The 143017-nt window shown below is 35.9% G+C and overlaps 13 protein-coding genes, 1 long non-coding RNA gene and 2 pseudogenes across 18 annotated transcripts in view; 10 read left to right on the top strand and 6 right to left on the bottom strand.

Annotated features, from left to right (window-relative positions):
• Positions 1–1588, bottom strand: part of LOC129315239 (uncharacterized) — a 5717-nt gene extending 4129 nt beyond the window's left edge. For 2 of the 4 annotated variants that reach the window (XM_054958823.1, XM_054958822.1), the window contains exons 1-5: positions 1340–1588; positions 780–980; positions 444–697; positions 240–325; positions 1–123 (exon numbers count right to left, since the gene is read on the bottom strand). The exon at positions 1–123 is cut by the window's left edge and continues 32 nt beyond it. In XM_054958823.1, the coding sequence (XP_054814798.1) occupies positions 1–123; positions 240–325; positions 444–697; positions 780–980; positions 1340–1496 (821 nt within the window). In that variant the 5' untranslated portion in view covers positions 1497–1588. Of the gene's footprint in view, positions 124–239; positions 326–443; positions 698–779; positions 981–1334 lie in introns of all 4 variants that reach the window. The other 2 variants (XM_054958825.1, XM_054958824.1) reach the window with 2 other exon arrangements.
• Positions 1589–4155: 2567 nt separating this feature from the next.
• On the bottom strand, positions 4156–13652 carry LOC129315779 (V-type proton ATPase subunit a1-like). The gene is made up of 18 exons (XM_054959821.1): positions 13287–13652; positions 11910–11954; positions 11202–11324; positions 10903–11010; positions 10439–10552; positions 10144–10317; positions 9835–9972; positions 9380–9487; positions 9119–9226; positions 8837–8985; positions 7919–8072; positions 7425–7585; positions 6541–6747; positions 6272–6455; positions 6097–6180; positions 5558–5751; positions 5408–5467; positions 4156–4879 (listed from the first exon to the last, which is right to left on the bottom strand). Exons 1-18 carry the CDS (start codon positions 13443–13445, stop codon positions 4675–4677), a joined length of 2475 nt encoding a protein of 824 aa, XP_054815796.1. The 5' UTR covers positions 13446–13652; the 3' UTR covers positions 4156–4674.
• An 11691-nt stretch (positions 13653–25343) lies between these two features.
• Positions 25344–27967, top strand: LOC129315205 (dof zinc finger protein DOF2.1-like). Its single transcript, XM_054958776.1, is given in 3 exon segments — positions 25344–25544; positions 26178–26469; positions 26472–27967. Coding segments are annotated over 3 exon segments (876 nt in total). The 5' UTR covers positions 25344–25517; the 3' UTR covers positions 27029–27967.
• A 1996-nt stretch (positions 27968–29963) lies between these two features.
• Positions 29964–32913, top strand: LOC129315271 (tetraspanin-3-like). Of its 2 annotated transcripts, none has more exons than XM_054958864.1 (2): positions 29964–30736; positions 32399–32913. In XM_054958864.1, the coding sequence occupies exons 1-2, from the start codon at positions 30224–30226 to the stop codon at positions 32609–32611; spliced, it is 726 nt and encodes a 241-aa protein (XP_054814839.1). In that variant the 5' UTR covers positions 29964–30223; the 3' UTR covers positions 32612–32913. The 2 variants fall into 2 exon arrangements, with proteins under 2 accessions (XP_054814839.1, XP_054814838.1); XM_054958863.1 differs by having other exon boundaries at positions 29975–30736; positions 32395–32913.
• Positions 32914–34612: 1699 nt separating this feature from the next.
• On the top strand, positions 34613–39633 carry LOC129315634 (carbamoyl-phosphate synthase large chain, chloroplastic). The gene is made up of 4 exons (XM_054959502.1): positions 34613–36116; positions 36220–36912; positions 37289–38858; positions 39291–39633. Exons 1-3 carry the CDS (start codon positions 34791–34793, stop codon positions 38798–38800), a joined length of 3531 nt encoding a protein of 1176 aa, XP_054815477.1. The 5' UTR covers positions 34613–34790; the 3' UTR covers positions 38801–38858; positions 39291–39633.
• Positions 39634–46173: 6540 nt separating this feature from the next.
• On the top strand, positions 46174–47329 carry LOC129316070 (LOB domain-containing protein 1-like). Its single transcript, XM_054960319.1, has 2 exons — positions 46174–46480; positions 46589–47329. The coding sequence occupies exons 1-2, from the start codon at positions 46250–46252 to the stop codon at positions 46949–46951; spliced, it is 594 nt and encodes a 197-aa protein (XP_054816294.1). The 5' UTR covers positions 46174–46249; the 3' UTR covers positions 46952–47329.
• Positions 47330–69460: 22131 nt separating this feature from the next.
• LOC129315462 (E3 SUMO-protein ligase SIZ1-like) lies at positions 69461–80245 on the top strand. The gene is made up of 17 exons (XM_054959140.1): positions 69461–69671; positions 69830–69934; positions 70919–70999; positions 71367–71409; positions 71930–72002; positions 72319–72481; positions 72696–72826; positions 73764–73832; positions 75541–75628; positions 75718–75793; positions 75965–76038; positions 76190–76297; positions 77285–77446; positions 77556–77660; positions 77748–77828; positions 77915–79127; positions 79673–80245. The coding sequence occupies exons 2-17, from the start codon at positions 69911–69913 to the stop codon at positions 79810–79812; spliced, it is 2631 nt and encodes an 876-aa protein (XP_054815115.1). The 5' UTR covers positions 69461–69671; positions 69830–69910; the 3' UTR covers positions 79813–80245.
• A 3287-nt stretch (positions 80246–83532) lies between these two features.
• On the bottom strand, positions 83533–87845 carry LOC129314853 (uncharacterized). The gene is made up of 7 exons (XM_054958295.1): positions 87360–87845; positions 86695–86750; positions 85690–86594; positions 84964–85162; positions 84657–84848; positions 84168–84544; positions 83533–83949 (listed from the first exon to the last, which is right to left on the bottom strand). The coding sequence occupies exons 1-7, from the start codon at positions 87545–87547 to the stop codon at positions 83785–83787; spliced, it is 2082 nt and encodes a 693-aa protein (XP_054814270.1). The 5' UTR covers positions 87548–87845; the 3' UTR covers positions 83533–83784.
• A 4117-nt stretch (positions 87846–91962) lies between these two features.
• Positions 91963–98839, bottom strand: LOC129315817 (auxin response factor 4-like). Its single transcript, XM_054959889.1, has 13 exons — positions 98172–98839; positions 97450–97802; positions 97274–97330; positions 96766–96951; positions 96586–96670; positions 96419–96509; positions 95710–95874; positions 94460–94579; positions 94288–94366; positions 93646–93808; positions 92803–93545; positions 92521–92711; positions 91963–92382 (listed from the first exon to the last, which is right to left on the bottom strand). The coding sequence occupies exons 2-13, from the start codon at positions 97783–97785 to the stop codon at positions 92199–92201; spliced, it is 2400 nt and encodes a 799-aa protein (XP_054815864.1). The 5' UTR covers positions 97786–97802; positions 98172–98839; the 3' UTR covers positions 91963–92198.
• A 5125-nt stretch (positions 98840–103964) lies between these two features.
• LOC129315192 (uncharacterized) lies at positions 103965–105169 on the top strand. The gene is made up of 4 exons (XR_008594410.1): positions 103965–104420; positions 104509–104575; positions 104804–104879; positions 105084–105169. It is a non-coding gene; the product is annotated as an uncharacterized LOC129315192 (long non-coding RNA).
• Positions 105170–114655: 9486 nt separating this feature from the next.
• On the top strand, positions 114656–118234 carry LOC129316818 (MLO-like protein 6; annotated as a pseudogene).
• Positions 118235–121413: 3179 nt separating this feature from the next.
• On the top strand, positions 121414–122127 carry LOC129315017 (protein transport protein Sec61 subunit beta-like). Its single transcript, XM_054958508.1, has one exon. It carries the CDS (start codon positions 121549–121551, stop codon positions 121864–121866), a length of 318 nt encoding a protein of 105 aa, XP_054814483.1. The 5' UTR covers positions 121414–121548; the 3' UTR covers positions 121867–122127.
• Positions 122128–122776: 649 nt separating this feature from the next.
• On the bottom strand, positions 122777–124901 carry LOC129316816 (NAC transcription factor 29-like). Its single transcript, XM_054961186.1, has 3 exons — positions 124730–124901; positions 124318–124604; positions 122777–123641 (listed from the first exon to the last, which is right to left on the bottom strand). Exons 1-3 carry the CDS (start codon positions 124899–124901, stop codon positions 123144–123146), a joined length of 957 nt encoding a protein of 318 aa, XP_054817161.1. The 3' UTR covers positions 122777–123143.
• A 7265-nt stretch (positions 124902–132166) lies between these two features.
• On the top strand, positions 132167–134774 carry LOC129314786 (zinc finger protein BALDIBIS-like). Its single transcript, XM_054958210.1, has 3 exons — positions 132167–132764; positions 132854–133250; positions 133643–134774. Exons 1-3 carry the CDS (start codon positions 132644–132646, stop codon positions 133887–133889), a joined length of 765 nt encoding a protein of 254 aa, XP_054814185.1. The 5' UTR covers positions 132167–132643; the 3' UTR covers positions 133890–134774.
• Positions 134125–134774, top strand: LOC129314787 (protein indeterminate-domain 5, chloroplastic-like). Its single transcript, XM_054958211.1, has one exon. The coding sequence runs from the start codon at positions 134125–134127 to the stop codon at positions 134545–134547; it is 423 nt and encodes a 140-aa protein (XP_054814186.1). The 3' UTR covers positions 134548–134774.
• Positions 134775–136294: 1520 nt separating this feature from the next.
• Positions 136295–137415, bottom strand: LOC129316863 (fasciclin-like arabinogalactan protein 12; annotated as a pseudogene).
• Between the last annotated feature and the right edge of the window lie 5602 nt (positions 137416–143017).

Raw genomic sequence — 143017 nt, 5'->3', positions numbered from 1 at the left:
ACTGTACTCAATGCTCCACTTCTTGCCGTTGTTGCAAGGACAGGAACATGGGTTTTTAAAACTGGTATTTTGGAAACTTTTGATTCTTTTCTTCGTGCTTTCGACGTGTCATGTCTTTTCCGCTTTCAGAGAAGTTAAAGCAAACTCTCCCAGAATTCAATCGTTTACAAATATAAAAATGCAGACAAAAGGAATAGTTGGATACTCCAAATATTTTGGAAAAATCAACAGTAGGATATGAAGATGAAGCAATTGGCCCGGGACAGGCGTCGCGTTTAGACCTGTTTCTATTGATATTATTGACAGCAAGCACCTTCCGCTTCGCCTAAAGAGTATCAGTAAAATAATATAAATATGAACAGGAGGATAAATGAGGGAAATTTAAAAGCTTTAAGAACTACTTCCAACAAAAACTCTATAAACTTTGAAGTGTAGAGACAAACCAAGGATACAGAGGCAGACATATCTTTGGTTAATGCATCGGAAACCGATGATATTGATAAGGAAGCGCCAATCTTCCTCTCTTCTGGCAACGGCTTAAATAAATTTTCCTCAATGTCTTGTGGCACTGATGAAGCGCCAGCGATGTCTTCGTCACCCACTAATGCATTTTCTTCTTCATCGATCATCGTCAACTCATTGTTAGCCGTACTGCGATTGCCGCTAATCATAGACAGCTCCAAAGGGTTCAAAACACCTGAACAAATAGCATGAATTATAACTTGTTTCACTAAGTTTACAATTTATAGGACAGAAAGCCAGGGGAGCAAAAAAAATGCCTTCTTCAGTAAAGAATGCTTGATTCCATGCCAAGCTTTTCCGCAAATTGTATCCACCCCCTTTCTTCTTCCTCTTCATCTGCTGGGGCTCCACATTAAGTTTTGGTGATTCGGACTTATTTCCATTTATGTTTTCTTTGTTTATGCTGTCTTTGGCTGGGCAGCTAAGCTTTTGGAAACCCACTGCACCAACTCTACCCTCTGCGCGTCACATTGATCAGTACATGCTCAGTCCAAGAAACAGGGAAAAAGGATATGAAAGCCGCATGAATCAGACATGACCCACGTTTTACTATTATTGTTCATTAAAATCAGCCAGAAATGTAAAAGTAAGTGGGGTTTATATAGATAACAAGTTTGACGTCAATTCTATCATAAAAAATTCATCAGCAAGTAGAATCTCTGATAATGAGAAATTAAGCTTTAAGAAAAGGAAAATGGGATACTTCCATACATTAGATAATACAGATGAGCTACTGCCGCGAAAAGCCGAAAACGTTCAAATATGGGGGACGAGGAACAAATTGAAGGAGTTAGAAATGAGGAGAATAAAACCTAACCAGTTTGAGAGGCAAGAGCAGGAAGGGATCTGTGACAATGAAGAGGAGAGCAAGAGAAAATGGTGGAGGTGGTGTTAAAACCAGAATCGTCCCCGGGAATCTGTAGCAGAGATTCGTCTTCAACAGCGATCTCCAAGAGTGAGAGATCGGAGTCCATCGTCGACTTATTTTTATGCCAGGATGATCGATCTGGGCAACTGCAATGGCATGTTCGGACTTCAAACTTCAAAGCGTTGATAGTGAGTGGATTGGGCGTCGGTTAGTGTGCGTGCTGTTTGACGTATTTGAAACCATTGATAAGCGGGAATCGAACTCACAAGTCACAACAGCCGAGTTTTGAGTCCGACGGAATTACGAGACTAGACATGTTACTATTTAAGATTGACATTGGAGTCCGGTTTAAGCTGCAAGCAATCGTTGCAGATTGGTCCAACAGCAAAAAGGATCGTTGAAGATGAATGCGTTGGGCCATCCAAAACTTCATGTGGTAGTTTATCGTTGTCCAGTTTATTGGGCCCAGCGTGGATGGAAAACGGATCCATTACTTTTTTCGTTGCACTTTCATTTGGAGAACGAGATATGAGCTTTGACCCCGCAACACCTACACGTGATTATTTTCATTTCAGCCGTAATTGCGTGATCATAAAACCTCAACCCCGCCTCTTTACTAATTCTTACCTTCAGCCTTTAATCGAATGATCTGGAAATAAATTATTCTCTTTCAGGATGAGAAATGATTTTTTATTTTTCAGAATTTTAGTTTGTCTTGATTGACAAATAAATAAAATAAAATTGCATTAAAAATTAATTTTAATTCCTCCTTACCACTAAATTATATATATAATTACTCATTTCTAAACATTCAAAGCGAGATGGACAATTTCATGTACCCATTGTTACTGGGCAAATTCATTGATTATTCTATTTCTAATAATTGTTGTTCTCATTATTTTTCTTAGATGCTTGCCATTTAGTTAGAGGCCCCGCTTCATTTACTAGCAAAGAAGAGGAAAAGGAATTCATTGATTCTTATAGTCCATATTCTATTTGTGTGGTAGATCATTATGATGATTCATTTAATAACTTGTATTGATTTAAATTCTCATCACTATTTAGTGTTATTAAAATTAAATTAAACCAATCAGTTTAATTGATTGAACCAGAAATCAGTCCTAAATCTTTTATGGTAACTACAAAAAATTGTCCATGTTGAGAATCACTAAAAAATTAGTTGAACTAGTCTCAAACTAGTCAAAACTAACATAATTGATGGATTGACTGATTGAATCGATCTTATTTTTTATTTTTTATTTTTAAAAATTTTAAATCATATTTATAAATTAAAATTCATGCATATTTATACCTAGTGAGCATTGATAACTGAAAAATGAAAAAAATAACTAAAAAATATGTATAAATTGTGTATATGTGTATATATTTTAAAGTTATAAATTATAAATTATGAAACAAGTATACATATTTTGGATTAAAATGATGGAATAGTGATGGATATTGCCTTCTAATTTTATATTATTTTTAAAATTTAAAATTCATTTTTATTATATATAATTATTTCTTTTTATTTTAAACAAATATTATTTAAAATATATTAATATATTTATGATCGGTTAAACTACAGTTTAAACCTTAACTCGATCATTAAATCATGAATCAATATCCCATCTAATTCAACGATAGATATGATTTTCTTAACATTGCTCTAGGTTACCTTACCTCAATGTAAACTTCTCTATATTGCTTTTATTAAAGATGGATCAAGTCAGGTTTATGTAATGCTATTCAATTATGGCTCACATCACCCGAAATAGAGTTAGTCAGCTGAGCTCGACTTGAGCGCCAAGCTTGTTGGCCTCAATATAATCAAAGGCCTGGGTTTCGATTTGACTATTTGTGATTATTCTGGCTAATCCAAAGAACTTCAAAGAAGGCTATTTTATCTATTTATTTATTTATTTTATGACGATGTGGGGATAGAGGATGTGAAAGTGGATTATTGAAATAGACCTGAATTTATCCCGGTGAAAGACAAGTGATGCTTGTTGTTTGTCTTTTTTATTTATTCCGCAACTTTATTATTTATTGTTGTTATTTATATTTACGCCTTCAACAAATAAACACGTTTCATAGAATATTAACATGAAAAACACGTGTTTAAGGTTATCACGCTCAATAATTCAAATCTTGGGTAGGAAGTTATACATACAGCACGAACATAAATCCCTCATTGATAAGATTGCCATTTGTTATGCAATGAAGACAATCTCTAATGGTACTCCTCTCCTTTGCAATGGTATTAAAGAAAAGTCAAGAAAGCAATGACAATGATTGAATAATGTTGGCGGATTGCATTCACTAAAATCAGCATTCACATGTAAATAATTTTACATGGCTCTCTCAAGAGTTAGAAATGCTGGGAATTTGAAAATTTTAAATCATATTTTAGACAAAAATAAAATAAACTAAACCAAGTGTTATTAATACTACCAAAGAAAAACATAACTTTAAATTTTTATATTTACTTAAGTTTTGTCATAAATTCTAACACTTTTTTTTATATATATTTTAAGTTTTTATACTTTGACTTTTCAATGTTTTAAATTTCTATAACACCAAGTCATGTCATGTTTTCCATACTATCAATAAAATATCTTCCGTACGATGACAAGAGGATTGAGATATCATTTCCTTGTCATTTTTTAGCTTTGTTGGAAACGCATCATATTTACTCTGCCACACAAAATGTAGAATTATCATTTTCATCTTTAATTTTATAATGTGATTACGAAATTCCCATGTCTCATTCAACTGCCGCCACTGTATTTTACTATAAAGAATGGAATTCTACAATTTCTATAATTCTATAATCATTACAAGAAAATTCCGGGGGAAATGTCTCATCCCAGCCAAAACAGCAGCACATGGTGTAGTGTGTGGCCCCAAACAATCAAAATCAAATTGCTAGTCTGACGAATCCCCAGCCTTTACAAGAGTTAGTGCAAACGTTCCCTTGACTTTTCCATTTTCCTATTCTAAGAAATTGAAGAATAACTAAAGCCCCCACCAAAAAGTAAAAACACTAGACTAAATGACCTGCTACAGATGGCTCCTGTAACTGTTGGCAGCAATTTTATACACAAGCATAGCCACAGGATAATGAGCCACGAGTTTTGTTGCTATGTCAACGTCAGGCAGCATAACATCAAGCGAACCCACCCTCCACAGCCGCCAAGTCCGATTCCTATACATTTTCATGTTATGGTCCTCCTATTTATGTAAACAGTTCTGTACGTGTATTTGAGACGGATACAACCGGATCAATCATCTTCCTCTGCTAACGAGGCAGAGGAAAAGGGTCTGAACTTGTAGCCATCACCATGGTAGAATTTATTTTGAAATTCTACCCAGTGAAGACGCAGGGCATGAAGAAAAGCACTAAGGGTTTCCATCATGAGAAGAATAAAGGCAGTTGCAAAGGCAAAAACGGCTAGTCCCACTAACCGGATAACAAGATTGTCATACCTGTTATAATTGCAATTAGCAAAACAATAATGATTACAAAATATGAGGAAAAATGAAAAAGAAAAATAACGTTTTAATCATACATGAAAATGAAGCAAGCTACAAGCTACATGTAAAGAACCAGCTTGATCGCATGTTTGTGTTATTAAATTCTCAGGATCTTACGATGTTAACGCCACCAAAACCAAACATGCCCAAGCAACAGTAAAACATAAAGCATCATGCAATGTCTCATTCCTCCCTTTGGCCAAATCATCAACTTTCGTTGGTCCTGGATATCTAGAGTAGAGCCTTTCCATGTGATGAAAACAATCCTTTATTTAGCATTGAGTAATTTCCTAGCCCAGAAGTTTGCATTTAGGCAAAAGCTTGGGAGAAAATCCCATTTCACCCAAGTTTGATAATAAATGATTACTTTGTCAAACATCAAATCTATATAGAAGGGTAGCAAATGCCAATCATAGCAAAGGAAACAGAAATACTTCAATAAAGAGCAAGAAAGTAAAAACGAAGCATGCCCAAACTCACCCCCAAGCAAGAAGTAGTACTTTCTCATAAAAAACGGTTGAAAGCTCTGAGTGGGCCAAGCTGCAATGGTGATGAAAGACATCAACCAAGGAGCAAAGATATAGAAAATGATAAGTGATGACAATGAGGGAAAATCATGGCTAAACAAACCTTAATGCCCAAAGTCGAAGATACGATGCAGTATTTGAAACTGCACCTAGAACAAATTCAATAGAGTGGATCATTTGGTGAACGAAGACCTCACCGAAATTGAATTCCTCATGATGTAGCCTGGCAGAATCTGGTTCCTCCTCAAGATCCATCTCAGAGGAAGTAAGAATACCATAAGTGCGTCCTTGGAATCTCTACATATCATATCATGAGCATAAACGTTAGTGGGGACTTGTTGAACTTAAAAATTGCTACTTTGATAGCTGTCAATGAAACACAGAAAACTGAAGCCAGACAAAATCTTTCCATAGCTGATAGGAAGTCACAAGTTTTTTATAATTTAAGCACATTTTAGTTTGAAGAAAGTTGGGAAGATTTGAGGCTCTGCAAACTCAGGGAGCAATCTTGAATCATTAAGAAGAAACTCAAACAGACAAGGATATGTTTCTGCACATTTGTGCACAGATTGACGTTTAAGTAAACAAAATTCTCAACTTTCAAAAAAGACCAATCATACACAAGGCAAGCAAAACCTTTACCTCATGGTGAAGCTTCTTTAGGATAAAGGGTTTTGGAAACAGCATCCAAGGAACTGCGATTAAAGCCAAGAGCAATAACACAATCTGCATATGATGAGCAGTAATTCAGAATGATGAAAAACAAGAAATAGAACAATTCAATAAGAAACACCGGGGGAAATCACCAGAAACATACTTGAAGTGGCCTTTGGCCCCAGAACAACTGATTCTCACCAAGATTATCAGTGGGACTAAGGAACATGTAAATCATTACATGATAGAGGTCTGCCTGAGAACCGGTGCACCACTTAACGACAATGAGAAGAGAAAGATACCCAAACAGACTGTTCAGGAAAATCATCTGTGGCACAAACTGGTACCTAAAAGCAACAATATGGAGAGTAAGCTTATCCTACTGAAGTGATAGCACAGTTAAAGCTGTAGGGGCAGGCAGAAGAGAGACACCTCTTATCCACTGAGCTGCCAAAATAATGCGCATTGAAGTAACTTAATATAATCCCTAAGTTCATCTGCGCCACACCAAAAAGAATGGACATCTTCATCTTGAGAGAGTTGAGAAAAGCCAATTCTGAACGACTTCCACGCCAGCTGGGGTCCACACCAAATGGGTATGGATCTCGTAATTTGACTAAGCCAGCAGTACGTGCATCCCTGATAAGAAATGAGAATGACTTAACGCCAACAAGATGAAGATGGTCGGCCAATATAAATACCCAAGATTAGAACAGTTGGGAAGGGGAACTGCATCAAAATAACGAGGTACAGCTGTGAAAAAAATGCACATACCAATCATCTCCGGTAATTAATTGAATAAGAAGTTAAAAATTCTAAGGGAAACAAGAATTAATTCAAATAACAAGCAGTGAAGTTTTCTTAGCAAACCACTTGTAGGTAAGGATCAAACAAAAGTTCATGAACAGATACGTTTAAGGAATACAAGGTGTCAAAAATACGATGGAAATATCTAATGAAATCTCTCAACTGTCTTAAGCGAGAACCATCATAATCTTGATGGTATCAAACTAAGAGATTCTTCCCATGGAATGGCTATCCAGAACCTAAAGAATAGAAGAATGATTTGAATCACCAAATGTATTTTAGTAAATAATTTGATAATGATAATTTGATTAATTACCCCCTTGTTGCATGGAAGAGGAGTGTTTGAGAGTTGAAGGAGATGCATTGAAAATACATGTCAACTCAAACTTAAAAGGTGCAACATAAGACATGAAAAAGTAATGCATCACTATCTAGGAAATAGAACACAAAACACTCAACTATTACCAGAATCGCCAGATGGGAAGAGAGAAATGTTAAATAGTACATACCTGCACGAAGTATCTGGGCATGCATAGGCAGACTTACCAAAGATGTGAAAAGGAACAGAGAAGAATTCATTGTATATTAACCCACAATAGATTGAAAACAGTGACATCAAAAGAAGCACATAGCGCCCACCAAATAGCATCTCCATAAAGCTTCCAAGTCTCTGGAAAAAAGGTAAATACTTACTGGCATATGAAATATTGGCATAGACTACTAGCATATAACATTATCCTGACTTTCCCTTAAGTTTACTAGAATTACATCCGCATGCTCATAACTAGCACTTCTGACGGCATCATTATTGATCTCCTTTTAATAGTAAGAGAGCAAAAGAAAAGACAAACTTGAGGTGTCCAAATAAGTTCCTTTTCACACAAGACCGTATACATATCAAGCCCATTATAACTCCCCCCACCCCCAACACACACACACACCCAAAAAAAAAAAAAATCCTGCGACATTTATTTTAGTTATGGCACAGTTGGAACTGAATTACCTGTTTGCTGAGCCTGCTTTCACGTGCTATAAGAACCAATGCCCCCAGCAACAAGCAAATTCCATGACCCCAGTCCCCAAACATTACCGCAAAAAGAAATGGGAATGTAATAACTGTGTAAACTGCAGGATTTGCTTCTTCGTACCTTGCAACACTGCCAAGTAAAAAGGGCTCATCAGAAATCTTATCCGATTTCTGAGTTAACAACTTAATGACAGCTAATAAGCTAGAAAGTTTATCTGAGCTATGACACATCCCTCAGATTAATAAAAGAATTCAACCTAATAAAAGAAAACAGATTTGGGTGAATGAAATAGTACAATTCAATAGCTACAAATTTTTTACATGATCTAAGATGTATTTTCCGACTAGCAAATAAGTCTAGCGCAGAACAGGGGTGGGAAAGGGCTAATTCTCCCCTCAGCAGCTTGTTCACCCAAATCTACATATAACTTACTGAAGTCCTGCCAAGGTTGTAAATTTTCCCCTCTCCATACCTGAAGGTCAAAGCTTAATTTTACTCCTCAATCCACCAAGTCAGCCAAACACAACTTTGAGACAATTCAAGTAGTTCACTTCAAGAGGAGAGACAATAAGAATCCTCATACACAACGGTTAACCATCAAGAACATACAAATTCTGTTCAATTTATTGATATTTAATGCAACCAAACTACTGGGTTTAAAATATGCTACACATCAAACAAGTTTTCTCCTACTTGGTTTACTTCGCCATTGGAAAAGCTTAAGTTGCCATTTCCCATTCTGAACAAAAACCACAAAGGCATCTATCAATGCATAGCAATATACATTTTGAACTATGAGAAAAATCAATTACCTAGAAAATAACCCAAAATCAACTTCAAGAAATAAAGGTATTCATGTTGCCACAAACAAACAAAGCAGACATTATGCTTACCCATATGCATCAACAATTTCCTGGTATGCACTTGTAAAACGGTTGGTTCTAAAATATGTGGGTGGAGATTCCACTGCATCCATTGGATGGAAGATTATGCCAACTTGAGAGCTGCAATCAAAAGTTGCACGCTGCAATGCCTCCTGAATCTGAAAAACATTAGATGCAATACCCTTATTAAAGTGTACAAATTGATATACACCTTCAATTTCTCCAAAATTATCAGGAGAAGGGGATTAGGTGATGATAAAACTAAATTGGGGAAAGCTAAAAACAGGGTACCTGTGTTTTTGCAAATACAGGGCACCAACCCTCTCCAACAAGACATTTTTTTGTGACATCAAAATTTAACATGTTCAGGGTATCATACACAGCCTTCTCTCTTCTTACCTAGGATGAGATGGTCATGATGCAATCCATTAGTTCATAATAAATAATTGTCAGTTGCACACCATGATCAGCGAGCCATTAGCACCATTTGCACCTTAAACACAAGGGACAAGAAATTCTTCCAAACGAAGACATGAATGAGCTATGTCCTACCATGTTCATCCATTTTGCTAGATGACCCTCTATAGAAGCAAGGGCCTTGTTCCGGTGTCTAATCCCCGCCTCCAAAGTTGTCTCTAAGTCAGAAAGGCGTGATGAGACCTACCACCAAAGACCAAAATTTTAACCACAGACAAAAGAGTTTGCGTATTTACAGTCAGCAATGATAACACATTGAGCAACATCAAACAAATAAAAGACAAGCTATAGTTGGTTGCAAATGAATGTAGTGCGTCTAGTGCCCCTATGGAAAAAAGGAAGGGCCGGGCAAAAAACTACAGCTGACACCATTCCCCCAATATACTGTAAAGAAAACTCAAAAAGGCAATCTCTTGGAAAATATATTTTAGAATTATAAAAAAGCCAGCATGGAATAGGCTAAAAATATCCCTCCTTTTTTGGGAGGGCAGGACAGATCTAGAAATTCTTTCTGAGAAGAGGATACTTACCTCCCTACTTATTTGTCTTTGCTTAGTTATATCTTCAGGGACAGGGTAGCAATTTGCACCAAATGCCTCACAGATTTTAAGAATCTTTGTTCTTGCTTGCTCCCCAGAGAAAAACACAACAAACACTGTTTTCTCTATCTGAAAATAACAGTTCAGGAATCTGAGTTGTAGGGACAGAGAAAACAAAAATGGCAAAATAAGTCAACAGCATACAGGATAAGTCACGACAATAACAAATTAAAAAAGATTCTAAAATGATTATATCCAAATCATCAGACTCTTCTAAAGTAATAAGGGGAAAAAAAAAACCATCTCATTTGAAACAGGATCCTCTATTAGCTCATCAGCTGCAGCCTGATTGAAAAGCATATTGCCTCTTGTAGCTCGAAACAACATCCTTTCAAACCTAAGAACCTTGGATTTACAAATCATTCCACTGATGAATCTTAAACCAGATTGATTTGATGATCCAGGCTTCAATTCCTATAAAATAAACAATTCATCATAGGAAATTTTGAAGAGAAAAGTACATTTAAATAAACTAGTAAAAGCCTTCACACTTTCAGCATTAGAAAAAGTCAAGGATGAAAGAAGACTGAGAAACCTGCTCAGGCACAGATCCTGTATCAACATAGCCATCATTTGAGTATACATTCTCCCCCAGCTCCCTCTCATCTGAAAATTCATTGCTATGATTTGAGGCCAGAAAACCATATGCCTGAAATTTAGCGCAATCATAATTTGTACATAAAAGAAGAAAGTGTATGGAAAGCATTTCCATACTAAAACAATCAAATTGATGTACCAATAGAAAAAGGTAATGTTGATATTAGACAATGTACATAGGAGAAGTAATATAGCAGAATAACATGTGAGATAAGGAAAATAAACAATGCTATATTGTGATCAGAAAGGCCTTTTTCTGATGAGGAAACTCAAACATGAAAAACTAATTTTAAAAAAAGAAAACTAATGTAACCAAAATAGACAGCAGAATGTAAAACCTCCAGTACTTCTACTTCTAAGAATAATAGCATAAGCTTACCACAAAAAGCAAAGCCAAATTACCTTCTGCAATACAATCTTAAACTCCAGAAGCTCGTTACATGATTGACGAAGTTTCTCACTGTTAGAGTTCAGTTCAATTAGCTCATGTTCATGCTCAGCAAGTTGACACTGGAATAACAGAAATTCAAAGGAACATATATCATCAGATTCAAGTTTAATCTGCATATAGACTGGCCAATTGCTAAGCAGCAATTTCAACAGTATCTTGTTATTGCTGGCAGCCTAACATCAAATAACTCAAATGAAAACCTAGGACACAAGTTATATCTGGGAGCATAGAAAGTAAAATAGGCAGGGACCTCTAGTTCCTCCAACTCAATATCTAGTTGCAAAACAGGATGAGGAGAAGACATAAGACCAGCTTTACTGATTTGATCTTTGAAGAATCGTAGCTTTCTTGACATTTCTGCACATCGCTTGACCTACCAATTAAGAAATCCAGCTAGTATCAGTGATAAAAATATAATAATTTCAATATATATATATATATATATCATGATTTTAGAAGACTGATGATAATATCTTCTGTCCAAATATACATTATTTAACCATTATACCAAAAGGTTAATGTCCTGATATTAATTCCAAAAAAGAAAAAAAAATATGAACAGCAATCTCTCTCTCTCTCTCTCTGTTTTTTTCTTTCTTTCTTTTTTAATAAATGAAAAGCAATCTCTTTAACCAAGTTGAGCCCGCTTTTAAGTTTCAGAAAACAAATTTTGAGTAGAGCAATTATTAGATTTGATTTAATTGATAAATGTTGTCTTCCTGATTATCTTTAGTTTCTCCCCATCAAACACGTAAATCCAAGTTGCAAATACAGTGATACAAGGACATAGCACTATGGGAACTGACCATAAGAATGGACCCTGAATTCAAATACGGACTGACATCCGCATAAGAATACCAATCAGTTATCCTTGAAACAAGATGTCTAAATTTATGGTACTGAGGCATTCAGATTTCAAAAGTTGTTGGAATTTCTAGTTTGTGCAAGTGAAGGATACCTGGTTAACAAATGTTCTCTGGAAAGGACTTTTATCATCATTTAACTGCAAAAGAGAAAAGAATGTACAAAAGAAATGAAATGGTTAGATATCACAGAAGCATAAATTTTTAGATCGCAAGTACTTCTAAGAGGCCACGATTTGTAAGTCTGAAAGAAACTTCCAGAACTCTACTATGATAGCTAATAAAACAGGTTGAAATTGACTTCAAAACTCAGCAGAAAAGTTACCTTTTAAAATACCCTTCATCAAGAGATACATAATAAAAATAATAATGCTAATGCTGCCACTGAAAGATTCAAACAACATGTTGCATTTATAATATCTCTGGTTGAAAAAGAGGTAATATCATTGTAAACTTGAAATTTTTGTGTATCAAGCAAATTCAGATATTATGCAAACAGGAGTCTAGATCCAGGAAGAGCTACACCCCCTGATTAAAACATATTGCAAGTTTCCCAAATGCATGGTTCATCAATTTTTGTTCATATGATTACACATAAAAAGGCAGCTAACAGTTAGTGTCCTTTTCAATGATTGAAAAGAAGTACTCGCAGCAGACATGCATTAAAAATCATTACCACAACCAGTCCTCTAACATGAAATGTAGTGGATCATAAGTAAGATCAATTTGACCAAACTGCCAATAAAACTTCGTATGATCAACAGAGTGGCATATCCATTGACTCATGAACCAAACTAACCAGCTTTCGATTTGACCTCCTGAATCAATACAGGAAAAAATAAATTAAAGCAAGTTGCTAGGCAGTCATGACCTGATTGATGGGACTCCAGTCATCATTTCTGAACTACAGACACAAGATATTACCCGCACTGGATGAGGATGGGAAATCCGTAGACCTTGAGAAACTAATAGTCAAACATAGCATAGTTGTCTACATTTTTGCACACTCCACAATCAATACATTAATATATCAGGATATATATCAAAATTTATAATAAGCCACGCTATTATAATGCAAATCACCTTTGCAACACAAAAGGAAACATGTCTAGTTGGTTTAAAAATAAGTTTAATTTTGGATCAGTTTTTATGAAATATTCGCATGAGGAGTCCAATAAGACCGCAGGAAAGAATCCAGTTATCATTCTATCCACATGCCAGCACTGAATTCTGATTAACTTGCATTCAACATTGAATTCAACAATGATGCAATGTCATCGTTTGCAGGGGCTCGCAATCAACTCCACTGAAACTGATTCGACCGGCCGCAACGGCGAATGCAAAAACTTAACACTAAACTATTACACTACCTCGAACTCAGAAAACTAATGCTCGTATTAAACAAATAAACAGGGGAATGGAAGAGGAAGACGAGTAGAGAAGAAGAAATTAGGATCTGCGGAGGAACTTACATCTCGGAACTGGAAGAGGCCGAGTTCGCCCAAATAAGAGACGGCCCTGTGAGCAGACTCGACGGGGATGATGAGTTGAACGAAGGTCATCTTCTCCGAGCGCATCAGATCCATCGGCGGCATGTTATCTATGAACTGTTCCATTTTCCAGGTAACCATGTTGAAACGGATTTCGGATCTGAAAACGTCTCTTGTATGGTCTGCGCGGGTGTGTGTGAAGCTTTGGCACGTTAATTGGGAGTCTGGTTTCAGTTTTCCTTGGCAACTGCCACTAGAATCGGAAAATTCACGTTGTCCCAAAAACGGTGATACAGAAAACTGGTTCAATATAAAAATGACGCTATTGTTTAAATTCCCATGAAGCTTAAAGTGAGGTCATGCATCATCGCCCACCAGGCTGTCGTGGTTTGAGTGGATGGTCCAATGGACTTTCCATGGTGGACGACTATCACATCCAATGTGGCTCAATAAAAGTGTCAAATCCAGTTGCAAAAGTCGCAAATTTTAATTTATTCTTGCTCCTCTTTCGCTCAATAGACACCTGAGACCTTGTGTAAAAAATCAAAATAAATATTTTTACCTTGAAAAAAACAAAATAAATATTAGATCTCCTGGATATAAACAAGACATGCGTTGATTTAATATAAATAATTGAAAAGGGTTTTTTGTGATGTGAACAGAACCCCTTTTCTTATATATATATATATATATATATATCCTAATCTAACCTTATCACATGCTTTTTCCTTAATCCTTCATAATATCATAAAAGCTGTTTGCTGGTAGAAAGAAGACTGGCTAAATTTGTAAGGACGTCCACCGATTTAAAAAGTACTGGCCATCTTTGTAGTCGATGGGGGGGAAAAAAGTAGTGGCCACGACGTGACGAATATCCCATGCCAATATATAGAAGAGAAACCTCTCCATTTATTTTTTTTTTTTTTTTTCACTTCTCCCATCTTAATTATTTATTAATTTTATAATTTTTAAAAAAATTATTTAATAAAATAATATTAATGGTTGAAATGGAAAAAGTGAAGAAAAATGAAGAAAAAAAAATGGAGAAACCCTCCACCTGTCAATATATATTTTATAGGAAGTTAAACTTGCTTTCAAGTGAAACGTCAAAGATTGGATTATTTGGATGCAATGTTCATGTTTATTTGAATTGAAACTATGACGTGTAAGGTGAATGAATAGCTTGTAAATAAGGTGGTTTTCTATGAATCTTATACAATAGATAGATGGAGATGGAGTGAACACCATGTAGGTTATTAATTAATCAGTATTGATAACTTATAATAAATAAAAGAAATCGATCCTACCCGAGCACACGATTACTGCTCATGATATGACACCCCCCCTTTCCCGCCGGGGGAAAAAACACAAGGAAAAAAAAAAGGATATATTATTCGTTACCTCTACACACAAGTCAGAGTTTGCCCAAAAAAAAAACGTACAAGTCGGAGACCAGAGATAGATTGTGAAATTATTGCCGTCTGAAAAGAACAGCTGTTTATAAAATAATCTAAACGCTCTTGTGAAGTAGGACAAATTAGTTTGACGGCAAACTATGCCAGATTATCGAGGTGAGTGTATTATCCAGATGAAGCTGACCAGCTAGCGCTTCAACCTCACACCCAAAAGTGAAGTGACATGTTACTTTTGGTTTGAAGCCCAAAAAAAAACAAAGAAAGAAAATAAAAACTTTTCTCTACCATTGCCACGTGGGTTTGGTCAAACACTGAACCCGGACATGATAAGAATTGAAACAAGTCAAGCTAATGGGCTGATGGGCTAACGGGGATATTTCAATATTACAATTTTTAATGATTCGTCGTGAGGATGCCGGAATTTTTTTTATATACAGGTGCCTCCAGTTTTTTTGAATAATCGCACCCTTTTATCGAGACCTTATCAGTTTAAAAAAAAAAAAACCAAGTTACTGGCCTTGCGCATATGCAAGAGGGGGAGGACAAACATCAAAGTCACATGGGAGGGCAATCTTTCTCTTTTTTTTTTGGTAAAGAAGAGGGCTAAGCCCGCTATATTAAAAGCAAAATACCACTGTTATCAAAATCGAATTGGACCAGCTGGTCCAACCAGTTGAATCGAGAACCAGTCATAAGTCTGGTCCGATTACACTTAAAAATTACTTTTTATATGAACTGCTCACGACTCAGTTAAACCGACTGCGAACCTACCAAAATTGATAAGATTAGCGAAAAATCATTTGAAACGAGCATGTTACTTTTTTATTTTTTATTTATTTTTCTAAAATATAATTTATACATATTTATACCTAATAAGCATGATGAAATGAAAAAATGAAAGAAATATATATGAATTATGTATATATTTTAAAGTTATAAATTATGAATTATGAGATAATATATATATATATATTGGAATTTAGATGAAAATGATGCCATAAATTATAAATTATCTTGTTTGAAATTTACATCTTCATTTTTATTTAAAATATATTAATTTATTTAAGATCGGTTAGACCCCGATTTAACCCACAGTCCAACCATTAAACCATGAGTTGATATCTTGACCGATCTAGTTGTCATAACATTGCAAATTACATAGATGGGAATTAAAGTTCCAAACATTAGAAGAAAGTAAGGGCCTGTTTAATTTTTATTCTCATTTTTTGTTTTTAAAAAATGTTTTGTAACATAGTTTTCAAAATAAAATAAAATAAAAATTCATTTGGTTATGTCAATTAAAAAATAGCTTTAAAATTAAAAAATAAACTAATATTAATGGTTATGAACAATTAATGATAGTGATTAATAATATAAACTGATCAATGTAACTATAATTTTTAATAACCAAATGTAGTGTATTTTAAAAATAAGAAAAATAAAACGAAAACAAGTTAAAATTGTTTCTATTTTTTTTGTTTTCGAAAATAAAAAATAAAAACAGTTTTGGAAATAATTAAATAAAAAATACTTATCCAAATAAATTTTTAAATTTTTTTACTTTCAAAAACAAACAACAAACAGTTGTTAAAAACAGAAAACAATCAAGCCCTGAATGTCTTAAAAATGAAGGAGCAATCTCAAACGAAGAGGAGGAAGAGATTCCTTCCTTGGCCAGTTTATCTACCACTTGGTTTTGTTCTCTCTTCACGAGCTGAATCTTCACCTCCCAATTCCATTGCAGCGTATTGAAAATCTCAACAAATACGTTACTTCCATTGGTTCTGCTAAGCCGTGCTCTTTCAAATTGATCTATCAATTCTTTACGGTCCGATTCCAAGAGCTCCTTTTTGAACCCAAGTTCCTAAACGAAGTGAACTTCCCAGTGTAGCCCATTCCTCCGCTTCATAAGCACTGCAAAGTCCTAGATGATGACAAAAGCCTGCCCTCGTGATCCCTAAGACCGGTAACGTGGACCCTCAGCCCAGCCCAACTTATGATCATGACCTCCACGAGTAAAAACTAAAAGACCCCCAGCCCGATCTAATTGAGGAGCATAGCCTCACCAGTGAGACGCATGCCGGTCATATGAATATTCCACTGTTAACTAAATGGTCCCCTGGAATATCGACGGGCAAGACATCAAGAAATGGGATGTCATCAGATTAGCTTCTGATCCAAATTAGTTTAACTGTCTAGATATTTCTGAAATTAGGAGAAATGACACGACACTTTATGATGAGGTTCCTACAAACAAATATTCATTGTACTTTTATAATTGATATAATTAAAATATCAGTACATGATGTTAGTTTAAGCTGAATAGTTATAACACTGCAGTACGCTTGTTTGTGTCGAAGAATAAAACCAATTAATGGTAATTCGTTACACGTCATTTGGTTTCTTAATAAGAGGATATTTTCCTAGGGTGTTTGTTTCAACAAGCCACGGAGTGTTACATATGATCATTATATAAAACATCCACCCACCCTCCATCTATCATTTGAATTAAAACTCGCGTGATGAGAGCGATACTTACATATAAGCTGTACATGCGACTATAGGTTTTTGTTAGTGACCGATACAAACAAACAGGGAGGGACATGCATAATTACATATTCACCCACCTACCCTGCATAGACCAAAACGTGAAACAATATTTGCTTACAATACTGATGAAAATCACTCAGCATTCTCTCCATTTTTTTACAATATTATTGCCAAATAGACAGACACACACAAAGCTCTAACCAATGGATCAAACGAAAATAATTAATAATATTCCAGCGCACCGTGGACCGACGAACTCACACTATCCATCTCCAAGACGTATAAATTAAAAGTAAGAATATAATTTTTGTTGTGTTGTTAAATTGAGTAATGGCTGTTGTCCCTTCTTTTTTTTTTTTTTTGGCCGGGGGGGGGGGGTTAAGTGTTCTGGAAGATAGGGGTTGCGTTAATCACGTGGAGGTGGAATCCCGTACGTGGAAGACCGGGTGGCAAAAAACATGGGCCAACGCTGGAATGGGTGACGTGTCGGGAGTGACATGGGTCATTTGGTCCATGTGACGTTTCACCAACAACCCAGGCCAGGCCCCGTCCCCCATCATCGCTATCATTTTCCACTTTAGCTTCTCCAACAATCTCCACTCGCGCGTTTCCCCCCTTCTTCTGCGGGCCAAATGGCCATCCTTTTTTGTGAACTCCGTGTTGTTTGTTTAAGCTTGCAATTTTTTTCGGCCACAATATATACATATATCCCCTCTGAATACGTTTTTAATTCCCGACCTCGTAATGAAGTCAATTAAAGGAACGACCTGGTTTGAATGTATCATGGTAACTGGTTAGTAGGGAGACAGACAGTGGGAAAAGAAATGAGGATAGAAGGATGATGCTTTGCTTGAGGAGGGAGGAGAATATAGGGAGGACCCACCAGACACCATGCAAGAGTTGACGTTGCTGTTTGTCGTTTCTCTAACTTAGAATGCCCCCATTGCAAACACTTCTACGTAGCTATCCCTCCCTCGCTCTATCTGTTTTCTTTTGTTATTTCCTCGTTTATCCCGATATTCGCTTCCCCCTGACGCCCTCCCCACCTCTAACTAATGCCACGTGTACGATCACGCATCTGACAATATCTCCGGGACCCACCTCCCACCAACCCTTGTTCCCCGCCCCGCCCCTTTCTCTCTCCTCCTCCTGCGTTTTGCGTTTCAAACATTCCGCTCTGCCTGCCTCTGCAGGACCGGCGTGGCGAGCACAAAAAGTTTTTATTCTCCCAATCATTCAGATTTAATTTAAATAATTTCAATTTATAATTTATTTTAATTTTTTAAAAAACTATTTTAATAACTGTTAGTTTTTCAAAAAAATATATTTACAAAAACACAAGTTAAAAAGTTATAAAGCTGGGTTATCCAGATTAAATTTAAACAGATTAAAGGTAATAAACTCCCAATATTTATATATGTGATGAGTATTGAAACTAGTCCCACCCCCACACTCCTAACTTCTTTTTCCTATTAGTATTGAATACTAATGAGAATGTATTTATATCAAAGCACACTACTACTAAGCTTACAAATTGTTCCCATGGATAGTGCCTTTAGGCTTTAACTACAACTGCAAGGCCAATTTTTATTGGCATCGTTTTAATAATTTTATTGACTTTATTCGTGACAGTTCTTTAATGTTCTTCGTGTGACGAGAGAGACATTTAAGTAACGATCAAGTTTAACGAACTCGTTGTACATGTTCATGTATTAATTAGCTGGTATAATTTTCAGGACAAGATCGATATGATTTATATACCTAGCTTTATATTAGTTATATATCAATTATATTAGTTATAATTTGTACTTCATCCGTTCAAAAATATAAGGCATTTTTAACCAAATCTCATATCCAATAAGGTAGTTATTTACTTTCAAATTAACCTTGTCTTTTTATATTTGCTCTCATTAAACACCCTACAATAAATATAAAGTTATTGTTAATAGGGACACTTTAAAAAAAAGGCAATGATTATAACTTGAAAAATTAAAAATGCCTTATATTTTTAAACATCCAAACTCTTTAAAAAATGTTTTGTATTTTTTAATGGGGGGAGTATTAGCTATATACTTTAAATACTTTTACCTAATCAAATCAAAATAAGGAGATGTTAATGTGTTTATAATATTAAAAACAAGATTTTGTCATAAAATAAATAACATATAAATGTTTCATATATCTTGATTTAGTTGAAAACAAATATATTAAGTACATAAGTTTATGTATATAATTTTTTCTCTAATTTTGATTCATTGATGCGTCCAACGTGTTTAGTGAAGACCTGTAATTACATTTGCTTACTCTTGCAATAGTGATATTTATTTGAAAAAATTAATCATTCTGACCCAATTATAGCTTAGTATTATAATTTTAATTTGGTATAACTTAACTCTTATAATTATAGCTTAATTTCTGAACTTTAACTTTTACAACTCAATTCTTATAATTTTAACCATTTAAATATCGGTCTCTGTATTTTAAAAAAATTAAATTACAAAGATTAAAACTATTTTAAAATTTTGATTCTTTATAAAGATTAAAAGTGTTCAATACTTTAAAATATTAGTACTAAATTTTAACATAATTTTAATTTTAATAATTTTATTTTTAAAACATAGAGACCAATCTATTTAATGGTCAAAATTATAAGAATTGCACTACAAGCGTCAAAGTTTAGCAATGAGTTACAATCAAATTAAAACTTAAAAATTATAATGAGTTAAAATTTAAGAATTGAATTGTAGCTGAATTAAAACTACAATGACCAAATAATTTTCCTTATTTATTTAATTTCATACATATGCATACATGTGTGGCTGACTTCCATTCTACCGTGCATAATTCAATCATGAATATTACAATATATGTGCTACTGAAATTCAAAATTAATATAAATTTTAGATGAATGAATAAGTCCCCAAAAATAAATATCTACTTAATCTATCACAATTTGGTTTCGAACAAACCTTGAAAATTCAGGCCCTTTTAAATTGAACCAATCCAAGCGCCTGGCCAGTAACCTATAAGGACCTCGAGCTGCACTATCAATGAGCTTGGCTAATTAAGTCCCGCTTCACCTGACCATGCATGGCCTTGGATTCGGGACTTGAAAAATGTTTAAGAGACTGACTAATTCGAGCTTCCATGGATGTCAAGAGCATGGACTATATGGATGAGTTAGATTATCATCATCATTATTATTATTATTGATAGCAACTAATGACTACCCTCTGTAATTTTATTGATTATATGACCTATTATTATCATGAAAGAAATGCATGCCGTGGCGTTTGGCTTCCATCGCGTCTCCCTCAGTGACAAATCAGTAACCTAAAGGAGTAAAGGGTCCAAAGTTTTCACAAACCTTTCACATCGATCGGGCTCTTTTTTCAATTGTGCTAATGAGTAATGGAATCCAGCAACCCCATATTAATTAAATGCCGAATGATTGAACAAAAACGAAGGAGCACACAAAATCAGACGAGATATCATCTTGCACCAAACAGAGACAAAGATTCTGCGGAAGACACAGTGGGAATTAAAGTGGGAACGCCAGATTCTTTTCTTCGAAGAAATGCCTTGGAATGTTGGGCACAGTTTCCCATTCCCCTCACTTTTACTGTTTTACATTATTTTCTCTCTCCAGTGTTTCCTTTGACTGAAATAAATTTGACCGGTCAACCAGCACTACTCATCCCCATGATCTCACTGTTCACCATGGCCCACCCACCGACCCATTTTTTGTACCCTCCAATCTTGGATCAACTCCGCCACCCAACCCCGTGCATTTTCAGACAACACAGGTTAAATATTCATAACCATGACGGATTAGGACCCGCTTGGGGTGCTGCATGGTGCTAATTATTGCAATGAAATCTGTACTATTTAAATTTTAATATGAATGGTTCAGGTTTAAATGATTATTATATATTATATTTTTTAAAACAAAAATTTTAAAAAATTACAATATGATTTTAATAATTTTTTATTTTTAACATAGTCTAAATTTAATTTGAGTGTTTGATTTAATATTAAAATTTTTATAATTGTTATATATTGACTATCCAAATGTACTACTCTACACAATCTAAATTTTACTAGGTGTTAATATTAAAAATATAATATATAATAATATTTAAATTTGGATCGTTCATTATTAAAATTTTAACATTCATTGAAACAGAACTATGACGGACTATTATTCAATATTTCCCCCTTCAATCAATGTCGGGTTTGAATGGACATAGAGGGTGCAACCTAATTAAGAAAAACTCGCCACAGGATCCATCAGAGATAGGATACCTATGAGAATAGTGGGGATCAATCATTGAGTCGTAACTAATTATTTTCCCCGCTAAGGACAGTTCAATGGAGTATATTTTAAAGGCAGTAACCTAGTTTTTCGCGTTCGATTTAGCAACAAACCAAAAGGGCGGGCAGCCGGGCACTTCCAGTTCCGGAGCCCATACTGTTTATTAAAGCTGACCGCAGGATATTGTGGAACCGCTGATCTTAAATCACATGCATTCTCATTCTTTTTCTATAGTGGTATAGGATCTGCTCACGATAGCAATCATATGATTCGTTAAGCAATCACATGCTGGGCGGATCGTATGTTCCTTGTTGATAGATATATGCTCGCCAGTAGCCATTAGATTGAGAAATAAAGCAAGGAAGGAACGAATGCGGGCTTAATAGAGGGCACCCAGGCTGTTCACTTTTCCCGGATTGATGTCCATTAAAGAATGAGAGACGCTAGTGGTACTTCTGTTTACCAACAGCAAACTGACAAAAGCGCCTGCCAGAGGAATGAATAATCATAATCTCATTGAGGCGGACAATAAGACGGAATTAATCATTCGTTCCCTTCTGAATTGACATGTTAATTTAACAATGGCTAGGATCGTGCATTAATTATTTCCTCTACGTCGGCTCGAGAAAGGAAAAAAAAAAATAAAAAAAGTACACCTACATTTCATTAAAAAAAATTTATTAAAAGAGGTCCTATAATTTTTTTTTAAAAAAAACTCTCAAATTTAAAATTTATACATTTATAATTAAAAAATAGGCATTTACAATTAAGAAAAACTGGCATTTACAACTTTTTATTATAAGTTGTCTTTTTTTTTTTTTGCAAGTTGTAAATGTTCTTTGTTCATATATAAATGCCATTTGTCAAGTTATAAATACATAAGATTTAAAATTTACGAGTTTTTTTTTGTGAATTTCATGAAATCTCTTAATAATAAATTTTCTTTTATGGGACCTAAGTGTAATTTTTTTCAAAAAGATATGGAAAGAATTATCATCTCATTTTCCTTAACAAAATTAATAAATAAAATTAAAGGACAAAAATATTCAACAAATGTTTCCCAAGACATCTTGTATGCTTGAGTGAAAGATGGTGTAAGAGCGTCCATAATGTTGATAAAGTAGGTGCAAAAGCACTCAAATTATTAAATTTGACTAACGCTTGTTAATGTTGACCATTAAAAAAAAAAAGAAAGCAAACATGAGGTGCAAAAAAATTGTTAAATTTTTTATTGAGGAACTTCTAGTATCTTAAAGTACATGGGTATCTATTAATTTTATAAAATAGACTAACATTTTTCAATCCATTAAATTCTGTTATTAAAATTTCATGGTCAATATTAAGTTACTTTAACAAATTGAAAAAAGGTTAGATCCAACAATTTAGATGAAGCCCGACATGTCAATTTGAATAACCCTAAAAAATCTTAATATCAGGTTTAAAAGTTTAAAATTTTTTCTTTATTTTAAGTTTATTTAAGTAGCTTGAAGAAGTTAGAAAAAATTTGAGCCACACTCAATCCTAAATGGGCTTTGCCTGAAAATTTGAATTTTGACTTATTATCAATAAAATAAAATAAGATAAAAATTGAAAACTTTCATTTTGTAAGATAAAAATTAAAATTGACTAAAAAACAAAATGATACCTTAGAATTCGAGTACTCAAGCCCGCTCAAATAAGCTCTAAAGTTTGAGTTGTTATGGTTGAGATTGGATAAATGGTCTTTTTTGTAAAATTAATGAGTATCCTTATATTATTATTGATTTAAAGATACCAAAAACTTATAGATAAAATGTTTGTGAATATTTTTATACCTTATACTTGCTTTTTTTTTTTAGGTTAACATTAATGAATATTAGTCAAATTTAATGATTTTAATATTTTTACATCAACTTTATTAACTTTATGGACACCCTTGTATCATCCATTATTTAAGGATATTGGATGTCGTTGAAAAAAAATGAAGGGAGAGGCGTGGGAATGAGTGGAAGTTGAGTAAGACAAGACAGGGGGAGGAGGGACCAGCCGGAGGCAAGAGCAGGGAAAAGCAAAAACGGAGTGTACTGATGAGGTGGCTTGGAAGGTTAAGGTAGGGTTGTATCATAATGGACGAGGCAGCGCAAACGTGTTCCCATATTCCACATTTCTTCACGACACAACCAAAGCAATTCATCAGTTCTTGATAATAATGAATGAACAAGCAAAGTTACAGTGCAGAGTGAAGCAAAAGCTGGACAGTGTGTGGAATGAAGACGAAGGAAGATTTTACTGCATCGCTGTCAGCCATGTCCCTTGCCTGTCCCCCCAACGCAACATTACCCTTTCACGTCGTCATCCAAACATTCAACAATGCCACCACCATTTCCCTTCGTTCATATCTCTTTAATCATGCTTTCCTTTTTTCCTGGGTCCCCCTTCCTCCTCATCCATCTCCCTCCAACGTCCCCACAATATAATCCTCCCTTCTTCACTAGTCCACCACCAAACCCTTTTTCTTTTCCTTTTTTTGTCCTCATTTAAAATTGGTCCTCCCTTGAATGTTTATTCTATTCTATTCTATTCTATTCATATTCCTCTCCCCTTCTGACGATGAGAATGGGAACGGGGGTTCGCGAGGTTTTCATGTTTGGAAGAGGCTGATGATAGTATAGCATCGCAGAGTGCGTTTTGACCTTTTCGATCGGTGATTTTTTTTTTTGGGGGGGGGGGGTACGGGGTGTGGATGGTGGTTGCGTGGGGCCCCCAAACAAGGGGTCTGTCAGGGTGGGCCCCACTAATCGTTGCATCCACGCGAGACAAGGGCCCACAATCCCAGGGGATTAGCGCTGAAGCAGGACCGGTTCAAACTTGAGATCAGTTTCGGAGCGCCATGGTGGAATCCGGAATGGTCCAGATTTTCATATTTTATTTTATATTTAATAAAATAAAAATTTTAAAATTTAACAAACCTACCCTGTCATCCATATAAATAATACATATTTAATTTAAATGATAAATTTAATATTAAATATTTTTATAATTTTTTTAAATTAATTATTCAGATATATTCTATAACGTTTGAATTTAAAATTAAATTATTTTTAAAATTTTTATTTTAATAAATATAATATTAAAAAATAAAAATAAAGATAATATTCACACTGATTTTTTTAAAAATAAAAAATTATAATTTAAAAATTTTAAATATAGATTATACTGTGTATATCTAAATAGTTAATTTATAAAAATATTTAATATTAAATTTATCAATTAAATTAAATTTGTATTGTATAAATTGATGATAGAATATATTTATTAACATTTATAATTTCTATTTTTATTAGATATAAAATAAAATATATAAATAAAATATAAAAATTGACTTAATTACTCATCATGTGATGAGCATCATCCATGATGAGTATTGAAACCGATCTCATACAAACGTAAACATAAATTTCACTTCCTAGTATATACTTCTGTAAAAAAAAAATAATAAATTATAATATTTTTGATTGAGTATTGCAATAGATTCATTCATTAAGAAATGTCAAGTTTCCTGAAAAGAGGGGTGCATTAAGATGTATCTTTGAGAGAAATGAAAGGTCAAAATGATAATATATAGTTTCGGAAAAACGAAAATGAAAGGGAAGAATGAAACCGTTGTGGAAGAATTTTCTAAACGCTTTCTCTGCGGGCAAGCCAAACTCACCCATCATCATCCCGTACGGCATGAACCCCCATCATTACCCGCTCCCCCCCCCCCTCTCTCTCTCTCTCGGGATTGCTTTATATGGGACCTCTTCTATTTCCTCACTTCGCAGTTTGTATGACCACTTCACCCTCCCCTCCATCACTCTCTGGGTTTTTGTACCCGGGCTCCCGTTCTTTACTCTCCAATACCCGCACGCACAGACTCAAAAACTCTTGTTTCGGTCAGAGTTCATTGTAGGGATGGATTCTTCCCGTGCAAAACATCAGGTAGGCAGGGTGCTTTGCTCTCTCACCCTCACTCGCCTCTCTAATTCTTTATGCATGCCTTTTCTTTACCTTTCCCTCTTTCCCTTCGATGTTTTTACGTTTGGGCTTCACTGTGATTTTGGGTCTTAAGGCCTCCCTCCACCAATTCTTCATCATGGCCAGCTCAGCCATATGTTATAAAACTAACCGAACGTACTTCGATAGGTAAGAGCATATCGTAGATTTCTCACTCTGCGCTTTATGAAAAATCCATTGGAGAGTTTTCTCCCTCTTCGATTGGTAGAATTAACTAGAATGGCTTACTTTTCTATGCCAAATTCCCAATAGAGGTGGAGCCGTGGTTTAAGACTGAACTCTTAAATCCAGCTGACATGTTAGGCCAAACTCTCCTTCTTCATCTTAGACAAGATATAAAAACCTTTAATTCGTGCTAGCTCCTAGCTAGGGTGGTAATTATTTGCCTTATTTGTTTATATACCCTATACCCGTGGAAGGATTCGAAGAATAGTCTTATGCATACCTTAGCTAGCTCCATTTCAAAATTAAATTATTCGCCTGCGGAATTGCACTGTGATTCTTGGGTTCCATGCTTACTAATGAATAATAATTCCAGCTGGGCTTTTGTTTTTACAGCAAATGTCTAACCCATCACTGGAGAACATGATAGCCTGCTCAAAAGCACAACAAGAGAGGAAGCCGAGACCTCAGCCAGAAGAAGCACTGAAATGCCCGAGATGTGACTCCACCAACACCAAATTCTGTTACTACAACAATTACAGCCTTTCTCAGCCAAGATACTTCTGCAAGTCATGCAGGAGATATTGGACCAAAGGAGGAACATTGAGGAATGTTCCGGTGGGTGGAGGCTGCAGGAAGAACAAGAGGTCTTCGTCATCAAAGAGGGGTCAAGATCAACCACTCACCCCCACAACAACCCACTTGCTACCATCCCTTCGTTATCTTATGATTCAGATGACCTCACCCTCGCATTAGTTAGGCTGCAAGAGCAATCCTGTACTGCTGGGCAATTGGGTTTTGATGATCATGATCTTTCTATTTTGGGGAATCCCACGAGTTCCCATTTTGATATTCTTGGCAATCCCGCAAATCCTGGCTTTTTAGATGCATTTAGAAGTGGATTCGGGGAAAACCAGCGGAGTAATAATCTGCAGAATCTGTATTGTGGATACGGAAATGGGGGCATGGGAGAGGTGGACAAGGGCAACGAGGAGATGATGCTCCCCTATGATCAAGAAATCAACAATGCACCCACAACGCAAGCTGTGTTGGTCACTACTATGAAGCAAGAAATAATGTGTAATGGCAGGGAACAGAGTGAAAACAATGTGTTGTGGGGTCTCCCATGGCAGCTCAATGGAGCCATAAACATGGGTGGCATGGGTGGGCTCGATTCAGGAAGAGCAAGTTGGAACAATGGTCTCAGTTCATCTTGGCACGGTCTTCTTAATAGTCCCCTAATGTAGACAGACACTTGAAGCTTCTCCACTGGTCATAAGAAGAGACGAAACAGAGGGACTCATTTCCTCTCATGACTAAAATTAAATATCGGTTTTTTAACTTACATTTCTCTAGAGTTTTGGGCTAAAATCAAGGAATTTGATTCGCTTGAATCGCCTCTCTTTTTGTTTCTGGCTTGCCGTTTTTCCCTGGCCACTCATTAGCAAATGTCAAATTTTTTGTACTGCCATATTTTTGTTGAATAGACTAATGAGATAGCAGATTTGTTCGCTATTTTAGCCAAACTTAGAGAGTCGTGAAAGTATGTTGCTTATGTTAACCAGGAGGTAACGAGAGAGGGGCATTGGGCTGGGGGGGAGTGAGAAGCAGCACCAGGACGATAATTCGTAGTTTGTGCGGTCTGAATCGTCTGAATCGCTGACCAGTCTTGGTCTTTGAAATGTCGGTAGCTTCAAGGTATGAGTTATGACATCGTCGTATTTTCACCACATAGATTCCTGGAATTAAAATACTGCTTTCCATATTATTTTTATATTGGAGCCGATGAGACCATCTCGTATCCCTACGAATTAAAAATTTCAGTGAAGCATGACCAGCAACCTCGGAATGATTTTTGTCTCTCTCGGCAGTCAGCAGGCATATCCAAATGAGGATTTGGCAGGAACAGTCAGTGACAGATTGAACGTTAATATGCCTCAGCAATCAATGAGGATGCATGGGGTTCGCTGGATCACGGTTTGAATTTCTCGCGGGGCTCCGCATTCAAAAGCACTATAAATCAACAGCGATTTAGAATAAATGCATGCCTTCGCACGAAGTCCTTGATCGCTGTTCTGTTACTGTGTCAATGGGCTGAGCCATGTTATTAATCTCATACAACTGTGTCAGTGTGTAGTTTTATATAATCAATCTAGAACACTATTTTTTATATTTTTACTATCAAATCATGTAGGCCAATATTTTAGTCCACGATCACTGATAAAAAAAAAAATCATGATTCACCACTAACTGATTTTTGTTATTAATACTTTAATTTTTAAACTTTAAAATTTGTCCTAATTTTATTGCATACATTAATTTTTTCTTCACATATATGGTTTAACATGAAAGTTTTCTTAATTGGAAATTAAATGAAAGCTACGCCTGTGCGAGTCTACTGGTTAATGCAAAACTGGTGAATGGTGAATTTTTTTTATTTTTTGACTTTGTTTTACAGGTGGCCAAAAGAAAAGTTTTCGTTCCTTTAAAATTCAGATTCATATGCAAACCTGCTCGTCTGAATGGTATGTCATGTGTGCATAGAATCTTGAAAAATCACGTTCCTAGGGGGAATTAAGGGTAGGATCAACGATCCTCATACGGTGAATTAAGCTCAATCTGGCCAGACTCCAGTAATCAGTTCACAATTCAATCCGGGTAGTGTGGAATTAAACAACTCTGACGCTGGTTAAAGCCTTTTGTGAACCAAGCGAGTAAGGTCCATGTTCGTTTTTCATCTGGTCGCAATAACGAAAGCTGCATAGTAGCCTAAGGAAAAAAAGGAAGTATAGTGAGAAAGGTGAGGTAGAAATGTGGCAACTGAGATGCATGATCGACTGGTTTGGATCAACGTGCTAATTGGGTTGCCATGGCATCGGCGTGCAACTGATATATAGTCAGCTCTTCTATTTAGAGTTTCACACTTGCAGGCAAATAAAAAAAGACAATCAAAGCTAATATGGTTGGATCTAATAAAACAGGTTAATTCCTTACAATATAACAAATTAATATTCAAATTTTTATTAAGAGAAGTGATTGCATTTAAAACTTCATTATATCTCGAAGGCTCAAGCAAGGAACTCTAATAAAAGGATGACTGAGAGTAATAAAAAAAACAGACAGTTTTTCGGTAGAGAAAAAAAAAGACAGTTAAATACATTTCTTAAAAGATTATAGGGGCAAAACCTAAGTGGTTTTTGCGACCAGTAGATCTGGCCCATAACGAGATCACTACGAGACTTATTGATCCATGAGCACGACTATCAAATAAGGCCCAAACTCATCAAAGAAAATAGAGAAAAGGCCATTTTGATTGGGCCTAAGGCGAAACTTAAAATAAGGCAGGGGGCCAGAAAAAAGTGCGGGCGTCACTTGTGCCGTCATGCGGCATTACAGCTGTGGCTTAGGCCGACATCCACATTTACTCCGGCATGTTAATGCAGTAAGGACCTGGACCTGGTGAGTGGTGACCGGAAAAAATGGTCCGTTCCTAAGCCCACGTCTTGAACTGTTTTCATATTAGCTTCACCAAATTTGAATTGGGTACGGATTTCAGAGTCCACACTTATTTCTTCCACAGACCTCGCCTTCTCAAGTCATCGTCTCAACTTTCTGTCTTCTTCTCCTCTCCATCACAATCCATTTGAGTTTCGCTTTATCCAACTGGTTGTTTTCATTAAACAAGGATAAAGTTTTGTTATTTGTCGAAAATCAAGTGTATGTTAAAGAATGGGAAAACTCTAGTGCTAGAAAAGAGGTACTCTCTCCGTCCTGTGTTTAACCGAGTCATATAAATTAATAAAAATTAGTTATTCAATTAAAATCACATCAACATTTTAATTTTATTTTTAATTATTGTAAATTAAAAAAAATACATTTATTTTTTTTAAATAAATTAATTGGAGTACTTATTTTTTTAATTTAATAAGGGTATAATGATTCATTTATTAACAAAATACAAATAATTTTTTATATTTAAAAAAAAAGTTTTTAAAAAACTTTTTATACGTAGGGATAAAGACACAGGGATGAAGGGAGGATACATGTGTTCATTAAAAAAGGCAATACATTGCATAATCCATACTTTCTAGTCAAACAAATGACAAATCACAGCTAGACATAGCAAGTATTATTATTTCTCATGAAACGGAAAAACTGCTAGTCTCCCCGAGTCAGTGGCAAACGCAAACCGCAAACCGCAAACCGCAATCCGAAAGTAGGAGCGGTTTCGAGTAAAGAAAATGATATTTGAATCATTTCCTACGTTGGGAACCGATGGATGGACGACGACTAGCATATATAAGCTCTAGGCTGCCTCAAAAGGCCAAACAAAGAAATAAAAGTTCACAGCCTCTGCACACACTTTATTGGAGCCTACAAAAGATTCAAAAAAAAAAAAAAACCAAGGAAGGAAGGATTGATAAGAAGAGTTGATTAGAAAGATGGGAACGAGCAACCACTTGATTGGTCTGCTAAACTTCTTAACGTTCTTGCTGTCGATTCCTATACTGGGAGGAGGGATATGGCTGAGCAGCAGGGCAAACAACACGGACTGCCTCACGTTCCTCCAGTGGCCTCTCATCGTCATCGGAATCAGCATCATGGTCGTCTCCCTGGCGGGTTTCGCCGGCGCCTGCTACCGCAACACCGTCCTAATGCGGCTCTACCTGGTGGTGATGTTCTTGGTCATCGCAGCACTGATCGGATTCATCATCTTCGCCCATGCCGTGACAGATAAGGGTTCCGGTCGGGGGGTGATGGGCCGGGCTTATCTGGACTATTATCTGGAGGATTATTCGGGTTGGTTGGAGGAGCGGGTGGCAAGTGATAGCTACTGGGGAAAGATTAGCTCCTGCGTCAGGGACTCCAAGGTGTGCAGAAAGATGGTCAGAACTGTTGGTGGCATGCCTGAAACTGCTGATATGTTCTTCCTCAGAAGGCTCACTCCTCTCCAGGTCATTTCCGTTTTCCCCTGCTCTTGTTCATCTCTTATCGTCACCATATAGTGTTTACATGTTATTTAAAGTATTGGCGCGTCGTATCAAATCATTATGACATATAATTTAAATTTTGAAGATTCAGAGTTCTTCATGCATAGCTTAACCCACCATAGCATTTCCAGTATCAGTGCAGTAGTCTCTCAGATATTATTTTACTGTTATTACGCGTCCGGTGATATTCTTTTTGGTCAATCTGGTGAAAAATTTAGATGAGAGGTTGGGTCGCGTCGTGAGCTTATAACGAGGGACACAGCGTCATGTGGGGGTGATGGGGATTGCATGCACAATCCCCGAGAAATGTGGTGAGTGGGCCATGCACCAGCGTTTCGATTTGACCAATGTCATTTTTGAAACATTACTTCTCTATAATTTTATAACTTTATAAAATTAATTAGTCCTAATATATATGATGCATGGTTCCTGCCGTAAATTAAGTGGGCGTGGTGGTGATAAACATTTTAAATTATGCGTTTGTGTCCCTACTCTTTTACATTCACTTTGTTAAAGTCATTCAATCATATTATAAATTGAAGATGTTATAATATTATTTCAATATTTATTATGTAAAATTTTTAAGCGCCGTGTGAGATGGCGCCATTCCAGTATGAAAAGGATGGCAATCTTTTAATTCTTTGTTGGACCACATCTTCAAAATCTGCTTATTAAAACTTAACCATCATTGATTAACTTGATGTTCCAAAAAAAAATAAATCATTGATTAAACTTTAGGTTTTTAGTGTGTGGGTGTCCATTTTAAGCCGCCTTCTTTTGGCAGTGGCAAACATATACGATATAATTATCCTCACACTTGTCGCTTTCTTCTTTCAACAATATGTCCTGCTCATCAATTAATCATCAACAAGCTAATTAAGAATGCTTTCTAGGCATGGCCTCCAGGCCTCATTTTATGGATATGATCAAGGGGTTGGGTAAATTGTCTTTTCCTTGTTCTAGAATAAATATTGTATTATTATGAGGCTGGAAACACAGACGAGCAAAGTCACTTGCTAGTTTTCTTTCTTTCCTAATCTCTTTCTACAACCTTCATTTCAGACAGGTCACCTAAATAATTATAAGGAGAATGACAAATAAAGAATTTGTAAAAGTAGTAATGTCAAAGTAAAATTTTTCAACAATAATGTTCTTAAATTTTAGTATTCCTTTTACCATATTTTAGTATTAAAGTTTTTAATTTAACATGAATGTTTTTATAAGGTTATTATTTGTCATTCTATCATAATTATACTATAGTAGCCATGTACGGCAGATAATTATATTGGGGTTGTCAATTCTGGGTATAGTCAAATGGGAATTGTGGAAATGAATCAAAGTGGTGCAGAAGGTGAGTGTTGTTTCTGCCCCAGATTCGTGCCCTTATTTTCAGAGCCCCATGAGCGTGATGTTTTAGACATGGATCGAGTAGCCTTCTTCTTATCCTATATCCGTGCGTGTTTTCCTTTCATTGGAGAACGAACGCACAGTCACAGGCAACTTGGTCATAGACACAGTGCACATATGGCGGTATATCTCAACATGTTGTCAAACAATAATAAATGATCTCAACTGATTACTGAAACGCCATTAACGAGAACCGTGTGTATTGTGATGTGCAGTCAGGTTGCTGCAAGCCTCCGACAGTGTGTGGGTACGTGTACGAGAGAGAGACGGTGTGGAAAGCAGGGGCGGTGGCGGGAGCCAACCCAGACTGCAGCAGGTGGAGCAATGATCAGAGTCAGCTGTGCTACGAGTGTGACTCTTGCAAGGCCGGGGTTCTGGCCAGCCTCAAGACGAGCTGGAGGAAGGTCTCCGTCATCAACATTGTTGTCATGATCATTCTTGTAATCGCTTATATCATTGCTTATGCTGCTTTCAGAAACAACCGCAAGATCGACAACGACGAACCCTCCGGCGAAGCTCGAATGACCAAAGTCGAGCCTTCCAGGATTCATTTTTAGTTTGCTTCCCTCGTCCACATCTTTGCTTTCGTCGTCTTCGTATCTACATTATGCCTTTTCCTCTTTTCAGATTCGCTGTCAGACGCTTGTTTTCTGACTCCCTGTTTTAACTGTACTTATTATGTATGATAGTGGTTAGACAATAAACATGAAACTAATATATATTAGCCTTCTGTATGGACGTCCTCGTTTTGTAATTTATTTGTTGAGCTAAACATTAGCTGCTAGCTTCGCGAGCAGTCGCTTAATTTGCTGAAGAATAAAACGAGCAAATTAATTGTAGAGATAGCACCTAATACACTTAGCCAAGATTCGGATTTATTAGAGGTTGATATTTCAATTATATAAACAATAACTTTTCTAAATAATTGAACAGTGAACCCACCAGAAGACATGTTCCAGCAGAGCACATGAATTGTTTTTTCCCCATAACAAGCACATGAAAATCATCAACATGTTGGCGCGGACAAAGAAAAAAGTGATTCAATAATAATGAAACCCAAAGTCCCAAACGCCTGTGAAGGCCCGTGGTTGGTGTTTCTTAGGAGCCTCGGGCCCATTGTTGCGTCGCACTCTCGTCGAGTCTCTTGTGAATTTTCAGCCCATTTCTTTTATTTTAGTGCCTTCCACCATAATTCAGACTTTGAAGTAAAAGCAGCCTTAAGACAACACGTAGTCGGGTAGCCGTCTGCGTGTCTTCGTGAGGACCCACTAAATTGTGGACAGGAATTTGTTCGGTCTAACTTTCGAGAGAAGAGAAGGAAGTTCTTTTGAAGACGGTATTTTTTGGCCTTTTAGTTGCATCGAGGGAGATATATTGGATGTGTAAAAGGAACTCAGATTTCTGGAGCCTAGCACAGTGGTTTGTTTGGACTTGGAGAGGATATAGATGAAGCTCCGCGGAGGAGTCGTGTTGATTCAGTATAATCAGTGGAGCATGGAGATGAAGGGAGCTTTGAAGAGGATCCCAAGCTAAGGGCTATGCGAAGGGAGCATGGAAAGATAAAACCCTCGTGATAGGACATAATATAGTAGGGCTGTGCGAAGGTAATGGTGGGTGAATTGAATGAGGACTGTATGATTTTGGGTGGAAGACGAGGCCGAAAAGGCTATTGTTGGGATTTGGGTGTCAATCAGTGCAAGCCATTGTGTGGGCATGTACATGTCCCCAGGACGAGGTGTTGCCATATGCGTTATTTCCTTGCAATGGATGCCACAGGAGCATTATTCTCTCACCACATGCCCTCGTCTTTTGCTGCTAGGAATCCGGTCCCTCGTCTTTTTTCCCATCTCAAGCTTTTCGATAATTATTATTTTATTTTTTAATCTTGTGTGAAGTGTAGCTGTTCTCCCTCCTACTTATAGTCATGCAAGTCCATGGATTTCAAATTTATGGTCTCATTATTATTAGTCTAAAAGTAAAAGTAAACCATTTTTGTGATGATGCATGGACCGTGACATTTACGGGTAGATGCTGGAAGGCCCACCACACTCTGTGAGTGGCTATGTCCGTCGTACTCGCTCCCAATCTGCCCTCTGTCCCTGCAGGCTTCGCACTCATTCCTGGAACCCTTACTTGTCACTATTCTCATTTTTCTTCTGCCTTCCTATTATTCTCACTTTTATTGATTAAATCAATTTTTTAAAATCCCAAACTGTGTTTTTTTAAATCATATTAAAGTGATACCGTAATTATACGGATGTTGAAAAATTATGAGATTAGTTTTATTTTTTTTACTAAATTTGTAATATAAAATTAATTCAAATAATAGGTGATTTGTGAAAATAAAGTTGGTCAAAAAGAGAAAGAAAATAAAAGTAAATTGTGCTTTTTATTTTTAATACCTAAACACTAAATACTCTCCTGCGAGGTTGCAACAGAGAACGCCGCCATTTATATTTGATCAAGAATTCAAGATGCGGGTTTACCTTGGAAAAGTGCCTCTCGCGCCTCATCGGCTCCGCTGGTAATAAAGCGTCTTTCCCTCTTCACTCTCATCTTCTCCTGAGAATCAGATTACAGTGTCCCTTACACTTCAGTAGATTGACTCGGGATGGCTTTGGGTTCTTGCATCTCCCATTGTGAAAAACTCTCGTTGCCTCTCCGTGTCTCTTCCACTAATCTGCGGTTGTCGAAGGCCTGCGCTATAAACCCTACCAGGTTGGGGGCGCCTAAAAATTTACCTTCTGCATGCTTTCGGCCGTGGCTGTTTGCAGGGATTCAGTGTTCTTGGAAACAGAGAGACGTGTCTGCGGGTGCCATTGCCGCCCCCACAGTTGATGATGTCAGTCTAACATCTTCAAACGTGGGGAAGAGAACGGACTTGAAGAAGATTTTGATACTTGGAGCTGGGCCTATTGTGATTGGCCAAGCCTGCGAGTTCGATTACTCGGGGACTCAAGCTTGTAAAGCGCTCAGGGAAGAGGGTTATGAAGTCATACTGATAAATTCGAATCCGGCAACGATAATGACTGATCCTGAAATGGCCGATAGGACGTACATCACACCGATGACGCCTGAGTTGGTTGAACAGGTTCTTGAGAAGGAGCGTCCGGATGCCATATTGCCGACCATGGGTGGGCAGACTGCGCTTAATCTTGCGGTTGCCCTGGCTGAGAGCGGTGCTTTAGACAAGTACGGTGTTGAGTTGATTGGCGCGAAGCTCGATGCAATTAAGAAGGCGGAAGATAGAGATTTATTTAAGCAGGCGATGAAGAATATTGGGATTAAGACACCCCCTTCTGGCATTGGTACAACGCTCAAGGAGTGTATCGAAATTGCTGACGAGATTGGCGAATTCCCTTTAATCATAAGGCCAGCCTTTACTTTGGGTGGAACAGGAGGAGGGATTGCATATAATAGGCAAGAATTTGAGGAAATTTGTAAGGCCGGGCTTGCGGCTAGCATAACCAGTCAAGTTTTAGTAGAGAAGTCTTTGTTAGGTTGGAAAGAGTATGAGCTCGAAGTCATGAGAGATTTGGCGGACAATGTGGTAATTATATGTTCTATCGAGAATATTGATCCAATGGGAGTTCATACGGGAGATTCTATCACTGTTGCACCCGCGCAAACTTTGACTGACAAGGAGTATCAGCGACTTAGGGATTACTCAATTGCTATAATAAGAGAAATAGGGGTAGAATGTGGGGGTTCGAATGTGCAGTTCGCTGTCAATCCTAAAGATGGTGAGGTGATGGTAATTGAGATGAACCCAAGAGTTTCTAGGTCATCCGCTCTGGCATCAAAGGCAACTGGGTTTCCAATAGCAAAAATGGCTGCAAAATTATCCGTAGGTTACTCATTGGATCAAATCCCAAATGATATCACAAAAAAGACACCAGCTAGTTTCGAGCCCTCGATAGATTATGTGGTTACAAAAGTAAGTAACTCATTGTAATGCTATCAACGAGCCTCTTTCGGAGTAAGAGTTACCTGTTCTTTTACCTCTGTATTTACGTTTTACTTGACTATTCATGTTGCAGATTCCTCGGTTTGCTTTTGAAAAATTCCCTGGTTCTCAGCCAATATTGACGACACAGATGAAATCAGTTGGAGAGGCAATGGCAGTTGGGCGAACGTTCCAAGAGTCCTTTCAAAAAGCGGTACGTTCTCTAGAATATGGCTTCTCTGGGTGGGGATGTGGACAGGTGAAGGAATTGGATTATGATTGGGACCAATTGAAGTATAGCCTCAGAGTTCCTAACCCGGATCGCATCCATGCCGTATATGCTGCAATGAAGAAAGGGATGAAAGTTGACGAGATTCATGATCTGAGTTACATTGACAAATGGTTTCTTACGCAGCTCAAGGAGCTACTTGATGTGGAAAATTTCTTGTCGTCTCATAGTTTGATGGACTTGACAAAGGATGACTTATACCAGGTAAAGAGGAGAGGGTTCAGTGATAAACAAATTGCATTTGCCACGAAATCCGCAGAGAAAGAAGTTCGTTTTAGGCGATTGTCTATGTGTGTCACTCCAGCATATAAGCGAGTAGATACTTGTGCTGCTGAATTTGAAGCCAACACGCCATATATGTACTCTTCTTATGATTTTGAGTGCGAATCAGCTCCTACCCTTAGAAAGAAGGTTTTAATTTTGGGTGGAGGGCCAAATCGAATTGGTCAAGGGATTGAGTTTGACTACTGTTGTTGTCATGCATCCTTTTCTCTTCAGGTTCGTTTCCTTATGATCATGTGATTGAGATTCCAATTGTTCAAGATTTCGTGCTCTACCATCTGTGCATTTCTCTTTGCGAAAAAGTGGTTAAGAAATGGGGGAAAAAATTCAGTAGCCTTTTCTCCTTTCTACTTACAACATTTTCTAGAAATTGTAACTTTGGGGTAGACATGGTGCTTACATTGCTGCATTATACCTCTTTGAAAATAAACCTTTTACGATGAAATTATATGATTTTGGCGTTATGTGAGTTACTGTGATCAATTCGGCTCTCTTCTACTTTGCATTTCTCCAAGAAAGTAACGTCCTTTTTTGATTATGTACAATCAGGTTTTACCTTTGTAGCCTGTTGACTTGTCCATTGTTTTTGCAGGAAGCAGGTTATGAGACGATCATGGTGAATTCAAATCCTGAGACAGTTTCCACTGACTATGACACTAGTGACCGTCTCTACTTTGAACCTTTAACTGTTGAAGATGTCTTAAACATCATTGATCTGGAAAAGCCTGATGGTATCATTGTACAATTTGGTGGTCAAACACCCTTAAAGTTGGCTCTCCCCATACAGCAATACCTGGACGAGCACAAGCCAGTGACTGGCAGTGGGAATCATTGTGTAAGCATTTGGGGAACATCTCCAGATTCCATAGATGCTGCTGAGGACAGAGAGAGGTTCAATGTGATGCTTAGAGAGTTAAAAATTGAACAGCCCAAAGGAGGAATTGCGAGGAGCGAAGCAGATGCCCTTGCTATTGCATCTGATATTGGATATCCAGTTGTTGTCCGTCCTTCCTATGTGCTGGGTGGTCGGGCAATGGAAATTGTTTATAGTGATGATAAACTTGTGACATACCTTGAGAGTGCTGTTGAGGTGGATCCAGAACGTCCTGTATTAATTGACAAGTATTTATCTGATGCTATAGAGATTGATGTTGATGCTCTTGCGGACTCGCATGGCAATGTAGTCATTGGTGGGATAATGGAGCACATTGAACAGGCCGGGGTCCATTCTGGTGACTCTGCTTGCTCAATACCCACAAGGACTGTTCCATCTTCATGTTTGGAGACAATCAGGTCATGGACTGAAAAATTGGCCAAAAAACTGAATGTATGTGGGCTCATGAATTGTCAGTACGCAATTACTGCATCAGGAAAGATGTTTTTGCTTGAGGCAAATCCCCGAGCTTCCCGTACAGTGCCGTTTGTGTCAAAAGCAATAGGGCACCCATTGGCTAAGTATGCTTCACTTGTTATGTCTGGAAAGTCTCTTTATGACATTAAGTTTACAAAAGAGGTTATTCCTAAACACGTGTCAGTCAAGGAAGCAGTTCTTCCTTTTGCAAAGTTCCCTGGCTGCGATGTTCTTCTGAGCCCTGAGATGCGTAGCACTGGTGAGGTCATGGGTATTGACCCTATGTATAATACTGCTTTTGCTAAGGCTCAAATTGCTGCTGGCCAGAAGTTACCACATTCTGGTACTGTGTTCCTGAGCTTGAATGACTTGACAAAACCACACCTTGAGAAGATTGCCAAAGCTTTTGTTGAGATTGGATTTCAGATTGTTGCGACTTCCGGAACAGCTTATGTTCTTGAATTAGCAAAAATTGCTGCTGAATCAGTGCTGAAAATGCATGAAGGGAGGCCACATGCTGGTGATATGATTGCTAATGGAGATATTCAGTTGATGGTAATAACCAGTTCAGGTGACACGCTTGATCAAATAGATGGTCGGGCTCTGAGAAGGATGGCATTGGATTACAAGGTTCCAATTGTAACAACAGTTAATGGAGCGCTGGCGACTGCCGAAGCAATAAAGAGCTTGAAGTCCAATGCTATTAAAATGATTGCTCTTCAGGACTTCATTGATGATGAGTTTAAAGACTGAGACGATACTTGCAGATAACCTGTTTCTCTCTCAATTGGCCTGATTAGAGGAGTAACTGGTAAGCATCTGTGCTTCATCTGTGTGTGTGGGACTCTTTTCCTTTTTGTACCACCAAAACTTACGTTATTGTTTCTTCTAAGACAAGTTAAATTATGAAATACTATTGCTAGGGGTGGTTGTAGAATATCTTGAACGTAACAGTCATGATATTATAATTCTGGCTGTATTTCCTACATTGTCATATGTACCTGTGGGAGAAAAAACTTCCAGTACATATTGTCATTGAGCGGCTGTAGGTTTACAGATTTATCACCATTTCCATGTTTAGTTTTTCTTCAGAATGAAAACTATGAAAAACTATTGAATAGTCTTCAATCATGTTTAACCATTTTTGATTGCTGTGCTTCATTTATCATGTACTTATTTATGTCTTGAGCATCTTTGATTTGTATACTGAGTTTTGACCATGATTAAACTTGACCTGTTGCAGGTTACTATGAGCTTGAAGGACTTGGTAGATCTGGTAGAGTAGCAAATGGAATACTTTCATTTGTGGAGCAACATTGAGCAAACTAATTTGAAAGATAATGTATTCTGTGTGTTCAACCCTAAGAAAGCGCTTATTCTTCGGAGGGAAAGTTTTGGTGTCTCCTGGATTTCTTCCGCTCCTATTGTTTAGTTTTTAAATTGTTGCGCCTGCAATTGGATGATTGTCGTCAGCTCCAAAATACTATTTATACGTACCTGGTGAAGCCATTTCAGTATCCACCGGATTAACGCGTACTTGCTGGGCTAATGATATATTCGTCAACTATCTGCACGTTTTTGAAAAATAGTGTGCTTGGAGTTAGTGTACAACTATGTCCTATAGCTTTTCTATTTTTAGAACTCAACCTTATCCGTTGTTTGGCACCAAAGGAAAAAAAATAAAAAAATGTTCTGAAAATAAAAAAATAATAATAAAAAATTATTTTTTTCATTCTTTTTTATTCTCCAAAACAATAATCTTAAAAAACTTAAAAGATGTTTTATTTTTTTTACTTTTCAAAATAATATTTTATTTTTTTATTCTTAAAAATAGAAAACTATTTTAAGAATAGATTGTTAAACAGAGTCTTTAGTTTTTTTAAGTTTTTCTATTTGCCAGGCTGGCCGATCCAAACAGAACAGATAATTTTCAAAATTTCTTCTTGGGCAACAGGATTTCTTATATTAGATGGGTAGTAATTTTGTGCTTTTAATGAAAAAACAAATATCAAAGGTTTTATTTAATATAAACTTGTTATGACATAAAGTAAGTAAAGCAATAGGCGAATAAAGAAGAAAGTGCAGAAGGTAAGTTGTTCTTATCTTATAACACAGATGACATGTCGTATTTATAGACATGCTTTGACACATTTAGAATTTCATCCATGTTAAATATGAAGTAGTGGGAAATAAATATCATGAATGTGAATGGGGAGACAAAAAAACAAGATAGTGGAATAATGCGAGTTGATAAACTAAAAGTGGTAAAGGGTGATGAGGAGATCGACATCCACAGCTTTCCATTTTCATAACAAACTTGCTACAGAAGGCGATAGTTAACTTCAACTTTCAATGGTCTGATTGTGCAATTATACATCATTTGCAGTACCAAAATGAAAAAAGAATAATGTAATAATAAAGGAAACACTTTCAATATAATCATAAATTGCTTAGATTTATTATCTGCCTTTGAAACAAATTAATTAATAAAAAAATTTGCTTTCAAGACTCACACAAGCAATCTAAATAAAAAAAAGTTTTATAAAATCATAAAATTAGTATAAAGTTTCAAATTTTTTATTGAAGTTGTTAATTATTGTTGTTTAGTTAACTATCTAATATTAATTAACAATTTCAATATATCAAATTAATAATTTTAACTTCAGTAAAGGACATGATACTTTAAAATAATTGTGTGATTTCATGGATTTTTTTTTTTTTTTTTTTGCATTTAGATTGTTTAGGTATGACCTGAGAATGATTTTTCCATTAATTAATGCTTAATCTTAAGCATGAATTGCTCTTTCTTGGCATTGGTTTAGATGCTTGATAGCTCTGGAGGAATAAACTAAGACTCATTTAGGCCATGTTTGGTAGATTGAAATTGTAAAGATGGAAATGAAATTGGGATAGGAATCTGAATAAAGTGATGTTTGGTAGATATGAATTACAATTCTTGAGAATCCTAATTCTATGAAAAAAAGCTGATTTGAATTCCTTATGTAAATCTATGGAATTGGGAGCAATTTTATAGAATTGTAATATTTAAGACACTTTTGCCCTCATACAAATTTCAGAAAGACAAATTTGCCCTCAAAAAAAATAAAACCCTCATATGCTAGCAAAAAGAAGAAAAAGGGAGTATAAAAGGGTGAATGATATTTTTTCTCATTATATGTAAAACGTTATAATATATATATATATATATATATAAGATAGTATTATATATAATATTTGTATATAATTTATATATTTATAATATTTTTTTGGTATAAGAAGTAGAATTGATTTGTTTGACATTTTTCTTCTAAATCTACATGTTAGTGTATTTATTTTAAAGTAGAAGGGATGGGAACCATTGTCAATTTTATTTTCAAGAAAATGTTCCCTCTGATGATAAAACTTTTTGTTTGGCCCAAGCTAGTGAATAATAGTTACAGATATAATCTATAATTTATATAATATTTCATTAATATATAAAATATATAAGAAAATTGATACACAATTAAGTTTTTATTATGTTTTATTTTAATTTTTATATAGGGGTATTTTTGTCTTTTAAGTGTAATTCCATTTCCATGTCTTGCATACCAAACAAAAGTAATGCAAGGATTCCATCTAATTTTTCTGACATACCAAACATATTTTTATAATTCAATTCTATTCCAATTCTAATTCCAATTTCAATTCCAATTTCATCAAAAATTATTACATCATACCAAACGAGGACTTATTGTATATGAAAGCAGATTGCGAAATTGACCACCATACTACAGGAAAAAATTTCATTTACCAGAACACTACAGACTCATAAATATTTATCAGAATACTATGAATTGAAAATTGATTTTAGCAACACCAAGTTCAAATTTTATTTTTCAGCGTCAGAAGCACATAACTCGGCCTATCTGACATTGAGTTTCATACAACTAATTTTTTTGAAAAAAATGTGTGTCAGGGAGACATGACTATCACTGCCTCTGCAACCCTAAGCCTAAGCCCTAACCTATTCTTTCCCTGTCTCTCTCGCCAATAACTCGCCCCCCCTCCTGCATGCTCAAGCAGCCTGCCTAGACTTCCACACCTCATGAACATAATATCAAAAAAAAAAAATATATATATATATATATATATATTTTATTAAAATATATAAATAATAATTAAGTTTTTTGAAATATCATGTGTTTTAAGTTTCATCTGAACTCCGAATCAAGTGAGACACCTGACGGAGGTGATGCCTGACTTGACCCGGGTGCAGTCTCATGTAGGAGAAGGGAAGCTGCTTAAGTTTGTAAGAGGGGAGGGGGAGTTATTGGGAAAAAAGGGGAGAGAAGAGTCTAGGCTTTAAGAATGCGGATATAATGATAATCATTATTGTCACATCTGACATAATTTTTTTATATAGTAAACATAATATTTTATTTATACATTTTACTCATATTTTATTTATATTTTTAAATTTTTTAAATTTTAGTAAAATATAAAAACCTTAAAAGAATTTAAAATAATAAAAAATATAAATATAAATATTAAAAATATTAAAAAATATAAAAATTAAAAGTAAAATGTGAATAAAATATAAAGATTAAAGTTCTATTTGGTTCAAGGAGGAGGGAGGGGAGAGGAGAGAGGAGCTCCCCCCAATTGGGGGGAGGTTTTGGAAGGACTCCCCTTCATTTCACCAAACAAGGAGAAGGAAAGGGAAGCTCTCCTCCACCCCAACCAAACAATGTCTAAAAATTATGTTTATGTTTTTAAGTTAATTATACAAAACTTGGTGTCACATAGCCTAAGTTATGTAGTTCTCACATTGAAATATAAAATATAAACTTGGTGCCAAAGAAACCAATTTTCAATTTGTAGTGGTAAATACTTTTGAATTTGTAATATTTTAATAAATAAGTTTTTTTTTTATATAGTAGGGTGGTTAATTTGCCATGGACTGTCTTGTATTCTCGCGAATATTATAGTAGCAGAGTGCTTTGTATTTTCACAAACTAGTCATTGATTTGTTGAGGTTACTGAAATTGAACTGCATCTAAAAATATGATAAATATTGAATTGGCTTATAGACTAGTAATGCAGTTGAAATCTTAAAAAAAAAAGTTTTAAAATGTAATTAATTGTGAAACCAATGAATTGATTTCATGTTTGCATTTGTCGAAGATAATAAGAAGAAATATTGATGGCTTGAATTTAAAAAAGAAAAACAAGAAGAAGAAATGAAGGCTCTCACATTAACGATTGTGTTAACTTGCTGAAGTTAGGGGAGGAAAATAGTAAGCACTGGATCACAAATTCAAATGAGATGGCACAAAGCAGAGTGAATACATTTTTAACATTATTATATTTTCCGTTAGGTCTCCGAACTAGCTTTTAGCGGTCTGAGTGCGATACTGACTCCTAGTTCATAACCGCGTGGACTTAATCTAAAACTTCTAGAGCATTTAAGAATTCGCTAGCCCTAGTTTAACTCTTTATAAAATGACAACTAAAAACCATTATCAGTTTCCGTATTTTAATTACCTTGCATTTTATTTTTGACAGCTCTGTTCTTGGTCTCCCCTAGATGGGTCATGATCCATGAGTCCCTGCGTGGCGTACAACTCATTATAACCCAGGGATATTTGGAGGTCCTGGTCAAGCACAGAGAATGTCTTTGAATTTGGATCAGGGTCTTCATTCATCAACCTCCAGCTAGCTCAGTGCCCTGTGGATCACGGTTTAGCGTGTGAATTTTAAGCCATATTCCAACATTAAGACCAAAGACCAATATAAATGAGCCGTGGAACTTGCATTTATTGAGCTTGCAAAGTACACAGCAACCATCCATGGTTGAATCTGCTAAAGAGGATTGGGATGACCCAGATATGGTAGAGCATTAATAAATTCACATAGAAGGACACATAACACTTATCATGTAGCAGTACATGACCATTCAACATTTTTTATTTCCACATTCCTTGCATGGCAGGACAAGTTCTGATTCATGATGAGTAGGGACCCATGGACTTAGAATTTTAGACTGGTTTCAGACGGGACATTCATTTATAGCACCTGTGGATTTATTTAGGATCCTTCGCTTTAATTGGTTGCGTAATGATCATGAACGACCATGCTAAACCCCAGGGGAAGTCATACCAGGAGAGTGATGTATTTCATTCACCGCAATGGTATTTTCACAAGAATGTCAGAAGTCAGGTAACATGTTCATATTTGCAAGTAAAGCCCATCCCGTTGGATTCAATGAACACGATGCCATAAAGAGTGGATAGTGGAGCAGGACAGGGCAGGAATTGAGCTGTCAAAGTCGCTTAGGGTCTACACTTTTCCCCAGCTTCACCACTAAACGAACAGAGCTTTTAAGTGGGAAGAAAAAATTAAAAAAGGACTTCGTTATGGTGGGAGTAAGCCGTAAAGTGGAGTTCGCTATTGTTCCTCTTTTCATAATACAAAAGGTCCACACGCTTAAGACTCTCTGTGATGGCTAGAAAGCAATTGAAATCGAACCCCGTAATTAACAAACATTATCACAAACTACAAAAGGTCTAACTACTTCCACCGCAAAGTTGAAACCTCGAATATTTTTGTGGAAAACTCGATCAGAAGATAGAGCCCGAGACTAGAGTAATAATTCTTAGAACCGTAATGTGTCGTAGATGCTAGAATAGAATAACATAGTTATTATTGTTTTTCAATATTTGAAAGGTCGCAATCGTTTATGGCAACTTGAGACTTTGGATCGCCCATGGGTTGCCTTTTTTTTACTTGGTGTGTCCAACGAGCTGACCGGCTCTACACCAACCTTGTCCCCACTTCGTGGCCTGTTAGTCTCCCATCGCACACAGATAAACATGCAGTACATATAAATATTCAGGTACGTATAATATATTAGGTGAGTCTTGAATAAATATACGCGCGCGCGCGCACTGTGATATTTTTTTCTCCGTGGAGTCGCTGGATGTCTTTGTGAATACATTGGAAGAGTGATTAGGTGGTGGTTAAAGGGTAGAAACATAGCATTGTCTCAGTGGTGGCAGCAACAGCAACCCCAATAACTCTCACTCGAAAACAAACCGTTTTCCCAACTGATGAGGGCCACCTGGCACCAAGGAATTGCGTTGAGGCAATAATTAGTTTAGAGTGGACCATGTGTACGTCTATAGACGGATGCTATCCTTGGCAGGTTTAGACAAAACTAGAATATTGAAGCACTCAGATACAGTAAAAAAAAAAAAAAAAAAAGGATAATGGATATGCTTCATGGGATCCATCTCAGATTCATGGAAGTTGTCAATTGGAGTAATTAGGTAAGATGTTTAGTCCACGTATCAAATCGGTTCAGGGATTAGATTTTTCCGAGGAGGAGAATATGTTTATCTTCGCTTTGTCCTCCCGGGCTGCTATGGCTGTAACTTGTGTTGTCTGTTATGATGCCGATTAACCTGGCGAGAGGAAAATGAGCAAAAACGGACAAGAGGGGATCGTTAATTCTAGCCCCATAACGTCTAATCTCGCGCAAACCCTTATTGTGCACGTAAATTAATTAGTTTCGGGAGGATGGTTATTAGACCGACGAATTAGCAGTTGCTGCGTCTTTAAGCTAACTAAATTATTATCCGGAGATTATGACTTTTCGGTAGGACTTGAGTCCGAGAAAGCTGGAGTCTGAGAATGACACGTTTTCTGTTAATTTCCTAATTTCCCCACTACGACGAATTTAGTTTTGAAATTTTAGCTATCCCCAACCATTCCTACGGAAATTTTCTCCCCCTCCCTAAGAACGTCATCGCCCTCGCATCATTCTTCAAAGTAGACAACAAACAGAACAACGCCGCGTTTGGCATATGAACTCCTCTTAATTTCTGTGGAGGTCCGGGGAGGGCATAGAACTAAATGAGGGCTGAAATTTCACATTGACAATCAAACGAGTTTTAATATTTATTTTATTTTATTTGATCGGACGCAAACTGGGGGAGAGAGGGCAGAGTGGAGAGGGGGGTTTCATAGTCAAAGAGGTGGAGTTTTCAGACGAGGCAAAGCTGACATCATTGACCCAAGTGATGACGCTGCTGCTGAGCCTTGGCCGGGTTCTCGTTTTCTATAAAGACCTCTCCGTTTCTCTCAACTGCCTCGTACACAAACACAACACAAGAGCCAAACACTAGACAACAATCTCACTTCTGAAGTAAAGCCATACGCATGAACATGATGGAGGGCAGTGACGCAAACACTCTTGCTTCGCAATCCCCCACTAATTCCTCCTCTTCCACCCAGCAAGTGATCGCCAGCCCTTGTGCCGCCTGCAAGATTCTGAGGCGTAGATGTGCCGACAAATGCGTTCTCGCTCCCTACTTCCCTCCCACCGACCCTGCCAAGTTCACCATCGCTCACCGTGTCTTCGGTGCCAGCAACATCATCAAATTCCTCCAGGTTCGACTTCCTCGCTCTCCCATTCCTTCTTCTTTTCTCCTCTCTTCTCTTTTAAGTACGTAGGGTAAGTGCTCATGCCTGTGACTTTGATCCCCTTTGCATTTTCAGGAACTTCCCGAGGGTCAGAGAGCTGATGCGGTGAGTAGTATGGTGTACGAGGCGAGTGCGAGAATAAGAGACCCCATATATGGGTGTGCTGGAGCCGTGTGCCAGCTTCAAAAGCAGGTGAATGAGCTCCAAGCGCAGCTAGCCAAGGCTCAGGCGGAGCTCGTCAACATGCAGTTACAGCAGGCCAATCTGGTGGCTCTGATTTGCATGGAAATGTCGCAGACCTCTTCCACTCCTCAGGAATCTGAATCGCCCCAGCATTCCGTGGACAATTTCATTTCAACTCCTCCCCACGCCAACGCCAATCAGAGCAATCTCAACTTCTTCGACGACGGCGCGCTGTGGGAGCCTCTCTGGACATGAACATAAACTATTTATTAATTTCTTATTCTCAGCATATTACCTGATTATTATAAAGTCATTTGATAAGTGTTTCCGATGACATTCTCCTAAGGAGAAGTTGAAGGAAACGAGTCCAGGGCAGCTAAATAGGAACTATATGCTGTTAGGTCATGGGGCGGCAAAGTTTACAGGAAGGTGTTGTAATATGGGATTCAATTCAATCTTGTAGTGACAAGTTGTTCCTCCCTGCGATCTCTGCAATTGCAGCGTCGGAGAAAAAGGAAAAGGGCCTGTCGTGTTTCGGAGTCGCTCTCGTGCGCTGATCTTTTGAGTCTTAAACACCTTTTTGGTCACCTAATATTGATCATTTTTAAAGGCTGGTGTTTCCTGGACGCTCAATTCCTTGTCAAAGCAGTTTTTGACCATCTCTTGGCTTCGGAATTTGTGGTTCTCTCCAAAACCCCCGTTTTTCATTTCTGAATTTTCTCCAGTAACAGGGAGTACTTGAAATACTCTTCAAAAACTAGAAAACCTTAAAATACGACTCTCGCCTGGAGTATTTGCTTTTCCCAGCAGCCTCGTGCTATCCAGTTCCGAGGAGATTCAAATATGGAAGCCTTTTAAGACAAAATCAATTAAGAGCCAGTTGTGGAAACATTGGCATTGGAAGAGAAAAAGAGATCGCGGTTAATGATCAGCAAAAGCGAAAAAGATGCCTCCCTAATTGAATAAACTCAACTGAGGAGAGATAAACAACAGTGACAGAAGAATCTTCTGACGTTGGATTTTGTCCCCCCCCCCCAATTTATCTTACTGTTGTTAATTATAATTAACAATATATTATCATTAAATTAAATTAAATTAGTAATTAAATGAATGAATAAAATTAAATACTGAATTATGTACTGAGCGGATGTGGTGTCCAACCACTTCTCTCCACTATTTGCATGTATGATGTGCAATTGTAGTACTCTACTCGAAAAACTTGACTTGGGGGATTATTTGAAAATAACACGGATAAAGATTCATGTTATATCAAATTCGTAGATTCCATCGCAGTCGTCATCAAGGATTCACCAATGACCAGCTGTGCCAATATTTTTGCCCTTTTTTCCTGCTCAGGACTTGAGAATAGTAATTCTCATGTCATTTCTTGAATTTATGGAACGCAAGTCATATTTCAAAAAGGAAGAATCCAACTAAAATTTATTTTTAAAAAGTAAATTTCAATAAAATGTCAATGGTTAATAATAAAAAAATGGAGAAGATTTATTTGAAATGTAAATGGTAGAAATTTACTTGGATATTCTCTACTAATTAAAGTAGCACATGCAAGCGGAACGAGATAGATATGACAGTGGAACCACTTATACTAATTAAGAAGCGGATAATAATTGATGAATAAGAGTATGCTTGATTACGATGTTGCTATTTTGCAAGATTAGAAGATGAATCACCCTAACGGTCCTATAAAACAAAGAAAATGCAATCAAGGGGCGTGGGGCAGGAAAATTGAAAGTGGAGGCGGTTAACCAAGAGTTAGAGGGATGAACAAATTGACATAAGCTAAATCCACTAATAATAATAATATGCATTGCTCCAACTTTTATTCTCTGACCTTCCCATACAGCACCCTGTCTGGATTGATTGTACATAAACCCGGGCGATGAGGGCATTGACGGGTTTAAGATTAGATAAATCGACATTGCACGTGGCTGTGTTTGTGGAAGCTGTGAATATGTAATCAATCACATGGATATTGTCTACCCACAGTCCCAAACTTCATCCCGGCCCGCTCTTTTTCTTTTTTTTTTTTGCCCCGGTGAATCCTGAGCCGAGACTTGTCTCATCTGGTCATCTCAGCCGCGTCGTTTGGGCTGCTGCATTCCAATTCACGTGCTTGCCCACGTGACTTGATCTCTCGCTTCCCTGCCGCGCGCCCTCCAGCCTTCTTCCCTTGTCGGCGTCTCCCTCCACCACTATTCCTCCCTTCTCTTACCGACTTAGCTCCTCCCCACAAACCTTTTCCACTATTACCTTAAAATGAAATTTAAACCATTCAAATTTAGTTTAAATTAAATTTTAAAAGTTAATATTTAATATTTTTATTTTTTAATTATATTTTTATTTTATACTCATTAAAATTAAATTTTTTAATAAATCTATTTCATCATCAATTAAGACCATTCATATTTAATTTGAACAGTACAAAAATTAATACTTATTTTTTTTAATTTTTATAAATTAATTGTCTAAATTTATTCTAAATGGTTTGAATTTAAATTTTTTAACTTATAATTTTTTATAAAAATATTTTTAAACAGTGTTGGAAAATTATCTTTACTTTTAATCTTATATTTATTAAAATAAAAATATGCATAAAGAATAAAAACTTTAAATTTAAATAATTTAGATTTAATCTAAATCAAACCTGGATAGTTCAAATTATATTTCAGGACGGTGGAGGGAAAGGGGAGGCGTGGGTTAGCGGATAGAAGCGATGTACTTGTCATACATCTTCCAGTTTGACTTTAATCTTCATAAACTTTTTTCCCAGTCAATCACTCTTTTTGGCCTTTCCACGTCATTTCAGGATGAACTGTAAAATGAAGACAAAGTGTACCCGTGTATACTACTGGGATAACCATGATTTCAAAAATCTGATCCGACCAGTCGATTTAACTAGTTGAACCAAAAACTAACTATTAATTCGGTTCAATCAACCTTTAAACCAGACAAGTAACAAACCGGTCGAAGACCATTTAACTCCATCAAAAAAAGTTATTAACGGGTCAAAAAAGGGATCGGTTTTTAGCAAAAGCCGGACAAAGTTTTTTTTTTTTAAAAAAAAAACAATGCTTGTAATTTTGACACAGGGCAAATAGTTGTACTTTTCACGAGAAAATAACTCTAAGCCCAACAAAGCACCCGGCGTCACGTGTCCGCTCCTTTTTTTCACAGGCAAGCATCATTCTCGCTCTTTGTAAGCTTCCGATGCCGGCTTCCTGCTCTCCAAGCCGACCGCAAGTTTTTCGGGCCAGCTTTTTATAATTGCATTCTGTTTTCCTTCCCCTCTCCCCCAAATCTTTGCTGAATTAATTTACCTAAGTATTGGATTGATTTCTTAAATGTAAGTACAAATATTTAATCTCTATACTTCAAATTATTTATCTATATTTTTTTCAAGCTGCACAATTTTTTATTTAATTTAGTTAAGCCTCCAGAAATGCTTGATGCTTTATCATTTCTATATATAATAAAACGTGTATTTTCAAATATTAAATAAGCTCACAATATTTTTGAACATCAATAATGATCTTCTTTACTAAATTAAAAAGAAAACAATATCTTAACCTCTTATCTCTTCCTCTCTCTCTCTCTCTCTGTTAATGACGTTAACCAGTAACTTCTTAAATTTTTCCCAGCCAATATTATGTAATAAAAACATTATATATCATAATAATGTAAAAAAAATGAATCCCATCTTATGAATTTAATATTTGTGAAATAATATTTTATAAAATTTCATTATGAATTCAATATTTAATGCATAAAATTACAAATTTATTTAATTAATTATTATGGGTTCAATTATAATCTGACCATTGAACATTAAACCAATGCATCATCCGGTTTAATGGCTGCTTCAATTTTTAAAACCTTAAAAAATACTAATCCAGTAGTCCTTGTAATTTTCCTAAATCTCAAGTTTTGAGTGAGGTCCTTATGATTTTCTTTTTCTTTTTATTAAGTCCTTTAAGTTTATTATGTTATATTTGTTAGTCCTTTATATTTAAAATCGTTTAATACGTGCCAACGGTACTAAAAAATCTGTTAAACAGCAATGAAGTGGCAGACATGTAGGCATGTTTTTAGGATCCAGACAGAACATATACGTCATGTATGAAAATATATATTTTTCTTTTACTTGAAAATTACCCAAAGCCAGGAAACTCTGCTCTGTTTTGGCTCTCATTTGGTGGCTAGGGTTTAGGCACGTAGACTTGCATTTTAAGATGTGTTTGGTTGAAATTTTAAAGAGGCAGAGACCTCTTTTTTTTTTTATTTAGTTAGTGATTAATAAAAGAAGGAAAGAAAAACCTCTTACTTTCTCCTTCCCTTCCTCTTAACCCTTCTCTTCAATTTGGGATTCTTCTAAGGGCAGAGCAAAGAGAAAATAATTAAAATGAATTTAAATATTTATTTTAAAAATTTTAAATTATTTTTTATATTAAAAAATTATATATTATGTTTCTCTCTCTTTTTTATAGTAAAACAAATTTTATTACCTTTCAAAAATTAATATGTAATTTTTTAATGTATAAAATTTTAATGTTTTTTATTAGGCTTGTTGATAAAATATAATGTTTTCTTCAATTTTTTATTAATATAAGATCTTCTTAAAATAAAAACTTAATAAATTCTAATATAATAATTTTTTTCAAAGCAAAAAATAAAAGTTAAGTTAAATTTGATAAAATTAAAATTATTAATTTATTTTTATCCTCCTCCTGTTCTAAATCAAACAAAAATTTATTAAAATTTCTCTCTTTTTTTTATTAAAATCTCTTTTCTTCTCTTAAATCTACACACCCTCAAGAGAGATGAGCAAAAGCAAAGGAAATATCTGTGTTGGGTGGGGACGGAGGGCGGAAGGGAAGATTCCATTGGGTGAGGAGAAGCCGGATATATTCCTCCACATCAAAGTACATCTCGTGATAGTATTTTCTCATCTCTATCTCTTTGATCCAACTTTGTCTACTTCTTTCTCCTCCTCATCCAGCACGCTTAAAACTTTAGCTCTCTTCAAATCGAAGACCAAAGCCCCTTCCAATATATTCATTTTGTTTTTTATTTTAAAATGTTGCCTAGCTATTAATCATGTCGAGAACTTTGATTCTCAATTTGTTACAGCAGGTTGCAAAGCCACAGCCAAAGACAGGCTGAAGATAGCATCTCTGGCATTATCCAGATTACATAAGCAGAGTTGGCTTATTTCATGTGTCTTTATTTTTCCACCTGGATGTTTATTCAGATTTAATGTGTAAAAAATTATCCAATTGTCAACCCCTTTAAGGCTATTTAGTGTGTATCTGGATAGCCGCATTAATCAATTTTTTGAAGAAAAAATTAACTTTGGCTTCAATTATCCAAACATCAAGTTTTTTGGTTAATCGATTTGTAGGGTGAAAATTAATTTTTGTCTGAAGCTACCAATTCAAGCTCTTGCAGAGAGGTTTATCAAAAAACATTAAAAAAAATTACAAAAAAAGGCTCACAAAAAATTGCAAATAAAGCATATAATTTAATAGAAATAAAATCAAACTCTCTTCTCTTCTCTCTTTTTTATAATAAAATTTAAACTTTATATCTTTAAAAAATTGATATTTGATATTTAAGAATTAAATTATATAGTAATTTATATAGCTAAAATTGATTTTGATTAAATTACTCAAACATCTTTAATTATGTTAAAATTAATTTTAAAAAAATAATATTCAAATAGATTGCGTTATAACATAATTAATTATAATTAAAATTTATTACTTAATTAATTATTTAAATAATTTATCATATCCAACTGAAATTCAAACGGCACTTAATGAATTTGTAACACCGTTATCAACTATTAAACTGTTCTAAGTATAGAGACTGATGGAACTAGCGTAACAAACTTAAAAGACATAATAAAAAGGAAAAAAAAATCATAAAGACCTGATTCAAAAGTTAGGGAAACTATAAAGATTGGGAGATTAATTCTCCCTTAATTTCTCAACCAAAGTAGTCAACAATATGGAAACCGCCGGATGCTTGCGTTTGAAGATGCCGCGTAAATTAAATAATTACAAGCCACTTGCATGGCTTTTAGTTTCATCCATCATCTGCAATTTTTCCAATTCTAGTTTCACCCTCGCCTTTTCTCCTCTTCTTGTTTATTGTATAAAATTTCTCCTAACTCTTTCTTGGATTTCCATCACTGCTCCGAGTCCAACTTAATTCATTACAATTCGCTGTGATGTGATGTGATCAAGCCCATTAAAGTCAACATACAAATTCAATATAAACGATCTATTCGTTCCCATTTAAACTGAATCTAATTGATGTAATTAATGTCAAAATCATTCGCCCCCTTTTCCACGCTTCGTTCTTACTTTTTGTTATGCTATAACTTGGCGTCTCTGATTATTAAACCCATTAAAGTATGCATAAAGGCATTCTATTTTATCAAAACAGCTCAAACTATTTAATGAAACACAACATCACTTTATATATTCTTAATCTATTTTATATCTTTTAATTGTGAGATTTTTTTTTATCTCTATTATTAATCGCGAACTCCCGTTCATTTTGACGTCGCTTTCTTGAACTCAAAATTATGCAAAACTTACATTATCAATTTCACTTTAATTTGCAATTCCTGTGAAATGAATGTGTAAGTCCGTCAGAATTTCTTCATGATCAGTGCGCGGAGAATAGTCAAACAGTTGTAGCCTGCAGGGACCGACAAGGCAATAGGAACCTCATGGCCGAAGAACTGGTAGGAACAGGAAGCTAAGACCTCAATTTTGTCGAGATGCCGATATTAGACAACAGTTGTCTTTTTGTGGTTTGTCACCGACACGAACTTGCTTGTTTCGTGGCATACTGGTATCCATATGGATGCATACATCTTACACAAATGAAGATTACAGTAACATGGAAAACGATCAACGACAACAAAATAGCGTTCATGATCGGAGAGCCGCGGGAAAGTGAAAGCGAGATCCATGCACGGCAGTAGCACGTTCATTTGTTTTGCTTTGTTTTTGTTTTTGCTTTTCTTTCTTTCTTTCCTTTTTTTCCGGAAGACCTGATTAGTTAATAGGCGTGGATCACTTGGGAGCCGAGGAAGCAAGAGCTATCATAATCTTTGAATTGAAGACAAGTTTCAGTGTCACTTATCCAAATCTCATTTAATTTGTCCTCACTTGTTCTAGAAACAACCTTCGACTGCAGTCTCAGAAAAGATTGTCCATATATGACTAGTTGAGATCTACTCCCTATGTTGTTATATAAAAGAGGAAAAAATATAATATATGGTTTAAAAAAGTTAATTGACAGTAATAATTACGTCTGAAAATAAAAAAAATAAATTAAAATACCCTATATTAATCAACATAAATATAAATTAATTATTTTTTGTTAATATAAATTATGATGAGTGATTTAAAAAATACGTAATAAATGCTTATTGAAATGAGTAATTTTATTTATAAAAAAATAAATAAAAAATAATAGTTTTTCTAATAATAAAAAACAAAGGAAGTATATCACGATGGTTGTCTTGCAATGCAAATATGTGTCATGGAGCCGTTCCTTGTTTTAAAAAAAATAAAGAAGATTTGTTCCTTATGCACGCACGCATGCACACACTTATTCATTTCTCTAGTTTAATTTATAAAGTAGAGAAATGATATTTATTTTGATCTCATTTATATAGTATCTCTATGATTATTGCATTGATCAATCTTTACCATTTTACCTCTATTAAGTGTTGAAAAGCATGTTATTAAATGTTAGAATATTTTATTTTTAAAGTAGATATGTTTAATAGAAATGAAGTTGAAAACTTGTTGAATTTTTAAACAAAATTAATGAGATTTAAGATTTTTTTAATTCTGATAAAAATATTAAAAATAACTTGTAAATAGAATTAGAAAGAATATATTATTGACTTTGGAATATTCATTCCCTTTTGAATATCAAATATACTTTTGGTGGTAACAATTAAATGTCGCCACTAAAAGTATTTTTATAAAAAATAATTTAAAAATTATAATTTATATAATTACTTTTTGTAATAACATTTGTCCCTACTAAAAAATATTTTTAAAAAATTAAATATAATTTTAATTTTAAATTATATTAAATAATTTATAAAATTATCATTTAAATTATTTCAAAATTTCTTATGAATTATTTTAAAAATTTAAAATTAAATAAAATCATTCAAAAATATTTATGAAATTTAATTTCTTATTCTATATACAAAATTCAAAATAAGTGATATATGGAATCGTGAAACAAAAAGAGTAATAGTGAAGATGTGTTTAGTTTAATTATATTCATCAATGTTATTAAAACTGAACCAGACATTGAACTGGTCAAGGCACTAGTTCACAATTCAAAGGTCGGACTGGGGTTGGACCGTTTGTAATTAAATTAATATATTTTAAATATTATACATTAAAAATTATAAAAAATATGATGAACTAAAGATAACTAACTACTGATAAAGTGATAATTTCATCATACTTCAAAGTTCAAAGGCATACTTTAAAGTCATTCATAGCCATGCACAACACAACACCATAATCTAACATTCTCATACAATCCAATGGTCCAAATTCAACTAAAAAACTACAACATTCAATTGCCATATAAATTTTTTAAATTAAACTTCCAAAATCATGTTGGAGATCACAAACATCTCCTTCAACTCTTATAACATTTGATGAACCCAAAATAAGAGATTGTAGAACATTGACGTCTTCAACAACACCTAGACATATATTTGACAAAAAAATAGTTAACATTGACATATAAATAATGAATGAATAAACTATAAATCAAACAAAGCTTTAATGTAAAAAGAAGAGGAGCAACCTTCATTTTTCCTTAATTCAAGACCGGATTCAGAGGGACATGTATTTCCACCAAGAAAATCTTCATTTTGAATTTCCTCAATAGTGAAATCAGGATTTAGAGTTGAAACTTCTTCAGCTATCCAATACTCAAGCTTATCAATTGATTCACAATCAACAGGATCATAGCTCACCTTCTTCAATTTTGACCTTATACATGTATATAAAAAATCACAATCAAATTCCTAATCATTCAATTATTGAAGCCAAAGAGAGTTATTTGAAATTTGAGTAATGATTAATGATCACCTGTTTAGCAAACGCAAGTTGTAGTTAACAAACACAAGATCATTCAATCTTTCATGTTCTAGCCTATTTCTTTTTTGGTATGAATTCTTTCAGATAGGCTCTAATTTCTTTCACATCCTGAAGAAGAAGAAGTTTGTCCCAAAATGCGAATTGCCAATTTTTATAATATTAGAGCACTACCCCCAAAACATTGCCACCAGACATCTACATCAAATTCAAATAAATCAATAGTAGTTAATATTTAAAATTATAATAAAAGAAAAAAAAGAGGAAGAAGCTAACCAGGTTGTATTTCATTTGCTACTTTATAAGCTTCTTCTCGGCTAAAAGAGCCTTGGCTCTTGCAGTATATTTGCATCTCAGAAATCATGTCAGAATATTTATAAGTAGACTTGTATGTTAAAAAATAGTCCAACATTGATTTTGTCACTCTACTTTTCTCAATAAATCCTTGATCATACAAGAATGTAGGATTTAAAAAATAGGCTGCTACATGTAAAGCACACTTCAAATGCTTTTCCCACTGAGCTTGAATTATGCTTGTGTAAGGTTTGTATTGTTCCTTCTTTCTACGAAAGAAATTTTTGATTGAATTCTTTGCTTTCTGCATACCCTCATAAACATAACCCAAAGATAGTTTTTCATCAGCATCTACAATTCTTAGTAGCTTGATAAGAGGACCCACAAGACATACAATTTGATGGCAATCACCCCAAAACTTCTTGTCCAACACAATGTCACTAACTAGTTGCCCAGCTTTAGTCCTTGATAGTTTATTATCATGGAAGTGTTTATCTAAGACCAAGGCTTGTAAGTCATGCTTGTGTTCATGCAAACTCTTCAATGTAATAAAGGTAGTAGCAAACCTGATTGCTCCTGGGCGCACAATTTTTGTCCAACTATTTCTTCTCCTAAGCCATGAAAGAAAAGCCACATGATTGTACACAAAAATAGTAATTTTTGATGCATTTGTTGCAAGGTCAGCAACATGGGGCATGCTTGCAATGTCCTTCAAAATAAGATTCAAACAGTGAGCAACATAGGGTGACCAATATATATGATTATATTTTTCACGAATCAACCTGCCAGCAGCTACATAATTGGCTGCATTATCAATCATAACATGCACTATATTTATAGGACTGACCCACTCAATAACTTCATAAAACAAAGAAAATAAATTCTTGGCATCCTTGACTATATGTGAAGCATCAATAGACTTTACAAAAACCAAGTTAACAAGAGAATAAACTAAAAAATTTATTAATGTCTGTTGCCTTTTGTCAGTCCAGCCATCAGCCATGAGTGTGCAGCTACTTTCTTTCCAAGTGGTTCGATGGCTTTCAATAAGTAATTGACACTCTTTTCTACAATCAGTCAACAAGTTAACCCTTAACTCCTCAAATGAAGGACCTTTAAAACCTGGGCCAATTGCAGCAATTGCATCCAAAGCAGGCAAAAAATATGGATAATTTACAGTATTAAATGGAATGCAATTCATATATAACCACTTTGTAATGGCTAATTTAGCTTTATACTGAGCTTCTTTAGATGACCACACACTCTTTAGCCCTGGTTGGGAGCCAGAAGTTGACCTTGGGGCAAAATAATTGTCAACCCCGGTAGTTTTTCCTTTTTTTTCACAACAACAACACTGCTAGAACTTGGCTTGTTAGCTTGCTTATTTGGCTTTGGACTTGGAGCAATTACTTCACATTCTGAGTTATCAACAAACTCTTTAAGCATGTTTGGATCTTCAAGCTTCCTCTTATTTGCCAATGACACTTCTTTTAAAGATTGAACCATTCTATGGCGAACATCATGTGGAACCTTCTTGCAAGAAATTATATTTTCTGAAACACCTGTGAGATGCTGCTTTATCCTATTGATCCTACCTCCTCTAAATGATAAAGAGCAATGAAGGCAAGGATACACACAGGTTCTCCCCTCTTTTTTAAAAGCAAAATGCTCCCATATAGGATCACTTTTCCCCTGAAGAGATGGTGTAGATGATACTTGAACCCCAGAGACATTATTACTATTCAAACCAACAGCAGTTTATGGGGTATTATTACTATTTGGAGTTGAGCCAGAAGGAATGTCAACGACAGGAGGAGTAGGATCAGGATTATTAACTTGCACATTGGGCTCGGTAGTAAGAGTGGGAGGTTTTAAATCCATAAAAAACAACTAAGCCTAATCAAAATATAATCAAAATTATTAAATCAACAATCAGCAATCAGTAATCAGCACCAGACGTCTAGATTCACAATCAATTATTTATTAAACCATCATTTGATTGAGCTTCAAGAATAGGAGCTCTAACCTGTTAATGAAGATTGAAGATGGCAGAAGAGGCTGGAAATGGACTTCACCGGATTGGAAAATGCCGAAATGAGAGGTCAACCGAGACTGGAGAATGAGCCGAAGTCCGACGAAAATGTGATGAACATAGGAGAGGAAGGAACGCGAACAAGATGACCAGGTGAGAGCTCGCGAGGTTTGCCAGACTAGTTCTGCGAAAGCTCGCTGGACTAGTTTTGTGACAGCTCGCCGGATCTTGTTCTGTGGAAGCTCGCCGAATATATTCTTTAATATATTGGCTAATAGGGTTTCACGGCAGCTTGCGTTCAAGCTTCGAATTTCTTCTCAAATTGGCTAACAGCTAAGAGAACTCGAGGGAGAAGAACTGAAGAAGACACAATCAAAGAATGATTTTAGGTTCTGAGCTTCTGGCGTTCTGAGGATGAGGACAAAACGACGCCGTTTTGTGAAACTAGGAAGGAGAAAAAAATAATTACTGGACCGCTTAAACCACCGGTTCTCTCAGTTCAGTCTGATTCGAAGCCGGTTCAGGTGGTTCCTGTCCGATTCTCCCTCCCCCCGGTCTGCATCATCTCCGGATCGGATACCTGGCTGGTTCTTGATCGAATTGGTCAACCCGGCCGGTCCAGTTCAGTTTTAATAACCTTGATATTCACGACCTTTTTTAGACATGTATAGCTTATTTTTTTAAGAATTACTCCCTCCATTCAAAAATATAAGGCATTTCTTAAAGAGTTAAATATTAAAAAATATAAGATATTTTTAATCTTTTGAGGTGTAATCATTGCCTTTTTTCTAAAAGTCTCCTTATTGATAATGACTTTATATTTATTATAGAGTATTTAATAGAGATAAATACGAAAAGATAAAGTTAGTTGAAAAGTATGTAGCTATTTTATTGTAGATGAGATTCAATTAAAAACGCTTTATATTTTTAAACGGAAGGAGTATATATTCAGTTAGTATTTTAACATGATAAATTAAAATCTTGATGGGTTATTACTTTCAATTATAATTAGGTTAAGTTATACATAAATTATTATTTATATATAAATACATAAATAGCGTTGGGATGTCAAAGTTGTAAAGATGTTGTAAGATGCAGGTAATATTATAAATTACTTCGCATATTGCACACTTGATACTTAGTTTGGTATACACATGGTGTCTACTTCCTTTGTTAAGCACTAATGGCTCTTGGACAAGGATTTTATATAATTCTGCCTAGTATATTTAAATTTCCATTGATATAAAAAAAGTTACTAATAAGATTTTTATAACTAATTATTACTAAAAAAATATGAAAAATTATTCAAACTCACCTCGCTACGAGGTAGATAACAATTTTAGGTTAGTTAAATTGATTGTATATGAGATTCTTGTAATTATCTTGTATTATAAAAGTTATTAGTATTCATTAAAAATTTAAAATTATTTAGAATGACTGTTAACAAAATTTACGTGGTTGAAATTAATTTATTATTATTATTAAGATATTGAAGTTTTGTAGATAAAATGTGTTTTTTGTAAGAGAGGGAAACACATTTAACGATTTTGAGAGAAGATACAAACTTAATCATTTAATTTATTAATTTTTGAAAAAAATGGAGAAGAAAAAAGTAAAAGATATTTAACGTATACTAATATAATATATATTTAATTTTGTATATAATAATTGTAGGTGTATTTCAATTCAACTAACAAAAAATGGAGACTTGAGGCTTGAAGATGAGAGGTCAAGGGCTCAAATATTAACTTTTACATATTTTGTAACAAATATGTGATTTGTAACAAATACGTGATGTGGCAGATAATGATAGCTTGAAGGGGCACAAAAGTGGCAGGTGACGTGATATAATACGACAACATCTGTAACAGACGTGGCATGAGGTGTCAGGTATGGCGTGGCATCATCTATTGCACACCTGGCAAGAGGTCGTGAGTTACGTGGCATCATATGCCGCATTCATGGTAGGTGACATAGCATCATATGATGCACGCGTGGTAAAATGACGTGGTATAAAATAAATTATTATTTGAAAAAAAATCTCATTGACAAAATTTTATCTTTAGCAGCAAAAGTATTTGCCGCTACCAAAAACTATTCGAGACAGAAATTATAACGACAATTCTTTAATAGTGAAAAGTTGCTAAAAGTCTTGTTTTTTGGTTTTTCAATGATAAGTGAAATTGAGTCCTAAATTTTGGAATTGATATCAAATTTAGATTTTAGATGCAGCAGCATGAAATGATGAATTAAAAACAGTCATCAAATGGGAAGGAAGATAGGTGAATAGTATATCAAATGAACAATGAACAGTTAAAGACAACGCATGTGTCTTAATTGAAAATCTTGATATATGGCACTAAAGTTTATGAATCACTTTATTACGTGCGAATTCAATGCCATATTTACACTTGAATATCCTAATACAAAAAGGGTGGGGAGGAAGAAAGAGTGTATTTTGGCTGCATCCTCAACAACGTGACTCCATAGGGAACATGATTCTTGTCTTCAAACTCCAAAATTGATAGCCACGGCTGTCCCAAAATTTCATGAAAGCCACCTAGTCATTGTGCGTAGCTACCCCTCGCCTAATTGCGATTTGCACCCCTCACACCAAATTAAATATTATATTCCTATATATACTGGACTCCGCTTTGCTTGCCTGATCCTTCTCTCCTTCGAAGGCCGTTGCATAGTAGCAGAATCTGGACAGTTCATATTAAAATTTAATTTTTTTTACCATAAAAAATAGTAAAAATAATTAAAGTTTTTAATAAATTTAGTCACTAATCTAGACAGTCTAGATTTAATATTAATTATATAAATTTAATATTTATTTTTTACAAAGCTAATTATCCAAATATATATATTCTAAATAGTGTAGATTTAATATGAATTGTCTGAATTTAATATTAAAAATTTTATAAATTGATTATTCAGTTATATTTTGGACAGTTCAATTATTTAGTAATATTTTTGAAAAAATATTTTTATTATAAAAAATTGGATCATTGATATTAAATCTAAACTGTCCAGTAATCAGATTTATTAAAAACTTTTATTTTTTATTTTTTATTTTAATAAAAATAAAACATTAAGTCTGGACCAGATTTTGCTACGGAGCCTCAGAGGAGCGAGGCATTAGCGAAGCAGAGCCAAGTCCATCCTCGTCACCTCTAAAAGCACTCCCTTTTATTTTATGTGACGTTAATTAATCACTCACTAAGGACAACTAGTGAAATAAAGTATAAACTATTTCATCGAGCAGTGTATGCTACAATATTGATGACACAAAGTTCACCCTGCCATATGCATGCTGGCCATTGCCCCAAGATAGTGATGATTCCTTAACAACTATCATATGCTGGAATGCAAATTTTATTCATGAAATATTTGTTTCAGACATCTAATCTATTTCCTTCATTTGTCTAAATCAATATCATGAAGCCTTGAGTCCTGACAGTGACTTATACATGCCTAGTTGTTCTCGCGCGCATGCATATCCATTTTGGTAAATCCGTTTACATGCTCAAACGTTAGAGTGAAACCGACCACTTCTCCTCCTAAACTCTTCAGTGATCTCGTCAGCATTACAAATATAATGCGCCATCATGTGTTGTTTACATTTTGTATTTGAAATATGAAATTATTGAATTGTAAGTTCAAATCGTATAAAAGAAAGAGAGAGAAAACTATAAAAACAGGAAGCTCGATGGTCCATGATCAAGATCACACAATAGGTGCAATTAATCTTTTCGTGGGTTAAACTGAAGGGATACCATAATTTGTGTGGGGTGAGCACTTTGAACGGGAGTAAAATTTATGGAGTAGATTGATTGCTATATTGCATATTAATTGTGACGTGCTTGACGCGCTTGTCTAAGTGGGTTCTACTTTTCCAAGAACGTTTTTATTTGACTCGCACCATCACGAGCGTTGTCCTAATTCATTTTGGAATGTCAGTTTATTGTGGATTAATTAATCTTGACTCTAAAAACCACACCTGTTCTCTGCTGGCATCCAAAAAAAAAAAAAAACAGGGGTAGTATTGGTCAGTGTGGGTGGAAACGAAATTAGAAGGCTTTGGTTAATTAGAAGTCAGATGAGAATGAGCACAACATTTCTCTTGCTTCCTTTCAATCGTGTGTCTGACCGTGGGTTGAACAGTTCATGAGGCTATTCCCCATTCTATATTGCTGATAAAATATAAATCCTTTGCACGTGGCATCACATGTGTTTCTTGACAATGAATAAAGAGCAAAGCCTGAAACACAAACTACAACAGTGAAAAGCGTTTTTTAAAGGATTAGATATTTAAAAATATAATATATTTTTAATATTTTAAGATATAATCATTATTTTTTTTAAAGTGTCTCTGTTAAATAATCATTTTATATTTATTTTAGAATCAAATATTCAAGTATATAAAAATAAATATAAAATAATAGTATTAGTTTAAAGATAAATAATTATTTTATTGAATGATAAAATTTAATTAAAATTATTTATATTTTTTAAAAAAGGATTATATTATCCCTACTTGTAGAACCCGCTCTGTTGACTTTGTAAAAATTGGATGGCTGTTGCACTGTGAGGTCCAATAAATCTTGCTTTCGTTTTTCGCTTTCGATTGATACACATAACCCATTACAGCGCTTGGATATACAGGCCTTATAGTCATTGGAGACCATCTTAGACTAAATATCTTCTGCAGGTGAAAAGATTATTGGGTTATTTTCCTCTAGAGATAGGCCGGCCATTTTGACATAAGTTGCCCACCCCTCACCCGGCATGGATGAAGCAGCAGTGCATTTGAAAATTGCAAAAGCCATCTGACCTGGTCTCCTTGCGCCACTCCCTCTAGGCTGAGGGCTTTTTATTTCTATTTTCTAGAGATCACGCCGCCTCAGTACCTCTACAGTTGCTCAATAATAATTCATAATTATTTTAGACATATGAGAGAAAGTTCCACGAGCATGCTTTAAAATTTTAATATAATTAAATGCTAAATTATTTTTATATAAACAGAGACCCACTGGATAACATAAAATATAAAAATAACTTAATAATAATAACAAATTTTTATTAGTCTAATCAAACATAAAATAATATTTCTTTTTTTATAAAATCTCTAGGCTGTTTAAAAATTATTGATTTTTAATATTAAACAAGCGGTTGCCCGTAAACATATAACCTTGAATAAAATTTGTGAGAATCTAAGAAAAACATGTGTTTAAGAAACAAATCTACAATAAAAAAGTGTGCCCGAAAAATCTACCATAAAAAACTTCTTAGTGCATTTGGATTAACAGGATTGAGATTTGTATTTATATTTAAATTTGATCCTTTATTTAAATATTTAAAAAATTCATTCACGATTTTGAATTTTCTTGATACTCTAATCATTTAAAATTATAATTATTTCAACTCACCACACATATCTTTCTCTTTATATTTTTACTATTGAAAATTATATGACTCTCGTTTAGTCTCTCATCGATTAAAAAATGAAAAAAATTATCATTCATGATTTTTCATTTCCATTTCAAATGAGCCTATTTAGCCTGCGGGTTGGCTAGACCACCAGAGAATGAATTAGGTTAGATTTTCCAACTTGTTTTAACTAGCGAGCTAACCTAACCCAATTTAAAAAAAATACTAATTTACAGGCCAAACTACAATCCACTTGCCCAGCACTAGTAATCATAAATAACTCATGACACATAAGTACAAATCATCACGATTCTCATAATCACATCACATTATTTATTGCAATAATATTAACAATCATATAACAATGGCAAATTCAATAATTATTACTTGCCACAAATTTATCAATTATGCGATACGATGGATAATATATATGATCAAGCCACCCTTATGTCCTTATCATATCTTCTAACTGAAACTGCGAGCTATAATTCAAATAGCGCTCTATCCGTGTGAATGAAGTATCCAAGTTTACAAATTGTGAGAAGTAACTCAGTTAAAGATCACCACCCTCCCTTTCGAATCATGATTTTTCCCATTCTCAATTCCCAAGAGTGTCATAAATCCTAAGCTAGTCTTATTGACAAACAAGTAGAGATAGTTAGGTTTAAGTTTTTCAACAAATAGCGAGATAAGGCTAACTTTTAGATATTGAAAAGCGGCCATGTGATACCATATGGATTTAACAACTCCTTTTCATAGATGAACTCCCACCACGACAATCATGTAATGAATCGTTCTCACTTATTCACTATATAAACGCAAGCTTGTTTAATTCACATGATAAGCCATCACATATGAGTATCACAATTCATTTCACTTATCACACTTCACTTCTGTTCTCAATCTCATATATTACGTTCAAAACTAATACAACAGCACAGCCATCTCATCAATTTATCAACTTCTTATTTCAACGTATAAATATGGCATACAAACATCTCAATTTCAAACTATATATTTATAGCCAAGTTGGGTTAATCAAAACTTCACATAATTTTAGCACGTTTTTATAATCATGAAATTCAATAATTCATCACAATTACTTCATTTTTGAAAAATTTAATTAACAAGCAACTATACAAAAGATATTTTTTCTGTTTATCTCAAACCTTTAAGTGGTTAAAGATTTACCCCTCCACTAATGCTTTCAAAGCTTGATCTCAAGCTCAAACCGGTGATTAGACGATTAATCTACAGTTAATTTAACCCTCAATTGTTAATTTCATAATTTAATACGAATCAAACTTTCAAATTTCAACTTTATAAATGCCCAAAGTCTTTTTTTTTTTTTTTGCATTCAAGCTTACCTATTAAGTTTAGTAACTTTCATTAATCTTAAATAATTTCATTAAATTCTCTTAAGGTCATTAATGTTATGTAGCAACCTACAAACATTATATTTAATGTCCTACATTTGAACATAAATGAGGCCAACCATTAAAAAACATGAAAATCCATAAATCTTAGGTTTAGATACCTAAAAAACTTTCATTAACTCCATTTAAATCAATCGATTTAGATCTATAGTCTCTATGGACTAAAAGTCACATCTCATGACAAACCATAACCTCCAAAACTATCAAAAGAGGAAGAGGAAGGAAGATTGAGGCGTCGGAAACTTACATCTTGTGTCTGTTAGCTTCAAAGTGCTCCAAAATATATCAAGGAGTAAACCCTGTTAGAGTTCCCAAGTTTCCTTCGTCTTTCTCATCTATTGTCTTCATTCTCTCTCTCTCTCTCTCTTTCATGTTTAAAACATGACCTTATCATAAACAAAATTTAGTTATGCGTCGTAGCGTGTAACACAAAGAGGGTTCTTTTGTGTTTTCTGGACAAATGTGCCACTGCACATAACAAATGCACCGCGACATCTAGCATATGGTCATTCTTCCTTGTTTTCCCCTCTTTTAAGGTTTATGTGACCTAACTTTGCTCCAGACCCGAACTTAAGGTTGAAAATACTACCCAAAACCTTCATTAGTCTTCTATAACCATACACCATACTAATTTTACTAAATTATTCTTGATTAGTTTGAGTGACAGGAGGTTAATTTTTAGGTTATTATTAAGAATATTGCCCTTAAAAGCTATTTAGCCACACCATATCAACTGTATGTAACTCTTTAGGAGGAGGAAGAGGTGACTTGAGAGCTCAAAGGTCTAATCTCAAATACAAAGCACTCCTAATACCATGCATAGGCAATACCAAATCTGTGCCTTACATAAGCCATCAAAACAATAGCTGTAAGATAATCAAAACAAATTAAGCCTTATTATTTGTCAGTTTTCAATGTTAGAAGGGAGCATGAACATTAAATCTCTTCAATGTTGAAACCATGTAAAATGAAATTAATGAATGCCATCTCACTTTTTATTTAAGAAATTAATCTCACCTTAAGGTGTAGTATTGAAACCATTGTGAAGGAATTCAAAGCCGAGGCACGCAAACTAAAGCTTTTCATGTGAACTTATTTCACAAAATTATTTTTTACAATTTTGCATGAATAAAATCCAATAAAAAGAACTAGAGCCTCTTTAACACATTTTCAAACTCATTTACTAGCTCACTTTTACTCTTTAGGATATATGCACTCAGAGTTGCTCTCATGTGGGTAACATGAAACTTCTTTTTTTAACAGAATCACACACTAATTACAACAACAAATGCTCAATTTATTAAAATCTTCACTTCCTCCAATGAAAATCTAATTCCTAATATATTTTACCTTCAAAATTCATCTTCAAAATCCCAGTTATTCATTTAAAATTTTAATTAAAATTTTAATTCAAGTGTACCAAATGAATTTCACAATTTCAAACTTTTGGTAACCTTTTTTGGCCCATGTCACTTCTTAAAATTACTAGAAGGTCTACATATTTCAATTTTCACAATTATGTCAAAAAAGTTTATTTTCAAAATAAAAATCTTGAGTACTTAATAGTAACTCAAATCAACTCTAATTATTATGAAAATTTAATCACAAGATCCTCATTTTCTAAAGTTCTTAATTGAAATAATTTTTTTAGCCAAACATTGTCTAAACTGTTCATATAGAAAATACGCTGGAAATTTGCATTAATTAGTCCATAGATAGGCAAATCACTCAAACCTTTGATTTCACCCAAAAATCAATTTCTAACAATTGTTTCTAAGTTACTGATGATTATTTATCAAAGTTTTGAGTGCTGATTGAATCTAAAATTTGAAACCTCTCTTTTCATGCTTGGAACTAAATCTTAACCTACTCATATGTAAAAACTCAACCGTATTCAACAATCTAAACTGATTAAATTTTAGCATTTATTAGCCTTAAGAATTTGACGGTTATCAATAGGTGAAACTCAATACTCACTTTGAACATTAATTCTTAAACTTAATTTGCACCCTCGATACTTATACTACTAAAAAGCTCTTGATGTATAGGAGGATTTTTATGAAAGGAGTTCTGAAATTAAGAATAATCATGGATTCCAAATCAAGCTCATGAGAGCCCTGTAAGTCCTGAAAATAGCGATGCAATATGAGAGGAGATGAAAGGTGCCGTGCGTGCACAAGGAGGGGCGGTGGTTTTGAAATTGCACGGGTGAGTGGTGTTATTACATGGTGTGGCCCGCACAACGTTGTTGTCTATTCTTCTGCTTTTTATTTCCCTTCATCTATTTCCCTTGCTTCTCTCTCTCTCTCTCTCTCTAAACCTATGCACCTCTCATTTTCCCTAAAAATTTGATAATGCGTTTGGTTTTCAATTTATATCATATAAATGTTTATTTAAGAGATTCAATTATTTGTTAGATTTATTAAAATTAAAAGTATATACTAAATATAGTTTAAATATACTTTTGAGGGTTATTTAAGCAATCCCTTCACTTGATAACTTTTCCAATAATCTTCCATAACATTCTATAACTCTCACAAATTCTAATGAATAAACTTACTTTATATATTTTTCTCATATATAACTTTTTATAATATTTAAATAATTATAATATCTTAAGTAATAAATGCTTTATATAATCAGAATCACGTCTAACCTTATTAATTTTTCCTCTCTAAAAATTCATGACTTGGTTTTATATCTTTAAAATTTAATTATTCTTAGATAATTTTTTTTCATTAAATAATTTTCTGATAAATTCTAATTGCTATGAAATAATCTCGTCAATTTCAATTTAATATTAATAAATATTTATTATGCTAAATTTTCATTTAATAAATCAATTTCTAATGCCACTTAAATTTTATTGTTAATATTGAAACCTTCACTCTCTGCTCTAAAGGGACATTGAGTGCGTTCTTAGGTTTTACGCCCCCTTTCCAGACCAATTTTTAGGTCACTTATGGATCAATCTCCGCCTAAATTCGTTTGAGTCTTTATTCCACATATGGAAGATGTGGCACTACAAATTCATATGATAATTTCCTCTCATTTTATTATTGCCCCAGAAAATTACTCCATCAAATCTGATAACCTCTGATCTACTCAGGCCGCTTTGATTAGAAGACTTTGGTGTATGATAGAAGTCGAAGCAACCATATGTTATATAAGACAGATCAGATAGGTCTGAGAGAGAGTAAAGAGTAATTCAACCTTAAAACATACGTACCTCTCGAGCTTGCCTTCAACATTCATTGGAATGGAAGGTGAAGAGCCCGTCGATACTCCATGATGGACACATCTGACAGCGTCATCTTTCTTGAGTGGCAAACCCTTCAACACCGTTTCTCCTTCCATCTGCCGTGCAGCTTATGCCCAAACACTTAATCCAATCCATTATACATGGACCAAGATTGTGTTGCACTTTACATGCAAGTCGTTCCAAGTTTCGGCAACAAGTCATTCCAAGTTTCATAAAGTAATTTATAAGATACATGAGTGAATGATAATATGCCACACTATTGTTCATAAAAGCAGAAAGTTAAAAGGCTATTATAGTTTTGCTAAAAAAAATTGCTGTTAGATGTTTTTTTTTTCAAGTCAAAAAGAGGTTAATTATCAAACTTAGCACATGGCTTAATTGGTAAAAGATTATGCTAGTTTAACTAGTGATTTCAATTTTAAATCTTAAGTATTCAGCGATGTTAAATACTTGTTGAGAGAGTTTTGCCTCCAATAAATAAAGAGCAATTATATATAAAAAACCTCTAGTTAGGTTGGTTTTTAAGTCAATAAAAAAATTTGACTACTTTTAAAAGAGCTTAACCAGTTTACCAAATCACTTATTCATTTGGTAACTAATTTATGATTTTTAAAAATAGACCCTACTAGTCACAAATTAGGTAAAATAGAAGTATTTTTTGACTAGTGGTAGATTATTTCCAGCAAGCTTATATAATTAATTTTCTATGATTATATAACCAATTAAATACAAATATTTTTTTTGGCCAGTGGTAAAATACAAGTACAGAACTCATCCAAGTTTCACTTGACACTCTTCAAAATGTTGTCATCAATCATCAATTAATGTTGTTGGCCCCACCGCGCCCCCCAAAAAAAAAAAAGAAAAAGACAATCATCAACTAATGTCTGGAAAGGATAACTTATGGTCTGAGCCCATGGACTGAAGACGGATCGGGCCTTGCTAAGTTCACCCTAATTAGGCTTCTTTGTCCCCACCCCCCGGCCCCCCACCTTCTTTTTTTCACCTTCAACGCCTTTTTGCTTGTCACGAAATATGCTCATTAGAATCACTAAAATTAACATTAAAAACTAAAAATGGCAATAAAGCTCAACGCAATTTGCACGTGAGCGCACCGTAACCCAACCCGGACCTGTTGCCGTGAAAAAACCGGATTGGATAATCGGCGACAGGTCCGAACTTTGTAAGTGGAGATTTGTTCTTCTGCCTGTGTCTCTCGGTCAAAAAGAAACGTATCCAGCGAGCACAGAGGAGCGGGTGAGTCGGCGTAGGATTCCAAAACCCTAATCATCATCACCGTCTATTACATTTCCCTGGCGCACTGAGATTTCGATTTGTTTCTATGGTTGGTTTTTCGCGTATTCAGCTCAAATTTCCCTTCCCCTTACCCGATTGTAACGATCAATTGTTGTTTTAAGTTCACTTTCTTAGCTTTGTAATTCGACTGATTGCTCCTTTTTTTTTCTTGGTTTATTTGGTTTTATCTTTTGCTGCTGGGGGCAGCCTTCTCTAGCTTATGCGGCATTTTTTGCTGATTTCCCGTTCTTGCTGAAGTTTCCGTACTAAATTATTGGGCTCCAGCAAATGGATTTAGTCAATAGTTGCAAGGTATATCTTTGATTTTTTTATCTTATTTTCTGTCTCTGTTGTTCACCAGATAATAGTGGCTTTTAAAATTTACTGAGGTTTCTTATTTGCGCACGAATTCTCTAGTTAGCAAACCTTTTGGTATCAATTTCAACGACCTTATGACCGTGGGGTTTATGGCTCTGGCAGGTTCCGTAAAAGTGGGTTTTTTATACCGCGTAGTGTTGCTTACTTCTGTTTCTTTATTAGCCAGAATATTGAACGTCACTTGGATATCTAGTTTCAAAAGTTGATATCTGTGTATTATGCAATTATTGGCCATGTAGTTCACACGATATCTGGTTTTGAAAGTCGTTACCTTAGGGACCGATGTCCACTCCTTAAAACATTGATAAAGATGATACATTTGATGTTCATGGTCTTTAGTGAACTTGTAGTGTAATAATAACGTTTTAACAACCAATTGCACTTAGGATGTGTGAAGAAATTTCAAAATTTTCAATTGGATTTTCACAGGCAATTGAAGGACAGTTTCTCTGATGATATGCAGGCCGTGCGTTGTTCATTCCAGTGACATTTAGTTTTTGTTCAATTTTGCTTACTTATCACCATAACATCGCTTGCCAATGAGGAAGTTATATATTTCAGTTTTTCGGGCTCATAATCCTATGTTATTTGTGATTCTCTCCTGTTATGGCAGGACTTCCTTTTTTCTACTTTTATAAATAAAAATGGTGCTTCTGTTCAATGCTCTTTTTTTTTTTAACTACATAATGATTGGATATTTTTCTTCATTGTAGTGATCATGATAATTCTCTGTCTTGAAATGTAATATCATAGCATACACTTGAGGATGCTTGGATTTTATTTGCTTTAGTTCTTGTAACATTTTTTTCCTTGTTGAATTTAAAGGTTGGGTGGATGGGTTATACAGTGGGACGTGTGCGGTGGGCTATTCTAACATAATCTACTAATCTTATAATGTCCTTTATTTCTTTTCTGTAGGAAAAGTTGACATATTTTCGTATAAAAGAGCTCAAAGATGTACTCACCCAGCTAAGCCTTTCAAAACAGGGAAAGAAGCAGGTGAGGCAGAATTACTACTGATTAGGATTTTCTATGAAACTCATGCTATTTGTGTCTTATTTAATAAATTCATTGCCTGGTTAATGGTTCTTGTAGAGCACAATAACTACTTTTTTTTTTCTTGTTAACAAGTGAAATGTGGGTTTGCAATTGTTAAAGCGGATGGTTTTAGTGATTTGTGTGGAGAACATGTATTAGGATTGCTGTGATTTATGTATGTGTTTAAGCCTTAAGCAGATAGAGGTTGAGTCCATTCATTATACAGTCATTTATGCTAATTATGTTAACTAGGTTAATTTCATCTGCTCTTTTCTTGCTTATTAGAGATATAAAATGGTGTAATGATGTCAATGCCTCATTTTTGTAGGATCTTGTTGATCGGATATTATCCTTTCTCTCAGATGAACAAGGTAAGCATGTGCGGGTGGGTGCATGTTGGTGCTTCAAGGCTTGACCTTTGGCTGTTTACTATCATGTTCATATTTTTGCCTTTTGGTGTGGGAAAAATCCTATATATCGGAAGTATAGAATTTTGGCTGTATCTGCAGACTTGAAGGTCTAGGGAATCGAAAGAAATTCTCCAGAGGCAAATATTATAATTTATCTATTGTAGCATTTGTAGTAATCTTCTTTCAGTCAAGTTCAGATTGAAATCTGTTTAACCTGGGTCATTCTTTGTTCCCCAGATTTTTCTTTCCTTTTCCCTGCTCTTTGCTTTTGTTGATTAACTGATTTGTCTTATTTGTCCTTTAATGGAAGAGTTGAAATGTTATGCAAACTTTAATGTTGTATTGAAGACGTTTGGAATTTTTTTTTTTTAAGTATTTGGTGCCTTATTTATTTTAATAATTTTGAATATGAAGTTGGTGTTCCTGGTTTACCCCCTCCAAGAGTCTAAGTGATTTTTTTTTTTGTTTTCCTTGTCCTCAGTTTCCAAATTGTGGGCTAGAAAGAAGCCTTTCACTAAAGAACAGGTGGCAAAATTAGTGGATGACACATATAGGTCAGTGTTGAAGACAATGTTGTTGATGTATTTTTCTTCTTGAGTTTTATTATGCTTCAGTAACATGTAATGACCTGAGCTGCTTAGTCCGCTGAACCATAAAATATGTTAAATACCGTTGTTGATGTTTTCTTCTTCTGGATTTTATCATGTTTCAGAAACGTGTAATGATCTGAGATTATTAATCCTGGGAACTTATATGATGTGATATTTTACTTTTAGATCTGTTTAGGTGGAATATTCAGTTCTATGTATGCCATAATTTCTTTCCTTCTAGTGTTCCTTTGTTGACTTTATGCATCTTCTGATTTGTCAGAAAGATGCAAATATCTGGAGCAACTGAGCTGGCATCAAAGGGACAGGGCGTGTCAGATAGCAGTAATGTGAAAATTAAAGGTGAAATTGAAGATTCCTCGCAGTCAATTCCAAAGATTCGCTGCCTCTGTGGAAGTTCTTTGGAAACAGAGGGATTGATCAAGGTGTATTATTCAATCTCTCTGTCTCTCATCTTCTCTCTCGTTTTTTAATGTTCTTTTCAATTCAATGTGTGAGTTCACATGTCTTCGTTGAAGATTTACAAAAGTTTCCAGATGATATTGCCCTTTTTTGATGGAACCCATTTTCTATATACAGTGCTTTCTACATGTTTCATATATTTGATCATTATGGTGAATTTCTTAAATCTAATTGCAGTGTGAGGATGCGAGATGTGGAGTGTGGCAACACATTAGTTGTGTTTTAATTCCAGATAAACCCACGGAAGGCATCCCACCAGTTCCTGATAAGTTCTATTGTGAGATCTGTCGTCTCAGTCGTGCTGACCCGTATGTCATGTTCCTTTCTAGTTTTAGCTATTTATTTTGGGTGGTGTTGCATGTTAGAATGTTTTTCTTCTTGGTTTAGCGCACAATGTTTCTTTGCTCTTGCTAGGGTATTTCACTGTAACTGGAGTTGTGTTCAAGTGCTTGTGTGGGTTGTCAAAATTTGTGGTTTTCACTTTGTCAGCCATTGCCTTCTCTGCAGCTGGTTGAACTAGGTTCACTGGTTGAGGTGTTGCTCTGTTGTGATTTTAGTAACTACAAGATAATTGCTTTACGTATTGAAGTGTGGAGTTACCCAAATAGTGCAGAAAACATTCTATGCTTACAAAAAGATGTTGGGTGAAGTAATATTCTTGTATTTGTGACAGTCATAAACAGAACTCTTCACTTTAGGTTTCTATATTTTCAAGTGGTATGTTTGAAGTGTTGTTTAATTCATCTGGTGATTAACATGATATGGGTCGTCTGGATTCTTTTTAAATTACGGTTTATTGCATGACTTGTGGTCTTAAATTTTGTTTTTAGCATTCTTTTGTGTTAAATTTCTTTGTAGAATGAAGTGTGAATTGCTATCCTAGGTGTGAAGTTTTTATTTTAAAACTTTATTTAGCTTGAGGAAATTAGATAAAGCTGATGAATGATCAGTTGAAGGGGTTCACTCTCAATAGTCTTAATTCCTATGAAATGGCTAATAATAGACGGCCATTGATGGAGGGACAAATGTCAAAGTTTGCTCAATTGAACGTTCTTTTGTTTTTGTTAATTTTAGTCAGTTCATTGAAATCTCATGTTATTTGCTGTCATATATTCCTCATATGACTCTTGCCTTCATTTTATCTGATATGTATTTCACTATTGTTGAGCTTCAGTCCCTTAAATCATGTATCATTTTTTTCCCTAAGCTGTCACACTGTCTGTATTTTCTGGTGTTCTGTTACAGGTTTTGGGTTCCAATGGCACATCCTTTGTTTCCTGTGAAGCTAACCTCAGCCAATATTCCAACTGATGGGTGAGTATCTGGCTGGTGTGGATTGGTTGAAGTCAGAAGGAATGTTTGGAATGTTCTTTGTTTTAGCAAAAAGAATGTCGTGTCTATTTTTTTCCCCTAATTTATAATTACTTTTTCATCGCTTATCATGCATTTAAGATACAAATGCGGTGAAAACACACGTGCACTCTTATTGATAGTATTCCTTCGCCTATTATTACCTAAGTTAGGAGGAAGGAATGCCCTAGAATGGATAATGTTGCTGATTTAGAGTCAGTTAGTGATGAAGATTGAAACTAGGAAGTTATTCGTATCTTTTATGGGTTGGCAGTATTTTAGATGTTCTGTTTTTGTTCAGGTGTCACTCTTTAGAAGTTGTTGAGTGTGTCTGCGTCCAGTTATCATTTCGTAGTTGGTTATTGTTGTTGTTGATTTGTAATGTTTTATGTTTGTTAGACTATGAGAATATGGTTGTATGTTTTAAGAAGTAATAATAATTAAGTAATGTTCTGTCCAATGAAGATTCTCCAGACTTTAGAGATCGTTCCTCTTCCTTCTCCATCTCTCCCTACTATTTTCTCATCCAACTGTCTGCTTCTTACACTTGTTCTGAACTATAGAAGTCTGATGAAATGGCTTCGCAGGGGTGTAATATAGTATATGGATGGGTAGTTGAATTTTTTTTCGTATGATGACCAGATATATGGAGGGTAGAGAAAGGGAAAGAATCCGCTAGGAGGTCAGGAAGGCTTCAGATATTTGTTTCGTATGATGTGTGGGTTTGGGGTCAGGAAGGCTTAAGATTACTTTTGGAGAGAATGGCCTTTACAAACCTACCACCATCTTTTTCTTTGCTTTGCTGTAACAACTCTGCAACCTGATACACTGGTTGAGGTGAATTCAGTTTTCTTCATTGATAAATATACAAAAAAAAAAAAGCAAGTTGCACCAATTTTAACGATTCAGTATCCAATCTGGTTTAGCCATGGACACAAATGGCTACTGGCAGAGGGTTTTGATTGGCGAGGATTCTGAGTGTAGTATATAGAGTTATATCCAATAAGAGTTTGGCTCCTGAAAAGGGGGGTGTGCTTTGATGGAGACTTGGTAGCATGGAATGCATGTCTTATATCGAGAAGTATGGTTTGTATGGTGTGTTATTTAAGGAAAGTGGTTCTTCCTCAGTGGTAGTGCAATTTTTAAGGGTGGTTTACGTGTGCCTCCTTGGTTTCTATCACAACGTAAGGTGGTCATTCTGCTGAGCAAATCTTTTTTTTAATTAAGATTTTGGGTTTGGGGCTCCAGCCCCAACTATGACTTCAAGTTTACTGCAAATGTTGTCTTCTTTTTTATTGCTTTTATTTTCTTTTGGGTGATGCTTTCTATAAATTTCTGACTGTCAGATGTGGTGTTTGTATTTATTATCCACTACCATATGCTATTCACCATTCAGTATAATTAGTTTAATGTGCAAATGAAACGTCTGATGTTGATTTGCTTTGTTGAGGTGGATTTTTGCAGAGGAAGATTAATTAAATTTAATGAGAAGTTCTCCAATTTTCTTGTTTTTCTTAGTAGGCGGAACTCCCTCCATAAGCTGAATTTTCATTATATGGACTCTTCCTAATAATCACATGCAACCTCGGATTTTTTTATGTGGTTAAAATCTTGTTATCAATGTAGCTTACTGGTTGATTGACCTGACTATGTTCCTGTTTGCCTTGTTCAGCACCAACCCTGTGCAGAGTGTGGAGAGATCATTTCAACTTTCAAGAGCAGACAAGGACATGGTGTCTAAACCGGAATTTGATGTTCAGGTTATATTGGTTCTCCAGTGTCAGTAGCCTAATGTGTAAGCTTGAATCCAATGAGTTCATTGATTTAAATAGAATGTTATTGTACGTAGGCTTGGTGCATGCTTCTGAATGACAAGGTTACATTCAGGATGCAGTGGCCTCAGTATACAGATCTACAAGTCAATGGTATGTTAATTTAAGTCGTGGTCCCCTCTTCCACCTTTTCAGGTTTTTATTGGCTATTATATGGGGCTTGGTGGATGCTTCTAATAGTGACGTTTCTAGGTGTAAAATGATTTGTTTAGAAAATGCATGGGTCTTTCTTCTCATGGATCTATCTGAATTTCTGTCATGTAGGTGTAGCTGTTCGTGCAATCAACAGACCTGGTTCGCAGTTACTTGGGGCTAATGGTCGAGATGATGGTCCAATTGTGAGTTTCTTGTATCTATGCTTGTGGTTACTTTAAGTTCTGTTGTGGGCTCAATTATTGTTCTTTCCTTTTTTAGCTAGTGCAACCATTTATCAAATTTTATACATTCTATTATATGGTTTTTATTCAATTATTTTTTCTCTCTTGTCAGATCACACCATACACAAAAGATGGAATGAACAGGATTTCCTTAGCGGGGTGCGATGCTCGCATTTTCTGTTTAGGTGTTCGTATTGTGAAAAGGCGGACCATGCAACAGGTTGTCTGCATTCTAAATTCTAACCATGCCTTGTGGTTTTGTAATATGATGAATCTACCTAGAAGAAACCCCGTATAATATTAGTTCTTTGTTACCTTTATTGGTCCCTTTTGGTTGATTTGATAGGAAATTAAATTTTTTTTTCATTTGTTTGCTTTGTCAATTATAAGTATCAAAGAAGCCACCAATCTATCAGCTTCTTGATGATATAGTTTAGCCTTTTATATTTCTTGAGATATATTTACATTCTAATCTATGTTTAGTAATTGGCATTACTGTTGCCATCATACTGGGCTTTTGTTATCGTTTAGTTATGGTGGAAGTCTTGGTATTTCTGAAACAATAGATATGGTGTTATTCGTTATCTATTGTTCTTGAGTCTTCCATAATTTTCAATGGAATTAATAATTAAGTCTGAAGCTCCTTTCCTTAAGATTTTTCTAAAGGTGGAGGTATCTGATGATATTCGTAATCAAATCCTCAAGTATTAATCCTGATTTATCCTTTTACTAAACTGCAGTCAAATCCTTAGTTACTGTAGCGCTGCTGCTCACTGCCCCCCTCATAGGCAAGAAATGCTTCTGCAGACCCAAAATCACTTGCTTAGAGAAGGTAGGCAAGGAGATGGGGAGGTGAGGCATGGGGGTGGTTAGTGGAGCTGGCAGTTGCTGGACATGGGAAAAGTTAGTGGAGATAGTGGGCAAGGACTAATCACAAGTTACCTTGATATAATTAACGTGATACGTGGCTTTTGTTGGAATTTATGAGATTCTTGCTTATAATTTGTAATGAATTTATTAATTCCAATTTGCAATCCTTAGGCAACTGAGTTGTGGTGCCATGACTTGTATGTGCAATTTAGTTTAAATGTTTGTTTGCATGTTTAGTTAAAAAAAAATGCATATATCTTGAAGATTTCTACAGTTATACTACTGCTTCATATTTTTCATTGCTACAGATATTTTAGGATTTACTCTTCTTATCCAGATCCTAAGCATTATTCCAAAGGAGTCTGATGGTGAGCCTTTTGAAGATGCTCTTGCACGTGTCTGCCGATGTGTTGGTGGTGGAAATGCAGCTGATAATGCTGGTAGTGACAGTGATCTAGAAGTTGTTTCTGATACCTTCAGCATCAACCTCCGTTGTCCAGTAAGGCTTTCTTGTGTTGGGTCATTTTAGTGGTGCTTTCAGTAGTACTTAAAGTTCTGCTGAGTACAGAGATTTTTGTTAATGGTGTCTACACTTGGGAAATCTATAGATGAGTGGTTCAAGGATGAAGGTTGCTGGAAGATTCAAACCTTGTGTTCATATGGGCTGTTTTGATCTTGAAGTTTTTGTGGAAATGAATCAGCGATCGCGGAAGGTAAGTTTCTATCAATGGATCTTGAATTGTTTGATCCTCCTGATAGTGATCTTTAATGTTCTCTTAAACATACAATGATTAATGCAGTGGCAATGTCCTATCTGTCTCAAAAATTATACATTGGAGAATATCATTATAGACCCTTACTTCAACCGTATCACATCTAAGGTATCCTCATATTGATGGTCAATTCTCTTTAGAAAGCTTGCATACTTTGAAGTGGTAGTTATTATTTAAATGGTTTGTTGGTGCAGATGATAAATTGCGGTGAAGATGTGACAGAGGTAGAAGTGAAGCCTGATGGTTCTTGGCGTGTCAAGGCTAAGAGTGAAATTGAACGCCGAGATTTGGGTAATCTTGCACAATGGCACTTTCCTGATGGTTCACTATGTGTTTCTACTGATGAAGAAGTCAATAGAGTGGATGCATTAAAGCAGATCAAGCAGGAGGGTGTTTCTGACAGTCCTACTGGTTTAAAACTTGGCATGAGAAAGAATCATGATGGGGTTTGGGTTTTCAACAAACCTAATGACACCAATACATCGTCAGGCAATAGATTGAAAGATAACTTTGGAAATCATGAACAGGTGGTTATTCCAATGAGCAGCAGTGCCACTGGGAGTGGTCACGAGGGTGATGATCCTAGTGTAAATCAGGGTGGTGGTGGACATATTGATTTCTCTAACAATGGGACGGAAATGGATTCTTTCTATCTTAATAATGTTGATTCAGTATATGGCTTTGCAGAAAATAACACTACTGCTCCAACTGGGGATGCTGAAGTTATTGTTTTAAGTGATTCTGAGGAAGAGACTGACATGTTGGTATCTTCTGCGGCTGTCTACAAGAATAATCGAACTGATGCCGTTGGTGTTGGTTACCCTGTGCCACCTTCTGGAATTGCTGATTCATATGCAGAAGATCCCACCCTTGGTGGCTTGGGACTTTTTAATACCAATGAAGATGAATTTGAGATGCCTTCCCTTTGGTCATTGCCTTCTGGAACTCAGGCAGGTGCAGGATTTCAGTTATTCACTTCTGATGCAGATGTGTCAGATGCACTGGACCATCTGCAGCATGGTCCTGTTAGTTGTTCCGCGTCACTGAACGGTTATGCATTGGCGCCAGATGCTGCTTTGGGATCTAGTGCTCTTATGCCAGATGCCTCTGTTGGTCGGTCTGATGCTGATTTAAATGGTGGTTTAGTTGATAATCCGCTGGCATTTGCTGGAGATGATCCCTCACTCCAAATATTTCTCCCCACTAGACCTGCAGAATCATCTGGGCAGCATGAATTGAGAGACCAGGCAGATGTGTCTAATGGTGTTTGCAATGAGGACTGGATTTCTCTTAGGCTTGGAGGTGGTGCTAGTGGTACCAATGGCCATGCTACGACTCCTAATGGTCTGAATTCTAGACAGCAACTTCCATCCAGAGAAGCTTCCACAGATGCTATGGCTGATACTGGTTTGTTTTCTTTTTGATCATAAAACCACTAGTGCTTTGCGTTAAGCTTTTTCAGACGTTGATTTGGTTAAAAGTTATTGGAAACTAATATTTTCATCTATGGGGTTGGGAGTCTTCCTGTGATATATTGAGACTGGCACTAATTAGCTGACGGAAACCTATCCAACTTCTCATTCAATTTCCTCTGAAACATCCCAGGAAGTTTTACTCTAGGGGTGTGTGTATAATAGAGCATAAGCACCCCTCTTGTTAGGTTTTTCTTCCCCCCTTGTGAAATGCAGGTTTTCTAATATAGAATGTGGTAATTTGAGCTCAGCACCATATTATTGATATTTTCCCCTCTCCCCTTTTTGTTTTTCCCAAGACAAGAAGCCATCCTGAATGTTGGCAGCCATTAGTGTTTTTGTGGCATATTTGTAGCCCCCCCCCCCCAAAAAAAAAAAAACAAAACAAATCACCAAATATTTTTTTTTTCTCGACTCAGCAACCATGAATGCTTTATTCTTTTCCCTAATTTTCTTGACTGATTATTCCTCCTTACGCAGCTTCTTTACTTCTTGGCATGACTGATGCTAGATCTGACAAGGCAGTTAGGCAAAGGTCGGATAGCCCTTTCTCATTTCCCCGCCAAAAACGTTCAGTAAGGCCCCGGCTGTATCTCTCTATTAATTCGGATTCGGAGTAGAGGTATCAGACTTGCATATGTCTACTAGTGTTTTTGGTCTGTGAAATGGAAGTTGCTGCGGTCTGAGGCATCTCCAGTGGAACAGATTCGCACTCACATTCTGCCCCTGCCAAAATGCTTGCATCTGCGGGGTATCTTCCTTATATGTAAAGATGATGGCTGTAAAGATGTTCAATTCTTTGTACTTGGTATTTAAGGTTCCCGACACATGTTAACAGGACAGGCGCAAGCTGTTACTACCCTCAATATTCAATGAGGATCTGGTGGTAGTGTCGGTTCATTGTACAGAAATGGGTCATTTGCTGGGGTAAACTCGGAGAGGGGGGCGGTTCCCCTTAGGAATTAATATACGCATTTTTGTCTCTGCTGAGCGAATAACCTGTACATGTTAAGCCATCAGATTCAATAGCAAAATTTACAATTTAGTTGGTCATTGGAACTGGTGCTTTTGTCGGGGTGATTATTCTTGCCTGCAGCTCCGCTGGCCTACAATCTAAGTTTCGAGTATTCGAGTTTGAATACACTATTTGATGGTTACGACTGCTTGCCTTCCCGCGGGTGAAAGAGAGGAGGGGGGGGGGGGGGGGGGACCCTTTAATTGTTTGTTAGATCGATAGTTTGGTTTATTTTGTGACGTTATGCCTGTCCTTCGGTGACACTGGATCCACTTACAGATTTACTCGGGGGGCGCCATGAGGTAAGATGCTCAGCGGATTGACTTATTTAGTACATCCTCTCGTCCCAATTCTAGGATGCAGGGAGTAGTTAACTAATTCAAATGGATCAAGAAAATTAAGCAAGTTGATGACTTGGAAAATGATGTGAATAGGTTTCTTTTGAATATTTTTAATCAATTTACATGGGAAACTATCCATACTGATTGTGTGCCATTAATATGGGTAGTTTGGGGGTAAATGAGGGAGATTGAGGGATCAAAACTGTTTGTTTAATTATTGTATTTAGAATGCGTTAAAATAAAAAAAGTGTCCCACCGCATTATTCCATAGATAATTTGGTTCTCCCTCTCTACGAAGGCTTTGGGTGGACTTATTAGGCCGTATCACTCCACTTTCTTACATTCTTGTAATAATCAATGTCATTAGCATCAACGTACTGTAGTTTCGAGGCCAAAATGTTTTGCTTGGGATCCTGGAGAAAGACTCAGATCGACGAGGGCGAAATTTCGTCTCGCCGAGGATGAGCATGACGGTCACAATTGAAGCTGGAAAGGTGGATACCGGAGCAAATGGCATCACCCAATCATGCTCATCTTCATGTCGACGGTTTCTTTTAGGCATTGACGGAAGCAGAAGCGCGGCTTCCATAAAAGTAATTCAATAGTGTAAAAAGTCAGATCTTTTAAAGTCAAACCGATACAAGTGTGAGTTTGATTTGCAATACCTTCCCTTAATGGTGGCCACGTGTCTCATTACCTGGTTCCTGGGTAGTTAGATCACACCATCATGCCACGTGAGACGGATCTGGGTTAGCCTTGTAAGCTTTTTAGATCATAGGGATGGAATCAAACATCTTTCAACTGTAGGAACTCGCTTAAAAAATTGATGTCAACGATGGGAACCATGGATTAGTTTTTCTGGGTTCCCAAATTTAAGTCTTCTTGAGCATAATTGTGGTTTTGGCATGTGTGTTTAAGTCTTTTTGAATTATTATCAAATAGTCCCATATCAAAGATTTGGTTCAAGCTTCTTGGGAGAATGTGGACTGGACGAGTGGTGTCCCTCGTCTTCAACAAACAGCAGAGGCATGGAAAAAGAACCAAGTGCGGAACTTTGCTTTTAGGAAGAGGGGAATTATTCGCAGGATTGAAGGGATTGAGAAGAGAAATAGTTCCCAATTTCGGTCAGGTCTCAAACGACGTGAAGCTCAGCTTTGGCAGGATTATCACAAAGTTGCAACTCAAGAAGAATTATATTGGTTCCAAAAATCTATGATGTATAGTGACTGTTTTTTCTTGCATCTACAATCTCTAAACGCAAGCAGCAGAAAATTTCAGCTTTTAAAGATTCAAAGAGAAATTGGGTACAAGATTCAACAACTTTGAAAAATATGACCTGACAATATTCCAAGGATCTCTACACCAGAGACCCATGATTGACTAAAAATGTTAATTGGCTATCAATTTTCCAAGTAATTTCACAAGTAGAGCTGAATTGGATTTAAGGGATGGTTGATTTCATTGAAGTCAAGAATATTGCTTTTTCTATTGTGGCTTTTAAGGCACCAAGGCCGAATGGCATACAAGCACATTTCTTTCAGACCTAATGAAATTTAATAGGCCATAAAATCTTTGCTTTGGGAATTCTTCTTAAAATTGGAGGTGGTTAAAGAAGTTAATTAGACTAATATTGTTCTTATACCAAATGTTGAGCATCCCACATCTCTAAAGAGTTTTGACTCATCTCTTTGACACAATTAGAGTTTATAGTGCACAGAAGCATAAAATATTCTTCATTTAGAAAACGTTTGAAAGAAGAGGGCAAAAATATAATTTATCAAAATTTTGGGTTGTTTGTCGCAGCGAACCACAGAGACATCTAGCCTATGGCAACCTGCATAGATATAGCAGCAAATGATGATTTAAGGGCTAACTTCCGACGCATCTCAAATCTTTATCCAACGTTTAATTAAGGCAATTTAGGTGTCCATTGAAAGCACAAATAGAGAGCTAATTAATGGCACTAGTTTCATTTTAAAATTTGTTCATACAAAAGAGTTGGACACTTAAATATACTTTAATCACTTTTTCACACACATGTAGTAGGAATACAAATAATTCATGCTAACATAAAGACAACATTTGGAATTAATTAAAGTGAAAGTGTTGTAATAAACAGGTGAAGTAGGACAATGAACAACAATTAATAAAAGATAATAAACCACATACGTAGAATACGAACAAATCGTGCTAACATAAAAGTAACATTTGGAATTAATTCAAGTGAAAGTTTATAATGAACAAGTGAAGTAGGCAATGAATAATTTAAAAGATAATAAACCACATACAATAAGTTTACGAATGAGCCGTGGTGTTATAAAAGTGACACCTGAAATTAATTCAAGTGAAAGTATTATAATGACCAAGTAAAGTAGAATAATAAATAATAATTTGAAAGGTAATGAATCACATATAATAAAGACATAAAAAATCATGTTCAAATCTTAACAAGGACAATCCTATCATTTTTTTTTTTAAAAATTCAATTTCAATTCAACACCTTAGACTTAATAAAATTTTAAAAATTCAAGAGTTTTCTTTTTTATTATTTCTTTAAAATTCATGCATTTAAAATTTTTATTTAAATAGTTTAAAAATTTTAAATGAAGAAAACAGATGAAATGAAATTCAAGCATAAGAAACTAAAAATAATGAATTTATTTTATTTTTTAACAAACAATAAATGAGAAAAAGATACAAAAGTCATGAAAATATTAATAGTGAAAAAGCGAGAACAAAATATTTTAAGTTATTAAAATTTTAAATAATTAGGGTGTAAAATTATAAAAAAATTATGAATTGAAATAGATTTGTAAATTTTTATGTATTAAAAGTAATGATTTAATTCAAATTCAAATCTAAATTCTCATTAATCCAAACACATCATTATGTTATTTAAAAGTCTAAGATTCATTCTTCGGACTTAATTCAGATTTTTAATGCATAATATGAATATAACATGTCTAGTTCCGAGACGATCTGTATACTTGCAGACTGATTCCGAGCCACGGATATTAGGTTCCCGGGGTCTGAATTTCACAAAATTGTGACTCGTGAGGGCTGGACACAAACTACAATGTAATCAGTGACCCAGGCATTCCAAGGGACACAATCAGAGTCATTCAAGACAAATCAGCCTTCGCGCCCAGCCCCCAAAACCAGTAGAAATTCACATCCAACGAGTACTTCATTGAATTGTCAATGTAACTATCAGTTTCTCTCTGATGATGCCGATTTTAGCATACAGAATGGTTTGGTTTGTAAAAATCAGTTTCTGTTTCTAATACTGGAAGAATGCTTAAAGCTGAAGAACCAAGATGCATGCCTCGAACAATACCTCCATAGCCAACCCTTATCTTTTGGCACAAAAGTAAGATAGAATCCCAAAGGGCCGCTCTTCCCTGAGACAAATGTTAGGACTGTTAGCATATCAATAACATAAAATAACAACCCTGCAGGTTGAAGAAAACACTATTGGCTGCAACAAAGTACTTCTTCATGTAGCATTCTTATAAGCAATGAGAATATCTTTTAGGTAGAAAAGAATAATTTTTTCAAGGTTACTAGTATTTCCATTGTGTTGATAGCTTGAAAAAAATATATTTCAGCCACGACCAACCTGAAGAGAAAACTGCAGCTTCTTATCCCAATACAGGGCGAAAATTGGGGGGCTCTGCTTTCCAACCACCAGTATACATGCTCCAGGATGCAGAACAGAAGGGACAGTAGCTACTACAGCAATGTACTTCTCAGGAAACCTTTCCTTTGGAGGAAGGACTCCCAAGAATAGGGGGTTCTTGCTTGACTGAACCCCAGCATGTGAGGTGGCATCCACATGCAGCATCCATTTTGGATGCTCTAGGAAAGCACAGAACAGATATAAGAGCAAGTGAGAATCAGACGGCAGCTCAGCTGTCCACTTCTTACTTTTTGTATCATAAACCTCCCCACTTCCAAAATACTCGTAATTCTTCAAGCATGTTCCTTCCGCAAGCTCTTTTTAAATATACACAAGATAACTCAAAAAATTAGACTAGTGTTCATCTTCAATTTATCAGGGAATCTCATGGAGATAACTGATCAAACAATAAATCCAGTCTAAGATTACCCAGGATCCTTTGCACAGTGTAATCGGCTCGAACAGTGCTTTGAGGTAGTAAACCTTTAACCCACTCTCCTTTAACCAAGGCTTGAAGTTTTTGGTGTTCGGTGATGGCATCCAAGCAATCCTGCATGATAGGAACCAAAGTATTCTGCTGTGCCTGTGGGCCCTGCTGCAAATTTGACAGAGGCAACTTGGCTGTATGCAAGTGCAGGCAATCAAGAAATTTTAAAAGCTCAAGTTCACAAGTCATTAGCATATATAACCAAACTGTAAAAAGATAAATTCAATTGAATGATGCGAAGCAACATACACGTGGAACCCTCTATAGCTTGCACCAGAGTAGAACGTAACTGATGAAGATGTCCATCTTCATTGAGAGCCAATTGTGGTTGCCAATCTTTTGTTTTATCGATTGCTGAGAAGGTAGCAGGGGTTCCAAGAGATGGCATATCATTTCCAACTTGATTAATTGTGATTGAAATACCAAGTTTAGAAGCTGCTTGCATAACCTACAAACATAAAAATATAAGGGCCATGGGGAATACAACTAAATTAGCTACTATTTAGATGATATTATGTTATGGGCCAACCCCCTACCCCACCCTCCCTTGCAAAAACGAAATAAGTAGAAGACAAGTGGGGGAAAAAAAAGAAAAGAAACCATGCCAATGAATCATGTATCGCGTTATTTTATCTTTCAATTGCCTCTAAAAGTTTTCCCCTCTTGTATAGTTTACTACTAATCACAATTGAAATGTAATGAAAATCAACCACGAACCTGTACGAGAACTGTAGCACTTAAAATGCATCATGGGATTACAACTTAAAAAAATAAAAATATAAGGATGAAGTGCTATAAAATTTCAACATCAAACATTCTCACATGATCATGGACTGTGGTCATTTTTACCCATTACTGACTCCCACTATCAGGATTTAGCCTGATTTGACTCCTCCAGTGAAGGGAATTCCAGCAAACAGTATAAAAAAAACTAGTGCCTCTGACATAAAAGCAATTATCATGACAAAAATGAACCTGGATATGGCTGTTCTCAATCTTGGTAAGCAAGGGGTTCAGCAAGACTGAAGAAAACCATTGCCTCAGGTGATCACGCCACAGCTCAATTTGAGGATAGATCCCAAGATGTTCAAAAGCTTCAATAGATTCTTCCATGGACATTGGTGAAGGGAGATCACTCTCTCCTTTCTTTGGTGGGGTGCTAAACTTTTGGGAAGCTGCAGACATCCTCACGGGCCTCAGAGGTGTTAGCCTTGTAGTTCCAGAAGTTTTAGCCGACCCTGTAGCTGTATTAGGGCTCGCAATGCCAAAGCCAGACATAGTAGGGGGTGGAGTGAACAGCTTCCCTGCTGATTCGTTGATTTTTTCACTGACTTCTGCTAAGAACTGTTCAAGTTTTTCTTCTGATGTTATCTTGCTAGCACAAGAGGCTCGCCTATTGGACCAAGGACCTGATATCACTGAATCTATTCCACCTGAATTCTGAAGAGATGGTGGAGGCGAAGCCACCCCAGGGACAACATATAGAGATGATAAAGGTGACTTTGAGGGGGTGCTGATGGGACGTCCCTTACCTCCCCTATTGGAATTTGAACCATCGTTGTCAATATTTGGAGAACGTCTAGGACTGGGAATTAGCTGATGAAGGGGCACAAGCAAATCTGAAGATATGGACGGTGATTTAGACTTGGGATGCTTTTTAATCGATTCATATTGAACACATTCTGCCTTTGGCTTCACTCCTAAAAGCCCTAATTGATGATTTGTAAGAAACATCTCATTCTTACTAACTTTGGAAGCAGGCATCGCTGGAACAGCAGCAGCATACCTGACTTTACGCAAAAATATAGCTTTAAGGAGGGCAAATACAGTTCCAGCAAAGATGAGACCCACAAAAGTCTGCAGAGTCTTGGTAAGCCAATCTGATGTTCAAGACATTTATTAGAAGAGCTATAGTATTCAAAGCAATTGTGCCAAAGGATGAAGAGGAAAAAAAAATACTAATTGAGCTTGAGATCTTACAGGCTGTCTCTTGAGAAATATTTTTCAGCCTCAAGAAGTCAATTAACCCATCTTCCCTACAATATGCAAAACTAGTTAGATAAATGAGTCGCTTATAAAGTATCGTTAAGTAACACTACAGAGTAAAGTCAGAAGCGAATGACAATTGATTTTGCGTATGAAATCCAGGTACGTATAGCAGAATTAAAACGGATAAATTATATTCATAATATGTAAATATTATGGTTCTCTATTCATACTCAAATGAATTCAGAGGATATAGGAGGTAAAGCAGAAGAGCTCCAAATTTCTTATTCAACAGGCAGTAGTCACTACACTTCTATGACAACTACAAATAAAACCGCAACTATCTAGCCTCTGCCGTGGATATATATTTCCTTCTAATCGACCACATGATAAATTGAAGGTTGCAGGCCGTGAGAAGCAAAGAGAACTACAGCGACAAGAGATTGATACAGGTCGTGAAAAACCTCAAATGATCTACTAATGGAAATATGATCTTTCATAGAAACCGCAGTCACAATTTAACAACGTCACTTAAAGGAAAAAGAAAAATTCAGCAATTCTTTTATTTCTAGTTCTTTTATTATTTGTCTCCCCAGTTCTTTCTTGCTGCGAAGGAGCGGTGAAAGTGGTAAACTATTAACCACAATGCAGTAGAGTACCTGAAGAGAACGGCGATAAAAGCTAAAGAAGAGGCAGAGAAGAAGGAAACGATGCTGAGGAAAGTGTGGCTGGAAGGTTGGAGACTGTTGGCGGTAAGGACGGCAGAGAATGAGGGGTTTTGGTAGACGGAGAACTTGGAGGGCTTCGGTGGAGGCGACGCCTTGTCTCTGGTAGCCCCTGCATCCATGGCGGGTTAGGGTTTCAGGCGTCGGAACACAGAGGCAGGAGGACTCCTTTCAAGAATCTGGCAGTCCCAGCGGCCAGTGAGGTTGAAGTACTCGGCCGCGACAAGCAGAGTCAAAATTTACAAACCCACACCGAAGTTATGGTCCCGCTTTTGCTGGGTCCGGTTTCCCCGCTCAGCTGAGCGCATGGTACTCATCAACCGCGCTTTCTCGCTCCTTTTGATTCCGCTCAAGGACAATTGGACAAATTAGAAAAGTAGAAGGAATGGCCATTGGATTATTTCCGGGGGACCCACCAGCAAAACTCATGGACTCGTCTCCCCCGGATGAAACAAGTTTACTGAGTCAAAAAAATACGAGTTTTTGTCATCTTCCCTCTTGAGAATGTAAAGAACGATTTGCTTTATTGCCACACACAATATTTTATAACTTGTTTTCCATGTATGTTAAATAATAAAAAACAATTTGTTATTTCAGGATTAGTTATACCCACGTAAATTTAAATTATAATAGAATTTTTATTCTCTCAAATTTAATTTTTATCAATATAATATTTTATTTTTATATTATATTTTTAATTCTCTAGGTTCTGAAATATAAATTGACCCTTAAATTAAACCAATGTATAAAATATGTTAATAATTTGACATGCATACATGTGACTAAATGAGAACTATTCAATTTTCATAAGTTATTTGATTTCTTTATTTTCTCTTCTTTGATGATTTTAAAATATAAGAGAATATATTAATAAAAATTAAATTTAAGGAATCAAATTAATAACTAAGATAAATATAAGAAATTAAAAATTTCATTTACCCCTAAATTAAAATAATGAGACAAAATTTAATTTGTGTAATTCCTATAGAATTTTAAATTTAAACAACAATATTATATAATTTTATACATATTAAAATATTTTTATTGCTTATTTATATTATATATAATTGAAAAACGGAAGATACGCATGGCACTGTAGTTTTTGGCTCAATGAACTTATTTTCATCGGGGGAAAAAAGATACAAGTCTGCGAGTTTTGTTGGTGGGTCTCAGGAAAATAGTCCCTATAACCAATTTCTTCTCCTTTTCTATTTTGTTCTTGGGCAGAATCAAAATGAGGGAGAAGACTGTGTTTTGGTTTCCTTGTATCACCCAAAACGAGGTGCTATTTACTTGATGCATACCATGTTATATATGTGTCAAAAGTATGTGTGTGTCAAAGTCCCACATTGATTAAAAGAAAGACTCTCCTAGTGTATATATACTAAGGAATGAAGTGGGCTAGTAAACTGGGCTTGGAAAAGAAGTGGTCTCGCGCACATGAGACAGGCCAACTCAGAGCAATCGCAGTTGAAATCAGCCGATTCACCCCCCTGTGTGCGATTTGCAAATAAATAATTATTTTGGCTTGCCGGAGAAACTCAAATTTTGGCTGTCTGGAGTTTGAAGTCAAACTAAGAACGTTTTTTTTATCATTAAACAAATTAATTTTTTCTAAACGTTTGTCTTCCCAACGTTTCCAGACAGGAGGTTGAATGCGTTTTACAAACGTTTGTGTAACCCCAACGTTTCCAGACAAGCTTTTAAACAATTTCTATGAGACTATAACCGAGCTTTTAAACCGGTGGTAACCCCCCAACGTTCATGTCCACCTTCGGGCTATATATAGCTATGGGTGCAGACAGATCGATACACAAGCCTCTTGAGTTCTCGCGGTTCTCTCTTCCTCCCTCTGTGAATCTGTCTGTGTTTGTTTGTGCTTGCGTTTGGTCTCCGTTGTTCTGTTCCCTCGTTCCACCGAGGAGGTACTTGTTTAATCCTGGGGAACTGCCGGCCGTCGGACGGTGTGCCGGAATAGTTCTTAAGGACAGCGTCCTTCCGGGCACGACTCAAGCAACCAATCAAGTGTCGCTGTCCATGTTTGCCGCCTATGTAGCCAACAGACCATGCGCTTGCTACATTGCTGAGCAGAGAAACCAAACCCTCTTTAGCTTGGGGAGAGGGTAAGGGTGTTCAAAATCGATCCAAACCGAAAAGACCGATCCAAACCAATCCAAACCGACAAAAACTGATCAAAACCGAACAACAATTAGGTCTGCTTCGGTTTTTACAATATAAAAACCGATTGATTCGGTTCAAGTTCGGTTTTAAATACTAGAAACCAAACCAAACCTGATTAAAAAAATTTTATTTATTTATTTGTAAAATATATAACCATTTATCTACAAGAAGCATTTTGTTTTGAATTTTTATAGTAATAAATAAATATTTTTAAAATACTTGAATGAAAATGCATAATATTAAGTAATTATAATAATCATGCTATGATCATCATTTAATTATTTACAACCTAAAAGCCTCAGCATTCAATTTTTCTACAAGAAACATTTTGTTTTGAATTTTGTATAATAAGTTTTTTATTATTTATTAAAGTATAGATACATAGATAAACATTTTCAAAGGATTTTAATGAAAATACATAATATTAAATAATTTTAATCTTAAAAACTTATATCAATTTTTATGATTAATTATTGTTATCACATTGAAATTTTATTATATTTTTATACCTCTATTTATGAAAAAAAGGAGTCAAAAAGAATTAAATTTAATTTTAGTACATAGCACCATTATGAAGATGGAGAAAAGGAAAAAAAATTAAACAAGTGCATTAAAACTTGATCAAGACCTTAACCAAACCGAAAATAAAACCGAACCAAACCGAACTGCATAAAAACCGATCAGGTCTCAATTATCAATAAATCGAATGGTTCAGTTCGGTTTAGTTTTTGCCCAAAACCAAACCGAACCGAACCTATGAACACCCCTAGGAGAGGGTGTCTCCACTTATTTTTCCTCAATTTCCCTCTCATTACTTTTGGATCAAAACTTTTCAACAGTTTGCATTTAATTTTTGATAAAATTATTATTTTAAATTTATATAAGATAAATAAATAAAATATTATAATTTATAATTATTTATATATCTTTGTAAAAAGTTAAAATAGTAATTTCATCAAAAATTAAATATGGACTGTTGAAATTTTAATCTGACAATAATAAGAGGGAAATGGAGGGAAGGGAAGTGGAGACACTCTCTTCCCCTTTTGCTTGTGGTGCTGTCTAGCACTAGTCATATTTAAAAAATTGCCTTTCATAAAAAAAAAAAAAGGAAATAGCTTAGGTATAATATTTGTGATCAAGTTGTTTTAATAATGATAAATGAATCTCTTTTTTTTTTTCAGATTTTCTTTAAAATGGTTTCTAACTGTGATAACAGACAGTCTATTAGTTGTCCTTTCTTCTGGTTACATTTGACAACATCGTGGAAAGCAGGCTAGGCAAACAAACTTCAACAAGTTGGTTAAAAAAAAACAAACCCTTCAATAATCAATAGCACCTTGCAGTAGCAAATCCTTCAAAAATTCACGAGGACAAGGGTATAGACTAAGAGAGAGAACGCCTCCCGAACGCATTTTCTAACAACCAAATATTCTGATTAAAACGCAATGTCTGAGCCAGCCTGCCTGCAGTTACTGAATACTTTGGCAAGCATCTGAATCTTTTAGATGGTCACTTATATTTCACCCATTCTTATCATCAAAATTAACCTCAGATGGCTTTCTTTAAGATTTTTGAAAGGTTGAACACGATGCAGTTGGCAATGAGTGAGCCAAATGATAGGCAACTTACATGCTCCAGAATACCTGTTCTTCGATATTTTTCGATGTAGTTATTTGGCCTTTTCAACCGTAAAATTCGAGGTTGATTGGAAACATGATGTGGTTTCAACTTGTGTATATATATATATATATATATATTATATTTTCCTTCCATTATTATATAACTCTTATTTTACAAAGGGAAAATTAAAAAATTAGGGGCCAAGGCTCCCCTAGTCCTCCTCTGTCACTGATGGTGATACCAGTAGTCCATGTATTTAGACATACTGGCATGTTTACTCAAAATTCATGGCAGTTTTACTATTGGCTATCCTTAATATTATTCCTTTTTACCCTTGACCCGCTTAGTAGTTGGCCTCATAAATTAGACGGCCAAACGCTATAATTACATGAGAAGCGGACTCAGTCAACCCTGCGCCACACTGTAGGTATACTTTGTCTTCTAAACATTGCAAATTTTAACCATCGATTTCATTTGTAAATGAATTAGAATCATTATCTTGAATCATATTATTGGTGGCCCTTCAATTTATTTACAAATCAAGCGTACTATTGTTTTTTGATTATTCGCAAATCATTCTAACTCTTAAAATTTTGGCATAAAGCGTAGAAAATTACTAGGCGTCATTTCCCCAGAATCAAATGTGACTTGTTCATGCATCGTCAAACGTCCAGCGACTTGCAGAGAGTCAGCTCCTGAACTGTTTGTGTGTGCTTACAATATACCACTGATGGCAAGAAATTGGGAGACTTCAACGTTATACCACACAGCATGCAAAATAAGACTTAGGCAGTAATGGTTTGCCAATACATAGTGCTCACACAATCTGCCCTTATTCAGGAACTTTGGTCTGCTTGGTTAGGCTTAAGAGCTCAAAAGAAGATAATCAAATCACGATCATATGCGGGAATGATTAAATTACATGGAACGATTCCAACATATACTTAGGATCCAAGACAACCCTGAGCCTCAGACTCTAACTTCTGTAGGAGAAGAATCTGGCTGGCCCACAGATGAGGACTTGGAAGCCTCCATTACCCCTGGTGCCTGTTCCAAACAGCTGTGAGTATCATCAGTAATCATCCCAATTGTCATCTTCTCGACTTCTACTTGGGTATATATATGGATCTTAGACACTACACTGCAGAACTCACTGCACAAAAAAGGAATCAAGCTTTTTTCTCAGTTTTGTCAGGGTAAATATAGTGGAAGTATGTGGTGGCTATTAATAAATGACGGAAAGGTGGCAAAGCAATTTAACAATGTTGTGTCCAGGATGATGAATACTTACTGCCATGGGTCATCCCCTACAACCATAATGTCATCTTCACTATCGGTGTACAGGACCCTCCATCCTTTATCAGGATCCTTTATAAGGCCTTCCATGCCAAACAGTCGCTCTAGTTCACTCAACAGGTCACTGTAGCTGCTCAGTCTTGAGAGGTCAATGGCTCTTCCAACTAAGCTACCTTGCTTGTGAACCTTCATTCAGTGGATGTTATATAGGTGGACAAAACATCAAAGGAAGAGAAAAGGCATATCACAATATAACGCTGTTGCTATCATCGCTCACCTTTGTGCAACTCCTTTTAGCAGAGCCCTGCAAGTTCAGAGAGTTGCCTTCCCTAAATAAGGGAAACCCAAATAGTTTACAGGCAGTTACCTTCCCCTCATAATTATCGTCATTTGAAATCCTTAGACTTGCTTCTAAAGAAGCAGCAGCAGAAAAACTGCCCTGCAGTTTGTCCTTGTTTGAGAGTTCTGACCGTCCAACTTCCTTTAATGTGAGCTCTGCCTGAGTGGAAGGAGCGTGGACATCCTCTCTCAGGAAATTTGCAGATTTAGAGCAAAACAGGCTGCTTTGACCAGCTCTGTGAATGTCACCGAAAGGAAAATAAGCAGTTTGAAGGTCTTCTGATCCTAAAGTGTCAAAGTTGGTTTTGGATGCCTGTCGTTGGTTCAAAGTTGTGCAACTGGCATTGGGTTTACTCCAAACCCCAAGGTTAAAATCAGCCTTTCCTTTCAGAGATTGCAGTGGACATATTTCTTGACCTTGCAAGACCCTTAGAAACTTGTTAGTCTCAGCGAAGCCTGCATAACTAGAAGGGTGAACCCTCATAAGCTCAGCAGCAGCAGCCTTTCTTAATCCAGTGGATGCAAGATTTGGATGACTGGGAGGACTCATCTCAAAATCTGGCTGGTTCTTCAATGCATCACGCCCAAAATAGTATGATGCAAAACCTGTATTTTCTTGACCTTGCAAGACCTTGGGTGATATTACGGACTCCTCAAAGTCCATAAATGCACTGCCACCTCCTGCCCCAACCAGAAGCCAAAAATGAACAGGATTAGAATGCACAAAAATGAGCTGCAAGGATTTATGCTATTTACACGCACTCAACATTAGGGCTCATACCGGTCATGAGGTGACTTGAAGTGGCAGTTTGCAGACCTGTCCGCAATTTCTTTAGTCTTGGGGATGACTGGATGCTAAAGGGCGGGAGAGAAACAGAAGGTTCAATCTCCCATGGAGAAATTCGATCTTGATGATTAGTAGCAATTTCGTCATCCCATCTTACCTGTGGATGTAATAGTAAGCTTTCATTATAAAGCTGCCATCAACACATGCTCATTACCCAGTTTAAATACATTGGGCATTGTATGGAACTACTGCGGCTTAACTGCAAGATATTTGAGTCAAGTCCAGCTAGAGAGGCGACTAAATCAAGCATGAAAAAAAATAATAGACTGCAAGAAGATATACGTAGAAAAGAAAGTCCAGTGAGATCAAATTTCCAGGTGACTTCCTCAAAGTGGCTTTAAAAAAATTCAGCTTGATGCTACTTGTTTGTAAATCCGACTTCAATGTCTTTCTCCCCTTACGCAATTTTTTTTTTTTGGGGTGTGCTGACTTTAATGTCTCTGACAGCTCCCAGTCATATGGGATTGAATGGCTACTGGATTTGCGTAGAAAATGATTTGATGGGAGCGAAGCATAAAATTGTTCAATTTCTGTCAAAATGTATTGCGCATGAATAACAAAAAATTGCAAATATACCATCAAGCACCTCCATTTTGATTTAGGCCATCTGTAGGGATCCAAATCACGCATTCCAGTCACTATACCACCATTGCACCTGCAAGATAGGAATATACTGTTATATTCATCACAAGGAATTGTTTGTAAAGTAAGACATTTGTAAAATATTTACAAGCATAAAGTTGTTTACCTTCTTTCAGAAGATTCATCCATTTCAAATTTCATCTTGAATGTTGTCCCAATGGTCATTGGATTCTTGATGCTTTTGACATATTTCTGGTAAGGGACAACAAAATCTGCATGACTTGCCCTGCATGATAAAGAAATCCAAACATAATGAGCCAGAAAGTATGGTCCAGTCACGAAAGGTTCAAGTAGCATGCAAGAAGTCTTTGGTTCAAACTTTTGTGACACTATGCACAAAAAAGAAAACGGAATATTTTGCTTGAATCATATGCTAATCATATTAAATATTTCTATCGATGGAAAGTAAAAGAGTTTCCATTTATTAATGAAAAGTTATTGGCAAAAGAAGAATCAATTAAGATAGGAGAGAAGAAAGCAGCAGGCATCATCCTCCTAAAGATCTTATCATCTGAATTTGCAGAAAAGCTGTAAGCCTGTTCTGTTCAAAATTCAAATCAAAGTCCTTGGTTTTTTAAAAAAATATTTGAAGAAATACAAACATGACTGTTTTAATGAAATTAGGGTTTGAATATTCCGCTTCATTTTCATTTATCTCGTACTTCCTTATGTTTCCAGGAATCCTTTTAGCCTCCATATTTATATGCTGTTTTCCAATAATCTGTTGAGCTTCCAATCTGGTGTAGCAGCCATGACTGATAAGTTACCTTTTAAGCTTTGTTTTCTCAAGTGAGAGGCTAATGGCCAGATGTAAAGTGGCCCGGTTTTATCCAATGCTATTGAGCCACCCCATGTAGCGTGATGGCAATATTTTCTATTTTGGACATTCTATTCAGCTGAATTATATGGGTAGAACCAGGCCACTTTACATCTGGTCATTAGCCTCTCGCTTGAGAAAACAAAGCTTTAATCGAGAAAACAAAGCTTAAAAGGTAACTTATCAGTCATGACTGCTGCACCAGATTGGAAGCTCAATAGATTACTGGAAAACACTATATAAATATGAAGGCTAAAAAGATTCCTTTTTCACATCTATGATTTCTTAATGACAACAGAATTTCCTTGGTAAACTTAAATTATATAATAACAATAAATACTTCTCTCAGTTCTACATCGCTTATCATGTCAGCTTAGATATTATGTCAAGAACCTGACAATCTCATAAGCTTAAATTATCAGCAGAAAGCCAAAGAAGGAATTCCATTACAATCTTAAACAAATTGTTATAGATAAGCATAATGGCCAAGCAGTTTTCATCTCATTTGCATTTAAAATATTAGTTGGCTAAACGTGTACCTTGGGCTGTAGAAAACATGAAACACGCTTTTGGTGGATACGGCATTAGCCACTGCAGACAGGAAATTAGGATAGCAATTCTGATCACCAATAATTGACTCTGGAAGACCATTTCTAGGTCGAACAGATCTCCTGATTCCCAATCTCAGTTCTCCACTTTCACCTCTACAATGCATTTTTAAGCAGTAAGGGATCTGTAGCTGCTAGAATGATAAACTCGTCCTCTATAGAGACTGGATAATATGAGTAGTAAATTTCATTTTTAAGTTCAGATATTATTAGAACATTTTTTCATGCTTTAGCGGCACGAAAATTGTAGATTCTCATATAAAAGAAAACACAGCATTTTAGATATATGCCCATATTAAATTAGACTTTATCTTTTGAACCCTTTCGCTAGATTGGTACTTGAGCACTACTATGACAAGAAACAAAACTAGCTATATTTAAAGATAAATGCATGCCAGCTGACTGATTGATAGGAATAGGAATAGGAACATGAAAGTTATCAGTTTGTGATTTAATATTTTGGGTTATACAAGGGGAATGCCCCTTAATTGATGGAAGATGATTTAATATATCAAGTCATACAAGCTTCACTTTCTTTCAAATTATGCATCTGCTAAATTATGTCCATGCGACACATGATGAAAAATCTTCCGTCTAGGAATTAATGCCACTAAAACATCTCAACTCAACATATATGTACCTCAGAAAAAGTACTGCATCGCCAGATACAAGATTCTTTTGGCTGACAAAAATACTCCAGCCAGTTGTGAGCAAGTGCCGCCTTGGCTGACCTGAAAAATTGCAGCTTCAATTTTTAACCCAACAATACATTGTTGAAGTCATGCTACGTTATTCTTTGCAATCTACCTCTGTAAATATGGCGAAATTTCCACTCTACTCCGTGAAGGTCTTTTGCAACAAGCTCTTGGGAGGGTCTTTGCTGCTTATAATCCTGCATAAAAAGAATTATCACCTCAAAGGAGACTATACAATAAATAATTTTTAAGTTCATCAAGCATCAGTGAAAAAGAGAACTAGAAATTGAACCAAAGGAGGAAAACAGTCTTCAGCAGCCCTGCGAGGAACGGAGAACCCCCCGTGAGTGCTAGTATCAGAAGCAGTAAGCGTTTTGCAGAACATGTGAGGGGTTGATTTTGCGGGTAATCCTCCATTTCCCTCCTCATATGCTCCCAATTTCTCAAGTTCTTGGCCCGCCAAGTGCATTCCTGCTAACTGAAGGCAGCTCAAGACTTTAGTGTTTAGTCTCTGTGTGTAATCGAAGTCATTAATTCAAGCAAATTCCTATGTATAAACGAATATTCCAACAGAGAATGAAGTCCGCAGCAATCAGAATTTAATGATTTACGTAGAATATGGCAGCTTCCTATACCCACAAAGAAGACACGATTTTCCTCAAACATACTTGAGATGCATCAGAGCAGAAATAAGTTGAGTTAAAGGCCAACCTCAGCCTTGTGCCAAAATATATATATATATATATATATATATATCTGACACACACACAGAGAGAAGAGAAGGGAAAAGAAGGACCAACCTCTGTCTGGGGAAGCAAAGTAACCTGTGTATAAACCTCATCATTCTCCTTGTTGGCCTGTTCAGGGAAATAACAAATATGCTAACGATTACAAAAATTGAAAACCAACTAGAAATAATCGAATTAAATGAGGGAAGCAGGTACAATTCAGTGTGTGAAGATAATTTGGCACTCACAAGAAGCTGGACGTTGACGACGCTGCAGAAGATTTGCGGTTGAAGGTCACAGGTGGGCATGTCACCGGGCGAGAAAGGAGAGAAAGAGGCAAGCTGTTCAAGATGACCCTGGGGAAAGTAGACCACTACATTTCCTTTCTTTGGGAGGGAGGTGAGGGGGCCGGCACAAGCATGCCAGAGTTCGAGATAAGAAGAAGAGACGCGAGGTGAAGGCGAGTTGGGAGAGGAAGAAGTGGAAGAAGAGAAACACGAAGCACAAGCGCCTTGCTCACAGCGCCCATCGCAGAAGGCATTCTTCTCGACCTCAGTCACTGCATGGTTCAGATCAATTTCCATGAACACCCAGCGCAGCTCTGGCGAGACACAACGGAAGCAGAACAAGTAACAGAATATTAAAAGTTGCAAGGAGGGAAGGAAGGAAAGCGAGCGAGGGTGATTAAAAAGAACATCCGGAAAGTGAAAACTATATAAAATGGAAAGGAGGGTCAAATCACATAAAGGAATTCATATATGGAGGGCACCACAAAGTTATAAAACCCCCCCTCCGGGGGGGGGGGGGTGGAAAACAGCGTCAAATAAGAACAAGAAATTCAAAGTATGATTCCTCGCCCATTTGCAGGTACTGAGTAGAGGGAGCAGGAGCAACAGACATGGACAAATGCACAGGAAGCACAGAAACAAAAGGCGAGAAAAGCCAATGCGGTAGTGGCTTTTGGACTTACCGACTTCGACTGTTCGAGAGGAAGGGGGGGTGACTGTGTAGGGTGGGGGGGACAGGCTTTGACAGTACAGAACCCACACACACCCCACCCCCGTCTCCTTTGCTATGCCTCGCCTTTATCTTTTCTCTGCTAATAATTCCCTTCACTGCGGGGGGGAGGCCCTCCACCAAGACAAAAGGGGGTTTTCATTCAGCTCAGAAACACCGAATACCATTTTTCCCCGTTCAGAAACGAATAGTAAAGATTGAAGAAGGGGCCCTTTTTTATGGTGAATCCGCATTTCATACCATGCATGGACAATCAAACACGGGGGGTTTGTAAACAAAAATCTGACAACTCAGTGAAGCCGATGAGGTTGGTAATTGTGGTAGCAGGGAGATTAACAGAGGTCGGGGAGGGAGGTGATAAATTGAAAGGGGGTCTAGAATCTAGATACGTGGGAGCGGGATTGAAATCGGATGAAAAGGATGGAGCAACAATGGTAGGCGCGTTGTTAGTTGTTAGGACTCAGTGAGTCAGGAAGCTTTCAGGAGTCCACGCACCGTCTTCTTTTTACATATCTCACGTCCCGTCACCTTGTCCTCTTTAATTTTTTCTGCCCATCATGTTTCGACCATACTACATCATAGCTTACGCGCCCGCATCCACCCTGCTTTCCTCTCCTGGAGAAGGAAACACCATTCAAAGATTATTGAAACGGGGGGTTTTTTGGAGTGGAGGTTTTATTTGATTAAAAAAATTTTAAAAGAAAGAAAGGCAAAATCTCCAATCCCCTCCTTTCAGCCCATCTAAATTGAAATTTTTTAAAGGAGAGCCAAATATCTGGATTAATTTGCTTTTCATTTATTTGCTCATATTTCATGAATGCCATCTGTAAAATAAACTCCTTTTCTTGCTTGCTATCACGGTTTGCTACTTCTGACAGTGTTGCTACGTTCTCCAAGCGTTAGTTATCTTTAGGAACCCATGGAGCAACCGAAACAATGTCCACCATGAGTTTTATGGATCTGCTTATTATAATTCAATTTAAATAAGAAAAAGCCAATCAATCAGTGTTCGCAATTCTGATTTTAGGAATTTACGATATAGAAGCTGGAGGGCCAACTATTTCGTTTCAATTTAATTTACAGTCCATACAAACTAGAAAATCAAACATAATTAATAAGAAAAGCCACCACTATTCTGGATATAAATAAGAAATCATCACTGTTCATTGTAATTGCATATTTAATTAAATGATTGTCCATCATTAAAAAACAGTATAAATTAATTTACATTAACAAAATAGTAAAATTTAGTATTTATGAATATAATAATAAATTAGTTGTCACCTTCCCTCTCCTTTCTTCTTAAACCAAAAAAAATATCATTAAGAAACATAGCCTAATGAAACACACCCTTAAAGTATTTAATATTAAATAAAGATTAAAAAAACTCAAAATATCACTACAAGATTGGAGGCCTAATTTAAAAATAATTTTTATAATAAAAAGACTAATATCCTTACTTTTTTTTTATTTAACAAATAATCATTCATTAATTAAAAAGTATACATTCACATTTAATCTGAAAAAAAAAATTATTCGCTAATAGATAAGTTTAAAAATCTAAAGAAGCTTTACTGTGAGAAATGACAAGTGTATATCATATTTTAACAAGTATCAATTTGCATTAACAATAAATTATTTGCTAATTGATTAATTCAAAAAAATGACAAAAGCTTAGTTGCAAGAAGAGACAAGTGTAAATTATATTTTTCTAAGTAGTTATTTATTAATTAACAAATAATCATGTATATTTAATGAGAAAATAATTGCTAATTGGGAAGTTTAAAAAGGTAAAAGAAAAGTGAGAGTATTATAGTATTTTTACATTTAGAATTATTTTCAAGTCAATCCTCTAATCCTGCCATAATATTTTAAAATTTTACTATCTATTTGATATTAAATTGAGTCAACGATTCTTGAATGATATTTTTTCTTATTTGATATTGAAAGTATTCTAGACTATTTTAAACTTGACAGTATAATAAGTTTAAAGTTTTGAATTTGAACAGCATAGGGTAAATCTGCATAGGAAATTTAAAAGCCAAAAGTTATTTGCCTTAAATTTATTTTGATGAAAACACATTTTAAAAGTACTCTAAGTAGGTGAAAGTGGATTTGACCAATGTAATTTGAGAAAGCTTTTTAAAATGTGCATTTGAGGTTGGGCTATTGTTGAGGGGGTTAGAATATGTAACTATTTTGGATATTATATCATGCTACCTCTAATTCTTTTGCAATTAATTTTAATGTTAATGTATATTGACTATTTATATAATTTTTGACCAATATATCAAATTTTGTATTCTTATTTTTTAACATATTAAATTTTATGTTATTTAACATTTTTATTACACATATTTTTCAAACATTTCTAACATGAAGCATTTGTATAAGAAAAAATTATAAATCATAAAAATCAATGTTCATTTTTATAATTGTATATTTAAATACACTTTTTATATATAATTCAAATAACTTTTAATTTATTAAACTGATTTTTTTAAAAAAAATATTTTAATATAAATTTTATTAAGTTGACCTACTAAATGGATATTTGACAAATTTATTTTTAACCAACGAAAAATCAAACACATATTAAATTTGAATTGATCTAATTAAATATGAATTATATATGTTAATAATTGATAGATTTATTCAAAATTTTATAAATTTTTTATTTAAAAAAAATACTGAAATCCGAACCAGATTGTGGTGCTCATCATGTGCTCCCATGAATACCAGATGAAGGGCGGGAGGATGGGAACAGTGTAGGGAGGCAGTGGGAGCAGAGGAAGTGATGGAATGAAGGAGAGGCCTGCGTCGTTGGTCCAGCATCCCTGATCCTCACTCTTTTGCCCCTCCTCTTCCCTCCTATTTACCCTTTCTATCCCTCTCCCGTTACTCCTATTTCATGTCACCAACACCCCCCCGGCTAGGGTGAGCAAAATCGAACCGAAATCGAGAATCAAATCGGATCGAATCGAATTTTTATTATTTGATTCGGTCTATTTGATTTTTCGGTTCGATTCAGTTTTTTATTTAAAAATATTTCGGTTGATCAGTTCGGTTCGGTTAATAAAATTTAAAATCAAATAGACCGAACCGACCGAATTATGTATTACTTATTAATTTATAAATTATTTTATTTTATTATTTTAATTTATATTGAAATAAAAATATGAAAGTTGAAAAAAACCCTAATCCATAAGTCATATCCCGCCTCACTGCCTCAGTCCGGACAGACGCAGACCGCAGCCTTACTCACCCTGACCCTGTCTCATCTCAAGTTTCCTCTCGGCTCTCAGACTCTCATCTCTCAGATCGCAACTCGCAAGTCGTCTCTCTCGCCGTCATATAGCCTCACCAGTCGCTCTCTCTCATCACTCATCAGCCATCTCTCTAGCAGCTCAGGTCACCACAGATTCACAGCCTCACTCAATCGCTCTGTCTTAGCCTCTCAGACTCTCAACTTTCAGATCGCAAGTCGTCTCCCTCAAGCCGTCGTCGTTCGCATCTCTCGCATCTTGCCGTTCGCATCTCTTACATCTCAGGCTGATTATTCGCAGCTCAGATTTCCTATCCCTGTTCTGGCATCTCAGTCTCTCTCTCTCTTGCCCTTGCTGTCACTAAACTCACGGAGACACTGTCTGAAGGCGAGAGGCTGCTTAGATCTGTGAAACACAGAACCTTAAGCTTGAAGGACGATTTGCGTAAAGCATTTTAACAGGTTTTTTGCTTCTTTCCTCGAAATGCAGCTTTTCCTCTCTCTCCCTTTGATTTGGTCGGTTCTTGTTGTCTTGATCTACCATGCCCAAGATCTAGTTGTTTCATAAGAGTTCTAATTGCTTCCTCTGTGAGTCCACACTATGAACTTTATGCTTGATTATGCATTGTTGATTATGCATTGTTGAGATTCATGTCGTCATTAGCTGTGAAGTTCACTGTAGCTTGACAATGAGTTTTCTTTGGTTCATCTTCCGTCTATGTCCTTACTTCTTTGCTCTTTTTTGTTTATGTGGTGTGTTCCTTTCAAGCCAAAATGCAACAAAGGAAAATGTTATTGGGAATTTAATTGACTGCTTTCGCGTTCTTTGCTGAGTTGCTCTGTCTCTACTTTGTATTTATTTTTTTTGATTGCTATGCATTGTCACAGATGTCTTCTCAAGCTGAAGCTATGGCTACAAACCAAACTGAAGTTAATGAAGAAAACAAAGCCCCAGTAGCATCAAGTGGAACTGAAGTAATGAGTTCCTTGCAAAGGATGAAGAGGAAAGCCATGAGGCCAAGATCTGAGGTCTGGGATCATTTCACTAGATATGTGAATGAGCATGGGGGACCAAAGGTAAGTGCAACTACTGTGAAAAAGAATTTTTTAGTGATCCTAAAAGAAATGGTACTACTGCACTAAAGAACCATATGACAATATGCAAGAAACGACCTAAACTAGAAGAGCCTAGGCAAACACATTTAAATTTTAGTATAGAAGATGATGCTATTGTTCTTGCTACTTGGAAATTTGATCAAGATGCTATTAGGAAAAGTTTGGCTGCTATGGTTGTGACTGATGAATTGCCATTTAAATTTGTTGAGGGGATAGGATTTAAGAGGTTTATGTCTCATGCTCAACCAAAATTTAAGATTCCTTTTAGATGGACTGTTGCTCGTGATTGTTTTCAACTTTACGTTGATGAAAAAATCAAATTCAAGGATTATTTGATCAATAGTAAACAAATGATTTGCCTCACTACTGACACTTAGACTTCAATTCAAAGAATCAACTATATGTGTATTACAGCCCATTTCATTGATGCTGATTGGAATTTGGTTAAAAGGATTTTAAATTTTGTTCCAATATCTAGTCACAAGGGGAGGGATATTGGAATGGAAATAGAGAAATGTTTGCTTGAATGGGGGATTGAAAGAGTGTTTACTATTACTGTGGATAATGCCTCTACTAATGATGTTGTTGTGTCTTACTTGAGAGAAAAAATAATAATTGGGGCCATTCTATTATGAGCTGTTGGTTTTTACATATGAGATGTGTTGCTCACATTATTAATTTGATTGTGGTTGATGGGTTGAAAGAAATATGAACTTCTGTAAAGAAAGTAAGGGGGACTGTTCATTTTGTGAGGCAATCTCCACTTAGGATGAAAAAATTCAAAGAGAGTTGTGAAGATGAGAAAATCCCAAGTAAGCAATTGTTGTCTTTAGATGTCTCTACTAGGTGAAACTCTACCTATTTGATGTTAGAGACAGCTCAAAAGTTTGAGGCTGCCTTTAGGAGGTTTGAGGATAAGGACCCTTATTTTAGGATTGATCTTGAAAGTGGGGAGGGAGTGCCTAATGTTGAAGATTGGGCAAATGTAAGAAAGATGACAATGTTTCTAAGTCATTTCTATGAGTTGACTTTGTGTGTTTCTAGTTCTTCACTTGTCACATCTAATGAATTTTTTCATGAGATTTATATGTTATTCCGCCTTTTGGATGAGTGGAGAAAATGTGATGATTTGGAGTTTTCTTCAATGGCTTATAAAATGAAAGAAAAATTTGATAAGTATTGGGGAGATCCTTCAAAAATCAATAAATTGATGTTTGTGGCTGCTATTCTCAATCCTCGGTATAAGCTTGAGTGGGTGCAATATTCACTTGATAAGATGTATTCTAGTGAGGTTGGAAAGCAAGTTGGAGGGCAATTGAATGATTTGTTCATTTCTTTGTATAATGAATACAAAGAACATGTCTCTCCTTCAAAGCAAGTTGAAAAGGAGCAATCATTTAATTGCTACGAATCTGATGAAGATGATGACCCAGCTGTGAAAGTTAAAAAAATTCTTGAATATGAAAAGAAAAAATTCATGAGTGAAAGGCTTGGTAGGAGAACTAGTAGGACAGAAGTTGACAAGTATTTGGCTGAAGAAATTGAGATGGATAAGGATGATTTTAATATTTTAAGTTGGTGGAAGTTGAATGGGCCTAGATTTCCCATTCTCTCAATTGGCAAGGGATGTTTTGGCTGTCCCAATTTCTACTGTTGCTTCTGAGTCTACTTTCAGCACTGGAGGACGTGTGCTAGATTCATCTAGGAGCTCTTTAACTCCTAAAGTTGTGCAATCTCTTGTTTGTGGTCAAGACTGGCTTCACCACTCACTTCCGGTTCTAGTAGAAGAGAAGATAGATGACGCACAAAAGATTGAGAGAGGTGATTTATTATGTGTTATATTGTTTTAAATTTAATGTTGAGTTATTGGTTAAATGATATTAATATTAAATACTTTATTTATGTTTAGATCTTCAAAAAATTGCTATAGAAGCGAATGTGGATGTACTATGAGCCTTTGTTCTTAATGACTTGAGGTAATTATTTATATGTTAGCTTTTTAATTTTTAAATTTAATGACTTGAGGCACTGTGGCTGTTTAATTTTAATATACTGTTATGTTTTAATTGTTATAGCTTGAGGCACTGTGGCTGTATATAGCTTTTTAATTGCTATACTATTATGTTTATTATTTGGTAGTTATGTAAGCTTTGTCGTCCAGTTCTTTTCATGATGATCTGTAAATAATTCTTTGCATCTTCCAGTCATGGCAGCAACAGCACCTGAGGCTGAGGAATCACAATTTGATGCTCGTCAATATGACACCAAAATTAATGAATTGTAAGAACTATAATCTTGTTCCTTTAACAAGTTATAAGCATATTTAATCTAGATTTTGCTTATGATTTGTCTTTACATTAGGCAAATTATTACAATTGAATGCTTATACTCTCTACTTGATATTGGTAACTTCTTGATTTCAAACTTTCAGCTGATGGGCAGGATTTCTTGGCTTCTTATATGATTTTTACTTGTGTAATGTAGGTTGCAAGATGCTAGTGCTATGGTACTCCATTTATGAAGGTTGCTTATTTTATTTTGTTTTACTAATTTGGATATTTGATTATTGTAATGGTTTAATTTTAATATTTTAAAGACTTGTTGGTTTCTATGACTGGATTATATAGTACTGTGGTTGTTTAATTTTAATATTTGAAGTTATCTTCTTCTCTTTATCAATATTATATGGCACTTGGCTGATAGGAATTCCTCATGTGGAATTGAACAGTGATGCGAGCTTTTTTTTTTGGTTTCTTTCTTATTCGTTTTTTTTTGTCAACTTTTTTTGGACCAAACGGTGATGTGAGCCTGAGGAAGGATTCTTTATATGGCATTTGGCTGGATTAAAAATTCTGTTAGCAAGCATATGTTAAAATGGGCTCATTGAAAAAAACGAATAAAAAAAAGCCCAATTTTATAGTATTGTTTTTTAATATTTAAAAAAAATGGGCCCAATTTCAAGTAGCCCAATATGAAACCAAAAAATCGAATTAACCGACCGAACCGAATTATCAAATTTCGGTTCGGTCCTTATTCGGTTTGATTGGTTTATTCGGTTCGATTCGGTTTTCATTTTTAGTGTTATTCGATCGATCGGTTCTGTATATTTTGAGAACGAACCGAACCGAACCGACCGATGCTCACCCCTACCCCCGGCCCCCAAAAACACTCACACAACAGAGAGAGAGAGAGAGATGTCCACAAATGGATAATAGACAAGTTGACATGGACGTCACTTACATTACATGTTCTGCCTCTCCTGCCCTCGTCTTCCAAAAGCCATCCCAATTTCATCTGTCAGGACATCAAAGTTAGTTCAGTTTGCATCATAAGAGGGCTTGCTTTTTTTTTTTTTTGTCCTTAAGAGGGGGGGGGGTTAATTCATTCCCGGGCCGGCCCCATCATCATTGTGCTCTTGTCAGTTGTCACCTGCTACCTCTCCAAAACCCCTCCCCTCCATTCTACTACTTGGTATTAAAATAAAACCTCAATATGTACAATATAAATTTCATTATCACCGCACCGTCTCTCCGTGTTATAACTCATGCGGCTTTCCTTATATTCCCCTCAAATTTCAATCTTTTCCTTTATGTTTTCTTTCATTCACTTCGTAATAATATGAATCAATCACAGCAACATCACCCTGTTTCCTTCCCCCCCCCTCCTTAATTCGGTACACTACGTTTGCTTTATTTACATTTCTTTTGCCAACGTTTTATTTACATGTTATTTCTACTATTTTATCATATCCGGCGGCATACTGAAATCTGTATTTTAATTGAATTCCTTCCGTCTGACTATACATAATGCATATACATTGACGGATCTATGATTATTTCTTTTTGTTCCGCCGGGGGGGTGTTCTTCTGCTTCTACCTTTGAAGGTGCAAGATTTAGCAAAGCGATTTTTTTTCAGGCATGCCTTTAAATATTTTTAAGGAAGGAGAATGTTATGGGGGTGATAAATTTGTCACTGTATATATATATATATATATATGAAGCCGGAAAAAAACAAGACGAATAAGCGTATGCATATACATGAAGTAGGCACTTGATCCAACATAGATTTACGCGATTTCATCCTTGATCTGTAGTTTTACTGCGTTCAGAAGACCTCTCGGCGACCGCTCTTTCCTACAGTAAAGATAATAATTATATGAACGAACGTGCAGCTGACTAGGTGAGCATATATTTTACTGCATGCGCTTTCATCAATAATATCCAGCCGTGACCGTTGTCATTTTCCTGTTAAAGTATAATTGTCCTGTGTATGCTCACTTCTTGAAACGAGTTTCATATCGCAGTGCCCTTTTTATTACTGTTTTCTCGATCGGTTAGTTTAAAGTTGTCTCGTCAGCAGATGATTAATTCTTATTGGAGCGGGGGTGTGGGGGGCAGAGTATGTCTCAAGTCAGACTTTAATCATGGAGGCAATCGAAGTGATGATGCAACTTTAAGGAATCCGCTGTCTTTCCCACATGGGATGGCAAAGTATAGTCCTATCACGATTCATTTGATTTTTGTGGTATTTGAATAATTAAAATTAAAATTTTCTGTCTTCCCCCCGGTCTCTGGTCTGTTATAATTGAAAGGACTACTTTAACTGCATATAAATGCAAAAGGATAGGAGAATAGAGGGAGCGAAGGGTGTTCACAATGCAAATGTTTTTCCCCCGACGATAATTTACAGAAGTCTCGACGGGGTTCCAAATAAAGAATTAATGTATAGTTGTTGCAGCGCGAGAGGGGAAAAAGGAGAAAGAAAAAGAAAGGGGCTGCATGTGAGTGTGCAGAGCTGAAATTTGGTTGCAACGAAAGAGGGGGAAATGATGAACAGTGATCGATAAACCAGGCAAACAAAGCTATCAGTGTTTGATCACGATACTCATGATGAAACGTGAAGAAATCGACCAAGTTAGAAATTAGAGTATGCATGTGTATGTAGAATCCACGAGATTAGCTGCAGGAGCAGTGGGAAGAGGTTGGTAGAAACAGGCATGATTAGGAAGTTGAATAGGGGCATGATGATTTGAGTGCTTTAGTTACATTGATCTATGCGTGTTGCAGGAATTAATATGTTTAATTTCACGAAAATTAAGGATGTCGGGAGGAGCTGGAGGGCTGGGCGTGGGTGGGCAGCGCACGTGGGCGGTAACATCGGGAGACACGCATGGACATGCCCCACACGCACACCCCATGAGATGGGGAACTCGTAGCTTTATCATTTTTTGTCACCCAGAAAATCGTCCTCGACTCCGCTACATATCACCGTTCCCAAATCCCGCGAAGTGTATATGTGTTGAGACGTGATTCGCCTGCATTTCTGAGATTAGTGCTCCCATGTAGTAGACTAGTGGTGATCAAAATATAAAGAATTCACCAAGTTAAACTCACGAATAAAAGTTACTCCCTACGTTTAGAACTATAAAATATTTTTAATTAAATATTATTTTTAAATAAAAAAATTATTTATTTTTTAATTAATTTTATTTTTTATATTTATTTCTATTAAACACACTATAATAAATATAAAGTTATTATCAATAGAGGCACTTTTAAAAAAAAATAATGATTATATTTTAAAATATTAAAAATATTTTTACATTTTTAAACATACAGTTTTTTAAAAAATGTCTTATATTTTTAATCAGAGAGTATATATTTAAAAAAATAATGAAAAAAACATGTTTGCATGAACATTCAGAACGCAATGTGGATTTTAATATAATTAAAGTACATGAAGGTTCCTTTATACTTGTTATATTAAAATTTCAGGAGCCACAGCTGCAACGAAAAATATATTGGAAACGATCGAACGTCTTCTTAAAGGAGCCGTGAGATGGATGAAGCTCCCGCTGTAGAAATATTTAATTTAATTCAACATCCTAAAGAAAAGACAGGTTCTGTGGTGTTCCTACATACATATATACACCAAAAGACGGCCTGGTTAGTTTGACGTCCAACAGGGATTGGTATCGCCAAATTTTTTATTTTAACTTTATTTATTGATCATTATTTAAATAGTATACCGCGAAGAGATGACTTTTTCATCACACCCTATATACTTTACTTCTTTAAATTTCTAAATCTATATCTAAAAATTATATATCAAAATCCACGCTGTCTACCGCTCAAACTCCCCGGCAGTAGAGAAATCGAGGAGTTTGAGTTAAATTTTTGCATTTAATTATATTTTAATGAAAATTAAAACTATCATATTTTTATTTTTTGAAGTTTATAAAAAACTAAAAAAGAAGGCCCAAAAACTTAAAAAAGAGAAATATATTACAGAGCAAAAGTAAAGTGAAAAGAAAACTATAAATGATGATTTAAAATATAATTTTGCTGCAACCTTTTTTTTTTTTTTTGGGGACCTGACTGCGACATAAATCATTAGCAGGTATGAGTTATGAAATTAGATGTTCAGCAGCAGAAAGCAAAAAAATGACGCATTTAGGGGAGACAATTAATTTATGAAAAGTGGGGAGATGGGGTCCACGAGGGGAGACAAAGGGTATCCCATGATTGCTCTCCTATTACACCTACAACCAAACAAGTCTTTTTCTTTTTCTCTTTTTATATCTTTCCAATTTAAATTTTATTTATCATTTTCAAAGGAAGAAAAGAAAAAGAGGGTGCCCCCAGCTGCAAATATGCATTTCCCATCATGATTTGATATGGCGTTGGGTGTTTTCGGGGAATAATTGATAATTTTGGCAAAACATAATTATAAACTCGCAAGTTTGGAATGGATCAACGATCCTTTAGATTTTGGCTCAACAACACCCATTCATTATCCATAGAAAAGTGGGTGTTTATCTTTATAAAAAATTCTGACTTATAAAATAGGAAAAATTAATCTTTCACTTCTCTAACTTTTAAGTCACTTATAACTTAATCCCTCAATTATGACTCACTGTGACTCAACCTCAACTATGACTTGCCTATGACCCAATCCCTCAACTTTTGAATCATTTACAAATTAGTCCCTTAATTTTTGTTAATTTTATTTTCATATTCGCTTATATCTTACATCAATGAGTAAGAAAAAGGTATTTTAAAATAATATATGAGTATTTTTTTATCCCTCTTACTTGATAAGAAATTTTTTTAAAAAAAATAAAAAATAAGAACTTAGTTGCAACGAATTATAGTTAAGGGATTGAGTCGCAACGAGTCATAGTTGAGGGATTGAGTTACAAGTGAGTTAAAAGTTGAATGATTAAAAAATTAATTTTCACTACAAAATATGACTCTCATATTCAATTAATGGTATATTTTTAACAAGACATAACTCATTATAGTTGTTTTAATTTTTTTCTTTAGCAAACTTTACTCTCTTCAATTGCATAAAATATGATTACAATAGTTAAATAAAAACAATAGAATATATAGATCCAAGACTTCTTCATAGTTGGATAAAGATTTTAGGCTTTGGCCACATATTTTACCCAAAAAAAAAATTAATGCAGAGAAGATTTTTATATAACGAATTATGATTCAAATGCTCATATTATGATGATATCTTCAATAAAAATATCCCTGTCAGAAATTTAAAAAAAGAAACTTATTGCGTCTTTTGATTATTTTTTTCTTTTTATGCATGTTAAAAAGATGAACACTTTATTTTATTTATGAATTTATCACTTGTGAAAAAATTAAAAAATAATTTGAAAACTAATCTCTCCTCTCCTAGCCTTATCTCAATCCCGCGGGCCCCACCAAACCTCTCCTTTCTTTCCATTATTATCGGATTTCAGCCTCTGTTTTGATTTTATAAATTAATTGTATACCCGAGTCGGATGATTCGTAAATCGCATCACTATCAAACTCTGCTTTCTTCTCAATTCACAAGACAACCTTCTTCAGAATTAGAAAAAGTAACTTGCTATAATTTCGAAGCCGGTCAAGCTTCTTTCACTTGCAACACATGAACTGTGCACCGCATCAACTTGATCCGTAAGATTGCATGATGAAATATTGTCGTTGCCAGCCCCGTCCTTAATCATCCCTCTCGGGCATGTAAAATAAAAAAGACACGATAATAACCCACCCATATCATCCATCCAATTTTACTCACCCTGATTGAAGTTCACCACGCCTAATCAGTCCCATCCCATCTTCACAAGACGACAAAACAAGACACGCTGTATAGTCCGTAACAATTCTCAAAAGCTCGAGAAATCAGGGAGTTAGTGCTCCGTTAATGATGTTACTGGCGACATTCAAAGTTTTACTATTACTGCGTGATGATAAGGGGAAAGAAAGTTAGCAGCTTTTGGGCGCTGAGTAATTACTTGCATTTCTGAAATGCCGTGTCATGTCTCCAGTGCATGGTAGTTAGAGCATCAGCTTCACGGTCTCGTTGGGTCAGGACATGTCTGTCACTTGAAAGAGCCACTTCCCGCTCTTGGGCCTCCATGCTCCTTCCTGCTCCACAACTAAATTTCTGCATTCCCCACCCCCTTCATCCACCTTCCTCTTCTTCTTCTTCTCGAGTCATGCCAATTGATCAATTCCCCCACTTCCATAAACTTCACCGAATAATCCAATGTTTTCTGTCACTGCATCTTTCTCCTACGCCCTCCAAAACACTTTAAAATTGACCAGTACCCTAGACAAACTTTCCAATGAATGTGTGTGTGGCCTCATCCTTTCCCCGTTAATTATCATTGTCATCCGTGGTCAAATTGGTCGATTCCATCGTTTGTACGAACAATTCTACGCATCTGCAAAAATCAAAAGCGATTGCACAAAAGACAATTTGCAAGAGCCAAAAGATTAAGGCGTCAAAGAAACAAAACATGTGTATGGTCTGATTGCTCAACTTTAACTACGCTAAAGCTCAAGGGATGACTCCAATCATGGAAAATCAACTGTGCTTTTTTAAAATTAAAATTAAACTTGTTTTAGAGACACAGTTTTATATCATCTATTCCTTTTGTCACCAAATGGTCAAATCAATATTCTGCCATTATTCATGGTGACTTGATTGGTCCCCCCCTACTTTTGGCCTGTAAATTATCTTGTTCATCTTTGAAGAGCAGAGATGAGACAAACCACAGTTGGTAGTATGTCTTGTCCAGGTTTAAAAGTAATAAACAGGAGAAGGCAGGAATAGAAAGGCGAATTGAAATGTTATTGAGTGTTGGTTTGAATTGGATTAAGTGAAAATTGGGAATAAGAAACATTACAAGGGTTTATTAGAATAAATAATTGGCATGCCCGGAGTGAAGGAGGAAGCAGGAGTGGCATGGTGGGTCGAAGGGCTGTGAAGAAAATAGGCAAAAAAATAATACCGAGTTTGACAGCATCCGCTTAATGGGACAAAACATGTTCCTCATTCTCACCATCTCGCTCACACCTTGCCTCCCATGCTTAACCTGTGAAAAATTTTGTCATCTAATTCACAAATACCCTCTCTTACTTCATTCCTAAACCTAATAAATCAAAGTTTTATCAATTATTTCACTTGTTTATGGACACTATACTAGAGATCAAGTGATATTTTAACCGGCCTCCACATTTGATATTGTGGCATGAATGGAGTGTTATCACTTTCGTAACCCCAGTAAATCGATCATGTTAACATTTTAAAAATATAACCTGTCATTTAATGTTCATTCTATTTATATATGTAACGAGTTCATACGTGTTTATGATTGGAAGGAGACGCATGCAATAAAGAAACCGCAGAACAAGCTTTAACTGAACGGTTCCAGAACAGTCATAAAGAAGATAATTCCTACTTGCTGGGATATCTCTGATATTCCAGATCACTTGTATTAATTTTCTTTGCAAAAGATGGATTTGTCATTGTCAGTGCTTGAATCCACTTCGCGTGTTGCGTTGATTTCAGGCTTCCATGGTCCGTACTGGGTACCGACTTCCCTCCACTCCCTCTGCTCGGACAGAGACCCACGTCTTGACAAATACCTTTTAAGCTCAATCCGCAGGTTCCTCATCGGCTACAACCCAACATGTCAAACACAACATTAAATACCAGATCTACACAGATAAGTACCACTTAACTTACCCGAAAAAAGAAACATAGTTAAACCGCGAAGCAGACCTCAGCCCGGGATTCGATTGTACAAAAAAAAAAAAAAAAAAATCAAACGGCGACCAAGTGCTTGCCCACCGACTCGGCCAATTTGATCAGGGCACTCCAATACGACGACGTCTCCAGCCTATCAAAACGACATTTGCTGCAACGTAGTGCGCTATAGAATGGTGTGGCCGATACTTCAGACTTGGTGGTTCTGGAATGTGACACCACTGGAGTTTGTGGCTCCTCTGAGTCCTTCTCCTTTGACTTATTTGATGTGTTTCCTGTCTGCCGATTTAGGGATGCCTCGTCTTTCTCTTTCATTTTCACTCTGCCAATTACATTTTCTTGGAATAATTCTTTCTCACGGGCCGGTTCCAAGCATTTTGGTGGTATCAGCGACAGAAGGCGGAGTCGATTTGGGTTGCTTCTGGGCAGCTACATCTTTGCGTTTGATAAAAAACCTGTCTGTTAATGGTCGTGTGCGCATGTTTGTGCTTCTGCCTGCACCGCAAACCCGCTTTTGCCTAAAAAGTAAAAACCGAGGCAGGGATTTTTCATATAAAAAGAAAGGCTCGGCTTCGTGGAGATGGCAAAAGTCGTGGAATAAAAAGTTCACCTGCAAAATTTTGGGGGCTTGAATTAGCTTTGGGCTAGCTTGTGGTGAGTTGTCGAATTTATCTGTTAGAGGAAAGGAATTGAATATGCATTAACTGATTGATGTTCAAGCAAACACAGGAATGATGCACCAGAGAAGAGATGTGGGTGATTAGAAAATGGACATTAGTACCTGAAAAAGTCGAGGCGTTATGGTCCATCATCCGCGGAAAGGAAACACAAGGTGCCGGTGCTTGGAGGAGATTCAGAAATTTTGTGAGATCGTGAATTTGTAGTCTTTGGAAATGATAACCGTTGGAAAAAAGAGCGGGAACAGGTTATCAGTTGGGTTGTATATTAAGGCTACTGGATTTAGGTTCGGAAAAAAAAAAAAGCAAAAAAACTAAAGGCTGAAGGGCTCTGATGTATGACCCAATTAAAACTACAAGGCTCTCGAATGGGCCAGGATCTCGTAAAACAAAGTTTTGTGTGATTTTAATTAACTGATAATACTTTATCAAAAAAAAAAAACTGATAATCATTGTAATAAAATAACTGATTATATGAACTTAGCTAAATATTTTTAAACTCCAAAAGCAGCACTAGTTTTTATAAATTATTTGAGGCGGAGGACTAAGTTGAGATGCTTTATTTTATAAATCTAAATTGAGGGGAAAAAAATAATTTTTAGGGATCAAATTTGTAGACTTTATCTTGAGAGAGCTAAATTCAAATACAATTTTTAAAATGTGTATTATGATATGCTTGAAAAAAAAAGAATGTGGGACATTACTGCCAATGGCCGGAAATAAGATAGGGCTTGGAGTGATTGTATAGGTAAACGGGTGTGGCGTTATTCCCTCCACGCTAGATGCATTGCATTTGACCCACATGCTCAACTTGACGGCATATTGAATCATCTGTACGTCGAAGCCTTAATAGCTTAGCGGCACCAAAGCACCTCACGGCTCACTCATCTTTTTGCGCATCATCGTCTCTTCAATTATTCTTGTAGTTGTCTTTGAACACTGGTCATTGTACGAATCTCACCCACGATTTGGTCAAGTGGGCAGCTTTTATACTTGTTAAGATGCTGCTATGACCGAGAGAATGGATATGGATTGCTTGGTGGGAGGAAAATGCAGTTCTTTGTCCAAATATATGCTCGATCCATCGCGGTAAGTAGTATTTTGTTTCCCGAACTGCCTAGTGACAAGTGATCCCACATCATACCACGTCGACAAATACACACCATTTTAATAAAATGAAATAAAATCATGCCGTGTGTATCGAGACATCCGTCAGTTTACGCATCGGTTTACCAGTTTGCTGAGAACAACAAAGTTGAGATGGTGATGATCGATCGGTTTAGTCGAGCGAATAAATTAGATCTGGTTCAACAAGTCAAAATTACATCAAGAAAAAAAAAAAGCGTCAATATGCCTCTGTCCATTTCTCCAGCGCGACTCGGACACACACACGCACGTGTATATTATTATGGGATTTCCTTGGCCTTTCTCAGTCAAATTTCTGCGAGAGCCAAAAAGAAAGAAAGGAGGAAAAATGGCGGGAGGAAGCGGGGGAAGGAACCTGGAGGAAACCCCGACATGGGCCGTCGCTCTTGTTTGCTTTGTTTTGCTCTTGATATCCATCATCATCGAACACATCATCCATCTCATTGGAAAGGTGCGGATACGTGGGTCGCCATGTACTTTATATGTGCGATTCATTTCGTCAATAAAATTAAATGTTGATATCAAAGGAACTGATTCAATTATATTTCTTTTCGCATGAGAGCCTAGTGGTTGAAGAAGAAGAACAAGAGGGACCTATATGAGTCGCTGGAAAAGATTAAATCAGGTGTGAGCAAAGTTGAAGGAAGAAATTAAATGATCGTCAAGTAGTCCTAAGCTTAAATTTAATTGGTTTTTTTTTTGGGGGGGGTGTTCAGAACTGATGTTGCTAGGATTCATATCGTTGTTGCTGACGGTGGCACAAGCTCCGATATCAAGAATATACGTATCAGAAAAAGTTGCAGGGACATGGCACCCTTGCAGTCAGAGAGAAGAAGCGATGGAGCGCCGAGTTGAAGGTGGCAAAGACTTGGGCCCCATCAATCCTCGTCGCTTTTTAGCGGCAGGACGAAGTGACAAATGCGCAGCCCAGGCTTGTGTACCAACCTTTTTTTATACGTTTTATGTAACTAGTATAAATTCAAGAGGAGAATCTATCCTAGCATATTGATTGAGTTATCGCACACTTAATTAAAATAATTATTAAAATTAATCCTAAATGTAGTAAAGGGTTATCTTGTGTCATCTTTCAAAGAGTGGCTAATCTTTAACTTTGAGGTTAATTAGTGAATAAGTAAAATAAGTATTGAGAATGATTTATCTAAAACTATTAAATAAAGAATTAAATTGTAGCCTAAAGTGAGTAGATTTGAAATTTTCTTTCAAAGAGTTGGAACCTTAAAGGTTGGTTGATGTTGGAACCTTTATCTCCTTGGTGAATTAAGCTAATTAATGCCTTCCTTTTCCCCGTGACAAAATTGTATTAGCCTAAGACAACTATCTCAAGCTAATTAACCTAACTAGTTCAATTTTTTAAGTCTTAGATTACAATCCTTAGTTTATATCACTAATTGGTACAAGTATCGGACAAGTGAGACAATCAAATTCATCCCTCAAATGCCATGGCCAAATGCAAAGAAATGAGCAACTGTAAAACTATGTAAAGCTACTCAAGTACAAGTCTCAATCTTACAAGATTATGTAACATTAAAGAAAGTAATTCACCAAATGATAAACACAAGATTATGTATAAATCATCAAGTGGTTGTGTGCCATTTTTGAAGGAGAATTCAAATTAAACATCACAATACACATCATCTTCATCCATTCTCTCACTAGTTCTTTCATTATTCTCCATCTTCCACCTCATTTTTTTCATAATTTCTCGATCAGAACCCTTTGCAAGTGACTTTTTCCATGATACTGGACTCTCAATGAAAGCACCAATGTAATGATTATAAGTTTAAAGAGAGAATTCATCTTAAAAGACTAGCTTGTTAGGTGAGAGAGTCCTTTATACTTATAAACTCTATACCACTTGTGAGGCTTCCCAATATGAGACTTGTGACATACTATTGTCATCCATTTCTTTTTTTAGAGTTTTCATTTGCATGCTATCTATACAGTATGCACATAGAATTCATTTATTAGAATATAATGATATTAAAAATATAACGTGTAGGTTAAAGTGCCTCTGGTCTCACATGAGGGCATTCATCAGCTCCATATATTTATATTCATGTGGGCTGGTTTTCATGTCCTTTGCTGCTTAATCACTCTGGCTCTGGGTAGATTGAAGGTGAAAAGCAACCTACTCTTGTGTGAATGTATTTATAACAATTACGCACTTCACGCCGTCTCTAAGTCACTTATTTAGTTTGTTGGTATTGCAACATATGTTTTGGTTATATATATAGATGGGGATGTGGAAGCGATGGGAAGAAGAAACGAAGACGCCTGAGTACCAATCCTCACACAGTTAGTCTTCTTTAATTTATGTGCATCAACAAATTAGAATTTTTTTAGGTGGAATTCTTATATATATATATATATATATATATGTATCTTTGTGCGCATGACAGATCCTGAGAGATACAGATTTGCAAGAGAGACATCCTTTGGGAGAAGGCATTTGAGTTTCTGGGCCTAAACTCCTGTTCTCCTTTGGATTGTAATTGAGCCAATATATACTCTTCTAATTTATCTCCTTTGGAAGAAGGCACTTGAGTTTTTGTGCGCTGACTGGCTACTCTTTTCATTTCAGGTCTGTTTCTTCAGGTAGTTTGTAAGGTCTGTTCCTAAAGTGGATTACTTGACCTTGAGACATGGCTTTATTATGGTATTTCCCCTTCAGATACTAATTTTATTTTACGCGCATGATTTGGACGTTTACAAATGACGTTGTTATTGGGCAACGATGATTAATTTAGGCACATCTGGCGCCTCAAAATCACGAGAAGTTCTATTTTAGGAAATATATATAGAGATCGCTGGAAGAGGATTTCAAGTTCATCGTGGGAATTAGGTCTGTAACTACAGAGCAAATAGCCTCGCATCTGAAGAGTATTTAAGTAGTCCTCCACAAATGAGCAACATTGCGATTAACTATATGTTACACTGCTTATAATTTGCAGTCCTCCATTCTAGTTTTTTGCCGTGTTCTTTCTCCTGTGTAACACTCACGGTAAGTTATGCACAGCATACTCGCAAAATCTACTTTGTTTGTCTTTGTAGGTGCATATTTTCCAAAAGAAAAGAGGAGAGCTCGATAAATGTATCTGACTTGTCTATAAATAGGATAGTACTCTTATCTATGGTTTCCGTTCATCCCTCTAATTGTGAGCACAAGTCCTAGGTCAATATAGTAATTGCTAATTCTTTAATCTGGTGCAAGCAGTAGTGATATAATAATGATAGAGTTTAATAATGTGTGGATTCAAATCATTTTACTGGTAGGAACGAAGCTGCAGGTGATCATAACAAAAATGGCCCAGGGAATTCAACAGAGGGGAGAAGTGGTGAAGGGGGAGCCGGTGGTAAAGCCAGGAGATGACCTCTTCTGGTTGAAGCGACCTCGTCTCATCCTCTACCTCATTAATTTTGTGCTTTTTCAGGTATTTTCCTAAACCCAAGAACTTCATTCCTTTCATATATCAATTAGTATATATTTATGATCAAGGGCGTTAATTTCTTTCTCAAAACAGAACGCCTTTCAACTTGCTTTCTTCGTATAGACCGTGGTTAGTCCTCAAACATCAAAATGGCTTTGTTCATTCTCCCAATTGCTTCTCCATCCTTTTGTTTTTGCAAGGTTTGATACACATTTATATTATTATTCAGTGTAGTGGCAATTCGGTCTCAAGTCTTGTTTCCATTCGCAAATGGTGGATGTGGTCGTGAGAATCTCGATGGGGTGAGTGATCAGCCTCAGCTCCTCTAATTCATAATCATCTCTCTGAATCTAAGTGAATTGCAGAGATCATAAACACTTTGGTAATGTGCAGGGTGTTTGTTCAGATCCTGTGCAGCTACGTCACTCTTCCTCTCTACTCTCTCGTCACACAAGTATATCAATCAATGATTCAACGTAACATACTGTGTATATAAATGATTGAATTACGAATCACAAGTACATCTACATCTGTGTGTTGAATTAAATAGACGGGTTCGACGATGAGGCCAATGATATTCGATGAGAAAGTGGCAATGGCACTGAGGAGCATGCACCTAAGTGCTAAGAAGCGCATAAGAGAGAAGCAGGGGTCGTCGTCATCGGTGACTCCATTGATAGGCAGACCCATGAGTCCCGTGAGCTTGTCACGTCACCACGCACCGAAGGGAATTCCTCTTCCTAGCAACATAGCAGCAACGATGATAGTTCATCATCTTGTCACCACCGCTTGGAAATGGGTTACATAGGCCAGGATAAGGGGGTTCATCGTGACTACTCTACTCCATTTGATCAATGATTTTTTGTAGGACGTTTTCTTTTACTAAATTCTTTTCCTTCCATTATGCATGTTTTACTCCTATACAAACACAAGTAGCGTACATTGTCCACGGCTTTCAATAGCCGCCAAGATGGTATATTTTATATCAAAATCCCCGCTGCTAACATATAGGCCCTGTTTGGTACATGAGATTGAAAGCTAGGGACTGGTATTGGAATTAAGAAAACCTAACTTTTTATGTTTAGTATGAGTCATTAAGTAATCTAAATTCAATCCCAATCCCACCTTATATTGGATTATTCAGTACCACCCACCCTCTGGGTTTGAAAAATCATTATTGGGAATGAAAATATTTGGACCAAATTGCTCTCACCCATCTCTCTCTCGCGTCTCTTCTCTTCGTGCAACACAATCACAAGCTTCGATTTGTATGTTCTGATCTATACACTTCGTCCAGCTGCCACGCAATCCTCTTCTCAAGCTCCAATCTGTACGCTGCCTCAATGCTCCGATATGTTCTGAGGAGGCGAGGTAAGAAATTGCGGAGGAGGAAGAGACGCAGGTGAAGGAGGAAAAATAAAATTCAGAGAGACGCAACACATCAATGAAGAAGGAGATGGAGGAAGAGGAAAGATCAGAATCGGAGACGTTGTCGACTTCTTCTAGATCCGCCGTATTCGAACCTAAAACTGAAGCTGCGCTGCCATGGTGATCTGCTGCATTTGACTGCTTCTGGACCTTACAAGTTAGGTTTATTTTTTTTAATGTAAGGAGTATTATAGTCTATTCATAATTTATGTTTAATTGTAAAATAAAATAAAAGCAAGTATTCTCTACACATATTACTTCATACCAAACATAATTTTAAAGTCTTATTCCCACTCCCACTCCCACTACCAATACCAACACCAGTCCCAATCCTAATCCTTCTAAATTGAAGCCTACATACCAAACAGGGCTATAAAGTACATTGTTGTTGAGGAGATTGTGTCAGGTGTCGAAATCTTAATTATTGTTCCTTCAATACTATGGCCTTGTTGCACTATCTCTATTTTTATCATTTCTTTTATAAGCAATCGCTCTCCATTCATTTTAGTTATAGTTTCACACTTGCAACCATGATATCTATATTAGGTGGATTTTCTAACATTTTCCCCAAGATAATCCGTGTAAGTAGTCACCGGATCATCTTCTCTTGCCTTCCTTCTTAAATGTCCACCTTATTTTGATTTATAGATATGTATTGAGTGGTAATTTAAATATTATGGCTCCGTTCAATAACTTCCTTTGAAACTTTTAGAGTAATGTTATTGCATTGGTAAAAATTTAAAAAAAAAAAGCAAGAAAGGAATAACATCGTTATTATTGTGGTTAGGATGTGCAACGTTCTCTTTAAGTTTCATAGATGTAGGTGTGTTTGGGCTAAATATGAAACATTACTTAAATAGGTCATGAGGCTAGTTAGGCTGAGTAATTGAAACGTTAGGGCCAATATAAACAAAAGAGGCCGGCCTCGATGCTCATCAAAATCCACAACACGTAAACATGCCGAAATCCTATCAGCTTCAAATATCAGACTGTTGCCACAAAGACACGATCCTAAATGATGTTGAAATCTACGCCCAAGTAGTTCGGTGAACAGGCTGATGGAGAGATCGTGCCATGAGTTTCGCGAGATTCCTGAATCTTCGGTAGAATGTGCTAAGTCCCAAAGGAAAGGTTTTTGCTAGTAGACACTATAAATTGGAAGAAGAAAATAGAGAGGACAGTCAACACTCGATCAAGACTTACATGATTTACATTTACTTGCCCTTTTCAGTTCTTAGTTTTTAGTCTGTAGTTTTCAAACACTTTAGTAAAATTACATACTTGTTCTATCAAAGTCCATTATCTTTTTACATTCGAGCGAACTGTGGTAAGGGAACTCAAGATCCTTTTCGTTATCTATTGAGACCCAGCATCTCTGGCATGCCTGGTATTTGTTGTTCAACCACAAACAGTTTGTGGCACGCTTGGTGAGACCTGTGTAACAAAGATGGCAAAGACGCGAAAAGATAAAAGGACTGATGAAATAGGTGCTAGTTCTTATGGACCAAAAGAGATCTCTACGCATGTAGGATTAGAACACTTATCGCCTAATGTTGGAGCAATTGATCATTGTGAGCACGTAGTGCTGGTGACAACAAATAGCAGCAGCATGAACCCTGACTCCAAGTCAGGAGGTGGCCAACCCAACCTACTAATCATATTCAATGGACCTGTGGCAGAAGTGCTGCGAAAAATTCAAGATCGGATGGATAAGTAGCTGAAAAAGAACCAAAGGTTCTTTGCAATATTCATGGAAACATCAGAACATAAGGAGAAGGAACGACAATAAATCATGATGCGGGTTTTGCATAAAGGCATGAAGAGTATAGCTGCATTATTGAAAACTACCTATTAGGAAGTAGGCTCGAACATAGGGCCGCTCAGAAAAGCAACAAGCTGGAGTCAACCACGAACAAGGTGGAAAAGCATTGCTATACTAATACGGAATACTCTTTCCTATACTACCACTAAAGGGGACAGTAAACTAGAAGAGAGGTCTTGATTTATACTTCCAAACATAATTAATATCCAAACAAGATTAAGCCAAACTTTAAATAACAAAATTTCCAATCTATGACTATGAGAGTCATTCTACGCTAGTCCTTTCGTTCCGAGTCGGCCATCCCGTCGATCGCTGCTTAAAACACTCGTAAGTTGTACCTAACCTTGTTGATCTTCTCAGCTCGGCGACCATGGCGAGGGGTTCATCCCAATCTCAGTCTGCCAATTCCCAGACCACGCGACCCGGAATCATGGCACCACGTGGCTCCGCCGCTGCTGCCGCTGGCATGCGCCGCCGCCGGCTTGGCGGTGGAGCCGGGGGAAACAGCACCGCTTCTGTCGCTGGTGGCTCCGGTCCCGCCAACATGCTGAGATTCTACACCGACGATGCCCCAGGCTTGAAGATTTCGCCCACCGTTGTGCTCGTCATGAGCCTCTGCTTCATAGGTTTTGTCACCGCTCTCCACGTCTTTGGCAAGCTCTACCGTCGATCTGCCGGTCCAGTTTGATTGAAAATCTGACAACGTGGTGTCTGATCCATAGGGTTTGAGTTTCTGATCCTGGCCCCGAAGCATAATTTTCAGTTCTTGACTTGGTCATCGAAACCTGTGTTTTCTTCGTTTCTTTGTAATTTTCCTGCCATCTAGCTGTCAATTTTGTTGATGTTGGATCTCCTTGCTGTTGAAGAAAGCCGGTTTTCTGCCATTATGTGAAAATCGATCTGTGTCATCCTTTTCGTTTTGTTATACTAATAATGATTTTGGCATTAATTGCTGCCTGCTCTAGCCATATATCCTACTGGCTTGGCTATTCTTTTATTGGGAAGTTATGCTTTTCAAGTCAAAATTTCGAAGCTTTCTGTTTTGCTGAAACCCGTGTGCATGGCTGAAATACTTACCAACGATCTCCGCAAAAGTTTAAGAAAAAAGACGCTAAACTTTAGCTTTGATCTTTTTTTTTTTTTAGTCATTTGGAGTGTAATGGGCGACGAGGTCTGTGCTTGCCCTGAATGCATATATAAGCAACATGATTAAGGGAGCAGAGGTGTTTTGGCAGCACTGGGAGTTAGCATAAATCTGGGTGCGTGCCGAGATGTTGATGGATAGCTTGTGTTAATGGAACATTGTCTTGCAAACTTACCTGATAATTTCACTTCTCTTTCATTAAAGTTTCATATATGTGAATTTTGAAGACAGTAGGAGAGGACAACCGTGCTGCACTGTTTTCTCTGTTCTGCCAATGTTCTGTTTCTCGCTTTTCTATTTTTTAGTCCTTTTTTTTTTAAACCGAAGTTAGTATTAATAAGACTGAAGCAATCAATTTACCATGCTTGACGGGTTGTTTTACCTGATTCTCTTGTTCATTACGCGGGGAAGATAACGTTATTGCAAACTTCATCTTGAATCATCTTCTGAGTTTTGGTTTTATTTGGCAGAATATATCAATGATATAACACAATATGTAGGCGCTGTAGGTTTGAGGATTATGCACTGGATATAGCATCCAGATAATGTGAATTCTGAGTAAGACGATGTGCCACCGTAAGAATGAAATACAATTTTAATTGACGAGTTTCGGAGTCCACTCATGAATCTATCAACACTTTTGCATGAGATCACATCCTCGTGTTGTAAACACCAGAAGTTGTAATATGAACAGTGAAACGTAGAGTAACGATTTTGTTTGGACGCTGAAAGACAATCCTCTTTCGAGTTATGAATATTCAAGTCAGTTTCATCATTGTGACTTGTGGGTGCCTTCCTGTGGAGGCCAATTTGTTATGTTCTTAAAAATTGATGGTAGGATCTGGTGGTGGACTCCCCTTGAGGATGCCATCTTGAGACTGATTTCGACTACATAAGTTCATGCCACTTCTCGTCAACACCTTGGCAGTAAAAGGATCTATTTTGTTCTCAACGTTAAGGTCCCCGTTGAAAGAAATGAGATTTTCATATTGATTATCCTCACTAGATTTTGTGTTCAAGGCGTCGAAGTAGCTGCACACTGAATTGAGGCTGTCTCCTTTGCTGCCTTTAAAGCTCACACTTGACATGTTCTCCGTGGGAAGTACAGGTTTGCCAGCAAGAATAGAGGCCAAGATTCGATAGTCTTTGTACAGATGATTTGTGACAATGTTGGCTTCAATGTCCGTGTTTCTTGAGAATTCCTCGAGCCCTGCGAGGTTTGTCTGCGAATTTGGTCCACAATGACGCTCCTGACTCTCACCAGAATTCTTCGATGAGTAGCCCTTGTGTCGAACCCGACAAAGCATCCAGTCATCCAGCTGTGACAGCAGCAGGCGTAGAACCGTGAGCTATTACTATTCAAGTTCTCAGACATTTTAAAAAAAAATAAACTAGTTTTATTAATTCGCAAGCACCCACAACACAGGCAACAATCTTTTCTCAACTTTCAGATCCTGAAATTATCTCCTAAAATATCGTCCTGCAGTATTTGGACGCTTCTTCCTATTTTCCCTTTATGTCGTTATGTTAGATATCATTTCTAAATTTTTCATTTGCCGCATGTTACATACTCATTAAACTGCAACAAAATTATATTATGCCAAATTTCACATTCCAAATTCGAAAGACAGAAGGAAATTTCAAAGTGGAAAGCTCCAGCGGTAAAAATTAATTGAGAGAGTTATATGACAATTGAAATAATCTGAAATTGTTATATCAGTCAAAGAGGAAAACTTAAGCTGTATTAAAATTAAGGAGAATCACATCCAAGGCTCCTTTAAAAAAAATTGTTCATAGATAAAAATCAATATGAAACAGATTGTTGTTAAAATGGTAACATAATTTTTTTTTTAATGAAACTTGTTATTAGTTTTTATTTAAAAATAATTTTTCTGATAAGTCCTTGAATGTGATTCTCCCTAAAATTAAAGCAGATTGAATAATTATTGGTGAAAGAAGGATGAAGGAACTTAAAATATGCAGGAGACACTTAACTCGCATGGAACCTTTGAACCTGGAAGTTTTACTGATTGTATCAACCAATCTGTATTCACTCATGATCCAGTCTGTCTTGGCCCCTCTGGGAGGGCGACCTGTGTAAAAAACCAGAGCTTTCTTCACTCCTATGCGCTTTGAACCGGAAGAGCTTAGTATAGGCCTGTCCGTACCAGTGGCCTTCCAATATCCTGAAGCTGCTGCTCTGTTTGGTCTTAATCCATTCGGGTACTTGCGCTCTCTGGGGCTAAAAAAATACCATTCATCCTCCCCAAACAATGCCTTTTCTGCACATATCAAGGCAAAATATTCTTAGTTTCGTCTTTTTCCCGGCCACAGTAACAGAGAAGCAATGGTCATTTGAAAATAGCAAGCAGATACAAGGAGCGGATGGTGAAGAAGAAGAACAAACTGTGTAACTCCCACGGGTTGTACTTGTACAGATCAATTTCTGCAATAATCAATGCTGGAAGTGGACGAGAGGTGATTTTATTTCGTAAATAATGAACTATGAGTTCTTCATCAGAAGGATGGAACCTGAATCCAGGGGGAAACCTAGACCCAAGTTGATATTCTCCTTCCATTGAACACTCTCTCAATCTCTTGTTCGCAAACAAGAAATCAAAAGAACGCGCAAGCACCGTTAATACTAGTACCTCTATGTTTGGGTAGCTGTAAGTAAAGGAAAGCAATGAGCCAGCAGCAGTATATAAGGTTCGAGTCTCATGATAGAAGACACAGGAAACTCCTGGTTTGGCTTTACTCAAGGAATTGACCTTTACCTACGTCCTGGCAACTTCTATCTGCTAAATGTCCTCGACATCACTAGAATTAGGAATCGAAATTGTTCTTGATATTATCAATATAACATACTAACAACTAAGTGTCGCTTTCCACCGTATTCCAGCGCTCAAATGGGGGGAAAAAGTGTTCTGAAGAAAACAGAAATAGTAACGGCCGAAGAGAAGTTTTTGATGATACAGTATTGTGGAGAAAGTGTTTTAGCTTCTGTTTTTATCCTTGTTGTGCGAGTTATAGAATCCTCCCCAGTCTGAACTTATTTGTTTAGAAAATTAGAGATGATACCATTCCACGCGTTTTTATTTTAGAAATTAGAGATGATGCATTTAAGGTTAATTGATATTCAATATATTTATATTTTACAGTTATTCGAAAATATAAAATAAATTTTATATATAAAAATTGTTCCTTGCATATTTTCAATTTTCTAGTTCTTTATTGGTGGGGATGAATACAGTGACGATGGATACAAATATCAAGCTTTCAGGGGAAGATGCCGTTAGAGGCTTCCATAGGATACGGTTCTGCGCTAAGGCTCTGTGCAAGGAAAACCACAACGTTATTTTGTCTCTTTCGAGGGACACAGTAATGCCAACAAAAATTATCAAAGCTGAAGTGCTTCGAATACCAGTTCCTTGAAACTTCCTCAATTTGATTCCTACTGCTATTCATGTTTTAGTTGTCCCTCTTCGCATCGTGCTTTACTGATCAGCGGCTTGCAATTACGCTTCTGCTTACTCCGCGGCGCAATATTCATGCATCTCAAACGCTAATTTCAGAACATCGTTCCTGATTCCACATTGTGTGGAGCTGCAGTTGAATTACTTGTGTTCCTTTTTTTTTTTTTAACGTTAATAAGTGCACGCCCATAATTCATTCATATGTGCTGATCTGGAATCTTGCTACTGCAAGTTAATGGAGGAATTAAAAAGCGGCCTTGGAGAGTACCGCAAGTCAAGGTTTCAAACAAAGTAATGGATAATACCCAGGTCTTCAGTTTGTTTGTCAGCGGAGAAAGCAGCTTTTGATTTTTTTTTTTTTGATACGAATCTGTCAGAATGGGCAGAGCGATTCATTTGAGAAAACGTAGTTCTGATCGACTGAGGTTGACGCTTTATGCGGATGGAGACCTCGAATCCTAGGAGGATTCTATGCATGGGTTATATGTGAAACCTCATCTAGTTTCTCTTTTTTTATTCACCCGGGGGTCTTTGCTTTTGCCCAAAGGGGCATTTTCCTGTTTTTACTTGTTAATTTATTGGAAGAGGGAAAGTAAACAAGCAGTGCCATTTACAAGATACATTTTAAAACATTCATTTGGTTGTATTTATAAATTACAGTATAATTTTTTAAGTAACATAAAATGTATTTTTAAAATTACTCTTCATAAAAAAAATAACATTATATCATTTTTTAGATTTATTATATGAGAATATATTTAAAATTTTATACAATTTTATTCTTTTTACTTTTTTGCATTAGTATTAATAAAATTGTTAAAATAACTTATAAAGAGGAAGTAAGAGAAAATGAATTGCTAAGTTGGAGAAAGGACTTAAGGATTTTAGATGTCACTTGTGAATTTTTCTTGAGAGTACACAGAGCCTGAGACGTTTATACATGACTCCATAAAGTAATGTTATTACCATCTCTTGTGTGCAAGAATATTTTACTTATTTTTTTTCCCAAATCTTAATTTCTTATACCTAGTTTAGACTTTATACATAAATACTATAATGGGACCGTATATATTATATTAGTTCGAGGAAAGAAGAAACAAGCAAAGTGAACCTATGAGTGAGGCGAACCCCATCAAATCGCACCCTATATGTACGCCAGGCTGAGAAAGAGAGAATATAAAAACTTGCATCACAAGCTCACACTACAAGAAAATCAGCATTTAGCGAGGGCTTTATTCCTCGCTAAATAAGATCCATTCCTTGCTAAAAGAAACTATCATTAATTAAAAAAAATCCACACATTATTTCACAGTACTGTTTTCATGTGTGGATATGGCGAACCAACCATAGAGTCTGGCCAAATCGTGGATCCAACAAAATGTAAAAGGCCCAACCCATGCATGGGAAAGATATATATAGTGGATCAACTCATGACCTTCGCGGAACATCTCGTGTCCGATACGGGGAAATCACCACCCTTTTCTTGTCAAGAACGCGTTGTATCCATCTCTAGACCTGGATTATTATTTTGTTGCGGTTCCTAGGGACTAATTTAGCTTTGTTTTAGTTTGTTGTTTTTCATCTCCTTGTTATATAATGTGTTTTTGGTAGTGACCGTCAAATACAACTTGTGAGATGTAGTCAAAAAATATAGGAGATATGTTAGGGGCAATATAGTATTTTTAAAATTATATTTTGGTATTTGATCATTCTAAATATTAACTATTTCTAAGATCCTCTCTAATAAATATTATTTTAAAGTATTTCCCATTCTAATTCATTGCTATAATATAATATTATGCAATTAGATAATCATCATCATAAGTGGTGATTAAGTGTAATTTAATAAATGATTTTTTGGAATATTTTTGGTTGGCTTAATTGCATGAAGAAGACCATTTGAGGTATTAAGTAATTTATGCAAGCCCGTTGGGCAGAGAAAAAAATATCTGCAGCAATATGCGAGCCAATTCAACTTATTTCAACCAAAAAAGGAAAAAAAGAAAGTTGTGCTTCGCAAATCGAGGTTTGTGCTAGGAATGGAATATATTTATTTCCATGATAGCATATATGTTGAAGGAAGGTGAGAATTTATGATTTAACGTCAATTTATTTGACTGGGGTTCTTGAAATTTTTTAATTTTTATTCTAAATTAGTTTTTCTTATATGTTGTCTTTTTATTTCCAGTTCACAACATATTTGTTCACTGATATAATTGTCACCTTTAACTAAATTAAATGCAATACTTTGTAATTTTAAAAATGTAAAACTCGAGCTTCAGTTTAACATAAAAGTTCAAACGATGTAAGCTAGAGGGCTCACAAATGTTAAAAATTTAGAAGAAATGATAAGTAACAACTTCATAAAAAAATTAATATCAAGTTAAAAATTTTAAAAGATTTTAGTATGGTAAATATGAAAGAACAAGTACTAAGTTTAAAAATTTTAATTATAAAATTTTTTTAACTTGATGTTAATGGTTTGACAAGATTATTATTTGTTCTTTTTTCAAAACAGTTAAGATAGATCTGGTAACTAATTGCTAAAAGGTGTGGGATGGCTCCTTTCCTCATGGTCGCATCTTTCTGGTACGTACACAGTACAACTCCACAGGCTCCCTTTTATCTGCTTTCCACGTAATTCCCTCATCAATTTCTATTTTCTACGTACCCATTCGGTTTTGCATGCACGTAAGCCTCCATCCTTTCTAATTCATATTTTAAACTCCCTTAGTCCACTTCACTTTTTTTTTTAAAAAAAAAGAAGGCTTTGGTGAAAAGTAAATTCTTTTTTGGAAAATGACAGCTATAGTGCTTCAAGACATTTTGGAAAACCGATAAAATTTCATCGGGTTTTAACTTTTAACTCGTAATATTATTAATGCAACACGACTTAAATGTCTTTTAGTTTTAGAAGTCAACTTGTCAATTATTTAAACTTTCAAACAATTAATATGGTTCATTTTCTACGTTCGCTATCAAAAAAAGGAACTGGGAATCACAAATTTATCATATATCATCTTTAAGTTAAACTCTGAGAAGCCAAATTGCAAATGAAGTTTGACAAATAATTTCTTTAAGAGTAATTTCCTTTTTTTAATTTAATTTCCATGACATAAGGATCTCTGGATACTATATATTATAGAATGTTTAATTTGAAGCCTCGTTATAATTTCATGTTTTGTGACCTAGCTTGTAAGATGTAATTGTCATATCCTTTTTTTTCCCGAGGGAGAGGAGGATATTAAAGGCTACATAGCAGCGTAATGGGTTTATTCAGTAGATCATGGAGTGTGCCTCCTGGGGAGAATGAAGACACATGAAATAAGCTGTGTTTGATTCTGTTCCCAAGAGAAATAGGGAAGTGAATAATTATTGTATCTTAAACTCATGGAATATCCATGATTAAAAAAACACTACGCTAGTGCCCTTCGAGTGGAAGGTAACAATGCTACGCATGAGTGGTTCGATGCATTATAGTTACTTCTTCAAAGTTCAAAGCAATGTCAGATATGCTCATATATTCTGTCTCGTGACTCAGTAGTCAGTACTCCATATAGGTCTCTGTATACATCACTCTTCCTCACATGCACACATCTTTATTCTCAACTATTATTTTATAACAACCTGTGCATCCCTCTGTTGTCTGATGATTGGCAATTTATGTCCAGCCTTGATTTATGCCATTAGACTGAAGTGAATTATACTGAAGCAGCTAGTTAAGTAGTTTATTAGCAAATCGACTACTGTTGAGGTACTTGGCGTATGACAATGACGTTTCCAACCGCGGTTACTGTCGAAATGAATAACATGATCAAGTCAATAAATGTGAGCAGATGCGCTTTCAAATATATATTTTGTCTTACGATTCAGAAATTGACTTTAAAGCCCTACCATATATAGAGGGGGCACATCTGTATGTGTCACTCTTTGGAATTTTATACATATTCAGAAGAGGGGGATGGGATATCGGAATATCTAGTAATTAATTATACGGCGGGTAGCTTAATTATTAATTGAAGAATGCTTTTTCCATCTGAGGATCGGTCACTTGAAAAGATTTATATATGTTAAGCATCGCAGCGTTTTCATATTAGAGGAGGTAGGTGGGTTGGGATAGGAGATAATCGAAACAAGCGTGTTAATTAGTGGAAAGAATTTCAAAGAAGACGTCTCTATCTGAAAAATTGACATGGGAACCAGAAACGCGAAGGTGGGGGCACTTATATATAGTAGCCACTGTTTTAGACGAGAAAATTCTAAACGTTTGAACCGACTTTCCAATATGTGCCATGCATGTGTGGAAGCTGAATCTTCAACGATCTCGGACTCTGGGTACTTTGTACGCAGCACAATTCAACATCTGATTTAATTTAAGTAATAATTATTTCTTCTCCTCTCTAAACTGAGGGCGCCCTCTTCGTTTCCTTAATTAATTTTTAGTCAATGATTTGAATGAAAAATAAACACATTGCATGATGTTTATAAATACAGTCATTTTCTCTCAAATCATTCCTACGTGCACCTTAATCTTTAGAGGGCTGTTAATTTTTTTATTAATCCAGAGGTGACCACATCCTACGCCGCCCCCCTAAACTAAACATGTTAAAAGAAAAGAAACAAATCAATGGTTACCCGTGTGTGTATGGTTTATGAAAAGGAATTTATTTTGAATTTGCTTTTGCAAGATGATATCAAGGTTCCAATCAATATAATAGAATCTATATATGAAATCACGATAACCAATTATGCACATGCATAATGTAATTCACTGCGGATGGTTTAGTTTAAATCAAACACGTGTTTCGTGATTATACAAAGTTTGTAAAATAAGACATAACTGTTGATAACTTGCAAACAATATACATGATTTAATTTGCCATGGTTTAGAGAAAGATGTATAGAGGGGCTGTTGGTCGGGGACCATTCTCGTCTCTAATGTTGGTGGGATCATGTACTAAGTAAGAGATATTGATTTGGTACGTGTGTATTTGATTTTCTGATAATTGATATAAGTATGTAGATGACATATAGTATGGTTCACGAGTGGGAAGGAGAAAATGAGAAATATAATGAAAGAAGGAAGAAAGGGCGGACTGAAAAGAGAGGGGGATATAGATTCTATTTAGTGTCAAAAATCCTCTCACCTAAACAATGACTAGAAATAAATGAAATAACAAGTTAAATGGCAACTATATGATAATGCATTATAATAATTTCTCTAGAGGATTTGAATTGTGAAATTAAGAGGAAGGGCATAAGAGTGAAGATGTACGTTGTGCGGCATTTCAAAATTCAAACCAAACCAAACCAAACAGTTCTACTAGTTTGATCATTAATCGCTCAACAAAACAGTTTAGTTCAATCATTTGGACATTTGGACTGGAGTTAATCAAGACAATTTTAAGAAAATAAATTTAACTCAAAAATTAAAGTGGGCCAAAGCAAGTCAAAGCACGTCAAAATCTCAAACAAACAAAAAAGAATTTTAGGCACAGCCGTCCAAATTCATGATTTATCTTTTTTAATTTTTAGTTTTCTTCTCTAATCTTTGATTCTCTTTAATAACTAAAGCTCAATTTTTAATCTTTTTTCAATCTCTGTTCCAACTTTAGCAATCCAATGTTTGACATAAAATTATAAGCTCATGAGTCATGACATGACAACATACCTTTAGCTCCTGCATTTTGCATCAAGATTGTAAGCTGTGTCGATGTGTCTTTATCTCTTGTTTTGACGGTCCAACGTCCATACTTTGACATTAAAATTTTAAATATCATTAACAAATTAAAATTTTATTTATATATTTATGTAGATAAGTATTATTTTTTATTTAATTTTTATATATTAATTTAACCATCAATCTAATCAATTGAATCATAAAAATTACAATCTATTACTTTTTTTTAATCTAATGTTCAGTTCGTGTTTCAAATCATTGAATTGGAATGAAAAGATGTAGTAAGAGATGGGGTGTGGAGTGGGGGCAAATGTGGGAGTGTGAGGGAGGGTGGTGGACATGTCAAGCGGTAGCAGTCATCTCCTGTCTTTTTGTGTGGGCCCCCACTCCTGCCCAGCCAGGCCTCGCTGCTCACGGGGCTCCCCTCTCTTACTTCAATCATGCCTTCATCATTCCTCTTAGCTGTCCCTCAAGCTCCCTCGCTTTTACTCTCTCTCCTTTTCTTCTATTTTCTCACTCCCACTCACCCCTCTCCCTTCCAAAGTTGAAAGTTGAAACTGACCTGAATCTGCTCTAATTTTTAATTCATTAACACAGCGCCTTGTTCATTTACTGTAGCTAATTGAACAGAATCACATTGTTCCCACTGGGCTATCCTTATATTCCATATATATCCGCCGAGGGCGAAAGTGAGAGTGAGAGAGAGAGAGAGAGAGAGAGAGAGAGAATGGTCCATCTGAGTCTACGGTTCACCGACTTCCACAGCAGCCGTGTTAGATAAGGAGAAGGATCGAGGGGGGAGAGAGAGAGAGAAATATTCCCTTCTCTCAGTTCCCTCGTTAGAATTTTGGATCGCATTTCATCGTCAAGCCAGGCCTCGAGTCAATCCTCTTGTGCACTCCTCGCGTTTCACATGTCAACCCACTTTAATTTCTTACAAAATATCTCTGCTCTTCTTCAATATCGCCGCATCCATCTCCAGCACTAGCAAGCACCAAAAGAGACCTATATTTCTTCTTCTTCTTCTTCTTCTTTTCTTAAGACACAAATTGGTTAGCTTCAACCAGCCGCCAGTGCTCCTCCCCTTCCACCTCCAGAGCTTCAAGAGTGCTGGTTCAGTGTACCCCTATTCCCGCTTTGGTTCCTCAAAATTCAGTTTCGAAACATGATTCCCGTAGAATCCATTTCTGTTGCTTCTGCCCATAACACCTTGGTCGACCCGAGCTCGAACCCTAACCCTAATTCAAATCCTGTCAAGAAAAGGAGGAATCTCCCGGGAACGCCAGGCAAGTTCGTAAATTCATATTTTTCCTGTACATGCACAAACCCTTTCTTGGAGTTATTTTAATTTCACTCCGTGAGATTTCCAAAGCAGATCCGGGCGCGGAAGTGATAGCACTGTCACCCAAGTCTCTCATGGCGACGAACCGTTTCGTATGCGAAATCTGCAACAAGGGCTTCCAGAGAGACCAGAATTTGCAGCTGCACCGCCGCGGGCATAATCTTCCGTGGAAGCTCCGCCAGAGAACCAACAAAGAAGTGAGGAAGAAGGTGTATGTTTGCCCTGAGAAGACTTGCGTGCACCACGACCCCTCCAGAGCCCTCGGAGACCTCACCGGGATTAAAAAACACTACAGCAGAAAGCACGGCGAGAAGAAGTGGAAGTGCGAAAAATGCTCCAAGAAGTATGCGGTTCAGTCCGATTGGAAAGCCCACAGTAAGATTTGTGGAACTAGAGAATATAAATGTGACTGTGGCACCATTTTCTCCAGGTATAGTTCAAATAGAAACTATTTGTTTATGATTCGATAATTCTCATAGAATTCAATGTGATATTAAATATGTCCATGGTTTGAATTTAATGCTCATGCAGAATAGGAGGATTCGGGAAATTATTCGTTTTGATTTGTTAAAAAAAAAAAATACTTAAACCAAGTACTAAATAGTTGGACAAACAAGATTCAGTTCCTGAAAAAATTTAACTGGCTAAGACAAAACAAGGCATGAACTTTTACACATATTTACTCTAAGGATTAACGAGTTTTTAAAAGGAAAATAATAACTTGAATCACGAACTTTTTAGGTTCGGGACAAATTAAAAAAACACATTTCATCGGTATTTACTGATAAATAATGTTTGTTGTCCTTGTATGCCACAAATCAGGAAGGACAGCTTCATAACGCACAGAGCCTTCTGTGATGCCTTGGCCGAAGAAAGTGCGAGAGCAATAACAACAGTACCTTCAACTTTTACTAACTTGAGAAATGATCATTTGATGAGCATGAACCACCAAACACCACGGATAATCCCAGAGATATTTCCAGGGCTTCATCCAGAAATTGGGGGTGCTGAAGGAGCGTTGGGGAATTTTGGTCAGCTCAATCATCACTCAGCGTCGGAAGCAATTTGAATTCCCGCTTTCCAGATTTAGTTCAAGGGATGGACATGTTTGGGACATCAACGCAGACACAGTGGGTTAACGCAGAAGCATCAATTACTAGTGCCAACAATCTGTGCGTGTCTGGAATAGTGCCACACGGCTGAAGCAAGAGCCAGAAGAAAACAAAGTAGAGTTGTCGCATAGCATAGGCGCTTTATACTCCAGTCACCAGATTCAGAACCCACAAGCAGGAGGGACGAGTCACATGTCAGCCACTGCACTCCTGCAGAAAGCAGCTCAAATTGGATCAACTACCACTAACAATGTCAACACTTCCTCCTCCTTCAACTCTATCGACCACTTTGGATTGATGGGCTCGGCTGTTCTGAACTGGTCCAGCAACACCAACGTTGACCTTCACAAAATTTTCAAGCAACCGAATATCAAAAGTACCAACCTTGGAGGTGGGACGTTTCTGTTAAATGACTCGAGCTCAAGACCGTTCACTAGCACCGCCAAGGGTTTGCGTTCAAGCTCGAACCAGGAGGAGCTAGGTCTGACCAGAGACTTTCTGGGAGTTGGAGGGGACTCCATGAGCGGACCCTTTCTGGAGCAAGAGTTAGCCAAGTTCAATGCACAAGGCTCGGCCTCGGCCTTAGACCTCAGCCAGTACGGTGCGCATCAGTGATCCATTATAAGTTATGACCTTCGACTAGTGAAGCAGCTTAGGGAAGCTAGTTATGCCCTATGGTAGCCAGGCACGCGTTTGAGGCTGGAAGCAAGCGAGTCGACCGACTCGGCCACGGACGCGGAGATAAACAAGAGAGAATGTAACTATTATATTTTTAGTATACCTCCAACTATTTTATCCCGAATTTTATCTCTTCAAGTACGCAGGTCTCAGCTTATTGATTTTATGGGTGTTCTAATTAAAAAACAAAAAATATATGTTTAGTCGAACGTGAAGGAGATGTAATAGAAGGTCTCGTGAGAGCTCAGGGAGGTGGGGGCCATTTGCATGTTGGAAGTGACTGGACAATAAAAAAGGATGAGTCCAAAAAATGATAATCAGACGGTGAATTTTGGTGCACTCAAGGCATGCAGACGCAGTAGGTCTCTTTTTTATTTTACCTAGCTCTTGCTCTAACGGTGATCGTGATGAAGCTTTTACACCGCCGTACCTGACTATTAATGTGAGTTTTTTTTTTTTGGAGAAAATAACAAACAAGTGCGACTCAAAACAATTAATTAGTTTATTAATTACTGAGTTTAGAAGAATTACACACAGGTACCTCCACTGTCATTCTGTACCTGTCTTTGAGTGGAATTTAAAAAGTATTTCTTTCTCTCTTTTTTGCTTCCTTCCTGTTTGTTTGTGCAGTGCCTTTTCTAGTTTCTATTCAACTGTGAGGACCGTGAACCACGATGGACCCTGTCTCTTTTTAATAATTTAATTTTAAATTGTTTTCAATTTTGTCGTCTTTTCCTTCGTAGGATTTAGTCTATTCTGCGGAATCAGAGACATTCACATGCCAAATATAATAAAATCATTACAAAGTAGAATGAGGTGAAACGGAATGAAATATTTCCGTTGTCTGAGTTTTGATTGGAGAAATAAACGATTATATTTAATCATTATTTAAGAATTATTATAAAAATAATATATTTGAGTTAAATATCCTTATATTTTTCAATTTTAGGACAAGACGGAGTGAAAGAAGGAGAGTAGTTGAGAAGGATGAGACTAATTTTATAATAACGTTATTTATTTCATATCATATCATTTTTCATGCCTCAAATTGAGTTGGAAAAAATAGGTTTAAGATTGCTAATGATGGCTTGAAGGTCATCCTGAACCATTTCACTCCACTCCCTTTGAAGAAAAAAAAAAAAAAACTTCCCGACACTACAAGCGTTGGTTTGTTCTTCTGTTTCGGATATGTTTTTGTAAATGCAATAATTTTTTACTTCTTATAAATGTTGCCTAAAACATCTCCTAAAAGTACATTTGAAGTTTGAAAAGTGCTATCCAAACATACTCTTAATTTTTTGGAAAAGTACACACTCTTAATTTCATAAAAAAATTTTAAGCGGATACTGTTGTTATAAACAGACAAAAGTGATATTAGATAATTATTACTTTGATACAATTGATTAGTCATTGCATGCAGTAATGCCTCATCCGTTGCTAGGGCAGTATACTTTGTGATCATCGAACGGAAAATGAATGCCCAATTATGTACATTACGGCGTCATTACGTCTCAAAGAACGATAACGACATCGCTACTTAAAAAAAAAAAAATCGCAACTCTTACTATCCAAATAAAAGAATTCAAAACTCGACAAACTGGAAAAAAACACCAGACCCTTAATTGCATTTAGATAATTAACAATAATTGGACTCCAAAACAAGCAATTATCCACAGCAAAGGCGTTCAAACTTCAAAAATCCATCGCTACCGTAGAGTCCAGCTCAAAATGAAACAGTACCAAAAAAAAAAAAAACGTCGAAAGCTTGACTTTCCACTTTCACATCACGGCCGCAGCTAGGAGACCACTCCGAGAAGCTGAGCGAGCCCAATAACTTGCATGTCAAAACTCGAAGAATCCGCAGACATCCGAAACGGCATCATCTCTATCATCATTATCCTCATCGTCACCACTCGCAGCATCTGAAGACGACTTGACTTCATCAGATTGGGGAGAATCCCCTTTTCCTGCGGAAAGAGCCGGCGCCGGCGCCTTGGCCTTTGGAAGGAAAATATCAAGTGGGAGAAGCACGTTGTCCACCTGATAAATGGCAAGCTTGCTGTCTGTATAGACCGTACCCGTGACAGAGGAATTAACGGCGCCAGTGGTCATGCTGACTTGGCTACCGCAATAAGTGGTGACATTTAGTTGAAACTTTGTGGGGTCGTCGCCGGCCTACGTCTGGACCGGGTTGGTGAGAGCATCGAAGTTGGAGATGGAAATGAACGAAGAACTGGTGCGGAACTGTAGGAGCTCCACTTTTTGCCTGTCACTGAGAGAATTCAGAAAAGCCTACTTTGAGTCTGGAGAAGGCGGCGTCGGCAGGGGCGAAAACGGTCAGTTGAGAGTTCAGTTGGCTGATCAATTGAGTAGTCTTGAGTAGACAGATTAGGGCGAAGAATTTAGGAACAGTGACCGCGGGGGCCGCATTGGGTGACGAGGGTATCAGGGGGACGGTATTCAGGCTTGGGGCTGCAGCTGGCATGGCAGGGGCGGCGATTGGAGACTCGTGGGAGCCTGAAGCAGGGAGGCTGAGCCGGTGAAAGCTGGGCCGAGGAGACTGTGGCGGTAATAAGCAGCAGCAAAACTGAGGCGGGGAAGTGATATTGTTGCATTTTCATTTTAGTGCGATTGTTGTAGGGATCAAGTGATGGTGGTTGTGTGTGTTGTGGTGTGAGGGAAAAGAGAGAGAGCGGAGGACTTTTTATGAAGGCAAGGGGAGAGTGACTGTTTGGTAAAGGAGGATGTGAGAGCAGCATATGTAAATTGGATGCACTGTATGGGGTGAAAACTATGGAAGTTGAAACGTGGCAGATATTGAGTAGACAATGGGTCGGGTATTAACATCAATATCAAATTTAGGGACAATTTTATTAACTTTCAAAAATATATTCAAACTATACCCATAATATAATTTTATCAAATCTAACAAATAATTAGATCTCTAGAAAAAAAAATAATAAATAAATAACTAGATTCTTCATATAAATTTTTATCAAATATAAACTAAAAATCATACACATACTTAGTTTCGTGAGAGAAAGAGATTTGAGTTATTAACAATCACTGACTAATTAAATAAATAAGGGAAGGATCTAGAATTTTTGGGAAGCAAGCTGGTGGCTGAGGATTGAAGAATGCTTTGAAATTACAAACTATAGATGACAAATCTAGAAAAATATATAGAACAGGAAACTGACCTTGAATGGCGGTAGAAGAAGGATCGATCAGGTTGAAGAAGGAACGATACGACAGACTTAAAACAAGTATAAATAGGTAAACAGGGTAACTGTTGAGTGTGCAGCAAAGAGAAGAAGAGAAAAAGAAAGGCAATTAGGGAAGTGAGTGATGTGTGACGTGAGTGAGAGAAAGGAGAGGAGTGTGAGTAAGGGCGTTCTTAAGCTTAGTTTGATTTAATTTTTAAAAAAATTAAATCAAAACAAATCAATCAGTTTATTATAATTTGAGATTTATTCAATTTTTTTTTAATCAATTTTGTTTAGTTTTTGAGTAGTTTGATTTAAGTTTGAACTTTTTTAATAAGATATTCTCCATAGTCTCCAATATATATTCATATTTATTAATAATTTTTAACTATTAATTATTATTTGCAAAGAAAAATATTGAGTATAAAAAATGTTTTTTAACAATTAATTAACATATTTAACCATTAAAAATTAATGTATTATCTTTAAAATACTTGATTATGAAATTTAAAAATTACCTTAAATAGTTATAAATAACATTTAGCTAAATGTAACTTATTTTTATTAATGATTTATAAATAATTAAACTTGAAAAAGGAAAAAAAATTGAAAATTTTATAAATATGTATTTAATAAGTATAATAAGATTTGATTTAGTTTAGTTTGGTTCAAATTTTTCAAAGCAAAAACTTAAACCAAACCGAACTAATCGGTTTTGTCAAAATAGAAATCAAACCAAACCTCATTCACAATCAATTTTAATTGGTTCATGTTGGCTTGATTTGGTTTGATTTGCTGTGATAGGTTCGAATTGATGTTGAATGCCCTTAAATGTGAGTGTAAGGAAGAAAGTATGAAAGAGAAAGAATAAGGAAGAATTGTGAAAGAAGTGTGAGAGTGTTTATATATATATATATATATATATTGTAGTTGTGTATACTTTCAGTGCTCATCTAATAATGAGCATTATAATATTCATCACTTAATAATCAATCTGAATAATTTATATTTTTAATTTGGACAATCCAAATTTACTAGTTTGATTTTATAGTTATTAAAATAAAAATATAAAATTTTGATAAATATATTTTATTATTAACTTAGACAATATAGATTTGATATGAATGATCTAATTTAAGATTATTTTTAAAAAATTTATTAATTAACTATCTATATATATTTTGGACATTCAAATTAAATCTATATTGTTCAGGTTGACAATAAGATAAGCTTATTCAAATTTATATTTTTTATAATAAATATAAAATAAAAATAAAAAATAAAATCTATAAATTCGGATCGTCCAAATTTTTTACCTAGATGATTTAAATGTTATTAAGTAATGAGCACGATAACCAAATCCTATTATAATTTGAGTGAGTAATAAAAGTGTATCTTTAGGTTTTACCCAAAACAAAAAAAATGTATCTTTAGAATATGTTTGGTTCAAGAGGAGGGAAGGAAAATGTAGTGTTTTTATGCCATCTTGTTTGGTTTTATTAGAAGAAAGGAGAGGAGAGGGGTTTTTTTTATGATAATTTGTTTGGTTTAAAAGGGGAGGGGAGAGAAGGTAATGATTAAGTTTTCATTATATCTTTATGCAAAAAGATTTTAATTTCTAACTTTTTATGCCTAGATAAGTGATATTTTCATCAACAATTATATAAAAAAAAAACAGCTCATGGAAAAATTTTCTTGAAAAATATTATATATGTTGGCCACTGATGATAAATTTCTTTTCCCATGTTAAAGAATCACACATCATAAAAAGCTTTCAATAAAGAACATTATAAAAATTAGAAGTAATAGAAAAATAATATATATATATATATAAAAGAGATATTAAAAAATGAAAAGAAAGAAAAAAAACCACCACAGTTGTGAATGGGAAGGGGGTGGCAGAAAAGTTGTACACTTGAGTGAATATTTTTTTTTTTTTGGGTTCAGGGCATATTGAAATATAAAAAATTGAATGGGGGCAGAATGATCTAAAAAATTTAGCTTTTTTCTCAAACCCTTCAATTTGAAGGGGGCCAATAAGGGCCTCTTTTTCAATTTTTTTCAAATCAAATGAGGGGGGGAGGCATCTTCCCTTTGCACCCCTTTAATTAACATATCTTTAATTTAGCCTTTCTTTCTCCATCTTGAAATCTCAACGCAAGTAAGGATCGAGGAACCGTGAATCCTACCCCGGACCTATGCTCTGCGTGCCAAATATGCCGTCATTCAATTATTATATCGCACTAAAACTCAGGAGATCATTGGTTGGTCCATTATGTTAACATTTGCCCTGTATTCTAACTTACGAAAATGTTGCTATGCTAAAAGGACGCTCATGAGTTACGCCTGAGGGATGCTTGCAAATGTCGGTGTGTGTAAGAATTTAACATTATTATTTACTAGGTGCTAATTTATACAATAGCATTTCTGGATCGTTGCCTTTTTTTTTTTGGGGGGGGGGGGAAGACGTCTCTCTATGAGAAGGTTGGGCCATCATGTTTCAGACTTTCAGTTGTAATCACAAGTGTTACGGAATTGGGTCACGTGTGTGGGCCTAAACAAATTTTGAAAAATAAAGAGGGAAACTTGGGTTGCTTTCCCATTTACTTGGAGAGGACAGAAGGAAGGAAGTTAGGACGTGATAATTTCAGTTCTCAAACCAAGCTATGCGATGCATCATCACAAAACACGACGTTGGGGCTTTTTATGTCCTTTAATGCTCTCTCGGTTTGCAATTATACAGCCCGACATGATGGTGGGTCCCTCATCCTTAAATCTAGAATGCTAAAGACAGGGACTGGTGATTTGCATGGATACATCACCGTAGGAGTAAACAACAGTTATATATTTAAAATCAATACTATAATACTCCTTTGTTTCTAAATATAGGAGAAAATCACACACAGGTTCCTTAGAAAAATTCTAATTATCAATAAAGTCTCATAAAATAAAAAAATAACTCTAAAGTTTTAGTGTGCGTTTACCAAAACATCCTGGTAAGTATACACTTCAAATTTATATCCTTTGCACAATTGGGCGTCGGCGCCAAGGTCTCTTTCCCTTCAACTGGAAAACACTCACTATTGGCTTCTTCAACCAACTAACTCCAATAGCCACCTTCGATGCCGTCACCACCATCTTTCCTTTCTAGTTTCTAAATTCCAACTTGAGTTGGTTCTCAAAAATCACCTTGCTCCACCCAATTCTCACTATTATAAAATATGTTTTTAGAAGTGCTTTTTTTTTAATGGAATAAAGCCCTCTGATACGTTGAGGTGGAATCTACTGAAATATTACCTCTATCGGAGTGCTTCCAAAGACAGTGCTCATGTAAATCATAAAAAAATTCAAAAAAAAAAAAGCTTGTAGGAACACTTTAGCATCACATGCTCTTGAAGGCTTTCATTTATTGGAACGCTTAGTGTGAAAGCGCTTTGAATGGTTATGTGAAAAAAAAAGAAAAAAGAGTTGCCTTTAGGAGCACTTTTTCAATAAGTAAAGAGCTCCTATTGGTTATCTATTTTTTTTAAAAGATCTCCCTTTAAGAGTGCTTCCACATTAATGCTTTGATGGGTTAAAAAATGAGACAAAAAGAACTGACTTTTAGGATTCCTAAATGGATAAGGATTCTAAAAGGTGTAAGGATAATGAAGCGCTTTTTTTGAAAGCACTCTTATAGGCTAAGAGAACTATCTTTTTAGAGTGCCTTTTTTAGATCCGAATAGAATAATAGTCGAGACTTACAATTTCCCCCACATGTTTAAAGTTGAGACCCATTTATCCTCTCAAATCCTTCTCTCTTAAAACCCTTCCAATTTTCGTTTGCTGCCTCACCGCCATCGGTGTCCTATATAAATGGTGCAATTCTCTTTATTTTTTGGTGTGCTTATATTGGAATTTAGTCTTTTTTAGTTGAGCTTGAAGTTGAATGTAGTTATTATTGAAGTATGGGAGGTTGAAATTTAAGAGGAAACTCTTGCTTATTTTTTTTTTGTTGTATTTGTGAAATGTTTTAATATGCTTATATTGGAATTCTTTTTTTAAGACTATAATAGTATTAAGCTAATAGATAAACCTAAGATAAATTACAATTGTTTAATAGATTTTAGTTGCATGATGCTACAAAATTTTTATTTAGATGAATTGATATACTATATTATTGAATTTGATTATTTAGATATTCCACTTTTAGGGGGACTTTGCCGAATATTTTTAAAAAATTTTAAGTCTTTGTTTCTTGAATTTATATGACTATATTAGTGCTATGGATCATAAATAGATGTTAGCTAATTGATTTTTCAGAGAATATTTAGATGGGGTGAATGAGTTTATTGAGTTTTCATTTTCTTGTGATTAAGACCCCCATGGAATCATATGTTCTTATTTAAAATATTGCTATGAAAGACAAGTAAGGCCAATAGAATTGAAAGATCATTTGATATATAATGGGATTGATCCAACTTACATTTGTTGAATTATGCATGGGGAGACAAGGAATTACACTAGTGATTAGAGGAATAGTGTGAGCGCCATATCATTTGATTATGATAATGGGACATATGATGTTGACCGTCTTGACAATACAATTGATATGGTTGAAGAGGATTTTAAGGACTATCCTAAAGTGTTTAAGAGATTGAAGAGCGATATTGATAAACCGTTGTACTCTAGTTGTAAGAAATTCATAAAATTGTTAATTGTTTTGAAATTGTACAACCTAAAAGCGGCTAATGGATGGAGTGACAAGAGTTTTATATATTTGCTTGAACTTTTGTATGAAATGTTGCCAGAGTACAATGAGCTTCCACATAATACTTATGAGCTAAAAAGGTGCTATTCTCTATTGGGATGAGTTATGAAAAAATACATGCATATCCTAGTAGCTGTGTCCTCTTTCGGAATGAGTATTCAATTCTCTTTTTGGAATAAGTATTCAACCTTGATAAGTATCTAAAATGCGATGCCTCATGGTATAAGAGAAGTAGGCATAGCTCGACGAAGGTGTTGTAATATTTTCCAACCATACCAAGATTCAAATTCTTGTGCAATAATGCAGAAGATGCCAAGTACTTAACATGGCATGCTGACGAGAAAATGAAAGATGGCAAGCTATAGTACCCTGTGGATTCTCCTTAATAGAAAATGTTTGATTTTATGTATCTCGAGCTTAAGGATGAAGATAGACACCTGTGCCTTATATT

The sequence above is a fragment of the Prosopis cineraria genome, unplaced genomic scaffold (assembly GCF_029017545.1).
Source record: "Prosopis cineraria cultivar Desert tree isolate PC_DT_omini unplaced genomic scaffold, ASM2901754v1 PC7, whole genome shotgun sequence".
Taxonomy (NCBI): Eukaryota; Viridiplantae; Streptophyta; class Magnoliopsida; order Fabales; family Fabaceae; genus Prosopis; species Prosopis cineraria.
This window is presented reverse-complemented; position numbering and strand designations above follow the sequence as displayed.

Coding starts and splice junctions, on each gene's coding strand:
- LOC129315779 (XM_054959821.1), bottom strand. CDS start 13,445: ATGGTTACCTGGAAAATGGAACAGTTCATAGATAACATGCCGCCGATG. Junction 11,955..13,286: donor GCCTCTTCCAGTTCCGAGAT/GTAAGTTCCTCC, acceptor TCTCTTTTGCAG/TTAAATGATGATAAAAGTCC. Junction 9,488..9,834: donor AAAGACAAATAAGTAGGGAG/GTAAGTATCCTC, acceptor CTTTGGTGGTAG/GTCTCATCACGCCTTTCTGA.
- LOC129315271 (XM_054958863.1), top strand. CDS start 30,224: ATGGGAACGAGCAACCACTTGATTGGTCTGCTAAACTTCTTAACGTTC. Junction 30,737..32,394: donor GAAGGCTCACTCCTCTCCAG/GTCATTTCCGTT, acceptor TGTGATGTGCAG/TCAGGTTGCTGCAAGCCTCC.
- LOC129315634 (XM_054959502.1), top strand. CDS start 34,791: ATGGCTTTGGGTTCTTGCATCTCCCATTGTGAAAAACTCTCGTTGCCT. Junction 36,117..36,219: donor TAGATTATGTGGTTACAAAA/GTAAGTAACTCA, acceptor TTCATGTTGCAG/ATTCCTCGGTTTGCTTTTGA. Junction 36,913..37,288: donor ATGCATCCTTTTCTCTTCAG/GTTCGTTTCCTT, acceptor TTGTTTTTGCAG/GAAGCAGGTTATGAGACGAT.
- LOC129316070 (XM_054960319.1), top strand. CDS start 46,250: ATGAACATGATGGAGGGCAGTGACGCAAACACTCTTGCTTCGCAATCC. Junction 46,481..46,588: donor ACATCATCAAATTCCTCCAG/GTTCGACTTCCT, acceptor TTGCATTTTCAG/GAACTTCCCGAGGGTCAGAG.
- LOC129315462 (XM_054959140.1), top strand. CDS start 69,911: ATGGATTTAGTCAATAGTTGCAAG. Junction 75,794..75,964: donor TACAGATCTACAAGTCAATG/GTATGTTAATTT, acceptor TCTGTCATGTAG/GTGTAGCTGTTCGTGCAATC. Junction 76,039..76,189: donor GTCGAGATGATGGTCCAATT/GTGAGTTTCTTG, acceptor CTCTCTTGTCAG/ATCACACCATACACAAAAGA.
- LOC129314853 (XM_054958295.1), bottom strand. CDS start 87,547: ATGGATGCAGGGGCTACCAGAGACAAGGCGTCGCCTCCACCGAAGCCC. Junction 85,163..85,689: donor TTGAGAACAGCCATATCCAG/GTTCATTTTTGT, acceptor TTATGTTTGTAG/GTTATGCAAGCAGCTTCTAA. Junction 83,950..84,167: donor AGCTGCAGTTTTCTCTTCAG/GTTGGTCGTGGC, acceptor CATTTGTCTCAG/GGAAGAGCGGCCCTTTGGGA.
- LOC129315817 (XM_054959889.1), bottom strand. CDS start 97,785: ATGGAAATTGATCTGAACCATGCAGTGACTGAGGTCGAGAAGAATGCC. Junction 94,580..95,709: donor CATGTTTTCTACAGCCCAAG/GTACACGTTTAG, acceptor TTTATCATGCAG/GGCAAGTCATGCAGATTTTG. Junction 92,712..92,802: donor CTAAAAGGAGTTGCACAAAG/GTGAGCGATGAT, acceptor CACTGAATGAAG/GTTCACAAGCAAGGTAGCTT.
- LOC129315017 (XM_054958508.1), top strand. CDS start 121,549: ATGGCGAGGGGTTCATCCCAATCTCAGTCTGCCAATTCCCAGACCACG.
- LOC129316816 (XM_054961186.1), bottom strand. CDS start 124,901: ATGGAAGGAGAATATCAACTTGGGTCTAGGTTTCCCCCTGGATTCAGG. Junction 124,605..124,729: donor CAACCCGTGGGAGTTACACA/GTTTGTTCTTCT, acceptor TGATATGTGCAG/AAAAGGCATTGTTTGGGGAG. Junction 123,642..124,317: donor GGTTCAAAGGTTCCATGCGA/GTTAAGTGTCTC, acceptor CTGCTGTCACAG/CTGGATGACTGGATGCTTTG.
- LOC129314786 (XM_054958210.1), top strand. CDS start 132,644: ATGATTCCCGTAGAATCCATTTCTGTTGCTTCTGCCCATAACACCTTG. Junction 132,765..132,853: donor GAATCTCCCGGGAACGCCAG/GCAAGTTCGTAA, acceptor TTTCCAAAGCAG/ATCCGGGCGCGGAAGTGATA. Junction 133,251..133,642: donor TGTGGCACCATTTTCTCCAG/GTATAGTTCAAA, acceptor GCCACAAATCAG/GAAGGACAGCTTCATAACGC.
- LOC129314787 (XM_054958211.1), top strand. CDS start 134,125: ATGTCAGCCACTGCACTCCTGCAGAAAGCAGCTCAAATTGGATCAACT.